General features: G+C 42.0%; 3 protein-coding genes across 5 annotated transcripts; 2 read left to right on the top strand and 1 right to left on the bottom strand.

Annotated features, from left to right (window-relative positions):
* Positions 1–30783: 30783 nt before the first annotated feature.
* On the bottom strand, positions 30784–66395 carry Ap3s1 (adaptor related protein complex 3 subunit sigma 1). 2 transcript variants are annotated; one of them, XM_051163015.1, is made up of 6 exons: positions 66218–66390; positions 54061–54152; positions 50616–50727; positions 41861–41932; positions 40140–40247; positions 30784–31164 (listed from the first exon to the last, which is right to left on the bottom strand). In XM_051163015.1, exons 1-6 carry the CDS (start codon positions 66284–66286, stop codon positions 31036–31038), a joined length of 582 nt encoding a protein of 193 aa, XP_051018972.1. In that variant the 5' UTR covers positions 66287–66390; the 3' UTR covers positions 30784–31035. The 2 variants fall into 2 exon arrangements, with proteins under 2 accessions (XP_051018972.1, XP_051018973.1); XM_051163016.1 differs by lacking the exon at positions 30784–31164 and adding an exon at positions 37139–37185 and having other exon boundaries at positions 66218–66395.
* An 89-nt stretch (positions 66396–66484) lies between these two features.
* Positions 66485–74513, top strand: Atg12 (autophagy related 12). Of its 2 annotated transcripts, XM_051163012.1 has the most exons (4): positions 66506–66939; positions 70217–70353; positions 72801–72863; positions 74191–74513. In XM_051163012.1, the coding sequence occupies exons 1-4, from the start codon at positions 66768–66770 to the stop codon at positions 74248–74250; spliced, it is 432 nt and encodes a 143-aa protein (XP_051018969.1). In that variant the 5' UTR covers positions 66506–66767; the 3' UTR covers positions 74251–74513. The 2 variants fall into 2 exon arrangements, with proteins under 2 accessions (XP_051018971.1, XP_051018969.1); XM_051163014.1 differs by lacking the exons at positions 70217–70353; positions 74191–74513 and having other exon boundaries at positions 66485–66939; positions 72801–72862.
* Positions 74514–81047: 6534 nt separating this feature from the next.
* Positions 81048–94988, top strand: Cdo1 (cysteine dioxygenase type 1). The gene is made up of 6 exons (XM_051163137.1): positions 81048–81062; positions 81291–81494; positions 85855–85932; positions 88547–88701; positions 92724–92893; positions 94694–94988. Exons 2-6 carry the CDS (start codon positions 81325–81327, stop codon positions 94721–94723), a joined length of 603 nt encoding a protein of 200 aa, XP_051019094.1. The 5' UTR covers positions 81048–81062; positions 81291–81324; the 3' UTR covers positions 94724–94988.
* The last annotated feature ends 49191 nt before the right edge of the window (positions 94989–144179 follow it).

Here is a 144179-nt window from a genome sequence, read left to right as displayed (position 1 = left end):
ACCACCCTCTTCCAACCAAGAAAACACTAAAGTAGAAGGTAGTTTTGCCTGAAAAACACAAATTTGTTGCCACAGGAATGCTTTTTTGGTAGATTAAATCGTTCTAGAAGAACTAGAGATTTTGTTTAGTTTGGCAAACTAGGATAAAACAAGCATCTTCCAAAGTGCTCAGAATAAATTCTTTGTGGATGGAACTGAGAGATTCTTGTATTAACTCACCAGGGACATTAAGTTATACATCCTAAGGGAGAAACAGAAAAGCCATGAGTATTGCACAAACATATTTTCAAAATAATTTAATAAATGTGAGGGTGGGGGAATAAAAAACAGGAAGATATTTTGTTTTTAGTGTCTCATTCATTATGGCCCAGCCCTCAGGAATATGGGTTAGCCTCCTTTTACAGGAACAGAATACATTTGAGAATTGCATTTTAAGTTAGCAGCTCTGAACAATGGTTTCTTAGAACTTCATTTAGCAGCTGCCTTCTTAACCATGCCACCCATTGTTTTCCAACTCCAAACAAGAGCTGGGCTTCTTAATAAAAGAACCCTCTAAATACACCTAGAGTGAAAGCCACAGATTAACTGCAAAACAATAATAGGAATGATTTCAATACCCTAGTTTTACCAAGACAGGCCATCTGGAAAAAACCCTGAGAAACCCTGGAGTTAAATGATATATTAATTTAAATGGGCCCAACAGACACCTGCAGAACAGCCCACTCAAACACTAGAGAGAACACATTATTCTCAACAGAAGACTCTCTTCAAACTCAGCCACAAATTAGGACACTTAGTTACTACTTTTCAGTTGCTTTGACAAAACACCTAGGGCCAAGGTAACTTTATAAAATACAGGGTTTAATTCCGGGCTTCTGGTTCCAGAGGGTTGGAACCGTGACCATCATGGTATCGAGTGTGGCAAAAGGCAGGCAGACATCTTGAGGGACCCACAAGGCAGAGTCAAGTTCTCACACAGCTTTGTGTCTCTGCAGCAACCCCTACAGTGGACCATGCTCTTCTGTTTAAGCTCTGAACCCAGCTCCCCTTATGGCCTTTGTTCCTCTCTGGTGTTTCTTTGTAGGTATCCGGTTTTGTTTGTTTTGTTTGTTTGGTTGGTTCTCACTCTGCTGTCTCTTTCTGAGTGACATACGTCACATGCCATTTACAGGTGACACACACAAAAGTCTGTAACCTTACATCTCAACATCCTGTCTCCCTTTGACCTAAGCTGAGAGTGTTCTCTCCTGACCTCTTATCCCACCATATCTGCTGCTCTTCAAGTGTTTCCTGTCTTGGGAAAAGGCATCTCCAGTCCTACCCAAATGCTCAAATCCTATAGTGAGGAGTCAGTCTTGTTGCTTCCTTCTTTTTCACTGTTTATGTTTGATCAATTGCCAAGTTTATTGATCAACTTGGCCTCCAGCATCTTCCTCTAAAGTTCTTCTCTGTGCAGTTGACCTTCTGGCCCTGTGGCTGACATCTTCCCTTCCCTAGAGCATTAGGAAGGGCTCTTGGATCTTCTGATATGAGATTCTTCACACTTGGTCTTATGTGCTGCACTGTCTGCTCTGTGGGGTGGTAGGGATTAGGGCAGCCTTAGGTAACGCTCCACTTACAGTCACTACTCCCACTTTTCCCACGTAGGGAAGGAGCCCATGCCACTTTCTGACCTGCCTCATAAATCATCCACGCAACAAATCAAGGAACACAGATTAAAAACAAAAAAATCAAATCAACTACTCTCCCATTTCAGGCAAGCACATCTTTACCTCAACCCCAAATCCCAGAACAAAGAAATGTGCTAGAAAGTACCATTCTGCATGCATCACAGTAGTCATGGGTAGACTTCGTTAAGATCTTGGGGCAGAGAAGGGAATGCTGATAAGGAAATTATGACTTTCTAAGCCAGCTTTCAGTCCCTGTGAAAAACACCTGAGATAATAAATTTATGAACAAAGAAAAGGTGGTTTGTTTTTGTTTTTTGAGCTCACACTTTCAGCCCATGATTGGTTTTGTCCTATTGCCTTGAGCCAGCGGTGGTATGTCATGGGTAGTGGTACATTATAAGTGCCACTACACAACCAGGCAAAACCATTCACCCACTTGCCAGGAAGGGGAAGACGGAAAGGGGTCTTTACCAGCTCCTCCTCCTGAATGAGCCGGTGACTTAGGACCTACCTCTTCACGATGGGCATTGCCTCTCAGCAGCACCCTCCCGGGGAGCAAGCCCTTGATACAAGTGAGCTTTGAGGGACACTTCAGAGCTGAACTACAGCACTTGCCCCTTCAGACAGCTGCTGACAGAAAAGCAATGACTCTGGTCCTAGATTGCCGCAGACAGAACCTCCTAATATAGTGATCTATATAAAATGATTCTTACTGTCCTGACACAGTTTATTCATCCAGTTTCCTCTGGAAGCCCTGGCATTCTTCTTAGGTCACAACCTCAGTCATCAGGAGCAGCAGAAAATAAGTGGCTGGGAAATAAAATGCAGGTTAGGATCCATAATTCTGTCTGAGGTGAAATACGAGACTGGAATACCTACACTGGGAAAGAGTAAAATGTCTAGGAAAAGGAAGCAGTAACTGCTAGAGGAAAATAGTGCTTCACAGGACAGTAAGGTAGAATCAGAATGTCAGGCGACAACAAGTGTTGAAGAAGATGAGGGGAACTTGAAGCCCTCAGACAGTCATGCTCCTGCTTTCGGAAACAGTCTGGCATTCTTGAAATGATTAGACTAGGTTTTCATATGACCGAGATATAAATACTACGTAGAAGATAAAGTATAAAATAGGTTAATGTTTATATGACATAAATCGTATAACAATTTATATAAAATTATCACAGGTCCACCAATTGATGTGTGCATTTTAAAAAGGTGGTATATCCATATCATGAAATATTACTTGGCCATAAAAAGGAATAAAGTATTGATACATGCTACAACAGTGAGGAATCTTGAAAATATCCAATAAGAAACCTGTCACAAAAGGTCACAAATTGAATAATAATATTCATATGAAAATATATAATAGCCAAAAGCATAAAGCCAGAATGGACTAATAGTTGATTAGGGATGAGTAGAGTAGGGGAGATCGTAGAATATGGAACTAAAGGGTACAGAATTTATCTTTTAGATGACAAAAAGTTATTTAAAGTTGACAGTGGTGATGATTCCACATATTGGTAACTTTGCAAAAAAAAAAGTAAAATTCTATTTTTCAAAGATTTATTTTATTCTTAATGATGTATATGTGAGGGTGCGAGTATGTAAACATGAGTGTAAATCTCCAAGGATACCAGAAAAGGGTATCAGATTCCCTGGAGTTCAAGTTACAAATAGTTGTGAGCTGCCCAACATGCATGCTAGGAACTGAATCAGGCCCTCTGGAAAAGCAGCCAGCATGCTTAACCACCAAGCCATCTTTCCAGTACAGAGATCCACTTGTCTCTGCCTCCCTGAGTTTAAGCACCAGTTTAAATTGTATGTGTTAACTGGGTGAATTTCTAAAGTATGTATGTTGTATCTAAATAAAGTTGTGTTTTTTGTTGTTTGTTAAGTCAACAGAATGTGCCAGCTTACTGTAGTGGGGAGTGAAGTAGAAGAATGGGTCCAAACTGTGCCAAGGCAATCTCCTGGGTCAGCAGGAAAGGGCAGTGTAAAGACAGAAGGAAGACAGGCAAAGGATAGGATGCTGGTTTAAATACTGTGCCAGCTGTCACACGTGGGGACTACGATGTCTCTGAAAGAGTCATGTGACCGGATAACAAGGAATGTGAGAACGCCCTTCTCACAGGCAGGCAGCAATGGAGAGTGCGTGGCTTGAGAACGAGAGAAAAACACTTGGGGACTAGGTCAGAGAGGCTGACAAGTTCACCCAACTTCACAGCAGAAGAAAGGTTTTCATTTTCCTTAAAGGGCTAGATGGCAGTTCATTCACGACATGATGCTGTTACCACAGCAACCTCCCCCAATGCCACCCCTGCCCCATCCCACCACTGCCTCTCTGTGGTCCTGGCTGGCACCTAACAATGTCTGTACTCCCCACTTTAGCTAACTCAAACTCACTACCCTGCATGGCAACGCTGCCCAATACTTCTCAGAGTGACCTCAAATTTACATGTTCCCTTTCACTAACTTATCAAGTATTTTAAACACCAAGAAGACCCACGTCATGAACTCAAACAGACACAACCTGGTCCACACCCCTCTATATTTATAGCTACCCATCTGGATGGCCTTTCTGGGCTCTCAAATACTTTATAACACTGTCCTTTTTGATTCTAAGATATTTATATTTGTGGATTGATATTACAATTTTGTTTTTCTGGAATTTCCTTCTTTCAGTTCTTTATGACAAAAATCGAAGGAAAGCTGATAGCTGATGCCACTCAAAGAGAATATTAAGGTTTTCTCCTACTGTATGGATACCCAGAGATGGAACTCCATGACAGGCTTGGCAGCAGGTATCTTTAGCTGCTGGACCATCACCAGTCCTCTGCTTTCCAAAGAAGGATGGAAGCTACATTTGGATGAAAACAGTCACTACATGGCTGAAGTTCAGAATGTGAAAAATCCAAACTCATCTTATTTAAATTGCATAGTTGTCCACTCCTTATTACGAAAGGCCCCCAAAGGGCAATAATAGTAAGAAACTGGCAAGTACTAATGAAGGTGGAGGTAAGATAAAGAGGGGAGGCTAGTGACCTATGTGGGCACTCTCCAACCACATGGAATTTGTCAATGGGACTGTGGTTTCATGCTGTACCAACCAACCATCATGGAATTTGTCAATGGGACCGTAACTTAGTGCTCACTTATGCTGTCCTCTTCTGTGGGAAAATCCAACATGCGTTGTTGTTGTTGTTAAGTCTACAACTTAACTTTAATGTAATTTCTCTAATTAGAGCTGTTATGGTTTGGATGTGCAATGTTCCCCACAGGTTCATTTGTTTGAACAGTGATCCCCAGCTGACAGCACTGTTACTTTAGAGGGTGGGGGCGAGGGGAGATAGTGATCTCCTAGGAGGTAGCACTGAGCTGAGAAGGTGAGTGGCTCAGGCAGGTCTTAAGAGTCTTAGTTCAGGGCTGGAGAGATGGCTCATCAGTTAAGAGCACTGTCTGCTCTTCCAGAAAATCCTGAGTTCAATTCCCAGCAACCACATGGTGGCTCATAACCATCTATAAAGAGATCTGGTGCCCTCTTCTGGTCTGTAGGCATACATGTAGACAGAACACTATATATGTAATAAATAAATAAATCTTTAAGAAAAAAAGAGTCTTACTCCTATCCAGCTTCTAGTCTAAGGTCCCTTTGCTTCCTGTTAGGTACCATGCTACTATACTTTCCCAGAAAAAATGGACTGTTTGTTACCTTCAAACTGTAAACCAGAATAAATTATTCTCTTGGGGTGTTTCCTTTATGCACTCTATCACAGAATGAGAAATACGGTGAATACAAAGATTCATATAATTTAAACTTTTCTCCAAGAGAAAGCCTATTTGGTTGGATTTAGCACACATTTAGATTATATTCTCTGCATCCTACAACTAATAGTAGGGAAATTTACATTTCAATAATTTTAAGAATAATTTAGGGGGCTGGAGACGGCACAGAGGTTAAGAGCACTGGCTGTTCTTCCAAAGGTCTTGAGTTCAATTCCCAGCAACTACATGATTGCTCACAACCATTTTAATGAGATCTAGTGCCCTCTTCTGCAGATGTACATGCAGGCAGAACACTGTATACATAATAAATAAATCAATCTTTAAAAAAAATAATGTTATTTACCTTTTTTGCTGGGTTTTGTTTGCTTGATTTTTGTTTTTCAAGACAGGGTTTGGCTGTCCCAGATTCACTTTGTAGACCAGGCTGGCCTCGAACTCACAGCCATCCACCTGCCTCTGCCTCCTGAGTGCTGGGATTATAGGTGTGTGTCACACACCGGCCTAATTTACTTTTTACAAGCTAACAGAATGACTTTTATTTTGAGATGTTGTGGAAAATGAGAAACCTCTCAGTACTTTCTAAACCAAGGTCAACATGATGCTCGGTATGCTTCAACAATGCAGGGTTCCTCGACTGTGGGAAATCAGCTTTCTATATTCTTTTACCTGTAGCCCAGACTGATTCTGCCACACCTAGAAGTAGAGCCCTCTGCATCTGACATTTAAGAAACAGCCTCGAGGTCCAGCTGCAGATTTTCAGCTGTATACAGAACATGGGTCTAAGGCCCCGCTCTGTTTCCAACCTTGAATTCCCTGGTGGTGCTTAGTGTACGCTTCCAGCTGCACTGCCACGGCTGATCCCACTACAAGAACATTGAACTCCAAGGACACCAAGTTTCCCAGATTTGCCAAGAAGGGGGCTCAGACCAGCCAAGCCATCTGGAAAAAAAACCAGAGGTCAGCCAAGCTGGCTGAACGGAGCAGAGTGCATCCAGCTGCCTGGAAGGAGTTCAGACCAACTGAGCCACCTGTAGAGAACACTAACCTGCTGAGCTCCCAGAAGGCCATGAAGTTGAGCTCCAGGTCCCCAGCTTTTGGGAGCTGCTACCCATGCTGGGGTGGGCTTTTGGTGCTATAGCTGTCTCTGAGCCATTTCTGCTCCTGTAGCCCCTCATCCACAGTCCTGTAAGTAACCACGATAAAACTCACTGATTTACTAAATTGGACGTTGGTAGCTTCCATACTTTAGTCTATCATCGGTTCCCTATCTGGGGTGAGCAGACTTTCATTCCAGTGTTCCTGTGAATAGCATCACACAATGTGATTACACTGTCTAGTCATGCCTCCACCAACTCCTTCCTAAGAGCCCCACTCTGGGAAATTCAGACTGAAGGGTTTGTTTCATAGGTAAGGGCAAAGCTTCCCATAGAACAAAACAAGCAGTGTGCCCACGATCTGCCCAGGCAACCCTCCCCGCTTCAGAGGAGAGAACCTAGATTCATCTTGCATCTTGCCACCTCCCCTAATAAGCTGAGCTTTAACTGTTTAATGCGTGTGGGTTAATCTCTTGCCTTTCATTCAAACCAAGAAACTCAAAGCAGAGGGAAGTACTAGGTCGTTTTGTTCCCTATTCAGAATGCTGGAACACTGTGTGTGTGTGTGTGTGTGTGTGTGTGTGTGTGTGTGTGTGTGTGTGTGTGTGTGTGTGTGTGTGTTCCTTATAAGATACAGAGCAAGGAATGTTTCAAAGTCCTTAACCCTCATCTGGTATTGCTGGGAACATTCGCTCCATCAGGCCTCCGGCCTCCGAACACCTACCAGAGCAGTTTCAGATGTGTCTTTATGAGTAGTGCTCTGGGGGCAGAGTGGAACTGAGCCGAAAGGAAACCGAAGTGCATCGATTATAGCAAGTGACAGCAGTTTACAAGTAGATTGTTACCAGACCAATGTAGTGCACCCATGGAACCTTTTGCAGTGAGGCCTGTGTTCAAATGTCACCCAGAGTGCTGCAGCTGCTCTGTGCCCAAACATATTAAGTAGCTAGCTCACCTGCCAAAGGCAGAGCACTTTTCCCAACTGAAGAAAAAAAGTGCTGAGGTAGGAAGGGAGCCTAAATGAAACTAGGATCACGGTCCACTGTTGTTACTCTCCCTGAACACTCTGGATATCATTACCCCTGAGTCACTGGCCCTGGAATTGGTTTAGTGTCTGCCACTGCCCTCAGCCAGAAGGTAAGGAGCCCACACTTGGTGTATGAACCAGGGTTGCCCAATCTTGTGGAAGCCCTTGGCTCTGTTACTTTCTTTCCTTCTCCTACCTTACCCACTCCCTCACTGCAGAAATGGAAGCCTTATTGAAGAATTCGGCACGAGGGTCAGAGGAAGTAACAAGAGAGCAAGAGCATTCATCAGAACATCAGGCTGTCAGTGTACAAAGGCACGGGTCCTAGACAGAAGTCCAGATGTTTGCACTCTCTAAGGTCTCCTTTACCTCATTCCTTCTCTTCCTGAAGCCGTAACTCCTTTCAGAATTGTCCTTCCTTTGAAAAGGGTTTCTCTTCTTAACTAGAAAGAAATAAATCAAGAAAACTAGCTTTGTTTGAATTAAATGTCAATGCTGGGTTAGAAACACCCATTGCTGTGGTGTGGGATCCAGTGTTGCTGGTCTTAGAGAAAGGCCATGAAGGATAGCTACACACACCCAGGAAGGCCACGGCCAGTCTACTTCAGCTCACAACAGAACATGAGTTCAGAGGCTTCTAGCATACCACCGTTAGCTCTCGAAGGCTTGGTTTGCTTTATCCTCTGGGAAAGGTAGCAGTGAGATCCACTTGCTACTCTGTGACTCATTAGCTGGTAAAATATTAAAGTGGAATTTTGAGAACGGCACTGGCCCGGAGCCTCTAATATGCTAAGTTGTTACATTCCTGGTATTATCCAAGTATGGAACAAAAAGATTTCTACATGCCTTTGTGAAGCCAGTCGATGCATTGTCACTGAGTTAACTTATTGGGAACAAGATGGTAGAATACCTACCAACAGCTACATCCTGCATACTGGCATATCAGAATGTTTATGAGCCAGAGTGAATCCTGGATGCCTCTTATTGTATGAATTCTTCACTTCTAATTGCGAGATGGTATCACGGGCTCCCCTTTGTCTCTCTAAAAGCTTGAATTCCAAAACCCCAGTACTTCACAACTTATATTTGGAATTAAGATAGTTACAGACGTAATCAGTTGAAAAGAGGTCATCTTGGAGTAAAGTAGGCCCCCAAGCTTATTAAAGGGAGAAGAATGGAGCTAGAGACATGGCCATTCTTTATTGGACACATACTACTTACAAGTTGCATGGCAAGCCTAGACCATGACATTGGGAAATGAAACCCAACACTGTGTTTACAGGAATTTACAGCTTGTGACAAGAATGAGTCCCTTAAACAGAAACAGATTAGATAAATCTACTGGAACTTTGGCATGATAGAAGTGATATAAACTATTACTATCATTAAATTGAAGTAGCAGCTTAACTAGGCCCTAATGAAAGGCTGCTGCCACTGGTACAGGGGTTCTACTGTAAGACACAACATGGTCCTAAAATGCTGGGACCAACAGCTCACATCTCCTTTGTCAACTCTTTGCTTCATGTGCTAGTTGCTCAGAGTGTCTGGAAGCTGTTAAATATTATAAACAGCAGTGGCCAGTCTGGAAAGGAAGCTGACACAAAAATCCCTCCCGGGAATGAGGTGTATTTGTTTGGAAGGGTCTCAAAGCATCATGGAGCCTCAAGATGGTGACAGGGGACAGCATCTGATAAGCAGTGCGAAAAGTGGAGAGAGAAACACAAAGGGACCTTAAAGGGAAGGAGAAGATTCTTTTGGAAGTCTGGAGAGTGGCTTCACAGAGAGTAAAAACAGAGAGGTGGGGCTGACATGTCCCTTTCTTAGGGACAGGGTCATTCTGGCTATAGAGTATGAGCAGCAGCCTGTTGGGGGATGGTCTGATGTATTTTGATGCTAACTACAGCTTGTTGTCCCCGTGACCCAATTTTTGATTAATAAAAAGCCATCCCACCTGGGCAGGGTAGGAGATAGGTGGGGCTGAGAGAGAGAGAGAGAGAGAGAGAGAGAGAGAGAGAGAGAGAGAGAGAGAGAGAGAGAGAGAGAGAGAGAGAGAGAGAGAGAGAGGAGAGAGAGGGGAGAGAGAGAGGAGAGAGAGAGAAGATGAGAGAGAGAGAGAGAGAGAGAGAGAGAGAGGAATTCTGGGAAGAAGAGAAGAAGGACTACCAGGAGAAGAAAGGAGAGAGACCTGAAGTGAAGAGAGGAAGGCCATCATGGGTTAGCTGGAGGAGAAGCACATGGCTGGCGGTGTGGATGGAGAATCCAGCCCAGATGAAGGACGTGAGCAAGTATATGGGATTATAGATGAGAGGTAGCTTGATAGAAGTTATTAGAAGCAGATGGCATGGGATTGAGACAGGGATCCCATGCCTGAGGCCCTACTATGGAAAGTAGTTTAGAGGATTGATGTCTGCCCTGCTCCAGGTTAACTACGGCTATTTAAAATACAACCAGTGTCTGGGTCTTGATTGATCACTAGCCAGGCCTACAGATAATACTGATAATACAGATAATTTTAAAAACAATAGCAACCAGCCCTTTTCTCTGCCCCCTTTCCCTCAGTTGATTGGAACTGTTAGGTGATTCTGGAGTTTTCTATAGAACTGCATCAAAATCAAAGATGTAGAAGCTTTTGACTGCTTCCCAAGATGAAAACACTATATGCTATCTGTGCTTTGGAGAAGGGAGGGGTAAACACTGGGGCTTGCAGGTGCATTCATGTCACTGGGGACCCTTGGACTTCATGCAGTAGTCATTATTTGGTTGTATGTGGAACTTCTGCCAATGCATACTTTGTTGACTGTGTGAAGTAAATTAAAGCTCCAATGAACACTGAGGAGTCCACTTTAACGTTAGAAGGAGACCGAGGTGGGAAGAGCTTTGGGACATGGATAAAGGCCCTGGGTGTACTGCTCAATCCCATGCAATGTTTAATTCTTGAAATTGAATCGAAAGTAGTGTCACCTGATGGCAACATGTGCACTTTGGGAATGAGTGCCTAACTGTATGAGCACACTCTGCTAAGGCCACTTTTAAAGCTGCTAGTGGACTTTGCACATTTTCTTTGACAAGGTTGTATCATATTTAACTACAGATAGAACTGGAGAGTAATGTCATTTTTATGGAAATTTGGTATGAAATGAATCAGTTCTTTTTATGATAGACTTTGGCCACAAGTGTTTTCAGATTTGGCAACTCTAACATGGAATATGATTTAATTTTATTTTTACCAGCAATCCTGGGTGTAGACAGACAGACTTAGCTGAATGCCTTAGTAAATGTAAATTTGAAGATTGAGGAAAAAAGTGGGAATGAGAGGGAGCTGCCATGATAGTATGGGATGTGGGGAAAGTCTCGTTAATGGCCAGGTGTCAGAGCAATGTCCCAGAATTCCTTGAGGAGTCTCTGACCCATCCCTTTAACAACAGCAACAACAACAAAGTCTGACCTTCATAACCTTTTAGGAGTAGTAGGGAGTTTGATATCAAGTGATTTAGTTCACGATGGTTTCCATGAAAAAGAATCTGCAGGAGCCTGGTATCATAAATTGAGACCTCAAAAGGGGCAGCTCAGTCTGCTTCTTAACTCTGTCTCAGAGACATCTGCAGAGCAGCAATGGCCGACGTGAGCCATAAGATCTGGCCTAAAGGTTCAAGGCCATGTTCTAACTGGAAATGGTCACCTCTTTCAGCTTTGAGTGGAGAACTGACTCTTTCTAAAAGAACTGGAACTCTTTTCTACAAGTGGTCCACATACTTTTTAAGATCTCAGTCAGGCTGGGTAGTGGTGGCCTTTAATCCCAGCATTCAGGAGGCAGAGGCAGGTGGATTGCTGTGAGTTCAAGGCCAGCCTAGTCTACAAAGTGAGTCCAGGACAGCCAAGGCTACACAGAGAAACCTTGTTTCGAAAAACCAAAAAACCAAACAAAAACAAGAACAAAAACCCAAAGATTTCAGTCATGACAATTTCATCCATTTCCATTTGGCTTCTGTAAGTCCTTGCTTGTGAATCTCGGGATGGTCAGGCCATATACTTCATCAACATTAAGTGTTCCTGCCTGTTGAGGGCTTGCTAAGGTAGACCAGGACCATAAATGTTAGCTGTGCACTGACCCTTTCTAGAAAAATCCAATGGGAATTCTGCACATGTGAGGAGATCATGCTTGACTTACAGGAAGTAAGCGGGAGAGGGGGAGAGGCTCAAACAGCAATAACAGGTCTTCCCCAAAGGAGCAGAACCTGCCAGGAACACATCACAACAAGAGGCCTGCCAGGAACATGATGCACTCTTGAGCCCCTTAGGAGATAGCATGCTCCAAGAGGTCACTTGTGAGTGAGAATGTACACGGCTCCAGAAGCCAGAAGCCAGGACAAGTTCCGATCTCATAGGTGATTAAGCTCCAAAATCCTGAGGGACTATAGCTAATTCCAGGAAGCATCTCTGACATCTGCCTCATGCGTTCATCAAGGTTGCATCAAGCCAACTGGCAAATGACGTTCTTCTCCCAGCCAGAGTCACACGAATCCTACAAATCCAAATCCACCTTTAATTCTCTCCTCCTTTAGGAAGTTGCTTTTCTTGAGTTTTTTCTTCTCCTACTTGGGCTTTTCCCCCTAATTACTTTAAAGCTTGATTTTAGATAGATACATAAAAAAAATACTGGCACTGTAGATCTTGTGACCATGGAAGACATAGTTTGGGGAATGCATGGAATAGAAATAGGATGTTATACCATTATTTATAACCAGAGTCAGTGGTTTTTTTTTTTTGCTCTGTGTCTGTGTTTGGAGAAATTCGGGGTTTTTTTTAGAGGAAGTCTCACTTCAAGGCTCGGACTATCCTGGAAGCCCTATGTAGCCCAGGTTGGCTTCAGAGTCCCAGGCCTTCCCCCTCAGCCTGCCACCACAGCCAGTGACACTTGACTTTCATGGAGATGACACTTCCATCCCTTTTCCACTTGGTTTCTTTAAGTCCTTCTTGGTTGTAAGAAAAGGTCTGGATTTTCCCATGAGCACAAGTGTCTCAAGGTACCACTGATAACTGTGTAAGCAATGCTAGTCAACTCTCCCCCAGCCTACAGTCCTTTGCATCTATGGTAGCTCGTGGTCCTTCATGGCTGATTTGCTCCCGTAACCAAGGCCTACATTTTTTTATGTTCCCTTCTTGTTTTATATCTAGTTTTAGAAATGTATTTTTACAAATTCTCTAAGCCTTTTGACTGTGGTTGTCTATGAAAAACAACTTCCTGATGTCCGTGTGGAGCCTTCCGGTGAGTGTCCAGTGGGCAATCACATTGTCCCTACTAGACCAGTCTTCTCAGCATGCTTCTTTTTGGGGGGGGCGGGGGAGGTTCAAGACAGGGTTTCTCTGTGTAGCTTTGGCTGTCCTGCACTCACTTTGTAGACCAGGCTGGCCTCGAACTCCCAGAGACCTACCTGTCTCTGCCTCCCTGGGTGCTGGAATCACAGGCGTGTGCCACTGCGTCTGGATCAGCATGCTCCTTTGATCGAAGGGACAACAGCACAGACTCATTTAATCCCCAAGGGCATGATTTCCTGAAAACTTGGGCCAGACATACGGGTTAATTAAAACATTGGTACAGATGCCCACCACATAAAAGATCCAAAATGAAATCCACACCATATAGACATGTTTGAATATTTCCTCTCCACTGGTTGATATCTGCTTGGGTTCTTCTGGAATTTTGTTGTAGTCTGTTTTGTCTGTGGGCTTCAGCCTGGCACACAGCAAAGGCAATGAGGAGGAGAGTAAAGGCATCAGAGGTAGGACCCAGACCCTCTCGTTGGCCTTTGCTGTTTGTTGAAGGACTTGTGTTTTCTAAAAATTGTTGCACCCTCTTCTGTATGTTACTGAGGAGATTCAGTTTGCAAGATAAGTGACATCTTATATAAAGTCATTACCTGACAGAAGAGCTGGGGACCACTTTTGCAGTCAGTATGGTGTCCTGCACAGAGCCTTGTATACCAACATTTCAGAAATGTGTATTTTCTAAATTTAGGTGAATTCTGAAAAGTTGCATGTGAATTTGATTTTAATATGCTAAATCACAATTTTTAAAACACATGGACAGCACACTTAATGGAATATAGCATGGAATCAATTGTTCAAAATGAATACTTCCTGTGTATCTATTTTGCTATTGGAGTGGGGCAGCCTTCTTTAGGGCGGAGTACAAAGGCCTACTGCATCTCTTCCCTGCTACATGAAGAGCTAAAATCCAAGATTCAGGACTAAAATTCTGAGGTCACAGAACCTGCTTCCAATGACCCTTCAGTTTTAAGAACTGAGATCTGGCCATCTTCTCTGCTTTGGTGTACAGATGAAGGGAGTCAGTGTTTTCTTCAGCCTTCAAGTGTCTTGTTTGGACAGGACCCCTGTAACAGAAGACAGACCAGTAACAAGACAAAAAAATTATTAACCTATATGCCATTGTTTGCAAGCAAAACATGCAAAGAATAAGAAGTCTAAAGGAAGCTGCCTTTCTACAGCATCTTCAACTGTGAAAAGAACATTTTAAAAAAGGTGACAAGACAAAAGATATTTTTGAATCTCTACTGGCAGTAATTTGTAGGAAGACAGATACATGGCAGAAAGTAGGACAGGCCTGCCTTGTTTTTATGAATCTGACCCCAGACAACAAGGCCACCAGAGAAAAGGCTGGTGTAGGAGACAATGCAGTCATGACCTAGTGGCCAGCCTACCTGGCACACTGTACTTCTAAATAAGAAGCATGGCCAGGCATTGTGGTGCACATCTTTAATCCCAGCACTGGGGAGGCAGAGGCAGTTGGATCTCTGTGAGTTCGAAGACAGCCTGGTCTAAAAAGTGAGTGTAGGTCAGTCAAGGCTACACAGAGAAACCCTGGCTCAAAAAACCACAAAACAAAACAAAAACCACCACCACCAACAAAAACATAATTACATTCAAATACACTGATGGGTTATGGTCATTTTTTTAGATCTTTCAAAAATTCACATAATCTTTATAAATTGAACTCTGCAGACACATTAAAATGTGGTAGAGAGTATTAGAGGCATTTTAAATATATATATAGACAGAAGAATAAAAAGGATAGCAGTATCGATGAAAGGTAAGGAAGGAAGTTCATACTATATATGCTTTAGGGGCTTTTAAAGGTTAATTTTAAATATTCTTACATTTCAAGAGCTTTACGTTTGCAGAAGTGAACAGACTCTTGAACCCAGTACCCACTTACACCATTTCACACTCATCCAAACTACAAAAACACTGCTAGTTCACTAGAGTTAGCAAAAGCCACATTTGTTTGGTTTTGACTTAATGTTCTTCTACTAACCCAGGATACCCTGCGTGACATGGAGCCCCATTAAGCCACTGTATCGCCTTAGCTCCTTCTAGACTACAGCTGCTTCTTGGGTCTTCCTTGTTTTAGATAGTCTTGGCAAGACTTTGAATTCAAGGTATGTTGTAGGATGGCCTCAAAATGAGTTTGCCTCCCCCAGCCTGCCTCATGACTAGGTTGGGGGTTGAGGTTTTTGGAAAGAATAACAGGAAATATTCATTCTCATAGTTTGGGTAACAGTCATCTCCTCCCTGCAACATGAAGCTTTCTGAAAGTTAGCAGGCTAAAGCCTTATGGGCAGAGGAGGAAGACTCACTGGGTACAAGCATATGGGAAGCTCCTTCCTTGTTCCTGAGGCTTCTGAGCCTCCCGGATTCTAGCAGCAGCTTCAGGGAGGACTTCTTGCTGCCTCAGTCTCCCAAGACTGTGCACTCAGCAGGGCAGCAGAAACCAATGCTTCCCTGCAGCTGCTTCCGGCTCTACTACTTCTGAAACTACTGGCTGCAGTCTTCAGGCCTGCAGCTTTGAAAGCCTGGGCCTCACATGGGCTACAGTCAACAACCTGTAGACATGCTCTGCAAGGAACTGCTCAGCTGCCATCCCAGAGGGACTTTTGCTTTTTGCTTTGTTATTGTCTGTATGTCGATACTATTAACTCTGGCTGGCCTTCAGCTCATATGTAGACCAGCCTGGCCTTGAACTCACAGAATTCTGCCTAATTCTGTGTCTAAAGTGTCGCCATACTTGCTTCTCCCAGAGATTCCGAGGTGCCAACACTTCTCAGGGCTCTAAGGACCCTGGCTAACATCCTATTCCTAGCAAAGAGCTCAAATCTGACTTTTAAATCCTGTGTGGCAATCTCTTTTTAAATTGTCTTAAGGTTAAGTCTGAACTGACAAAGTTTCCTGTGTATTCCTGACAAACACTTCCTTTGTGTTCTCTTCCCTTTCTGAGTCCTCCATTCTTGGGGAGGGTGTGACAAGAACCTGCTTGGAGACCAATGATAATATCCAACAACCACCTCATCAGCATATCACCCCCAACGTCCCTAATCATCAACACCACCCACACTCCTGACCTTGACTAAGCAGCTGAGCAGGACTTGTCATCTTCCTATTCAAGGCCCTCTCCATGTGTGTTCTTTGGAAGGAAGTCACAGTATTCAGCTTGAACTGAAGGAAGAGGAGAGGGGGCGTTATCTACACAAATTTACATGGAATTCTTTTTACAGATCTGCCAACTCTTGTTGTTGAACTGCTTATTTGTCAGTGCGGACTTGAAGATAATAATTTTGCATTTCAGGTTAGAACCCTAAACTTATTTTATCGCTCAGGCTGTGTCTGCCGTGGGGAGCTCTTGGAGTTGGCACCTGAGTCTCTGACACACAGCAGTTGTTGTCTGAGCACATCCTTATTTTCTGGAACATGAAGATGCTCTGGGGTCATCTTGTATATTCCTGTCCCAACCCTTGAATCTGTCATTTTTCTAAGGACCTATCTGACTCTTTACTTGCTACTGGAATTTAGAGAGTGAGTGCTGGATGTCCTTGTTGCCCCGAGGAGTGCCACTTTCTTCCTTTACACCTTAGCCAACGGAGTAAAATATATGTACATATACTAATTTATGTATAGATATTCTGAGAAGTTGGGATTTCCCCATCCATGGTACACTGGGAGGAAAAGGTTGAAGCCTAGTGTCAAAGGGAGAGCTTGTGTGCAGAAAGGGGCTTACAATCTCTCAGGATCCCCTCGAGGGAAAGACTGGCAGCAAGCTGAAGGTGGCCAGGGCCATGCCTTGGCCAGGAACAGTTTAGTTTACCTCTTACCTTCTATTTAAACCTAAAGTGCATGTCAGACTCTGAAGGTGGACTTGGTAAATTGGAGCCGTCAGAAGACTTTGTTGTTCCTTTTCCTACAGTGACACTGATTTAATGTCCTTTTCCTGCTTTTCATTGTTACTTGTTTGTTTAGAGTGTGGCTGGGCCTGGCTCCTAAGAGGCCTGACAGGCTGAGGTTGAGCCTAACTCCAGTGACAGAGCCATCATTCATCGTTGATTCTCATCCCGTCCCTACCTTCGCCTTTACATTAGTTAGTTAGTTAGTATGTTGAAGGTGGGACACATGTCACGGTAGACGTGTGGACGTCATGGAACACTTGCAGGACCCCTAGACTTGAATCCAGGTGGTCATTGGGCTTGGCAGTGAGTGTCCTTGCCTGCTAAGCCATCTCATCACACTGTCATACTCTCAATTTGATTTTTATGATCTATGTTTTTTTCTACCTTATACTGTATTCTTCTCGAGGCTAGATTTACCCCAAGCTTTTCATTCACCTTGTAATTTCTTCCTCTTTTGTGACTCTTTTATGGTATGTTTTTCTCATTCATCTCTTTCAGGTCCCACAGGTCCGTTTGTCCTCTTGTCTTACACCGCTGAAACATTCCTGCCAATTCTTTAAGTTCTTAGAGAAATCAACGTATCTTAAATTTCCTTTGAAATGACAGGTGGTTTTCTCAGCTTCTGAATTCATTTCTGTGTGTCTTTCACTGTATTTTGCTCTTTTCTGCTTTCTTCCCTTCTGTGGTAGTATCTATTTGCTCTCTGCTCTGTCCCAATAGTCCTTTATTGTCAGCTAGGGCCAACGGTGAAGACGGGTGGAGAGGTCTTAAAGTAGCCCTCAGCTTTATTTCAGGTTAATATCAACTAGACAAAGGAAATGAGGGGACTTATCATTAGTTGCTGGAGTTCGAGGGGCAATGTGGTGGCCTAAGCTTTGAGCCCTCAAATTTGCCTTGTCTCATCCGGCTCGCGAGGAGAAGGGATGGTGGTGACACACCAGCAGAGCCGTCAGGCCACTTCACTTTCGTATGTGGTGGAAAGCTTTGCCTAGGAACATTCCCTGATTCTCCTCTGGGCAAGCCAGGTCTGGCCACAATAAGCAGAGATCTTCCTAGAAAGATGCCTTCATACTGTAACAGTTTGTTTCACGAAAATGCTAGTCAAATATCTTAGAAAGCAGAGTTAGCTTTCATTTACCTCCGAATTTTGATTTCACAGTACTTCAAGTGTGCTTGGAGTCTGTAGCCTGGACTCTTGTCTGTGTCTGTATGTTATGGAAGATGGAAAGGCTATTTATTTTTGTTGGGTTTTGGGGGGCGAGGGTGGACAGTGAGGGAGGGCAGACTCTTTTTTATTTTTCTGTTCTATTGTAGATTCTGGTGATTTTTTTTTTTTTTATTAAAGACTGATTATTATGTATACAGTGCTCTGCCTGCATGTACACCTGCAGACCAGAAGAGGGCATCAGATCACATTATAGATGGTTGTGAGCCACCACGTGGTTGCTGGGAATTGAACTCAGGACCTCTGAAAGAACAATCAGTGCTCTTAACCTCTGAGCTATCTCTTCAGCCCTGATTTTGGTGAGTTTTAAGAACTGTGGTGTAAAATGCTTTGTTCAATTATACTTCATTGGAACAGCCAAGGGTTTCTAAGTCTTTCTTCCCTGACCGCCCTCTCCAAATTGGCCAAGTCAGACAATCTAGCAGTGGATGAGTGCCATTTATCAAGTATTCAGCATTACTGTGTCCCTGTGGTCACCTTTAGGGTCTAGCTCACATTACAACATTCTACTCACCTCTCCCTCTCAGTAGCCGCCCTCCTGAGAGCCCTGCTTACCTGTCTCCGCTCTTCCAGCGAGGGAAGCTAATATACTTGGAGTAGGTAAGTGATTTTTTTTCCTGATATTTTATAAATCTCATTTCATGAAAGTGGGTTAAAAAGGGGGAATCAGGCTAGAAAGATGGCTCGGTGGTTATGGATGCTCTCTGTTTACCAGGTGACCTGAGTTCAGTGCCAGCACCCACACCAGGTAGCTTACAACTACAGGAGCAGCTCCAACTACACACACACACACACACACACAGAAAGAGAGAGAGAGAGAGGGAGAGGGGGAGAGAGAGAGAGAGAGAGAGAGAGAGAGAGAGAGAGAGAGAGAGAGGAGGAGAGGAGGAGAGAGAGAGAGAGAGAGAGAGAGAGAGAGAGAGAGAGAGAGAGAGAGAGAGAGAGAATAGATAAAATTAAATCCTTAAGCAGGGAAAATGGACTCTTTATAAAGGACACTAACAAACTGTTTCAGCAAATACTGATTCCTGGGTTGAAAACCGATGAACATCAAACCAGAGAGGAGTGGTGTGGCTTCCTGCCTGTGTTGTATATGGAAACTGAATAGTCAACTTTGTTGTTTAATTTTTGCTTTATTGAGACAGATTCTTAGCAGCACAGGCTGGACTTGAACTTTCTGGGCAGCGAAAACTACTCTTGAACTACGGATCCTCCTGCCTCCTGCCCCCACACACTAAGTGAGGGGATCACAAACCAGCACCACCAAGGCAGCTCATCTATTCCCCATGCTGTTACTCTATGAGCTAATCTTGTGGACAGCCAGCATTCTTTGTTAGTTAATAAATCCTCGTTTGAGAGTATTTTCATCCTCACAGACACACCCCACAGGACAGAACACAGCACTTCACTCTCATTTGGCAATGTCATTCTTTATTGAGTAATAGATCCATTTGCTTGGATCACCATGTCATAAATACACTTCAAAGTTGCATATCAAGAACTTCATTTGTATTTACTGAAACTGAAAGGTCACAAAGGGACCTTGAGGTAGATAAGCTTCAGGAAAACATTCTAAGGTTTGCACAATCATGTAAAACTCATTTTAGGAGAAATGAGTGGATAAGAGCAGGCATGCAGCTAGATGCAACTCTTGGCGCCATGTCAGGGAGCCAGTTGCATGGTTTTACAGGCCATGCCTAAGCACTGAGTAAACGCAACCACCCTGACAAGCAGACTCCAGTTAGCACATTCCTGTCATGGTCTCTTGAAGGAAACACTCATGGTCACCATGACTTAGCTCTTAGACATGACTACAGCAAAATTCCTGTTTGCCTTCTCGAGTCTTATCACCCTGCTCATCTTTAAGGATGACGCTGGACAACAGTGACTTCCTGAGCATGTGACTATTCCTGATAACCTACAACCTGGATGCTGGCGTGGTCACTGGCCAGCACACCCTGCCTCTTAATCTGCCTGTACAAAACTGGGGTGGAGTTTGGGTTCCAGATCCCTCATTCTATGTCCTGTTCTGTAAACACTGGAGCTAGGACTCTACAAACTGTTTCAAAGAAGTCCCTGCCAGCTAGCTCCCCATCTGTACACCTAGTACAAGATTAGAGGGTGGGGAGAGGTAGTCCTTTTGCTTTTTCTATTCTGGTCAGCCACCCAAGCAGCTGGCGACAGTTGGTTCCAACTGCTCTCAACCAGCTTTTCTCTCGGAAACAGACGTGAGTCTAGAGATGCAGAACCAGGCCCTGCATGTGAACAGCAGCACAGCCCACTCCTGCCCTCCGCTTGTTCTCTACTCGGATAATCTAGCTCCTGCACTAAACCTCTGCTCTGCTAGTCAGACTTCTGTCACTGTGATGACATAACACACACTCAACGGAGGAAAAGGTAAGCCTGAGTCATTTAAGCCCCCGGCTGACTGGCGCTGCTGTTTGGGAGTCTGTGAGAGGTAGGCTGTTGTGGGAAGGAAAGCAGAGGGAACAAAGCTGCTCAGATCACGGGGCCAGGCAGCAGGGGGAGCAGAGGCCAGGGCACCCTCCCTTCGGGGTTTAACTGCCTTCCAATCATTTCTACAAGCTCCACCACCTCCCAGTAGCACCAGAGGCTCGAGACTAAGCCTTTGATTATGGGCTTTAGGGTACATTCAAGAATTCAGCTATTGCACTCTTTAAATACCTAGTATAGCACTGTTTTCCTGGACTCTGAATCCACAAGGCACAAAGTGCTTAGAACTTCCAAACTCCAAGTAAGCAATTTATAATTCTTTAAAAACTTGTATTATTATTATTATTATTATTATTATTATTATTATTATTATTATTATTATTATTATTACTAATTAAAAACAAAGACAGTATATTCTGATCACAGTTTCCCTTCCATCATTTCCTCCCCAACAACTCCCTGCCTTCTTTCTCTCCTTCTTAAGAAAATAATAGGCAAATAAGAAGACAAAGATAAAACAAACAAAAGAAAAAAAATGAAAGGAGCATGAGAAAAGCATGAGTGCACACATGAATGTAAATACACACACACACACACACACACACAGAGCCTCACATGCACAAAACTGACAAAAACTCTAACATTAGAGACCATAACATACAAGCAAAAAACCAGTAAGGTTAAAAGAAAAGAAAGTCCAAGCAAAACGATATGAGACAAAAAGAATCCAAAAAATTTCTTTTAATGTCATTTATTTTGTATTGAAATTTGTATAGGGTAAAATTAACTCTGTGGTATATAGTTCTATAAGTTTTGACATATACTCAGAAATGAGCATCTGCCACTAAAATGGTAACACGGAACAGCTTCCTACTCACCACGTTTCTCCTGTTGTCCTTTAGAGACGGTCCCTTCCCTTAGCCCCAAGCCCTGGTGGAGACACTGCCGTGCTCTTCACTCCCATCCTTTTGTCTTCCCTGGAAAGCCATAGAAATGAAAGCATACATCATGCAGTTTTGAATTGCGATTATTTCAATGAGCAAAAATCAAATCCAAGATTTGTTTGTATTGCTGACTGGATTTTAAATCACTTTAACTTAACACCATATACTACAGTATGGCCCACATTCTGGTGAGTAACCTTAATTCATGAGTAACATTAATCCATTTATAGCCTCTGTGGGTCTGAAGTTCTGTCTCTATTGGGGTGCTAAGGGGCTGCACGAGGGACAGGGTCATCGGGAGCTCATGAAGTGGTGATGAGACGATGGGCAGGCAGGCCACAGCAGACTGCTGCTGCCTCAGCTAACAACCACATCTGCAAGTGTTTCAAACCGGCCAAGCTGCAAAGCAGGCGAGCCTTGCCATCTCACAGTCTACTCGGAGCTTCAAGGCTACTGCGACCAGACGTGAGGGTTCCTTGCTCTTGTGAACAGCACAAAGGCGGCACAGGCGCACTACGACCTGTGTGAGAATAAAAATGACTTCTGCTTGCTAATGCAATTGGCTGTCTTCACTCTAAAAATAACTTTGGGTCTTGACCTTTCTGTGCTTTGTTGTGGGGCACTATAAAGTGCTTAAGGATGAAAAAGCTTAGCCAGTATCTGGCTGCTGTTGTTTCTACAAGTAACTATTATAAATACACCATATGTTCAGGAAATGACATCTCATTAGAGCCTCTGTTGTCAGCTTTCTAAGGGCAGGCCCCAGCCATGAGCGTGGGGCCAGTTCCCTGGGGCTCGGGTGGGCGAAGCATGGAGGGGTGGTAAATGATGCCAAAGCCCCAACTACGGAAACTGTAAATTTTAGCGTCCACTTGGGGGAAGTCTCACATGCATCTCTAGTGACTCCTCAGCCACCAGTTTTGAAGCTGGAGTAGGAGTGGCTCTTCTGCTTCCGTGTGAACATGAAAGCACCAATAAAACCAACTGCCAGGACGTGGAGGAGCCACTACAAAGAAGGCTTCAAGCATAAGCATTAAAATCCCCGCCTCCTGAAGCAAAAATAACCTCACTGGGAAAACACTGTGATCTTAATTTCTGTGTTGTGGCATGCAGCCCCTACCCAGCACTGAGAGGGCTGGACTGTGGTGAAGAGTGATCTTAGCAAACCAAAATTCAGGAGCTTTGCTAAGACAAAGGCTTTGGGAAGCAGAGGCAGGCAGATCTGAGTTTGAGAAATCCTGTCTCAAGGAGAAAAAAAAAAAAAGAGAGAGTGAGAAATCTTGTGTTGAAAAACAAAACAAAAAAGGAAAAAAAAAAAAAAAAAAAAAAAAGAAAACATTTGGGCAGTATAACCCTTCAAAATAAAAGACACTTTCTTAGCCCTCATATAGTTTCTGAAGCTGTGGCACACACATTGAAAATAAATCATCATCAACAACAAAGCCATTCCTCTGAACACTGCTGCCGTGCTTGGCACTGCACTGAGCATTCTATGTGGGCTGGTGTGTGCAGCCAGCAGTGATGAAATCAATTAAGCACCACTAACATTCCCACTTCAGACAAGAAAACCCAGGCTTAGGAGGATTGCTTTACAAGGGACCCACGCCAGGACTAGAAAGTAGATCGATGTTCTATTGCTGCGAAGGGACACCATGACTACGGCATCTCTTACAAAGAAAACTATTTAACCGGCGCTTGCTTACAGTTCAGAGGTGTCATCAAGACGGGAAGCATGGCAGCGTGCAGGCAGATGTGGTGCTGGAGAAAAGCAGCTTGACAGTTCTACTTCCGGATCCTCTGACAGCAGGAAGAGCGTGACACTGGGTCGGCTTCTGCATTGGAAACCCCAAAGCCTAGACACCCAACAAGGCCACACCTACTACAAACAAGGCCGCACTGCCTAACTAATCCCAGTCAAGCAGTGCTACTCCGTAATGACCAAGCATTCAAATCTATGAGCCCCCGCGGTCCAGTCCTATTCACATCACCACAGTAGGTATTCCAGTCTAGAGCCCATATAATGAATCCTCACGAGGCATGGTATATGAGGTTCTTTCAAGCTCTGCCTTGGCTCATTTTACAGTGTAAAGGGAAAGGTGGGAGGCTGACATGAAAGAGGTCAGTGAAATTTTGACCGAGGCCAGTTCTAGCCATCTGTGGTAAAATGTGAGCAGTAATCCAGTAGATACATTTATTCTTCCTCGTCACCAATGTTATCAGAGCTCTGCCAAATTCTTGTTTCGAGAGACTGGTTTATTTGTCTTGGTTTTTCAAGACAGAGTTTATCGTGTGGCCCTGGCTGTCCTAGAACTCACTCTGTAGACCAGGTTGACCTTCAACTCACAGAGATCTGCCTGACTCTGCCTCCGTAGTGCTGGGATTAAAGGTGTGCATTACCACGCCCAGCTGAGACAGATTTTTAATGTCTGGCTTTGAAGTCTTACCCAGTGAGCTGTAACCTGAAGACTGGTATGGAAGTGGGGGCCACTCATTCTTCTCCTCTCTGGTACCTGAGACCTATGCAGTATACTTACTGGGGACATGGAATCATATCATGGCTTCGGATTTAGCCATTGGGTTTAATCCTGGAGAATGTAGCTCCATCTTTGTAGGGTATCATGTCCAAGCTGGTGGCCATGTAGCAAGGGCCCTCCCAGATCAAAGGGATGGCAACATGGCATAATCAGTATCTATGTGGTCACATGGGACTCTGCCATGACCCTGTAGCAGAGAACAATCAAAATGCATTTTATCACACACTGGCTATGCCAGTAATGATTTCTTGGTTTTCTAAGGATTCCTACACACAGACACACACAGAGACACACACACAGACACAGACACACACAGACACAGACACACACACACAGACACACCCTCTTCACCCCCAATCTCTCCATTGATGTCCATGTGTACAACTAAGGGCTCTAACCATTAGAAGGGTTTCTCCTCAAACAGACTCAGGAGCTAAGAGGAAAGTAAACTGGGGCTAGTGCTGGTCCTTCATTTCCCACATGCACCATTTCCATCTTACTACCGACTACTGCCAGCTCTGCCTATCTTCATGATCAGTCAGCCTGGTAAAATCCCAGTTGTTCTGGATATATAGCACTTGCCACAGTCAGGGCCCAGATGCCCAAAGAACTGTTTTTCACACGGCACACAACTTCCCTCCATCGGTGGCAGGATTTGGTTGCAAACTCCTAGACTAGATTCTCCTCCTGGGCCATGCCCATAAACACAGTATCTTCTCCCGTCTCTGGCAGCTCTAGTACTACTGAGTGCTCAAGGAGTACGGTCCAAGAGGAAGAATTCCTTGCAGCCTGAACCTACTGCACAGCCCTGGCACCGGGCCTGCCCTGGATTGTGCCCCAGTGACACTCCTTTGGAGAAAACTGATTTTCCCTTTAGCAGTGGGTATCAAGTGTAGATAGCTTCTTGGTTAAAGGTCAAACCTGTATCCACTTCCTCTTCTCTGTGCTGAGATTTTTGTCTTGTTGAACTTGTGCAGGTCTGTGCATGTTGCCCATCTTTGAATTCATGTGTTACCTGCCCTGATGTGTCTAGAAGACTGTTTCCTTGGAGTCATCTATCATCAAAATAAAATTTAAAAACCAATGATTTTCATTGTCCACTAGAGGCCACTGTCTTCACAGCTAGCCAAAGGTCCTAGGAGGAGTCCTAGAGGGGAGTTTAGAAATCAGGTTTGCTCTTTGGTATCACGTGTGTGGCTTTTCAATTTCTCCTTTTAGATTGTTCATGAAACTAGAAATGTCGTGTCTGCTAGTTGTTGTTGTTGTTTTTTTAATTAGCCAAGTTAAATCCTTGCTCTCACAACTTTTGTGTGAACAGAAGTTGATTAAAGCAAAAATAAATAAAAATAAAACACAAACAAACAAAGCCAGGCATGGCTGCATATATCTGTAACTCCAGCACTGGGGGGTAGGGGGAGAGACAAGGGAGGTGGGGGTAGAGGTGATGGAGTGTGGTGTGTAGCGGTGGTGGTGGTGGAAACAGAAGGGGCCTGAGGGCTTCCTATCCTAGGCAGAATGGTAAGCTTCTAGCTCAGTGAGAGACTTTCTCAAAGCAGCGAGGAAAAGTGCCAGAGGAAGATACCCATCTGATATACTGCTCTGGCCTCTTAAACGCATGTGCACCTACACACTCACACATACAGAATGCATTTACCAGATGAATACTGTATGTATATGTGTGTATGTGTACACATGTATGTAATATGTGTATGCATATGAAACATACACACACACCATGATTTTATTAATCTCTTCTAAATGATGTCACACTGGCAACCTGCAATTTGTACTAGTACACTGTCATCTTCAGGGCTGAGACGTACGAACTAGATCCATCACTTAAAAGGAAGCATGGACCCAGTCTCAAGAACAGTGAGAGGGTGAGAGCACAGGTCTGCTTGTCTTTAGTCATGCATCGCCAAGTTTTAAGTGAAGTACTTCTTCTTCTCTGGGCAGTAATACTACCAGCTCACCACATAAATCAGTTCATCTGGCTCAAGTTCAACCTTTAGGGGTTTCTAATAATATAAGAACTATATAAAATAGTTTCAAACTGATGAACTTTTGAGAAGGTTCACGTGTATGCATGACTTACCTTTGTATTTTAAAAAAGGGTAAATACATGTACTCGTTTTGGTTTTGGTTTTGTTTTTTTAAAACAATATCTTATGGCTTCTCTGCCTGGCCCCTAGGGGATCCCTCCTCTTGTGTCACCGCCTTTGAGCTGGGAGACTGGCTTTCCCTTAGGACGAAGGCAGAAGCGTCGGATCTTTCTGAGCCACGGTTTAGTTGATGCTGCAGATCTTGGGCCTTGTCAGCCTTAACAACATCAAGTAACCCATTTCCTCACAATAAACTCTCAATAGTTCCCTACATATGGTTTTTCTGAAGATAGACATTATATGTTACATACATATAACATACCACAGATCTACTTGCATATCTTCCTTTTTTTCACCAAGTAGTGTACTCTAAGGGCTATTTCTTGGCAATATTCAGGGACCTTTTTATTCTTTGTGACAGTGCCATAGAAGTGCATGGTATGGACATAATATGGCCTTTCATCGAATCGCTGACAGACACTGGGTCATCCCAGTCTTTTGCTATTACGAATAGAACAGCAGTTGCTACGTTTTAACCACTTTTTTATAGATAAGCAATTAATTTCATACTATTTTGTTTGTAGAAATTAATATAAAAATGCCTGTATATTAAAGGGTATCAGCTGGGAGTGGAGAGACAGCTGCAGTATCAGCACTTAGGAGGCTGAGTGAGGAGGATTAAGAAGGCTGGCATTGGAAACACAGATCCTGTTTCTAAAACCAAAACAAGATAGGAATCAAAAGGTGATAAAAACAAGATAAGTTTGTATATATTTATTTTTCATTAAAATTTCATACAGAACTTAATATATTATTTTTTAAATGTTACACTAAATCACAACACAGGTATCAATATGAGAGCTTTCTCATTTCCTCCAATCATCTGTACCACTGGACCTAAGTCCATTCTATTAATTTTTGCCAAGATGAAATAACATCTAATACAATGGCTCTCAACCTATGGGTCTCGGCCTCTCTGGGGGTCACATATCAGATATTCTGCAACTCATAATGGCTGGGGGGAATACTACATGCATGAAATAGCAACAAAAATAATTGTATGGTTGAGGGCCACCACAGCATGCAGAACTGTATTAAAGGATCGCAGCATTTAGGAAGGGTGAGAATCACTGACCTAAGTGTTCCTTTAACCTGTTTTCCCTGACTAACAGAGAGGCCAAGGGTTGCTATGTATTTATTGGGTACTAAAATTATTGACTTGTTTTTCTTACCAATTACTATAATGTTGGTATGTCAGGTCTACCAACTCTTTTTTTTTTTTTTTTTTTTTTTTTTTTTTTAATTTCCCTACTACTTTTAGGCCCACAAAAGATATTCTAATTTTTACAATATACTTTGGTTCTTTCTTGTTAGACATTTTACATACTTAAGACTTGAAGGATCTGTTAAAGATAATATCTGTTCATCTACCTTGATACTCCTACACACAGCTGCACACCTCATTTAGCCAACTAATTCCAGAACCCACTCAAACATGGGTTATATTTTCCTTAGAGAAATTTTCCTGGAAACCTTTATTTTCCTGTTTCAATTAAGACTAACTGTCATTTAGGTCTGCTGCAAAGCTATGGTTCTAAGATTTACAGATGCACAGTGAATTTCCCTCATTTTCCATCCTGCCTGTACCTATTGGTGAATAGATTATCTCATGTCTTTATTTTATAAAGTAGTTTGGTGGCCTACATATTTCAGATGATAATAAGAAAGCAAAAGAAATATATTTTTAAAGCTTACATGTATGAAAATATATTTATTGGGCTGGAGAGATGGCTTAGTGGTTAAAACACTGGCGGCTCTTAACCAGAGGTTCTGAGTTCAATTCCAAGCACCCATATGGTGGCTCACAACCCTTTATAATGAGATCTGATGCCTTCTTCTGGCCTTCAGGTGTACATGCAGATAAAGCATTCATATACATAAAATAAATAATAAAATAAATATTTTATATAAGAAGAAAATATATTTATTATAATCTCATATATAACTGAAAACTTGACTGGCACAGAATTGTGCCAAATTTTTTTCTTCAGAAATTATAAAGTCGTTTCTCCTTGTATTTTATCAATAGTCCTTTTCTAATGTATGGCTTTTTTTTTTTTCTTTCTTATCCTTACTTTCTCACAGATTTTAGAATCTTAATGTGTTTGGTGTTATGATCTGAATGTACGCTTGCCTAACATCAATGATGAACCAAGCCAAACCTTAATCCCCAACAATTACAATAAATAATATAGAAAATGGAACTCTAAAAAAGTAACTAGGGGGCCGGGCGTGGTGACGCATGCCTTTAATCCCAGCACTCAGGAGGCAAAGTAAGTGGATCTCTGTAAGTTGGAGGCCAGCCTGGTCTACAAAGCGAGTTCAGGACAGTCAAGGCTAACACAGAGAAACCCTGTCTCAAAAGACGGTTCATGGAGTAAAGGCACTTGCTGCCAAGCCTGAGTTCAGTCCTCAAACAACTCACCCAAGTTGTCCTCTGGTCTCCACAGACACTGTAATGTACATGTGTAAACACACACACACACACACACACACGCACACACACACGCACGCAAATACACTCACACTAAGAAGAGGCCTAATGGAGCCTGTTTGAGCTTTCCCACCATGTGAAGACATAGCAAGTAGGTGCCTTCTATTAGGAATGTGATCTTACCTAACAACAAATATACTGAAGGCTTCATCTTGAACGGAAACTTTCAGATCTATTAAAAACAAATGTCACTAGTTTATAAGCTATGAGCTTTTATAGCAGCTCAAAGGGAGTAAGACACTGCTCAAAACTCTTATGCTGAAATGCTTATTTCCAATGCCAAAAGTACGAAGGCCTTTTAGAGGCAATTATTTCATGAGGATGGAGCCCTTATGCATGAGATTAGTGTCCTTAAGAGGGCCCAGAGAGCTCCCTAGTCCGTTCTATCTTCTAAGGACACAAATAAGAGGTGTTTGTTTGGACTAAAACACAAGACCCTTACCAGACAAATATCTGCTGATTTCTTGATCTGAAATGTCTTAGTGTCCAGAACAGTGAGAAATCAATGTCTGTCATTTATTATCTACCCAGTGTATGTTATTTTATTACATAGTACCAGGCCAACTAGGGCACTAGGATGAGTCTTTTTTTACTATGCACGTTGTGAGCCCTTCAACTTCAAAACTTTGCATTTATTTTTCTTCATATTTACTTGGGTTGTCAAGTTTTGGAATAATGAAAAGTAAAGACATTTTAGATCACCTTTAGAAAGTAAAGGTAAAAATGGACAATTAGTCCACGAAATTTCCATAGATTGAAGAGTCAGAAGACAAGAAAGAACCTAGCATGCTTTGAAAGTATAAACATGAGTAATCTATGTTCCTTGTTACATTCTGAAACACCCAAAAGTTTCAAGTTACTGGCTATGCTTTATGGTATGTCAGCCATGAACAGAGACCTCAAAGACCGACAACAAGGACATCAAGTAGCCCAGGTCTATCTTTCGCTCCCTCTACTACTGGCTCCTGCAGTGTCTCAACTATCCTAAGCAAATCCCTGAATGTAGTCTCAGCAGTTCACTATTTTTCTTTCTGATCACTCTTACCCCACAAAGTCCCACTTGTATGACTTTCCTCCAAGACTTTTTACCATCTTGGAACTGATGGAAACTGCACACCAAAGATTCAATTTCCTTTTTACATCAGTATGAATGGAGTCTGCAATTCCACAGAAAAATAAATATGCTTCAGTGTAAGGGGAAAAAAAACCTCTATGAATAATACATTATTGTTTTGCCTTATTGCTTAACGTGGTGAAATAAAGAGGCAAAGCTTGAAAAATATTAAAAAGTAATTTCTCTCTTACAGAGTTCTTAGAGTAAAATTCATATATGAAAACAAATCTGAAGAAATGCTTCAAAGAAAACATGTCTGGAAAGAGAACAACTATATGGAAAACCATGGTCTAGCCTGAGAAGAAGGAACCGTCAGCTCCTGAGGTAAGACCACGTGAGACAATATGGGCCCATGACAAGAAATTAGAACACGTGCTAGAACTTAAAAGGCAAAAGGAACCAACCAAGACCCATCAGGTAGTTTAGCTATGATTTTATAACACTATCCTCAAAACCAGCCATCTGCTGACGTCACTGTTCATTATCTGGGCAAGAATGGGAAGCAAAGAGGTTAAGGCAAGGATATTTCTAGAAAAACAAAACAGTTCTTTAATCTTTTTGAAAAAGACACACATTTCCCACTGCAAGTCTCATCACACAGAATAAGCACACTGAGATACACCACTCAATCTGTGACACAGCAGTTCCCGAATAATTCAGAGAGCTTCTGAGGAGTGAAAATATGAGTGTGAATTGACAAAGTCAACACTGACAGTTGCTTAACAGTGGTAAAATATATTTTTATTTACTTTGTTGAGTCAGAAGGTTGTAAAAAAAATTATTGCTAAAGTAGATACCAAGCAAAACGAAATGGTACTTTAGAAGTCCAGTTACCTGGGAGTTTATTTAAACTAAGGAAAAGGTCTGTTTTCATGCATACACACTTGGTTCTTTAAATAACAATTGTGACAAACAGCAAAGAATTAGAGAAGGCTGCACTGTGATCCATACAAAACATCAACATCTTGGGTTGTACAATAATTAAAAGAAACATCTCACTCACTTTTGAATTACTGTAATAGCCAATATATAGAGGCATGCCTTATATGGGCATAGGAATGCAATTAAGAAAAGAAAAAAAAAAACCACACTGGAACTACTCAATTTCTTTAAAATCACTGAGCAAGAAAAGCAACATTTAACTTCCACACTGACTTTTTGCAGCGTCTATACAGTACCTTGACTTAAATCCAAGAGCAAAGTTAAGACTCTCCTCCTCTATTTTTGGTAAACAACTGCATGGTAAACTTAGATGACTTTCCCTCTGGGTTTTACCTGGGAGTGGCCTTTTTAATATTTTATTTAAAAGAGGGCAGGTTTGGCACTTTTATACTGATGTCACCAATGTTAATATTTCTTGGGATTTCAGGAAGATTCATATTCTTTACAGCTGATACAGCACGGGCTGGAGCTCCCGCTAAGCCAGCCTGTATACGGAAGCAAATAAAAGAAAAAGAAAATGTACAACTCAGGTGTAGCTCATTACAAACAAACTTAGCAATGGAAGACAATGATAAAAGGTTTTCACATAACAAGCTTAGAGAGCAGATGGTAGTTTGAATCAGTATGAGATGGTTACTTTGAAATACTAATCTATAAAGAGAAAACAGTTGAGACATTAGAAAATACAGTGAATACATGCAATAACAATGTAAAGAAAGATTTAAGTACAAGATATGTGTGCTACCCAGATACCACACAATGCTCAAATAAAAGCTAAAATTTTAGATACAATTTAACAGACATGAATTTAGAAGAGTGGTGTTTATTAGTTTCCTTTTTAACATCTTTTGAAACAATCATGACAGATTTTTTTATTTTGAAATGGAAATTATCATTAATGTATATCTGTAAGATAAAATAGTAATTATTTAGTTTCTTCATTCATTGTTAAACCTTAATACTGTGGGGGTTCTTCCAAACTTTTCTAAGAAAGGTCTAAAACATTTTTAAAAAAATCACACCTTTAGGGAAGTCTTAGTCCAAAAAGAATAATTCTACTCAAAGCTGAAACTGCATGGATACTCTCCTGAGCAAGCGGTTAGTGGAAATCAAATGAATAAACATACTTTGTCATCTGAAATAGACTCAACACATGCTGAGTTTCAACCACACTAACTTGGAGAAAGAATAATCTATATAACGAAATGAATTTAAATATACAGTTATCATCATTAATGTATAATACTTGGCTTCTTCTAGTAGAAACATTTATAATTTGTTAAATAATTTGACAAAAACTAAGCTCAAAAATGAAAGAAAAATACATAGATATCTAATTTTTTGAGTTATAATAGGCTTCATTGTCAAGATTTAACATACATCAACAATTTCAACGTTTTTAAAAAATTCAGACTATATAAAAAACAAAGCCAACCAATACATCTGAGTTCAATGGCACTGTTTTACACAAAACACACAAAGAAAAAAATCTTCCCTTCTGATCAATTACATATATGAAGACAATGTCCATGACAGATGCAATAGTTTTAAATTCCCTTTTCCCAATTTAAGTTTTTTCTTCCGTAATCCTACCTCTTTTAATTAAAATAATAATAATAATAAAGCTGTTGTTACCTGAGAAAAATCTTGTCTGATACAAAATAGGCCAGTGTAAACTATTTGCTAAATAAAGGATACAAACATTGTTAAGCAATAAAAATAAAAGCCATGGATTATCAATTTAGGGTTGGAAATAGAAAAATTAGTAAAACCGTATTAATAATAGATATGGCCCACACAGGCAATGAGTGATATGGGTGATAATGGATGCAAGCTCCACACCCAAGTCCAGATAGGGTGGGAGATTCATTTTCTGTAATTTAATGAAGGCTGTTTGTGATACAAGACTGAAAATTTGATTGACTTCTTCATTTGTACCTACCTGAAAGAATGAAGCTCATGGTATACCCTATTTTCTTCCCACCCCGCAAAGACGCTAAAGATACAGCTAAATATCATATCTTCAGAATAATGTAACTGAATATATATCATATTCAAAAGGATCTTTAATTTGGTAACTTCAAGTAAAAGTCCTAGATATCAAAATTTAGAATGACTTGGGAACAAAGAAGAATCCAGTGCAAAGAGATATGTTACCCTGTAAGTTTTCTTGTCCCAAAAGCACATTGTCTGCAATGAAACGGAATTATTTTAAAGTCGTACACATCTGGAACTATCATAAATTTTTCAGGTCAAGGAGTTGATAAATTTTCAAATTTCAAGATCAATTTGCTACTGTTTTAGTGTGGAATTTCCATAAAGGGCTACATATGAAAAGTCGACTACAGAAAAATATTTGAGTGTAAATATTTTTAAAGGTATAAATTATTAAAAGATTTTATTATTATGAAAGAATATGTGTCTTATTTTACACATTACACATTATTTATAGTTTACCTTTATAAACAGGAGACCTATTTTTCTGTATTAACTACCCTGAAGCCTTGTTTTCTATGATACCATATGTATAGCTAACTAAGCTCAGGCAAAGAAAAACATTCTGCTACATTTCATTAAACCATTTCTGTGACCAAAGATGGTGTCAACTCTTAGCTGCTAATGAAAATACATAAAATCACCATAGAAACTGATGTCAATGGCATTTACATGCCACATAGTCCTATGCAAAACCACAAGTTTCTAAGTGCAACAATCTAGCCCTCTTCTACACATATGCAGCAAGCCATAGACATGCAGAGGACGGGAACTATTTAGAACACGCAGATGAATTAGCAGAATCAAATTATTTCTCAAGCATGTTCAATACTTTTGTGTAGTATGTATATCAGGAAAGTAAATAGTGGTAAATAATGAAATATATACTTAAGTGCAATTAAGCTAATATTTAGAGATCAGATCCTTCTATGAAGAAAAGCAGGTCTGCTGATTGCTTCATAGAGCTTACATGAATTGCAGATGTTTGAAAATAAATTACGACTTAAAACAAAAAGACGGTGTTACTCATATATATAACATCAAAGCAGAAAATAAGTTTGATTTTCAGATGTCCATGACTGTCAATTCTTTAACAGTTTTATATGAACTGTTAAATGTGGAAAACATAAAATGTGGAAAAGGTAATTTCCCACTAGGGGGGAAAAATACATTTTCTGACACAGGTGAAACTACTTTCATCTTAGCTAAGTTTCTGGTTATTGTTTCGTTTTTTTAAAAAGATGTACTCAAAGCAAATAGATAAAACTTTTACTAACAACTTTTCCAACAGCAACATTTACAGAAATTACATTTACCTCACTTTCAGTGGCATACATTCATATATATATATATATATATAGTAGTTTTAAAAGGTAAAAATAAGCTATCTTGACAGTACAGCATAGCTCATAAAGATTTAAGGCTGCATAATGGACACAGAGGAAAAATAAGGAAACGAAGTTTTACTGGAGAAATAACTTGCTTCCGTCTGTTACACTAGCGCACTACCATGGCAGCTAAGCAGCGGCCACTCCATTAACAAAAACAAATAATATGGACCCAAAGCAGCTAAGAGTATGAATTGGATGAGAGAATGAAGTACCACAGAGAAAAGAAATGGTCATGTTTTCTCTCCCGTGAGATTAAATAAATTAACAGAATTAAGAGAAAGAAAACAAAATGAAGTCTGCAAGTATACCAAAATGAGGCCAAACAGATAGAAGACTTGTACAGACATACTCTTGGAAATTTCAAGCACCTGAATCACAAAGATAGTAATGGATGGATATGATTTGTTTTTGGTTTTGTTTTTAAATTGCCAGACCCAAAAATAAACAAAATATGTGCAAGCAAAACTGAAAAAGCAGCACTGCTGAAGTATTTTTAAAAGAACCTGAAAACTTCCTTTTCCTCATGCAGTAATCAATTTTCTTGAAGGGAAATAGAAATTAATAGTTTATGGACGTATTATTTATAATGTGTAAAATACCATCCTACCATCTTAAAATCTTTAAGTTTGAAATACAGCATTATAAGATGGTAGTTGGGGTGATATATACAAACTAAAGTATTTCTTCACCCTTCCTTCTGGAAACTGCTATATGAACATTCACAATTTTGACCTAGCACCCAAATCAATAAGACCAACATTAATAAACATGGTATTAAATGGTTTCAGACTCAAAATCATTAACAAAATAATGATGTTTTAAATTAATGTTTTTCAGTAGAACAGAAGGTATCAAATCTTTTAATTTCTTAATGTGAGGCAGATTAACTTTAATGTAGGAATTTATTGACCTGCAGAGCACAGTGGCACATGACTTTTATCCCAGAACTCAGTTAAAAGCCAGCCTGAGCCATAGTCAGACTGTATCTCAAAAAAAACAAAAACAAAAAAACCAAGCAAGCCCAAACAGGCTTATTTCTTGCTTTGAAGGCAGTGCTTAACATCATAACTACAAACACATTAGAAATTCTGGTGACAATCTATGGGCTAGACCTATCTCATACTTCATAAACAATTTTAGAGAAATTTCAATGTTCAAAAATGTTTAAACCCTAAAAACATCAACTTGTATAACATCTTCAGTTTCAGTTTTAATGTCTCTCTCTTCTGTGTTTCTTTCTTTCTTATTCTCCTAGTGAGACAGGATCTCACTAAGCAGCCCTGGCTGGCTGGGGATTCTCTATGAAGTGCAGGCTGGCCTTGAACTTTGCTTGCTTCTATCTTCCAAGTGGTGGGACTAGAGGTGCATGCCACCACACCTAGCCCCACAGCTTTAATACCTGGCACAGAAATAAACACAGCAGACTAATAACATTCATGGGCTGATTATAGGTAGTTCTGACCATAGCGCATGACCTCATAGTAATTTTGTAAAAATACAAAATAAATGTTCCTATCAAGTTAAGGGGAAAGTATCAACTCATGTGATGAGTTCCCACATCTGTGTTTTAGGGCACCTTTTCTATTCTCTACTCTTTTAAAACAGGTGTCTAATTTTCTTTAAACTCAATTACTAGTTTTCTGGATAGAAGTTAAAAGACCTAAGTGGTTATTGGCTCTTTTGCTAGAAAGTAGTTTAATATAAGTAATTACTAGAACATAGAAATTGCTGGTGATCTTAAACAATGAAGTGAATGAGGTCATTATATATTTTCCATATCAGAAAATAATACTTAGAGACAGGGACCAAACGTTGTATCTGAGCTTCACGATAATAGCATATAATCTTAGCATAAGATTTACATTATAATTATTATTATTATAAATCTATTACTATGCATCACTACTTCTCAAACCCATCCAGAGTAATAATGTCATGACTGAACAACAGTGCCAGACTCTCTCACGAAGGTTGTTCTAGCTAGTCAGGACAGGTAATGACTGTTAGCTTATAGAGCATTTTATCTCCTACAGGACTTAGTAAATTATTTTGATTTGGAAATGTTCAACTCGAAGTTTAAAACCATCTTAATTTTTTCCTGAAATGATTTTATTAAAAACAAAAACAAAACAACTGTGTTCATCATCACTACCACCGTAAAGCTTTTTAAACAGTAATTCAGTTAATTTATGGTATTAAACAAAAACAATCAAAGGAGTGTGTGTGTGTGTGTGTCTGTGTGTGTCAGGGTGGGTGGGTGAGTATGGGGAGGTTGTGGGTTCTGTTGTGTGGTATAAACAAGAAAATTTAGCTTTTAAAAACTTTTCAAATATTTTCCAATAGGCTTTATAATACAATGTGTGTTTGGACATTCAGAATTTTGGTATATATAATTTTATTTTATTTTTAGAGCACTTCATTCATCTTTTGAAAGTTTGGTCTTTTTGTTAGCCACTGTTAATATGCACCTGTAAGTCAAAACTGTAGAAATAATTCTGTTAAGATTTTGGAACTGAAAACCATTTTATGAGGGAAAGGTACTACTTATCAGTCATTACTCTAACCTTCACTGCTTCCCACTTTATATGGAAAACTCAAATCACAGCTTCCAAATCAGCAGGTAACTTTATGTTAGACCCTTAATGTAGAGATTTGTTTTTTTAAAAAAAACTACAGGCATATCTATATATATATTGCCAATGTTAAAATGAAATTGGTTCTGCTAAGGGAATGCTTAAAATTAACTTTTTATATAAAGTAAATTGTCATTTCTACAAATGCAATTTTCAATTAAATGACCATGTTTTTATATTTAAAAAAAAACAAAGAATTAAAATTTTTCTTTTACAATGCAGGCAGACAAAACAGAACAAACATGACGCCAATGATATACTAGTAAAATACACTACGTCCAATAAAAGATGGAGAAACTACAAGGAAAAACTAGAATGAAAATAGGCTACAGGGACTACATGGGTTCATTAACACAAAGAATTTTTGAGTCTGGCCTAAAAAGAATTGCCTTCGACATCATTTTGCTTTCCCTTTGTTAAGTACGTTTTCTCAAAGCCAGCAATACCTTGTCTACCTGTCCTGTCTGGGAGACTGAAAGATAAAGGTCTGCAAGAGAGAAGAATGGAAAGAGCTAGAAAGATCAGGATGTTCAGAAAAAAAAAGGAAGACTGACTTAAAAAGTAGTAACTCAATTCAGACCCATTTATCCACCTTAAGAATAACATAAAATACATAATTCCAACAAGCCTCCCAGCCCACCCTCTACCACCCCCAGAATTCCATTTATTCCCTGGCAGATTACTGGATGCCTCTCAGGATTCCCCAAATCCCAACCTCCCAGCTTAAACCCTCCTTTCCCAAAATTCCAAAGAGACAATAAACCATAACAGATGAAAACACGCTGTGCACGCTTCTGTCTTTCTCTCCTTTAGGAACTAAACTGGTCACTTTCTTCTACCACTGGAAACTCACTACCTTAAAGTCACCATACTTGATTTCTGACAAGATAACCTAGATAAATTCATACTTTAAAAGTCATATCTTTATTACATTTAAGATGACTTTCAAAAGCTAGAAGATAGTCCTAAAATAGTTCATATAAATCTTACAAATATGATCAGTTCTTTTTACCAATCAGAGTTTTAGTTAGGTCTTCTTTGTTTTTGTTTTATAATAATTTAAGTAGACTATATGAAGAAATTAATGCTTTGCTCTTGGGCTGGTGAGATGGCTCAGCGGTTAAGAACACTGGCTGTTCTTCAAAGGTCCTGAGTTCAATTCCCAGCAACCATTATAAAGGGATTGCCTGGCCTCTTCCAGCATGTAGGTATTCATGAAGAACACTTGTACATTAAAAAAATTACTTACATAAATATTTTGCTTTCAAATAATTCATCTGTGGAATCACTGGTTAGGTCTAAATACCTGACATTAACTAAAAACTAAAGCCTATGAAGACTTGAATTTTAGTGTGTGGCCTTCCAAACATTGAAAAATAAAGTTAAGTTAATAACAACTTGCACAAAGTCAATATAGTTTTAATACTATTTTGAGAAATAAGATGTCACATGTAGAGAAATACATAATAACACAATTTGGTGATTTAATCATTATCTGATTAAAACATACCTTCTTGCAAAGCACATACGCACAGAAAACTAATTCAGCACCAGATAACAGCTGATTATATATACTGAAATGTAGTCAGTGGATGACCATCAGAAACATTTGTGAATATTCTAAACTATTTAAACAGTATTATGCATGTGAAAGCCTATTTTTGCATAGTTACTTTATAAGACTATAGTATTCCCACCAAAAATGTAAATTCTGCATCTTACCACTCTCCATACCTAAGAAAACTATCATTTTTTAATATAGTCTACTGGGAAATAAAAAACCAGACACCCAAAATGTACTTCCTGATCTTGAATTTTGCAAATACTATATAAAACACTAAAGGAAACAGGAAAAGAAGGAAAGGAAGGAAGGAAAGAAGGAAGGAAGGGGAGGAAAGGAGGGACCACCACTAATAGAAAACGAGTCCCTAAAATGTGAAAAGCCAGTCATGTGCCTAGTGTGTGCTCACAGATTATTACCGAGTCACAAATTCACCCTTCATTTTAGGCCACCTACTAATGCATTATGTTACTGTGGCCTTGGCATTTAAACCCTGTACTTATGGAGTTTTGTGAAGTTTGCATACATTTCAAGTCAACATTTTAAAACTTTAAATGACAGATTCAAGTTAACAATTTTTCTTTTACTGCACTGAAAGTTGCAAATAAATATACTGAATAGCAAAGTTCATTTCCTTGATCTAAAACAAAACTTTTTCTAATAATCAATGGCATGTTTTCTGCTCTGAAAACTCAGTAATGTAAAAAAAGGTGGTGGAACATGCACAACACAGCTGTTTTGCGGGTCCTGACTTTAAGGTCCTCACCACCATCACAAGCCTCTCCTTTGGAAACCAACAGGGATGGCAAGATGAGACAATGAGAAATGGAAGACTACCTTTACTTTCAAACACAGGAAAGTGTTTTTATAAGGAGCTTCAACTGTTTCTCACTCATATGCTGTACTTTCTTCAATTAAAGTGAGCATAAAATTGTATCAAACTGAACCTTAAGTATGAACAAGATATTTTTCAGAACTCACCTGTTGTAAATTAATTTAGTGTAAGCAACACCACTCCTTCTATAAAAATATTGACTTGAAACTGACCAAGTGTTTGAACTTCCACTAATAATTATGTATAATGTGTTTTGGGTGGTGGTGGTAGTAGCATTTTTGTTTTTTGTTTTGTCTTGTTTCCAATCTGAGTTATAAAATGTAAGAGAATCATTCATGGCTGGGCATGGTGACACACACTTTGAAATCCCCGTGAGCACCAGGCCAGCCAGGACAACATTTATAATTTATAAAAGAGGGTCTCTAAAAGTAGGTACAATGGCGAATAAAGTATCAAGACTGCTCTCCTTGCTAAGCGTGCACCTTAAGCAGTGGCCATGGAGAGGACACGAACTGGGATAGTCCGGATGCAGCGCCTGCCACTGATCTGAAGCCTAGCTCTAAAAGAAGTGACCAAAGTCTACAGCAGGGCCGCACCCAGCCCTGAGGGACAAATATCCTTACTCAACCTACTCCATCCAAGGCTGGGTCTAACAACACAGAGTTAGCTACAAACACGTTTCACTATAGAATATATTAAAATGTATGTGTTAATGTATAAACTTGTTACTGACCTTTGGGAAGGATTTTAAAAGATGAAGGTACTGACTCTCTTGTCTTGATGCGTAGTCTGGCTAACCACCTATTACCAAGCATGGCTTCCTCTCCTTTCCCCCTCTAGAAGCAGGGTAAAGCCATTTGGAGGTCAGCAGTCTTGGGACGTTTTGACCTCCTAAAACGAGGTTACTCATTTTCTGAAGCTGAATGGGCACTCCAGCTGTACCTCAAGGCTGGTGCTAACGGACAAACCGTGCAGCTACAGAGCCGTACATAATAGCGCATAGCCATGCTCAGAGCCCTCACTAGGCAGCACTTCCCAGTCTTACCTCAGATTTCTCCAGTTTATTCTGTGCATCGATCTGTGTAACAATCTCATTCATGTTGGTCTCCAGCACCATCCCCCCCATCACCATTTCTGCAAGAATATTGTGAACCTAAAAGAAACATTAACATAAACAGACAATTCACTACAAAAGCACCACTATTTCAGTGATTTTGTTCTAATATCTGCTGAAATAATTTGTAATTAGGTTCATACTCCACATTCATCAGAACCATGAAACTGCAGGCAACTGTCCAACCTATACAGCGCTCAGAGATGTTAGTTCTCCACAAGATTACTGAAAGAACTGAATGAGACTATCTAGAAAAGCAGCCAAAATAAGTGATAAATATTAACTACAGAATTTTCTCTCATCTGCATTACCACTTTCTGGAGGTTTCATCCACCTGCAGTCAATTTTGATCCAAAAATATTAAGTGGAAACCTCACAGAAATAAACAATTCCTAAGCTTCAGGTGCATGTTCCCTCCGTTCTGTCAGGGTGTGAATCAAGCCTTTCTTAAACATAAAAACAATGGCTAGAGGTGCTCAGAACTTAAGAGCACTGGCTACTCTTTTGGAGAGCCCAGGTTCAATCCCCAGCACCTCACATGTCAGCTCACAACTGGCAGTAACTCCAGTTCTGGAAGATCCAATCAGACACCCTCTTCTGGCTTCTCAGGCACCACACATGCATGTAGTGCACATACACACATGTAGACAAAACATCCAGAAACATAAAATAACAAATAAACTGAAAAACTAACAAAATACCACCCAAACAAACAAAACAACAACCTCAACCAGATTACATAATTAGTATAAAACCCAATCTGTATCTGTTGGGGTCTCTTCCTCTTAGGTCTCATTATCTCCATCGTTCAGCAACCCCGGTTAGACATCACAACTTCCTTCTCACCTTTCTGTGTAGCCCTGGCTGTCCTGGACTCACTGTGTAGCCCTGGCTGTCCTGGGCTCACTGTGTAGACCAGGCTAGCCTTGAACACACAGATATCCACCTGCTTCTGCCTCCCAAGTGCTGGGACTAAAGACATGTACCACCAGACCTGGCTTCACTTCAGCTTTTAATAGCCATCAACTCTGACCAATTCTTTCTTTAGTCTCCCTTGGTGGAAATATCCTTCTGACTACTCCAACAAGCTCTTAATTTGCTTGCTTTAAATCTCAATTCTTAAAACCTGAATTTCTATGCTGCAAGAAAAAGTCTTCCTCCGAACATATACAAACAAAACAACAACACTGCAAAGAGAAACGTGTTTAAAATATTAATATTAAAATATTAAAGTGCTTCCAAGGCAGTAACAGCTGATCTTCAAAATCAGTCCTCTTGATCAATACCAACTGCTCTTTTAAAAACAGCCCATATTTTATTTCTGCCAATATGGTTCTCTACTTTTCTAGCCTCTGTTTCTGTTCATAGAACATTTATTCATTTTAATAATCCAGTTTAAATGCAATTTCCTCCAATCACAGGCGCTCAGGCTATGGCCACTATGTTCCCACCAATATTCTGCCCTTCTAGATATGAACTCTGCTAGGGCATAATCTCACTATTTCCCTGCAAGCACACAGTAGCCTGGTTCATGCTAAACATAATCTTAATAGAATAAAAACCATCGCTCATTAAATTCCATTTTACTCTGACAAATGCAAATTATCGTTTTTCCTAAAAAATAAACTATTTGATATTTTAAAAACCAGTACCTTGTCTACATGGAATATTAAATCCAGTTCACAGACATTTTCAAAACATTTGTCTAATGTTTCCACAAATACCTATGGAAAAAGAAAACAAAAAGGTATGTAAGTGAATTCAAACTTATTATCTGTAAGGCAGGCAGGCAAACATTTCTATTATCAGAACCTCCTTTTGAACATTCAAAACTATAATAAAAAACCAAATGTCACTTTGTAGACCAGGATGGCCTCAAATTTACAGAGATCGGCCTGCCTCTGCCTCCCAAGTGTGTGCCTCCACTGCCCAGCTATGAAACTAACTTTTTTTTTTTTTTTTTTGGTTTTTTGAGACAGGGTTTCTCTGTATAACAGTCCTTGCTGACCTGGACTTACTTTGTAGCCCAGGCTGGCCTCGAAATCACAGAGATCCACCTGCCTCTGCCTCCCAAGAGCTGGGATTAAAGGTGTGCACCACCACACAAAGCTTTGAAACTAATTCTTTTTTTTAACACATTTTTATTGAAAGATAAAATAATTCATATTACATCTCATTTTCTATCCCATCCCATACATCCTCCCATTCTTAAGATTCAAACAGTAAGTGTGATTAGAAGCATCAGACCCTCTTCAAAAACCTATTCACCAATTTTCTTTTCATTCAGCAAAAATTATTTAATACAGTTAGAAATGTTAGTATATTTAGAAACCCAGAGCCTGCAAGTTATATACTTAGCAAAATTATATCTGCAAAAGTATATGAAGATTTTTTTTTTAATCTAAAGGACCTTAGAGATCCTAATCTGGACCACAAAAGTACCATCCCATTATAATTTCTCAAAGAATGAGTTTTAAAAAGTTAAGACCTAGACGTGATATGGTAAATAGCGCCCCCTTGTGTTTCACTTTTTTAAAAAGATAGGAAGTTTAGAGTCCATTTTACTCTGATAGCTCCATACCTAGTAAGTAGCTAGTTATATACTGAGAATATAAAACCAGACTTAACCTCTGTCCTTAGGAAAGTCAAAGGAAGGGCTGGAGAGATGGCTCAGAGGTTAAAAGTGCCGCCTGCTCTTCCAGTGGTCCTGAGTTCAATTCCCAGCAACCACATGGCAGCTCACAATCATCTATAATGTGAACTGATGCCTTCTTCTGCAGAGAAAGCACTCATATACAATAAATAAATAAATCTTTTTTAAAAAATGAGAGAGTCAAAGGCTAGGAGGAGATAAATTGCTTTAGTTTACTGAAGAAATCATATGTTTAACTTTTTTCACTTCAAAAAATATACCAGATTAGAACTCAGTTTAATAATAGAATGCAGTCAGGAAAGTGACATATTCACATAGAAACAGGGTCCCATTCCCTTATCACAAGAACATTCTTGCATTTCATCTTTAATAAAAAAATCTGAAAATCCATCATTCAAAAGCTACTAAGAATCTATTACGAGACAGCTTAGTCTTCAGAGGCTTAGACTCTCCCACCACCTACCTACCATAGGACATACAACAAAGGAGTCTATCCTAAGGAATGTCATTAAATGAAGTTTACTGTGCAAAGATTACATAATATACTTACACAGGCACCAGTCAATTTGGTAGGTCAGTAACACACACTGCAGTATAACTCACTATAGGATAAAGGGAAGACCAGGGGATCTTTTTCAACTGAGTATTCTTTGCTTATCAATTGTTCCAATTAAGCCTACTTTTAAAAAATAATTTTATTTTTAACTATTTGCATACACATGTGTGCACACGCCCGTGTGTGCACACACGTGTACATGTGAGTACAATGCCTGAGGAGTCTAGAAGCGTGTGCCCAATCCAGTGGGGCCACAGGCAGTTTAAAGCACCTGACGTGCAATTGAGCTCAGGTCCTTTGTAAGACTAGTACATGTTTTTAACCACTGAGTCATCTCTCCAGCTAAGCCCTTTTTATTATATAAATGTGCCACCTTATAAAACTCATGCCAAGACACCGTATACCATATAGGGGAAAATATGTATAAACATTTCAAAAAATAAGACATCGAAGAAAGAATTGTTGGCCGGGCGGTGGTGGCGCACGCCTTTAATCCCAGCACTTGGGAGGCAGAGGCAGGTGGACTGCTGTGAGTTCGAGGCCAGCTGGTCTACAAAGCAAGTCCAGGACAACCAAGGCTACACAGAGAAACCCTGTCTTGAAAAACAAACAAAGCAAAACAAAACAAGAAAAGAAAAAAGAACTGTCAATTCAGTTCTTCAGCGTTTATATTCCTTTCTTAGAAATACATGATGTGATGAAATGTGGTAACTGACAACATCACAGACATTATACAGGATGTTTTATCAATATTCACACCTATTTTGGTATTATTATTTGCCCCATTAAAAGAAAACTAGAATCTAGCACACAGCAGAGCCTGAACACTTCCAGATACAAGATACCATACTGCTTCAATCACTGACCTCTCTAACCAGTTCCTCATCACCTCTGTAAATAGTATCTTCAAAACAAGTACATTTTCATTTTACAGACAAAAATAAATAAATAAATCCAGGACCACAGAGCTTAACTAACTTCATGAATACTACATTAATTTAGTACAGCACCCACAAGTGAAATACTCCCACAAAAGCTAGCCTAGCAGTGCGGCAATCACAGGGGGCCTTACACATGGAGCTTTAAGTTAGACACGTATTCCATCACCATGGTTCTTTCTAATTAAGCTCAGTTTTTTCATTCCAAACGAACCAGGTCAGTGCTGTGGTAAGTCTAAGTATAGTGCGTAACCACAGCAGCAGTGTGGGATTTTCCATTGTCCTGCTTCCATTATCTGTGCAGCATGACACACAGATTGAGGGTAGTGTGACTGCTTATAAATAACTCAACAACCCAGCATTAATTTCTAAGGAGCTTCTGTTCTTAGTGTGTAAATATTTAAACATTGCCAATGTACACATGCAGCAACAGAAAAGACTCTTAAGGCCAGCTATTACATATGCTCAGTCATCACATCAAAACAGTACACACCTAGACTAGAAAAGGAGCCCAATGTGATAGCGCACACATTTAATCCAGCACTCAGGAGGTGCAGGAAGGAGGATTTCTGTGAGTTTGAGGCCAGCCTGGTCTACACAGTGAGTTCCAAGATAGTCAGGACTACATAGAAAGAATGTATCTCAAAACAAAGAAACAAAAAAATTTTTAATAAAAAAGTTTTTTCTTTTTATCAACTTATGTGCAATTAAATCAAACAAGTAGCTACTGTTCAAGTGAGTGACATAATGGAACATGGACACAGAATGTATTTAAATGCTTCTTCCAGATTTTACACAACACATAAAGTCAAACCCAGGAACGCATGCATACTTTTCTGTTTTTGAGACAGGGTTTTTCCATGTAGCCGTGGCTGTCCTGGGACTGCTTCATAGACCACACTGGCCTTGAACTCACAGAGATCTGCCTGCCTCTGCCTCTGAGTGCTGGGATTAAAGGCCTCCACTCCCGGCTCACAAGCACACTTTAAAAATACCAAATGTTTGCATAAAAATATGTATTTTTCAATGGTTCTTTGAATAGTGCCTTTTAAACACTTGAATTATCAAAATTACAAACGTATGTTTAATAAGATATATTGATGTTTTCTTGCTCTATTCTCCAAGGAACAAGCAAGAACAAATGGGTCTCATCTCAGCTCTTCTAGGTTTCTCATTTTCCACTTTAAATTTTTTTACATTAGAGTTGTAGTCTCATAACTAGAGGAAGAAAACAACCAAAAAAATCAGTTCTAAATAATCTCTGACTAGCCATTTGATGAAACAGAAGCAAAAATGATGAGCTCCTCAGTTTAACTTTGTTCATTTGAGCATGTTACTAGGGTAACTGGCTCACACATGTTCGGTGTTCTCTCTTAAGCAATAAAGGAACTGGAAATCAATAGAGAAAAAAAAAAAGAGCATGCTCAGGGTTAACCACAGTCACTACCTGTCAGGTAAATTACAGAATTTTTCTTTCTTTTGGTAACAGAGTAAGTTGATGTGTAATAACACCAAACGGTCTTATAAAAATAGCTCTAGCCCTTTTTTAGAATTTTATTTTTATTTTTGTATTTATGTGAGGGTATGTCTCGTGTGTGGGTGGCTGAGGAAGCAAGAAGAGGATGACGGACCCCATTTGAGGCAGAGTTACAGCCAAGAGTGGCCACTGAAGGTGGGAGCTGACCTCGAGTCCTCTCCAAAACACCTCTTAACCACTGAACCATCTCTCCAGCTACTCTAAGCCTACTTTTATAATAAGCAAAATGTTATAACTCTCCTAAAAGATTCTTTTCTGCATTTTATCTAATAGGAGAACAAAGTATCAGGGCAGAACAAGGTTCAGTGGAAAGAGTCAAGCTTAGCACATGAAAGGCTCTGGGTTTAATCACTAACACAAAGACAAAAGTACAAAATTCAAATCCCATTAGCACCAAAGTTACTAATGTTTGAGCAATAAAGTAAAAAACACCAGGAAAATACAACAGACATTTTCCTCCTCCTACAGTACATGCCAGAATTACTTCAGTCTGGATGTAGAATTCCTGTCCTTTGATAGTTCCTCCTCTTACAGCTGTCCTGTTAGAACAGTCAGATGGGCCACAGCATCACAATCCAGAGCACTTCTGCTTTACCTCTAAGAAAAGTCACATCCATTTTAGTCTTTCTCAATAAAGCAGACTGAGTTTTAAATGAGCTCTTTCTCTTGTTTTAACTCTAGAGACTCATAATGAATGGCTAGCTTAGGAAAATAAAAAGCAGTTATATGTAGAAGGTATCTACCACTCTTTTCACCCAGGCTAGCCAATAGAGAAACAGAAAGCAGACTATTATTTTGTGTTTTCTAATTATCTGTATGTTGTCGAAACACAAAGTTTTAGAATAAAGCATAATTATGTGTCAAATAAATTAGATGTGTGATAATGACCTCAGTTAGAAGGCAATGCAAGATGCAATCTTGATTGTTCCCTCTCTGTTACTACGGCATATAAAACCAAAACCAAATCTTGTCTTCTCACCAGGTGGTGCACACCTTTACCCAGCACTTGGGAGGCAAAGGCAGGGGAATCTCTGTGAGTTTGAGGCTAGCTTGGTCTACAAAGCAAGTCCAGAACAGTCAAGGCTACACAGAGAAACCCTGCCTTGAAAACAAAACAAAACAAACAATAAAAAACCCCAAAAAACAAAAATTTTTCTTTACTAGAAAAGTACACAGGGAAACAAAACACTGACTCTAAAGTGGTCCTCAGAGTAAAAGCACAAACAGCTAAAATCTGGAGTCATAGCTACTAGAAGCTCAAAATTTCCTTCAATTCTCTGCTTAGAGCTTATATGTTATTTTAAAATTATATTCAATTTTATCCTATATGTTTATCTTAAAATTATCATTTTTTTTTTTTTTACCACCACCAATTTTAGAAGAAAGGAATGGAGGAGAAAATGGAGAAACAGACAGACAGCAAACATTTACCATGATTACTTTGTGGTTGCACATAACTGATACCTGCCAAGTACTCAAAACAAGTGTAAGAAATTATAGATTTGGGAGCTGGAGAGAGAGAGGTTAAGAATATGTAAGGCTCTTCCTGAAGTCCTAGGCGAGCTCTCAGAATCCACATGGAGGACTCACAGTTGCCTGTTACTTGAGTTCCACAGGACCCAGCTCTCTTTTGGCTTCCCTGGGTATTGAAATGCACACGCATGCACAGACATGCATAAAAATAAAATACATCTTAAGACAAAAAAAAAAAAAGAATCACAGACTTGCCAACTGTGATAGTACACACCTTCAATCCCAACACTCAAGAGGCAGAGGCAAGCGGATCTCTGTGAGTTCAAGGCCAGATTGACCTATGTAAGTAGACCACCCAGGGTTACATAATGACACCCTGTCTTAAAAATAAAACAAAACCAGAATTATAGGTTAAAGAGTAAAGTGGTAGACTAACAGTTGCACTACCACTTATAGTTTTCACTTTACTAACAATTTCAATACAAAAGCCTTGCCACTTATATTTATTTCTAAGCTTGGTCACTCAAAATTTATTACTAAGTTTTCTGCTTGGCAATTTCCCATTTAAAATCAAGGGATGCTTCCTTCCTGCAGATTTAAAACCCATAACTCATTTGACAAAGAACCTTTTTACATGCAGCTTTTCCCAGCTTACAACTTACTGAGGCCACATCTCTATTTGTGTGCTATTCAGAAAGGAAACAAATCTGAATTCTGTGTATTTCCTCTTGATAATCTTGATCCAATACAATTATTTGTAACAATTACATTAAATTTATTAAAATTATTTTTTAGTGTGTGTGTGTCTTAATGATTCTCATAATGAACAAATCAAGTAGAACTCAGATAAGAAAACGTCAATAACAGGTACTAACAGCTACAAGAGGCCTAGTTCCTCAGCTAGGAGCACAGTGAGGGCAACCATTACACAGAACACAGCCGACAGGTATGTGGATGGCAAGAGCCTGCCAATGTTCTCAGCTGCCTGCTTCAATTTTGTTTGTGCTCTAGGAAGTGAAGTCTAGCTAAGATGAAGTCTAATCAGTGCAGAGCACTAAGCACTTCCAGTGACCATGGATCTAGAGTAGGCAGTAAATATGATTGTGCTGTTCTTCTACGTATTTCCAGATGTATGAGAACAGGCCAAAAAGTTAAGTGCATAGAAGGCTATGTACACTGTAGACTACTCACAGGATCTAAGCTGAATAAGGACAAGCAAGACCTCAGTAGGATCAGGGAGAATGAAAAACACAGCAGATGTTAAAACCTAAGGGACCTAGATCAAGAGAACTAGAGCTGCACAAGAAGACCAGCTGAGCCAGCTGACCAGGGCCCACAGGGGCTCGTGAAGACTGAAGCACCAACCAAGGGCCATGCATGCACTGGACTTAGGTCCTCTACATAGATGCAGCCAATGGGCAGCTCAGACTTCATGTGGGTCCTCTGGTAAGGGGACTGGGGGCTATCCCAGACATGGACTCGGCTGCCTGCTTTTCTATCACTTCCCCCTGACAGGACTGCCTTGACAGGCCACAGGGGAAAAGGACAAGCTCAGTCCTGATGGGACGTGATGCGCTGGGGTTGGGGGGGGCTCCCCTTTCCTGAAGAATAGGGGAGGGGCAGTGGAAAGGAAGGATGGAACTGGGAGGGCGCTACAACCAGGTTATAAAGTGGAAAAATAAATAAATTAATAATAAAGAAGAAAGATAAGAAAGCAGCTGAGAGAAGAAACTGAAAGAGATTGTGGACTGACTTATAGTTTGTATAAAAATGAGATATGAACAAAAGCTAGGGCAGAAGGCCAAGTTCTGAAGACATGTACTTACACATGTGAACACTGAAGTCTCCAAGAACCTTCACACATGCAGTCTTCTCCTGAATGCCAATGAGTAACAAGCAGCTCTGAAAAGTCTACAGACTGGAGGTTTCTAGAATCCTGGGAACAGAGGCAACTGCTATCTGTGTGCTGGATAACTAATCTGTCACACTGAAAATAGTGTCTTCCTCCAGGGAAAAGGACAAGCCTACTTTTCTCTTTAGAGACTCTCATCCCCTCCAGAGTAGACATGATTCCCCCATCAGAAAGAACTTCAGCTCCCTAAGCCCTGTGTGAGCTGATCTGATGGTGCAGACATCACCGGGCTCCTGTGCAGCACCTATCTGGAGCTGAGAACTGATGCAGGCAAATGTTAGCATGGTTTTCCATGTTTTGTTTTGTGGATAATGCTTTTGTTGTTAGTGATGCAAGGTATTTTCTGGCACCATTGTTTAAAGTGTAGATTAACTTATCAGCTTGCAAATGGAGTAAAATTGACAAATTCCCCAAGGCATGGGAGATAGAAAGAGATGAATACAACTAAACATGTAGGAGAAAGACTAGTCTGATAATATGAGAGGAAATCTGGAGATGTTTAAAAAATAAATCCTGGAAGAAACAAGTAGAATATCTGTAGGCACAATGCTACAAAAAAGCACACACACACACACACAACCTGTAACTTGTGAAGGTTGAAGGCAATGAAGAAGACAAAGAAGAAAGACTTAAGTTAAAGAGTTGAAGCAATCATAATAAGTAAGGTTCACAATCTTGAGTTTTCTGATGACTAACCTTGAGTTCTACAGACATTACAAAAGCTTTCAGGAGACCAGGAGAGCTGTTTTAGGTCAGATTTGAGACATGCAGACAGACTAACAATCTTGGGCACCTTACAGTAACTCACGTGAATAGAAGAAAAGGCATGACGAAATTAGTTTTAATTAGTCCTAATCAGTTTAGTTTCTACTTCCCTTGATAGGGTTTGAACTGGATCACAAGGGCACTGTCTTTCTAGGTGAATTAATCCACTTATAAGTTCATAGCTAACCAGGCTATTAGGAGGTGGAACCTGCTGGAGGAAGGAGCCACTGGGGGTGCGTCTTTGGAATGTTTATCTTGTCCTGGCCCTCCCCAGCTGCCACGAGGACAGCAGCAGTCTTCTGTCATGCTCTTCCACTGTGTTACTCCTTTGCAAAGACTTAGATGCAATGGGATCAGCTGGCAGACTGAAACTTCCATCACTGTGAGCCAAAATAAAGCTTTCCTCTAACTTGATTTTTGTCTGACACTATATATCACAACATACAAACCTAGTATCTACTATGGAATACTTCTTATCAACCAAAACAGCGCTTTATAAAATTTTAATCTTAAGTTTATAAAAATGTAATCAAAAAATTAATGAAAGGTAGTAAGATGCAACTGTTAACTTACTTGTATTAGATCTAAAATGCCAAGTTCACTTTCTGAGGAATCCACACAGAAGACAAAATATAGTGTTGCATAATGTCTATAAATCAGTTTGTTGTCAGATCCTCCAATTAATCTAAATGACAAAACAAAATAATTGATATGGTGTAGGGAACAAAATGTAGAATATTTCATTAGCTCAAGCAAAATCACATTTGTTAAAAACTTTTATAAAGCAAAATGTAACAATGGCATAGCATTCAAGTAAACTTACATTAGAAACTAAGTAAATTAAACAGCAATCTTCTTCAGAAATGTCAGGTAAAGGAAGCCAGTGCTTAATTTTAGTTAGTTTATTCATTAAAGTATCCAATGAGTAAGTACTATATGTCAGGCACTGATAGCAGGTAAAGAGACAAAAAAGTTAAGAGGTAGGGGGAAAGCTTCACACAGAGAACCAAAACAGGTCCCGCACATCCATGTATTTCCCACTTCAGAATGGACTGAGAGACATCTAGACTGACATCTAATCACTAGGGGTGGGCCACGGAAAAATGAAGACAGGGCACCTTGGGGTAAGGTAGCAATGACTGACAAGGGCCATTTCATCAAGACAATATGCACTTTCAGGGAGATATGAGGCCAGTAGACAAGAAGAGATTAGTGAACAATGAAGGTGAAGGAACAGGCAGAACCAGATCACAGGGCTTGTGCAAGTGCTTACAAGATATAACTTCATGGTCACAGTAACATACACAGCTTAAAACTGAGTATCAGCTAGAAAAAAGAAAGAGTATTTCTTAAGCTTTAGACAGACTGAGCATCAAGGTCCAAAACATTATTTTTAAGTCTAAATGTAAGAATACCAGGCTAATGTATACTCAATTCTTTCATCAGATGCTTTTATTCATATATTCATATTAACTAGAATTCATCATTTTTATAAGAATAATTTAGAAGTCATCTGAGCAATCTTATATTTTTCCAAATATACTTTAGCAACTTTATAATAGTAAATTCACCTTCTCAAAACCACTTAAACATTAACGTAATTTAAAAGCACGCTATATACAATCAAAACTAAAAGAGCATTCCCAACAGCATAGGGTGTGGCATTTTTTTCTGTTCTCTAAATATAACACTCAACTTACAAGCTCTATAGAAACTACTTCTCTGAGTACGTGCTACTTTCTTGTCCTGCAAGAGCAAAATTAGAAATGATCTTAGGGGGAAATGAAGGAGTGTGAATACGATGCTAGGTTACTTGTCTAGAAAGGGTTTAATTTAATTTAAAAGTATTTTTGTATACATTAAATATTCTGAGTTTGGCTATGATAGCAGTTATAATTGTTCCCTGAAAGGGTGAAATGAGCACATCAGCATGTTCACTGTTGGGTTTTTGTTTGTTTTGCTTTAAAAGAAGACTGTGCTTCTGAAAAATGTGTTACAAAGTACCCATTAATGCTCTGAGAAACTAAGGACTTCGGCAAGGCAAGTACATAAACACACAACTTAAACACACAGCCTCACCTTAAACTTAAATATTGATACAAAATTACATATATGAAGTTGTCTTAGCCAGGGTTTCTATTGCTATGATGAAATACCATGACCAAAAAAGCAAGTTGAGGAGGAAAGGTTAACTTGGCTGACATTTCCATACTGAAGGAAATAAGGGCAAGAACTCAAACAGGGCAAGACTCAAATAAGGTAGGAACTTGGAGGCAGGAGCTAAGGAAAAGGCCATGGAGGGGTGCTGCTTAGCACACCCATGCTTGCTGCCCATGACTTGTTCAGCCTACTTTCCTATAGAACCCAGGACCACCAGGCCTGGGATGGCAGCACACTGGGCTGGCCTTCCCCATCCATCTCTAATTAAGATCTTCTGGAGACATTTCCTCAATTGAGGCTCCCTCTCTGATGACTCTAGTTTGTATCAAGTTGACACAAAACTAGACAGTACAGAGGTGAAATACGATATGTAAAAGTTACAAACTGAAATTTCTAATTTTTTTTTATATCTTTGTAGGAGAAAATGAAATTCCAAGAATTTGAACAATATGACCGAGGGAACTAGCTAGCCGCCCCCCCGCCTTTTTTTTTTTTTAATATGATTGGAAAAGAATATCTCAATTTCAAAGCATAAAGGTCCATCCAAACAGGACACTCTTTGTATCAATCTGGTTCTCACAGTCACCATGTGCAATGCACTATGGGAGGCGAGAATCCTGCAAAATAAGATAAAAGGATAAGAAAGAACCAGTATCTATAGCAAAGATTCCTTCAGAGACTTAACATAAACATTAAGTTTGTCATTAAGTTAGTCTAGAGGGAGCTAACAGCAAAATCTAGAAATCATAAATATGCATTACATGTTTAAGTACAGCATTATATAACATTTTTAGAATGCAAATAGATGAGGTAGTTGCTGAAATAATAAATTTCTTCCCACATGATAAAAACAATGTATGGTCAGACAAAAACGGGTTCTGTTGCCCTAAGTTTTTTTTTTTTTTTAAACAATCTGCATCTTATTGCTCATGGGCTTAGCTAATAGTTTTAAGTCTCAATGAGAAAATATTAAGTGTATTAATTACATAATTGGGAAGGAAGTACTTATAGAAATATTTAGAAGTAAAGTGCTTTCAATAGAATCCATTCATTATAAAGTATTTTCTTAGAGTTATGATGCACTTGTCTAGCATACACAAGCCTTGAGTTTAATTCCTAATTCTACAAATAGAGAAAAACAAAAAGAAAGAAATATTTATAAAGGTATACACATATATGTGAATAACAGACTTTGACTTTGTTTACTATAAAATAAAGAATATGATCTGAATTTTTATGTGCATTTACTGTAGAAATATTATACCCATTAAAAAGAATGTTGTTACAGTTTTTTAAGTGTATTAAATTTATATATTTGTATATATACCAAATGACTATGTGGGACCTAGGGACAAAATTCAAGTCATCAGGGTAGGCAGACAGCACCTTTAGTAGGTAAGCTCCATTTCTCCAAATATATTTATAAGAAAAACTACAAAATATTAAGCAAAATAAAAAGCAACATGCAATGAACACTAATTATGATCTCATAAGTAAAATATTTAAGGCTATATATTTATATGTCAGTAAATATAAGATGTACTTTCTAGAAGGATACACATGAAACTGGGGGAAAGGCTAAGGTTGGGAGAGGAAAAGTAATTTAAAATTTTATATTTCCCTGTAATAAGTAAATTCTACAATATGAATATATTAACTTTATAAAAATAACACTAAATATTTTAGAAAGATGGCATATCTTAAAAAGTCTACAGATTAGAGTTATGCCTAACAGTGGCAGCAATTAATTTCCCAAATTTAAAAAACTATGAGTGATTTTCATCATACATTGGTTAGCAGTACACACGGTCATCACACACGGGCAATTAGAAAAGCCCACATGAAGTGCTGTACTTACAGCCCTCCTTCTAGGAAGTTACAAACATTCTCGTCGCGCTTGGACACCAAGTGAAAAGTCTCCCTGATGATTTGCTGTTGTGTATCTTCACTCTGAGGAAGGTAATTCATATGGATTAGGGTCAAGTTTACAAGATTAACAGCATTTTAAGACATTTTGAAGATAAAAGATTGTAATTTTAATCTGGAAAAAGGAGGGAAAGAGTCCTTGGAAAACAGATTCAAATTACAGAAGCAAAACCCAACTTTTTTTATGAAAAGGGGAAAAAGTCATAGTTTACCACTACAATGAAAGTAACTTATTTCTATCTTCAAAACCAAATGAGAAACAGAACACTCAGACACTGGTGAAAAAGGAAAGCAGATATCAGCTAGTCAGAGAGCTGCTTTACAAATGGCTAAACTGTAGCTGGGAAGTAACATCAGATTAACGCAGGGCACTGTAGTGACTATATCTGCGTGTGGGGACGAGGGAAGCTTCAAGACTGCAGGTAACTGGACCTCGATAAAATACAAACTGTGCCTATGAATCCATCTTACTCATCCTTACTTAAACAGTACCCCAGCCCAAGAACTGTTTCAGTAGATATTTTCTAAACTCAACCAAGCAATTCATATGCCACTAAAAAAAGAATTAGCTTCTCAAGTCACTAAGTGAGCAAAGTCATGAACAGAAACTTCAGAGGAAAGAAAATATCATGGTCCATAAACAAATGTAAAGATACTAAGCCTCAAAGTAATTCAGTAAGTTAAAAGTTAAGTTAAAGCAACAACGGCAACACTCCAAGGAGCCACACTTGCACAGGTATAAAATTCGACAAAAATCTGATGCAGAGAAACTCTCAGTCCATCAGTGCAAGAGTAAATGACACTAACATTTCACAAGTTTCCTTAACCAACATTTTTACTTTTCATACTCTTCTGATCCTACGAAACCAGATTTTTGAGGTAAAAAAACAAGTATTAGCAATGGCTTACATACAACAAACTCTTAGTATGTCCAATAGGAAAACACTTATAAAATGACCCTTTAAAAAGCTGAAATTCCCCTGTCTCGGGGGAAAAAAAAAAAAGCTGAAATAACCCAAATATTCTCCATTCACAGAATGGATAAACTGTGATATACTCTTACCCTTAAACATTTTAATTTTCAAATCATAATTAAGAAATAAAAAGTGCCTTGATTCAACCTGTCATGACAGCACAAGGCAGACAGGTGGCCTAAGTAGCATGTTTATTTTGTGGCAGTCCTGGGGGCTCAAGTCCAAGATCAGGATACCAGCAGCCATGTCTGGTAGAAGCTTCTTCTCCTAGCCTGTGGATGAGCTCCTTTTCATTGGTCCTCACAGGGCAAAAGAAAAAGGGCAGAAGCAAAGTCTCCAGCATCTCTTATGGAGACACTAGGGCCAGACAGCCCCACTTTCATGCCCTCATCTAAACTCAACTCTTTCCCAGGCTCCGGATACCACTGTATTGGGGCTGGAGCTCCAACATGGGAATTTGGGAGAGATACACTTTAGTCTGCAGCTGGAACAGAAAGGCCAAGTAGCACAATGACACATAATCATTTCATTAGCATAAAATTAAAAATTAAGCAAAACTAAACATTGTAATAGAAACAAACTATTGTGAGCAATGGTAGCACATGCTTGCAGTCCAAGTATGTAGGAGTCTGAAGTAAGAGGGTTCAAATTTCAAGGTAACCCTGAACTAAATGGAAAGTCAGATGATAGCTTGGCTACACAGTATGACTAGGTATCAAAGAAGAAAATCAACTCAAAAGGATGAGTAACCAATGTTAAAGGAATGGTTTCATCAAAATTCTACTTTCTAATTACATTACAACTGGGTAGGAAAAAATCAGCAACTAAATGAAAGTTATTTATTTTAAGTTTTCAATCAAACTTTTCATGAAAACATCATAAAACAACAGTTTCCCATCTCTGTACATAAAGACTATAAGCTTCTGAACAGAGGGATCAGACATAGGTAAATGGCTCTTCTATGACACTGGCAGGCTGCACAGCGACAGCTCTGACTTGAATGTATCCAAGCTAGAGAAGTGTGTTCAACATGCCCACATCCCTCCCCTGCTCTGGGAAGGATGCAAAAGTAGAACATGATCCCTCTTCCAACTCCAATTAAGTGAAATAGATACCCTTTGGACGGAATGGAGCCCTACCTGGGCCCCTGTAGAAAGACAGGTGGAGTACAGGGAGGCTTCTCTCAGCACCTGGCGCCTAGGGGCCCTGCAAGTGGAGGTGGGGAGGAACTCTGGAATCGCCCTTTGACCCAACAGAAGTCTGTTATGCAGACTTTAAGATCAATAAATTACAGCAATAAATAGCAAGGTGGGGGGTGAAGGGATTCCTGGTAGAGAGTTCAAATGAAAGTGGGGTGACATCCCCACTTCCTTGAGGGCATCCTATGAAGAGGGTTTTGGGCATCCTCGGTCCCTACAGCTCTATACCACTTCCAGTTTATAATGGCAGGCTAAGACTTTGATCAGATCTTTCTTCATCCCTTATTCCTGGAATCCACTTCACAGGTTCAGTAACACTAACCCCAGCATGGCCAGGTAAAAGGAAGACGTTGGTCACTGGGGCACAGAAGGGCTTGAGAGCCTATCTGTTTTAAAAACAGGTTCTAAGATAAATAAATAAAAATAAAAACTGACATGGATCCAAACTAGAGAAAAAGATAAAAAACTCTTATCTCTTTTCAGATAGTGAGGGGGGCACACATACACATGCGTGGGTGTGAGAATGTGTGTGTTTGTATAAGGGGGGGTGGTAATCATATTTACCAAAATGGAAAGATGCAAAATTAACACACAACAATCCCTTCCATACCATAAGCATTTTCCAAATTTACTTTAAACCTACCTATAAATTTTTCTCACCTGCTGCTTCTCCCCTACCCGAGCAGATCAGCCACAGTGAATTTTCATGCCTCTCCTCAGTTTCCTCCCTCTGTCTTGAAACACTTTGCTCACCTGACCATTTGCTATCTACCTCTCTAAGTCTCAGTAAACATTAGCACTCTGTTCACTCTTTCTTGACTCTGAGGGGAAAAGCTGTCCTTTCTGCCCCCTTGTTTCCTTGGTGCCATTTCTGTTCCTGTTACACGCTTAAAAGAACATGCCTGAGCTTCCTTTGCAGACTCCAAATTCTAACAGCAGGATCTAAGCTCTGCATCTGGAACATTCAGAATATCATCAAAATTGTAAACACAAGAAAATTGCAAATTCAGGATATAAACTAGAAAAAAAAAAAACTCACAGAAACATGCCTACAGAAGAGATTGGAGGCATAGAAGAAAAGAGAACGATTTAAGAATTTACAATAGTCTAGAGAAATAAAGAATTAAATACTCAAAAAGAATAGAGAGAGTGGGGATATAGACAGCTCAGTGACAGCCCTTGCCTAGCAGACTCAAAGGCCCTGGGTTCAATCCATGCATCAAAACAGAACACAAAGAAACCAAGAGATTCCACAAGACAATGAGAGATCCCAGAATGAAAGCCCTGATTACCCCACACTATGGATGTGTACAGTCTCAAAGCAAGGAGCTCTAAAACTTTAGAAACAGGAGTCTATACATTTCCTGGTAAAGCAGTAAAATTATCATACACACAAAAGGAGTAGCCAGAATTACTACAGACTTTTTGAAAACCTACACTGGAAACAGAAAAGTGGGACAGTATGCAATCATGGAAGAAGTATTTCTGACCTGAAATTCTAAATTTTAACCAATGTACTTATTAAAAGACTTTCAGAACTATAAGGTCTTATAAAAATCCACTTTTTGTTATATTTTACTCAAGAAGTTACTGGCTCCATTATGATAAGACATCAAAAAATCAAACAACTGAAGCTCTAACTTAGAAAACAGGCAAGAGGAATTCCTCAGATAATGCAGTCCAAACATGACTGGCAAGCAACTGGTGCAGACTGATCCTAGCCAAAAGACTCCAAGAGAGATTTCTTCATGAACAGGAAACTGACAGTCACATGCTGGCAGAGACATAAATTGGAGATAAGTAAATAAAAAAATCTAGCTAAAAGGAAAAGCAATTATCTTCCAGGAAAATAAAATGTCAAAAGGAAAAAAGCCCAAACAAAGTTTACAGCATGGCTCAGCTTAAGATGGTTTATATAAAACACCAGTGTGGGCACTGAGAAGTGATACAATAAAAAATATAAAATAGCTAGCTTTGAGGGACTGTGACTCCGGTGCTGTAAGAGAGAGCTAAATAATTATTCCCAATATTGTAATTATTCACAATATCAGAACCAAACAGATCATGTCTATAGATAAAAACTTAGCCAAAAAAGCACATTATTTACTCAATGCTGTGATAACCAAGATAAAAGTAGTCATCTTTTAAATTTTTATATTTGAGATTATAAATTGATAACATTTCTCCCTTCCCTCTCCTCCCTCCAAACCTTCCCATAAACCCCTCCCTACTCTCCTTCAAATTCAGTCTCTTTTTAAAATTGTTATTGTATGCATATAAGTACATGTATATACATATGCATTTCTAAATAAAGCCTCTTCAGTTGGTACAGTGCTGCCTGTATGTATATTTTCCAGGCTGACCATTTGCCACGAGACAACCAATTGGTGTGCTCTGGCCTGAGGAAGTCTACCTTTCCTGTTCTCAGTTTTCCTCTGTTGCTATAGTTCTTTCTGTAGAGTTGAAGCCTTATGGGCTTTTCTCTGTCCAGTTTGGCAATTCATTAATGTCATCCTTCAAGCTCACATCTGTGCGGTCATGTGGGTGAGACTTTATGGGTGTAGCTTCTTGTGCTACTAGGAAACACAACCTCACAGAAAATTCCCCGGTCCCTTGGCTCCTACAATCTTTCTGAAATGTTCCCTGAACTCTTAAGAGTGTGAGTGTTTTGGAGATGTATTCATTGGAAGTGAGCTCCACAACTCTGCGTGTTGACTGGTTTTGGTTTTCTGTAATAGTCTTTGTTGCAAATAGAAGCTTCCTTGATAAAGCCTACAGTTATTTGTAGGTATAAGGACAAATGTTCGTAGATTGTTATTACGGGTGATACATACCTCTTAGGATATGGGCAAGGAAATGGGAGGGGCCTTGTAGGCTCTAGACAGATTGTTCTTCCTCCCTAAGGTCCTACTCTGGAGGCGCCTCCAGTTAGACTCTCAGAACATACCTGGTAACCAGAACTATCCTTTTATTCCTCTTAATCCACAAACTTTCTAGGAGTTGGTTGATCCTTCCGTGAAGGAAGTCTTTTACCTGTACTTCAGGTAAAAACCCTGGGGAAGAGGAAGAGTGATGAGGCATCACAGGCGAGGGAAGAAAAGCTGTTCTTTATCCTAATGGGGAAGTTTTATATAAACTGAACCCTCTGGACTAGCAGCAGCAAAAGAAATGCACATCCACACGTACAAAGACTCCAAATACGAGCAAGAACAAACCTGTAACTCCGACAAAAACCATCAAAGACTTCTCTGTGGTATCAAAAAAAGGGAAGGGCCTTAATATACTCTGGTTTCATGTATGAGTTCAATCTGTGAAGAGGATGCAGTACATTGGGTATGCTTGCCATTAAACCTAGCACTGAGAAGGCAAAGGCAGCAGGATCATGGGTTCAAGACCAGCTTCAGTGACATACTGAGAGCATGTTTAAAAAAAAAAGCCAAAGCACCTGTATGGCATGTAGGAAGCCCTGGGTTCAATCCCCAGCACTGCAAGGTGTTAGTGTGACACTAGCATATATTAATGCATTTTGTGTATGAACGTGTGCACTTGTGTATGTATGCACAGACGCACACACATATGCCTGCTCCTGCATTTTAAGGTCAGAAGTCAACATCTTTAATTGTGTCTTTAGTTGTGCTCCACCTCAAAAATTTTTTGTTAAAAATGATTTTTAGATTTATTTTATTTTTTGTGATGAACATTTTACCTGTGTGTATGTATATGCACCATGTGTGTGCCTGGTGCCCATGGCGGTCAGAAGAAGATGTTGAATCCATGGAACTGAAGTTATGATAGCTGTGGGTCACCGTATGGAACTAGGAACTGAGCCTATTTTCTCTGCAAGAACAAGTACTCTTAACTCCAGAGCCATTTCTCTCCTCCTCCACCTTGAACAAGGAGCTCCCTTTATCACCTCAGCTGGCGAGCAAGTCGCAGAGATCTTATTGTCTCTGCTTCCTCGGGGCTGGGATTAGAGGCACATCCTGCTGTACTACTGCTGCACTCGGCCTTCTATATAAACACTCAGGAGCTGAATCTAGGTCCTTGTGCTTGCACGGCAATCACTTTACTGAGCTCTCTACCCAGCCAGGCATGTTCTTAAACTATAATAATGTAATTTAACACATTAACACGTGGTTATTTTTAATTTTTGTTTTTATTTTTCGAGACAGGGTTTTCTATGTAGCCTTGGCTGTCCTGGACTCACTTTGTAGACCAGGCTGGCCTCGAACTCATAGAGATCCACCTGCCTCTGCCTTCTGAGTGCTGGGATCAAAGGCATGTGCCACCACGCCCGGCTATTTCTTTAAATTTATTTAATTTTATGTGGTTTGCCTACATGTATGTATATGTACCACATTCAAGCCGTGCCTGTGAGGCCAGAAGAGGGTGCAAGAGCCCCTGGAAACAAAGTTACTGAAGGTTGTGAGTCATCAAGTAATGTTGGGATCCAAACTCGGGTCCTCTGACAGAGTAGTACAAATTCTTAGCTGCTGAACCATCTCTTCAGCCCCAATAATAAGATTCTTTTTAAATAGCAATGTAGACCCTTACTTTGCTAGTCAACACACACTCAGCTTTAACAATAGCACATGATCTCTGTTTCCATGTTCATTATTAGCCCCAAGCTTGGATCCTGATGAAAGAAAGCTACTACTGGTCTTGGTTAGGTATGTCTGGCCAGATTGTTAGTGGTTGTTTTGTTTTGTTTGAAGGAGTAGGGCGGGGGACAAATTTTAGGTTACAGGAACAAAACACTTGAATTGAATTGTAAGGGGAAAAAAATATCAGGCTTTGAACAGCTAATTTCTGTGCCAAGTAAGAAATCAAGAAGCACGCTCTAAGTGCGCCACCGACTCGCTGAGTCTGCGCTGGCATCCATCTGCTCCTGTGAGAACTGCTCAGGAGCACCTGTTCCTATCTTGTAAGATTCACTTTACCTACCCCAAAGAACTGTAACACCAAAGGAAAACAAATTATATGGATGGCTGCAGAGACCGCTCAATGGTTAAAAGCACTTGCCTAGGTTCAGTTTCCGGAACTCACATGGTGGTTGATAATCGTCTGTAACACCAGGACACCATCTTCCGACCTCCATAGATACCAGCCGTGCACACGGTGCATATACACAGATATAGACAAAATGCTCCTACGCATAAAATGAATCTTTTAAAAATGTTTTTAAAAAGAAATCATATGGAATTTTTTTTCTCTAAAGAGTTGAAATATGTAATAATATGTATTGATACTTTAATACTCAGAACTGTTGCCTTTTTAAATTTCATTTTGCCTTGAATTTTAAAACAGGACCTTACTATGTTTTTTAGGCTGGTCTCTAATTCATGGACTCAAATGATCTACCTACCTCAGCTTCCCAAGTAGCTGTAAGTACTGGGAATTCAGCTGGTGCCACAACTGAGTAACAACTGGCCTAGGGTGCAGCTAAGCAGTATAGCATACCAGAGCGCACATCAAGCCGTGAGTTTCATCTCCAGCATTAGGGAAAAGAGAGACATTTAACTATCCTAACTGCCACAGTGTCTTACGTCACTAAAAAGGAAACCAATAGGCACAGGTGCAATTTTTTCTCCCTCCCTCCCTCCCACCCCCCCCCCCCTCTCTGGTAGCCTTGGCTGTCCTAGACTCACTTTGTAGACCAGGGTGGCCTCGAACTCGCCTGCCTCTGCCTCCCAAGTTTTTTTGTTTGGGTTTTTTTTGTTTGGTTGGGTTTTTTTGTTTGGTTGGTTTTTTTTGCTTTTTGGCTTTTTGGCTTTTTGCAGACAGGGTTTCTCTGTGTAGCCTTGGCTGTCCTGGATTTGCCCTGTAGACCAGGCTGGCCTCGAACTCACAAAGATCCACCTGCCTCTGCCTCCTGAGTGCTGGGATTACAAGTGTGTGCCACTGTGCCAGCCTTAACAATATTTTAAAGAAAAATCAAACATTCAAAACTTCCTGGTTTATATTTTAAGGATTGAAAGAACAGAGTCCTCCTCTAGGACCTGAAGTTGTTAAATGGCCTATCGTTTAAACACCATTTACAACGATATTGTGGGGTAACTAACTCATGTATTTTATGGATAGAAATGTCCTTGCTTGTACTCTAAATGTGTGGTAATCTTTAGTATGTGGAAACAAGGATGACAACTCATATAGTTCTACTTCATTAACATGACTCACTAAAGGATATATTATGTATGATTTACCAATAATACAGAACTCATAACTTAAGGAAGTTTTGTTGCTGCTTTCTTGCTTAATAGATATGTAAAATATATCTGGTTTAAATGTCAGTAATGTATTAACAATTTCCAGGGAACTACTGAAACTAAAAGTTACTACTGCCCGATTGCTGTGGCTAAGTATCACTTGAAAGATAAAATGCATGCGCGCGCACGAGCAAACACACACACACACACACACACACACACACACACACACACACACACTCAGGACTTTTGAGTAACAATCTTGAGGACTCAGCAGGCAAAAGAAAATGGGAAGTACTGAGTCCACCCATTCTCAGTGTCTGACTAGCAGAATGGGCCAAAACGTCGTATCAGCAAAGTCTGGCAAAACACATGTGTTACTTCATGTGTCACAAATGGCACAGCTCTGAGGCATGACCAAGGCTATAGAGCACAAAATCTACACAAATGTTGTGTGCTGAGGAATCCTAAATGAGGAAAGAAAACCCACTGCAGTAGGGAAACGTTGCCAAAGTTAAGCCATCTTCAAACTGTCATTATTAACCGTAAGTGTGGAGCTCAACCTCAGCATCCTGTCAGGGTTCAGAAGCGTTAGCCTCAACTATCCCTAAGTATTGTTTAATTTATTTAACTTGAAACTGCTGGTCTTACTGAATACTTATTTTTTTAAATTAAAAAAAAAATACATCTTACTGTTTTATTTGTGTGAGGGAAACAGCAAAGGATCACAGGACAACAGGAAAGAGAGGGTCTCTCCTTCTACCAAGTGGGTTCTGGGAATGGAGCTCAGGTCACCAGTCTGGGCAGTAAATTCCTCAGCGGCTGAGCCATCCTGCCAGCCTGGCTGAGTATTGCTTGGAGACTTGTTCACCGTAACCCAGGAATGGATGGAGTTACTTTTATAACTTCATTATTCTTGAGCTAAACACATAGGTTCTGAAATCTCTGCTTAAAAAGAACATTTTAACAGTTGGAAGGGAAAAAAAAGTTTTTTTTGAGACAGGGTCTCCCTTTATTAGCCTTAGCTGTCCTGGACTCACTTTGTAGACCAGCCTGGCCTTGAACTCACAGTGATCCACCTGCCTCTGCCTCGCCAGTGCTGGGATTAAAGGCGTGCGCCACCATGCCTGGCTCAAGTTGGAAGGAAATTTAAAGAACCAATTTTAATCCACATTTTATGCATTCACAGCATTCACTAGGAATTCATACAGATGCTAGGGAAGATGGCTGGGGGACAGGCACATACACATACACACAAATAAAAACTAATTTTTTAAAAAGTTGAGTACATTAAAAATTCAATGTTGACTGCTGGGGGCGGGGATGACACCAATATGCTCAAGTTTTAACTTCCATCAAAAATTCTATAGGATGCCACAAGAAATTATGGGCCGTGAAACAGTGTATAAAAAAATAAAATTAAAATTCTAAGACAAGAGCAGCAACAGGTAAATTCCTTCAGAAAACACGAACATGGTGTCTGGGCTAGGCAGTGAACGGGATTTGATTTTGGGACATGTCACAAATGGAATTTCAGGCAATGCAAACGGACTAAACTGTAATGACGTACACAAACAAATGCCATTTCCAACAAAGGCTCCTGACAGTCGCCAGTTGCAATGCTTGTTTTCCTAACGCTCATTCTCCAAACACTGAACTTTCCCATCGGGGTCTACGCACTTGTTTTCCTCAGTGTGGAGTGCCCTTTCCCCCAGGCATCTCCTCAAGGCTGCTTTTCTTACCACGTTCAATACTCTGCTTGAAAATTACTTCTTGGCATAAATGGAGCTGGCTGCAGTATCTTAAATTATCATCCTCACACTCCCTAGTCGGCCTTGCTTTAGTTTGTCCACATCATTTATTACTGTTGGTACCTGTAAATCATATAGGCTATTTATTAGCCGTGTCTACACACACACACACACACACACACACACACACACACACACACACCCCTACAAAGCAGAAGGTAGATGTTTGTTCCTTCACAGTGCCTACATATGGTAGACATGAAGTAAACATTCGATGACAAACTGACAACTGAATAAATGAATGAAAAATAATTCTGGCCTCACAAGGGTTGCAGTCGAGTGCAAGAAGCAAAGAAATAGATTACTTTCAATTATGAAATTTGATTCGCTACAGGAACACACCTTCTACACAGCAAATGGACTCAACAGGGCTGGTTAATATTTTAGGCAATCAGTTAATGATGTCAAATTAATGGCATTGTTTTCCTCGGAAGGAATAACTATTATTTTATTTTGGAGTCAAGAATGACTTAGAATTTTATTATTTTTTTTTTTTCATTGGTTTTTCCAGACAAGGTTTCTCTATGTTAGCCTTGCCTGCACCGGACTCGCTTTGTAGACCAGGCTGGCCTCAAACTCACAATGATCCACCTGCCTCTGCCTCCCAAGTGCTGGGATTAAATGCGAGCGGCAACCACCACCGTGCTTGACCTGGAATTTTTAAGCAGACCATTAGCACTTAAATCATACTACACTAAAAACCACACAAAAGTAGAGCACTGTGTTCTTTACCATCAGGGAAAGCAAAGCAACTTAAGGAAACGAAACAGCTCCATTTCTCACTTCCACCAACACCTCCACAGGCTGCATTATCACTTTAGGCAAACTGACATTTTCATGTTTCATTTTTAATGGCATGAATAATTTCCATCTGGGGCCATTCGCATAAAGTGTTGGTCTTGGCACATTTTCAACACTAAATTGAAAGTCCACGCCTGGCTACAAGCAAAACACCCGAAGACAGCACAACAGCTACACAGCTCACATTCACCCTACAAATGACAGCTCAGTGCACGACCGACCTACTATTAGTTTTGCCCTCGGGGAAGGAATAGAAACCTATTGCCTCTCCTCAATCGCTTGTAAATTATCCTTCGAGACTTTAAAAGTCATCTGTTCCTAGCCATATTAAACAACGTTCACAGTTCTAGAAGAGAACTTTCACAGATGCTATTTCGTTTAAACTAAAACGCAGGGCAAATGTCCGTATGTTTTGGTTTAAAAAGAAAAACTATGCCAAAATGAAACGGCTAACTCCAAGATACAGAGTCCCTTTCTAATGGGTCGACCACTTATGCTGCCGGCTATTTCAAGAGTAAAATCGGATAGCAGGTTTAAAAGCCCAATAGAAACCTCAGGTCCTCCGCTTAAATTTTTTTCAATAGTCACCTGGAAGTCACACCCGGCTTCGGATGCTTCCGTATGGCAACACCCGGGGCATGACCGGCCAGGGCGCGCGGCGAGCCAAAGTTGCTGAGCTGGGAGAGGATTAGGGCGGACACAGTGGCCCATCTGTCCGCGGGCGACAGAAAGCAGTCCACCTGGCCAGGCTGGGCGGCGGGGAGCGGGACTGGAAGCGGGGCTGGGCGCCCCGACAGGAAACCGCGGCGCGGTGGGCGCGGTGTGAGGCCGAGGGGCTCGACCGAGGCACCGGGGCTAGGGTACCCGGCAGGTAGGCAGCGCCCCTCGAGGCGGAGAAACCTCCGCGCTTACAGGCGGCGGGGCTGCCGGCGGGGAGTGGCAGCGGCTCCCCACCTCCCGAGCTGACAGCCGGCGGCGCGAGAAGTCGCGCGCGGAGAGGGCCGCGGCGTCGCGAGGGTCGTTCTGAGGGAGCCGCTGGGCGCTGCCCTGTACGCCCGCGCTCGCCCTCGCCCGGCTCCGCGGCAGGGGCATACTCACATAGGGCTGATAGAACTTGGAGAGCCGCGGCTTCCCGTGGTTGTTGAAAATGAGGATGGCCTTGATCATGGCTGGGCCGGGCCGACCGGGTGGGCGCTGGGGCCAGGGCGGGGGCGGGCGCGCGAGCCTCGCCTCCGGGTGCTTGCTGCCGCTGCTTCCCCCACCCGCCCCCTCCCGCACGCGCGCGCGCGCTCCCGCGCTACGGGGCGGGGCCTGGAGGCGGGACCTGGGCGGGGCAGGCCAGAAGGAAACGGAAGCGTCTCCGGGCCAAGCCAAGTTGATGGAAGGGGTACGTGCACCCATATTGGCTCCGCGGAGGGGTCGTCCTGGAAGCATCCTGGAATTCGCTGCGACTTGTTGACACTCGGTACTGCATTAACTACCGGGTCTCCAACAGACGATCCATAGGGACTACTCTGCAGACACCCCAAAGTTTACTGTTGAACTAGGTCCCACTCCTGCCCGTAGCCTGCTACTACGCTGGGTGGAGCAAGGCCCAACCCCTGCACGCTGCTACATCACTTCCGCCATCGACTCTCAGCTAGCAAAGATGGCGGAAGATCCAGAGGCCCTGCTGCAACTCCCTTCTTCAGCGGCAGCCGCCGCGGCCGGCGGCGAGAGCCTTTCGGAGCTCTCCCCGGAAACAACCACCCCCGAACCCCCATCTTCGGCCACAGTCTCGCCGGGGACGGAAGAACCTCCCGGCGACACCAAGAAAAAAAGTAATGTCAACTTCCGTTTGTGGGCGGAGGCAGGAGACTTAATAGGCTTTCTAGGAGTAGCGCTCTATATAGAACCGAAAACTAAAGAAGGGTGTCTCCCTGAGGTACTCTTAGAATGGAGCAAAAGTGTTAAGCCTTTGGGGGGGGGAACGTTTCCACGCTGTGATAAAAACAAGCTGTATTTATAAGTGCGCAAGGGTCTGGCCAGACGACTGCCTCCCCTAAGTCGGGGTTTCAGAGAGCAGACCCTAACTGGCTTTTGAGGTCCCTATTATAGGGAAGGGTTGATGGAAAATAGCTGTCAAGATAGTTGGATGTTAGCACCTAGACAGAACAGTAGGGGACAGGGCCCAAGGCTGCCTGTAGGGTTGATAAGTGGAACGGGGAGCCACCACAGACGTTCAGGAGTTTAGCAAGGCAAAGGGATGGGTACACATCGTGAGGTTACAAGTTCAGCCTGGGTTCAAAAGCATGGTTTGCAGGATACGCTAGGTTTAGGAAACAGAAACGTATTCTTGTAAAGCTAGAGACTTAATAACAATGTATAACAGTGTGGCTCCTGTTTTGGTTTCACAAAAGCACTCACAGGTCGTCAGGGCTTTTGAGAGCGTAAGTAATCCAGGTAGTACGCGGGTTCGCCATCCTTTGCACTTGTTAAGGCGTCTGGTCTTTGAGGTAGGCAATCTTCAAACACTTTGAAGGTGGGAGCCCAGTGGGATCTCCAGCTCCAGGTACTTAACCCAGGACTAGTTACTGGAAAAAAACATGACAGGTGACAGGAGTAACCAGTGGGTTACAAGCCATGAATTCTGATGGTTTCCATAGGGGTTTCCTCCTCCAACTGAACACGAATTCACTCTTTAGACACTGGAGAATGCTAAGGGCAAACTGAAGGTATACGTGTTGCCTTTTTGTTTGGGATAGGGGCCATGCCTTTGTGCGTCGTTGGATTAATTGAACGAGCTGTCCTTACCCTCTGTGTTAAGGATGTGTTCCCCCTGGAAAGTAAGGAAATTCAGGTTAACGTGCCCTGAACAGTGTAGAGTTAGGGCAGCACTGTTTATGCTGCACGGGAGAAGAACTGTCGTCTCCCAGCCCTGCTCCTGGGGGATGCAGGTGTTCTGTAGCTGAGAAGTAGTATCAAGTTGACTTTCAAATTTCCTTTAAGATGGAAACACCAGAGTGGAGAGATATACTACACCCCACCTCACCAGCCCCACCCCCACCCCAAAGATAGGCTTTCTCTGTGTAGCCTTGGCAGTCCTGGATTTGCTTTGTAGACCAGGCTGGCCTCGACCTCAACCTCCGAGGCTGGGATTAAAGGCATGCGCCGCTACAGTAGCTGGGGAGATAAATTTTTAATCCCAATACTGGGGAGCCTGAGGTAGGCAGATTTCTGAGTTCAAGGCCAGCCTTTGCCCAAAAAAATAAATGAAGATATAAAAATCCAAATGTCTAAGTCAGAGATTTAGCCCTTCGCACTGATATTGTACAAAAAACCCCAAACAAGGGAGGAGATGACCTATCATCTAAGATACTGCCTGAGATGACTGTGTTTGAGTCCATATTTTCTTTCTTTTCATTTTTTTTTTTAAACAAATCAAATTCCTATTTTTATTCTTTTGTAGACAACTTGATGAGAAGGGCTTAAATATTTAGCATTTCCACGGTAATTTACAGAAGAAGGCTTGTTGAAACAGATGAAGGTGTTAGCCCTGGTGGCACAGTATTACAGGCTTGCCTGGCCAAACTTTTGAACACCAGTGCTAAGGTCCTACTTTGCAAAAGATTTTAACTTAAGTACTATGTATAGTAACTGTCGCCAGTTGATTCTAACCTGTAGTCAGGCTTCTGAGCTACAAACAAGTCATTTGGGGACTTAAGACTACAGCTGTAGTTATTCTAAATAATTCTCTAGCTGCTCGCCCTCTGGCTCTTGTTTCTTCAGTAGTACAGCTCAGTGCCTAATTGCTGCTGAGTTATTGCTTGCTCCAGAGGTCGAGGCAAGTAGGGAAGAGGGGCTGAAAGATAGGCGAACCCAAGCACCTATATTCCTTTCCAACTCACTCTTATTCCCGAAAATAACTGGAAGGATACCTACATAGAGCTTTATCAGGAGGATAAGATAGCACCGGGTGTTCTCAGGGCCTGTATTTTTATTTCAGGAGGAAACTTGATCTGGCACTCCCTGTGTAGGTGAGACAAGCCCCAGATTCCAAGAGATCCACCGCCCTCTGCCTCCTAAGTGCTGAGATTAAAAACCTTATCACCATGCCTGGCTTCAGGATAAATTCATCCCAGCTTTGAATACCAAATGAACAGGCAAGGGCCTGATAGCAGTAGTTCATTCTTTCAGAGCTGCTTTTGGTTGCTTTTGTTGTCAGCCTTCATTCACATATCTGTACTTTGAATCATTGAAACTTCTTTTGGGCCCTGATTGTTTGTATGTATGTATGTGTGTGTATATATATCTCAGGGTCTTTTATAAAGTTAGGTATAAAATAATGGTATAAAAAACTGATATTTATAGAAAGCCATGTCGCTGCTATGAAAACACGTTGTTGTATACTCTGTGCTAATATGGCTATGTCTTGTGGTATTTTCTTACTGAAGTTGAGGTCATGTGTGTGTTGAACATCCTGTTTCATATAAGGATGACCACTTTGATGAAGGTGACAGGCACCTCACTTTCTAAGCTTTTTAAGATTCTGAGTAGCATACTGTTGAGCCGAGGTGTATCTAAATACTAGATATGTGCTGCCATACTGTTCTCCAGAAAGGTCTGCAATACTGTGGCAACAGCAGTGTCCCCTACGCTACCACCCTACTTTACCTACCTTTTTTTCTTCGCTGTTTGGGTATTGTTTTATGTCATGGCCAGCTAATTTCTTATCTTTAAAATTGTCTTAAAGATTAATCCCATAGCTGGGTGTGGTGGCGCACGCCTGTAATCCCAGCACTCAGAGGGGCAGAGGCAGGTGGATCTCTGTGAGTTCAAGGACAGCCTGGCCTACAAAGTGAGTCCAGGACAGCCAAGGCTACACAGAGAAATTCTGTCTCGAAAATCTGAAAAAGTTTAATTCTGTAGGAAGAACTTTGTAGGATAGAGGAGAAAAATAAGGGAAAAGAGTCTAATATTTTTGTATCTCCAGCGTAGTTCCAGAGTAATAAGATAAACTATGTAGATAAAAGATTTAAGTTATCTGAACTGTTTGACATCACAGTCTCATCAGATGTTTTAGTACAGTTCACCTTCTCTCTCTCTCTTTTTTTTAAGTTGACATCCTGCTGAAGGCTGTAGGAGACACCCCTATAATGAAAACAAAGAAATGGGCTGTAGAGCGAACCCGAACCATCCAAGGACTCATTGACTTCATCAAAAAGTTTCTTAAACTTGTGGCCTCGGAACAGTTGGTATGAAAACAGTAGTAATTGCTTCCCTATAAAAGTTCAGACTGGTTCTTAGGCAACCCTGAGTAAATACACACAATTGCTTCTGTTATCTCTTTTTATGCCTTGGTTGGTGAGGTGTATGTACTTTAATCAGAAGAGCCTTTGAGAAGCTCTGAAGTGAGATAAATTTGGACTCACTTTGCTAATACAGTTGCTTTGTTGTCTTATGTTCGGCTCTGGTGGGTTTGGGATGTGTGTGCAGAGGTCAGGGAGCAGCGTTTGGGAATGGGCTCTTCCACTGTGTTTCTGGAAACATCTCAGGTCTTACCCTGTCAGTCATCTCACTGCCCCTAACATCTTTATTATTACTATTAATGCTTCTCAGGGATTTTTTTTTTTAAGCCTGACATTTTAGTTATTTCCTTAAAATATCACTGAATATCCATGCAAAAATGTTTGTCAGGGAACACTAGATTCTCTGAACATTAGTAAAGTTTGGGGTTTAATTTGCTTTGATTCAGCATTACACTTGCCCTGTGGTTCTTGAGGTAAGCAATGGATCTCTCACATATTGTGAAAGAACTAAGAGGATTATACCTCTATTCATAGTGTGTATATAGTAAACTCTCCATCAGGGTGGGAGTTGTAGTAAAGGCTTTGTTTCTTTGAAAAACTGTGGGTGCCATGCTTCATTTGCCATCTAGTTTTTTGAGACAGTTCCATTGGCCTAAAGTTCACTAAGCAGGCTAGGCGGGCTAGCGAGTCCTCCCAGGGAGCCTCCCTCCCCAGTGCTGCCAATACAAGCATGTTCTACCCTGCCCAGCCTTTTGTGGAGTATGTCAGGGATAGAACTCAGGGCTTTATGCTTGCTTACCAAGCACTTTACAACCGAGCTATCTCTACACCGTTTAACAGTGGAGGCATTTTGAGAAATGCATTGTTAGACAGTTTTGTACTTGTGCGAATGTCTTAGAGTACGGTTATGCGAACTGAAACAGCACATCACAGGAAGACAGGATCTTACGGGACCGCAATCTTGTCCACAGTCTCTCATAAACTGAATGATCACTAAAGCCATAGCTATGTTGGACGTTATCTGTTTTATCTTTCAAATAGCCCCATGAGACACAGATGCTATTATTTTCATTATCGTTCATATACATAGGATAGGCCATGAAATGCTATTTGTATTTAGGGCCACAACTCTTTAACTGCTTCATTCAGTTCTGAAGGGGGAAAACTAACCAATGTTTATTGTTATGTAAATAATATCTGTTGACTAGCTATTCTCATACTGTTTCTTTTTTTAAAAAAAAGACTAGATTGTTAAGCCTAAAATATTTTATTCTTAGATCTTGAGGTGAATGTTGAATGTTACCTGCCAATCTTATTTTTTATAAGTACCGAGCGCTAACCGATTGCCACTGGAGCACTGCCAATCTTATTTTCAAAAAAGAAGTTGATAAAAAGCTCCTCTGGTACTGGGACCTTTGGCTTTAATATCTTTAGGAATTTTTTTAAGTACTAGAAATATTTTAATTTAAAACAGATTAAAGTAAAGTCTAGAGCAATTAATTCTTTTTGTCTGCAAGTAATTTAATACTTGTAGTGTTCAGCTTGAAGTAAAGTTTAGTGTCCCTGAAAAATTTCAAAAGTAGTAAAGGTTAAAAAAAAAAAAAAAAGGATATGTAACATACCCTAGGAAAATGCCCAATATGCCTGAGTGCAGTAGCACACGCCTGTAATCCCAGTACTCAGAGAGGCAGAGGCAGGCAGATCTCTGTGTGTTCGAGGCCAGCTTGGTCTACAAAGTGAGTCCAAGACAGCCAGAAACCCTGCCTGTCTCTCTCTTTCCCTCTTCCTCTTCCTCCTCTTTATCCTCCTCCTCCTCCTCTTCTTCTTCTTCTAGTTTTTTAAGACAGGGTTTCTCTGTGTAGCCTTGACTGTCTTGGGTTCACTTTGTAAACCAGGCTGGCCTCGAAATCACAGAGATCCGCCTCTCTCTGCCTCCTAAGTGCTGGGATTAAAGGCATGTGCCACCACCAAAAAAAAAAAAAAAAAACCAATATACTTAAAATGTATTTATCTGGGGAAGTGAATCAGTTTACAAAGTGCCTTCCACTTACAAAGATGAAGACCTGAGTTCAGGTTCCCCACACCTACATAAATTCAGGCTCTGTGCTTGTATATGTAACCCCAGTGCATGGTTGGGGAGATGGGCAGATCCTGGATCTCACTGGCCAGCCAGCTAGCCATTATTAAATTCGCTCCAGACTCAGAGAGAGCCTCTGTCTCAAAAAAAAAAAAAAAAAAAAAAGGCAAGAGAGCCATCAAGAAAGACATCCAGTGTCAACCTCTGGCATGAACACACATATTATTTAAAAGTGTCTTAGTTACAAAAAGCTGGGAGCAAGGCCTTATATTTTAGGATACCACTTTAAATCCATTTTCTTTTTTCTTCCCTACAGTTTATTTATGTGAATCAATCCTTTGCCCCTTCCCCAGACCAAGAAGTTGGAACTCTGTATGAGGTAAGTAACCTCCCCGCATGGGTACCATGTCTGTTGTATACTGTGGATTGTTAATTCACATCTTTTTTGGTCTTGATTTTTGTTTTGTTTTTTGAGACAGGGTTTCTCTGTAACCTTGGCTATCCTGGGCTTACATTGTAGACCAGGCTGGCCTCGAACTCACAGAGATCTGCCAGCCTCTGCCTCCTGAGTGCTGGGATTACAGGCGTGTGCCACCAGTGCCCATTTATTAATTCACATGTTTGAGAGAGAGCATGCCATCTTAATTGTCAATGGGGGAAAGAAGGTCGTTCTGTTGTGAACACCTTGAACAGAGTAGTCTTAGGAAGTTAAGCTTAAACAGTCAGAAAATAAGTTCTGTTTAAAGTCATTTTTTGGTTTTCTTAGAAATCTTGTCTAATCTTTATCTCTTCTGCATTGTTCATTACTGTGTGTAGTTGAGATCTTCAAAAATGGATAAAACTGAGCTAGGATGACCTTATTCAACAGTGCTGCTTCATTGTGCCTTCATGGTAGTAATCTAATCATTAATAGATAGACTAGTGCAGCTGGGAAAGAGTTGACAGTACCTCACGGTCAGAGATGTTGTGAAGGCAGTGAAAGTATTTAATCCCATGCCCAAGGTACACTGACTTTGTTGAGTGAGTGTGTGTGCGTTTTGTTTTTCCAGATAGGGTTTCTCTGTGTAGCCCTGGCTGTCCTGGACTCGCTTTGTAGACCAGGCTGGCCTCGAACTCACAGCAATCCGCCTGCCTCTGCCTCCCAAGTGCTGGGATTAAAAGTGTGCGCCACCACCACCTGGCTATGGTTTTGTTTGTTTGGTTGGTTGTTTTTGTTTTTTTTTTTTTTTGAGACAGGGTTTTTCTGTGTAGCCCTGGCTGTCCTGTACTCAACCAGGCTGTCCTGGAATTCACAGAGATCCTCCTGCCTCTGCCTCCCTGAGTGCTGAGATTACAGGCATATGCCACCGCACCCGGTGAATATTTATAATTACTATGTATGTGATAGAAAGAGGCACTTTTGGGGAAAGGTAGTATGTTATAGAACTTATTAACTGTTTTTTTAGTAATAGTAGTAGTAATTAGTATTATGTTGATGAATCAGTGCTCTGTATGCATGTACTACTGCATGCCAGAAGAGGGCATCAAATCTCTTTATAGGTCATGAGGCACCATGTGGTTGCTAGGGATTGAACTCAGGACCTCCGGACAAGCAGCTATTCTTCTTAACGACTGAGCCATCTCACCAGCCCCATACAACTCTTTCTAAGCTATCAGAATTAGTGTCTAATATGTTGTCTTTTTTTTTTTTTTTTTTTTTTTTGTAGTGTTTTGGCAGTGATGGTAAACTGGTCCTACATTACTGCAAATCACAGGCGTGGGGATGAGACACAGATGAACAACTTGGTATTTTCACAGAAGAAAAAACTCAGAATTTTGATACTGTGGGGAGAGACTTAATGGCTATCGAATGTTCAGCATGACTGCTATGACTTGTGCTTATGTGTAAGAGAGCACCATAGAGTAAATGGACTAAAAATGAGGTTTGTGTCACCATAACATCGTCGTGAAAGATTGACATTACGGTGTGCCCGTTACCACGCATTCCTGTTTCAGATCTGCCTGCAAGGTTAGAAAGGAGACCCGAGTGCTCTCTATTGCAGGTTCTCAGAGTGGCTGACGTTATTTACTTGTGGAATCAGCACTGTGTTGTTTCCATGGTAAAAAGTAATTTACTGGAGGGTTTGTATTTTGAGGTAGTTTTATTTCTTAACTCCTTCAGGGGAATGTTTACATTTATCTCTGTTGCTTCTTAAAACCAAGTGCACTGATTTATCGTAGTGTCTTAAGTTGTCCAGTAGAGGGCAGCTCAGTTGGCAGAAAGGTTTGCCAGTTTTCACATCTTTGCCAGGTGATTGGAGGAAAGACTGTTGAACCTACTGGTAATTTCTAGTTAATGTGTAATCAGGAGAGCAACTATGTTGACAGACTAGAAGACTTAAGAGGATGTACATAGTTTAAAATTAATCATGCTGGGAAAGTTTCATAAGTTTTGAGCAAATGAGTCCCTGGCTCTTTTAAGCCCTATCAATTGTGAGTCTTGAGCCTCATCCTGGACATTGTAAACCACACTTGGTCTCAGTGCTGAGGAAACCTGGACAGGAAAATCGGGAGTCCCAAAACCAGACTGCACTACAAAAGAACTTTTGACAGCCAGGCATGGTGGCATACACCTATCATCCCAGCGCTTGGGAGGCAGAGGCAGGTGGATCTCTGTGAGTTTGAGGCCACCCTGGTCTACAAAGCAAGTCCAGGACAGCCAAGGCTACACAGAGAGACCCTGTCTTGGGGAGAAAACAAAAAACAAAAAACAAAAAACTTTTCACACAAAGATTCTTGAGCCCTACCCAGTGGATTTCCACAGTCTTACCTGTGTCAAAGGAGCTGACTTGGTAAGCCAGGTGATCTCATCAAGTTTACTGATTCATCCTGACCCTTGCTTTTTTTCCCCCTGAGACTGGGTCTTACAATGTAGATTTGCCTAGATGAGAACCAGATCTGTGCCTCTTGGATGCTGAGAATGAAGGTATGACAACCTCGCCCAGCTCCATATGTATCTTAAAGATTTCCAACCAGAGGCTGGGGGTGGTGAAACACACCTTTAATCCCAGCACTCGGGAGGCAGAGGCAGGCAGATTGCTGTGAGTTCAAGGCCAGCCTGGTCCACAAAGCCAGTCCAGGACACCCAAGGCTAACACAGACCCTATCTCCAAAAAACAAAACAAAACAAAAACCAGTGTGGGCCACAGAGAGAGACAGGATTATAGAATTTGAAATATGTAAGAAGTCAAAGTGTTTGCTTTCAAAGATGATGATAGAAATGTATTTTTCATTAAAAAAAAAAAAAAAAAAAAAAACTTAATGACCTGTACCACCTTTTTTTCTTTTTTTCAAGATAGGCTGTGTTGTTGAAGCTGACCTGAAACGTGTGAATAAACTGCCTCAGGCTCCTGGGTGCCAGGCTTACAGTTCTGCACCTGGCTCGCTCTTAGCTTTTAAACCCTAGAGCTTGCTTTTAGAGTAGTGCTCTGCCATGGAGGACGCTGTGGGACAGTGCTGGTCACTTGTCTTCTGCCCAAGCCTGTGAGTTCTGGGCATCCCCTTTCTCAGTAGCCTTGGTGTGAGTTACTGCAATGTACAGAGGAGTGATGGGCACAGTGAGTTACACAGTACAGGCTTAGAAAACACCGCGCATGCTCAAAGTTTCGAAATACTGACTTTTCAGCAATATCAGTTGGATAGGGAAAAGATCTGTTCTAGCTTTGTCCAGTAAAAGATTACTAAAAGAACATAACAGTAGATATTTAACAGGAAAAATGTGCTGAATTTATTACTTGCTGATGTTTGAGATGACAATGCTTATTACCTCTACAAAATAAAAAATAAACTTGAGTTTGCATTTGTAACATTTTTATCAGAATAACTTATTGCCACATTAAATCAAAAGTTAACTAAGTATGTTTACCTTATTTGTTTTCTTCCCCAGGTAGCTGTGAGGACTGTGTAAGTGTCTAGTACTCAGGAAGTTTTATCAAACTGTTTGACATTGTCTATTGGTCTTGGCCCAGATCATTTTTGGCACTGACAATGTAACAGTTGTAAGCGGGGAAGGGAGCCTGTGAGTGCTGAGGTGACCAGAAAGCTTAAAGTATTTTAAGAGCAACTGAAATGTAAGAAGAAAGAGGACTGAACCTTCAGGTTATATTTCCACTTTGCCGTGTGTAGGCAAGTGAGTAATGTCACACTTTATCTCACTGTGCAGAGAGCCACAAAGCACACAAAGTACACTTGACATATGTAGACTGTTCCACTTCTGTCCTTAAAGTTATGTATGCTAAGGATTTCATAGTGAGTGAGATTTTGAATATTTAGGGCATAAAACAAGTTAGAGATTTACCACTGGTTAAAATAAGATCAGATACTTCTGGAGTCTGATTTCTAGACATTTTAAACTGAGAGGGGTTCTCTAACAGATGAGAAAACTGAACCTTATAAACTGCCTGAGATTGCATATCGTTAGTCAACCAGTGTACCATGCAAGTTACAAAGAGTGGCACTACATATTAAAGGGGATGGAATGAGAGGCTTTCTATGGAGCGTCCATTTATATTCCAAGTATTATAATATGTTGGGTAAGCTTTGGGCATGAAGAAAGCCAGCTGCATGCCACTTAATGACAGGGGAAACGTTGAGAAAACTTTGGGTTCTGTCCTAATATTCCCCTGCAGCCTCATGCAGCCTGACTGGATTAGCAACTCCCTGGTTTGCCTGTTGTTCTTGGTTTCTTATGGCTCCTCCAGGAATTCACTGACCCTTCATTCCTTCCAGCCCCAACTTTTTATGACCCTTTAGTAGCTAAACGCAAACCTTGACACAGTAGTGAAAGTCAGGCTTGCTGTTCTTGGTGAGTGGCGTATGGGTCCATGCTTTCATTTTTAGGGGATTATGGTGCCAGTATAAAAAAAAAAAAAAAAACACTAAAATGAAGTGTTAACTTTGATCCATGACACTTGCAGTGGAGTAAGCAGGTTTTCCTACTTGAATTTAAGTGTTAAGAGTTTGGGAGTGCTGGGATCTTTCTTCTAGTTTTAGAAATAACGGAAAGCAAAAGAAAAAAATTGGACAGCACTGGTTTCCCTTGTTTTCTTAGTTGTAGTGCATGAAAGGTCAAATGTGAAAGGCCATGAGGAGGCTCTTAGAAGAATGTAGCTCCCCTAGTTCTTTTCACATCATAGGAAATGAAAATGAATCCTAACATTGCTTACTTCTAGTTTCCAGGAAGTGATGTTCAGTTTGGGGGCAGGGGGCTCTTGGTTACAGACCTGGCCTGTGACTTGTGAGTCTGCATCCCTGGCTGTCCCGTGTGCTTCCAGGTGCCCATGTGCATTCCCAAAGCGTATCATCCTTCCTTTCTCCAAGTCCAGTCTTTGAGTCTCTTAGCGTCTGTATTCATCTTCCAAACCAGACCCTGTTAGAGTTCATCTATTTCTCTTCTGTCTCCCTATCTGCCTATTCCTGACAAGCCCATTGTATTTGCAGGCCTCCTCCCTCCTCTACAGTCTGCCAGTCACATCCAATCTATGCTCTAACTCAGACATTAAGATTGTATCCCAAGGATTTTTGCACTTAAGTGTTTCCTCTACTTGGGAGTATCTCCAAGATAGATCCACCTGACATCTCTGGCCCTGGTCAAACATCACTTTTAAGGAAGTCTTCTGAACACCCTCTAAATTGTCAAGGCCTCACTACCCAGGTTCCCTTGCTTTATATTTCTCCGTTGTATAAATATACTGCCAGTGCCTGTCCATCACTCCATATGCATTGCTGTGTCTCAACCTTCCCCTTAAGACTGTAAACCATCTGAGGGCAGTGATTTAAAAAATGGGGATTTGGATTATATGAACAGTGCTTGGCTTAGAGTATGTGCTTTATAAAGTGTTTTGTCTTCATGGGTAAACAAATTATTTCCAGAACTCCAATACTTGTAGTTCATTTGAGTGCTGTCCACAGGCCAGCATCTTAAAAAGCCACAATCATTGCCCTTAGAACTACTCAGATCTTGACATTTTGCATATATATATATATATATATATATATATATATATATTAATGTTAACTGTCAGAAGATGAATTATTATATACAGCTCTTAGAAAGAATTCTGGCACCCTTTACTAAATTTGAACTCAGAAGTCCAGGATCCCCAAAGAAGAAAAAACAAAAAACAATTGAATTGTTCTAGCCCTTACCCAGGTTTCTAACCACCCTTTGTGCATGCTGCCCAACTGAGGGAGATGAAGGTGCCAGTCAAGGAGCCCCGTGTTCTGTCTGTAGTCACATCTAGTGGGAAGCTGATGGGGTAAGCCCACTCAAAAGTGAGTGGGGCCTAGCCTGGAAGTCTGTACTCCCCTTTGATTCATGTCAGCAACTACTACAGCTGCTGAGAAACGCCATGGTCGCTGCTCCAGCGCAGAAGGAAAAGCGTCACGTAGAAGGAGAACAAACGTGAGGACAAGTGTCGAATGGCTCTAGAAGTCAAAGAAGACATGGCAAGAACAAGTTTGGCTGAAGGGTACAGTTTGGGTTTTGCTTAAACTCTGTGTGTGTGTGTGTGTGTGTGTGTGTGTGTGTACACACATGTAGGTCAGAGAACATCTTTGTGAAGTCAGTTATATAATCCTATCTTTACCTGGGTTCCAAGGATGAAAGTCAGGTCCCTAGGCTTGCCTGAGCAGCACCTGTATCTGCTAAGCTATCTACCAGCCCTGTGAGATATTTGTAGCGAATGAAAGGATCCCCCACACACACAACCCACCCCCGCCCCCCGCCATTCCTGATTCCTACAGGGATTGGTTTGTAAGGGGCTCTTGGGCCTGGTGTGGAGGCACACACCCTTAATCCCAGCACTTGGGGGCGGAGATGGGTATCTATGCATTCAAGGCCAGCCTGGTCTACAAAAAAGGGCTCTGGACTGACTCAAGGGAGGAGCAGACACTGCTGAGTGGGGTGTTTCTGCATGGAGGCAGAGACACCCTGCAGAGGCTGAGCATACCCTCCAGAGGACCTTGTGAAACACTGCATTTGACATGGAAGCAGGTTTTAAGAGGATGTGCTAGTCAGATAAAATCAGAGAGAGTCAGACTGTGTAGACAGACAGTAAAATGAATGGATGTAAAGGAGAATAATGTGTGTGGCTGTTTGAAAAAAGCTTTGAAAATGAGAGGAAACTCAGAGAGTAAAATGCAAAGGCATCTCTTTGGACTTAATTCCAAATACTAAGTAAAATGACCTCAAAGACATACTAGCAAGAATAACTTTTAAGTAAGCAATTAAAGATACATGTTAACTTGATCGCAAACACTTTACAAACCACCTTCTAGAACATTCCACAAAGGTATTTGGTGCGTGTTTTGCTTGCTTTGGCTTTTCTGCTTTTTGTTCGTTGTTTGGGCTGTGAGACACAGCCTAAGGCTACAGCCCAGGCTGTGCACAAACAGCACTTGGGCCTCAGCCTCTCAAGGACAGGGATTACAATAGTAAGCCATGTACCTAGCCTCTAGCCTGTCTTCCAGCAGCCATGGTTTTCCTTAATGGCATATAAGTGGCATGACGAGTGTTCGAAAATGAATACCATGCACCCAAGTAAATGTCATGGGTGAGAAGTGGCGGGTGCCGGGGCCACAGAAGTCCATACCTTTAATAATCCAAATCATTATTTATAACAGAATGAAGGAATATAACTCAGAGTTGTGTCTGTGTTACGGTTTTGTTTTTTCAATCATGCATGATCCATGCTGTTCCCAGAGCATGCTAGGTGCCAAGAAGTGGAACTGTTTGCTGTGTGCATGTGCCTAGAATTGAAGGATTCAAGTCATCTAAAGAACTGCACAGTGACAAGCACCCCCAGCACCCAGGCCAAGCCCCACCACAAGGCCTCTTCTTACCATCTGTTATTAGCTCCTGCAGCTCTTGCACTGGATATATTTTACCAGGCACCAGAAGATAAAAACACCTAGAATGCACTCTTAACTAGAAATTCAAGTATTTGTCAAATTTTTCTCACAATACACTATTGCACATTTACATTTAAAAGAAAGAAAAAGAAGAAAAGAAAGAAAACTCCCAGCACTGGAGAGGCAGTGGCAGGAGGATCTTTGAGTTCAAGGCCAGCCTGGTCTACTACCAGCTAGCCAGCCAGCCAGCCAGAGCTACAAAGTGATTCTCAAAACAAAGATTAATTTTCACCAAGCCCGGAGCATATATGAGGGCCACTTAAATTTACAAAATAACCCCCTCTGGCCTGGGAATGGGCATTTGGAAGATGGGCTCCCTTTACTCCTCATTTCACCCCATCCCCCTGTCCCCAGAGATCTAAAACACACAGGCGATCAGTCAAAGCCAAGCCCGGGAGGTGGGGTCGGGAAAGGGATGGGATGGGCAGCCAAAATCCGCCGCTAAGGCGGGGAGGAATTGCCCGAAGCTCACGGCAAGTATGGGACAAAGGCAAGCGTGGGGCTTCTGAGAGGGCTAGTGCGCGCACACGGCCTGGTACTATGCCAGGGCCTTCCCTCTGGCTCTCTCCACCTCTGGCCTCTTTCTCGGGTCTCTCCCCGCCTGAATTCCACCCCCTGAAGGCGGTTGGTACGTTCTAGATGACTCCAAGAGCTTAAAAAGGGCCCGGGAGGGCGGGTTCCACAGATTTGGTCTTAGCCAGTCCATGCACTAGGCTGGTCTCCCGTGACTCCCAGACCTGAGTCTCAATATCCTTGCGAGAGCTTTTAGTGCTGTGGGTCACAGGCGTTCGAGGTCCCCTGTGCGTGCGCCTGTCTAGGCTGCAGCCCACGTCCTCCGTGCTCCCGCCCTCTGCAGCTGGCCTGGAGAGGCGCGCCCCAGCCCTGCGGGGATGGACCGGACCGAGCTGCTGAAGCCGCGGACCCTGGCCGATCTCATCCGCATCCTGCATGAGCTCTTCGCGGGTGACGAGGTCAACGTGGAGGAGGTGCAGGCTGTGCTGGAAGCCTACGAGAGCAATCCGGCCGAGTGGGCTTTGTACGCCAAATTCGACCAGTACAGGTGAGCGCTTCGGGGATTTCTGCAAAGCTAGGTCCCCAGGGTTGGGAGGGAGCTCACCGCCACCTTCGCAAGGCACTCAGGTTTCCAGCTCTCTGTCGCTCAAAAGACCTGGATACCACCACCCTCAGCCTCCAACTATACTACGGGGACGGGGACCCCTCCGCCACCTGGCATGCTCCGGCCCTGGCGGCGCAGATACCTAGAACTGACCACAGACGGCCCAGGAGATCACCCGGCCAACCATCTAGAAAACGGTGGTGGTGGGAGATAGAACCCCAAGGCAGTCCTCTCTCACCAACCCTGGAACGCTTAATTTAATGTAAAATAGCGCCCGGGTTTTGCCAGCTGTTACTTCTATCCCAAGCTAATTTCACCTCCCTAACTTGAGTGTTGGCTCACCCACCAGCAGGTTTGCAAATTGGGCACACCGTGGCTTTTGCAGCCTCCAAGCCTTTGGCCTTCTCTTGCCCTGTTTCCCAGGATCTGGAAGGGAAAACTAAAGACCGCTACTAAGACCGCTACTTGCTTGAGGTCTGGTAGGCTGGGAGCTTTGAAGCCTTAACTTAGGGATTAAGTCAGAATGATCGGCAGCCCTCATAGTTTAGAATAACATGTAGTCACCACGAAGGTGAGAGGTTCGTGTGTAGAAGAGAGGAAACTTCGGTGCTTGATAAGACTGCGCCTAGCTCAAGGAAACTGACTCCAGGAAATGATGGCGGGAATGCGGCTTTTCCTTGGAAAGTCGTTTCTCCTTAACATGCGATGTGTACAATAAAATTTTGTCAGCAAAGACCATGTCAACTGTATTTTGGGACTTGTGAGTAGTTTACGCTAAGGACAAAGAGGGTGGCATTTTTGTGTTTGGGAAGCGATCTTAAGCAGTCTCCTTTGATTCTGGTCACTGTTCCGGGCTGGTTCTGGCAAGGGTACACGTGACATGTCTAGTTCTTAAGTGCTGTCTGATCGTTGCCAGTTTGTGGGCCAAGTGCTCCTCCAGGCACTTCACAGAGTGAGACAAAGCTGTTCTTATCTCAGTTTTACCAGGAAAGACCTGCAGGAATGGAGTTGGGTACCCTATACAAGGTCTGTTTCTGCATTATTGTTTAGGAGCCCCACCAAACCAGGCTCACCTGCAGCCCATTTGGCCTGAAAAACTTTTACATAGCTCCGTGTATGAAAGTGTATAAAATTAAAAATCAACTATTTACTATTTACTGAAAATCAATCATAATTTTTTTAAAAATTAGCAAACAATTTTATCATTAAAGCAAATATGCATACTAATGAGATGGATTGCTTGTTTACTTTTACATAAAGTATCTTGGTTGAATATTTGTTATTACAACTTTACATTTGAGTCAAAGATTATTAAACATGAAAAAGAATTGAGCCTGGGTGTGATACTTGCACTTAGGAGGTGGAGGTAGGCAAGCTGGGCAAACCGCAGCTCACAGTTCACAGCCTGAGCTACTTGAAAACTCAGGGAAGATGCCCTCTGACCTTTACACCAGCACTGTGCCACACACATGCACACACACACATACATAATAACACAATTAAAAAAAAAAAGAACCATTTGATGACACAGGCAAATGTTGCCAGGTTCCAATTTATTCCACATTACATTTTATTTGAAATTAATTTTTGGCTGTACATTCAGAAATCATACTGTCCCAAACTTCCATGAATCCACATTCCTCTATTCAGTGACCATTTTAAAAGCTTGAGCTCAAAAGCACTAAGCAACTTCCTCTGGTCCGGTGATTCTCAGCCTATGGGTAGCTACCCCTTTGCGAGTAGAATGCCTAAGACAACGAGAAAACACAGAGATTTACAAGTCAAAACAGTAGCAATAAAAAAATTTTATGGCTGGTGGCATCACCCGCAGCATGAACTGTATGAAACGGTAGCATTAGGAAGGTTGAGAACTGCTGCTCTAGACATAGGACAAATCGTTTAATTACAGTAGCATATCTGGCTAGATAACACATTGCCCAGGTGAAATTAGCCAGGTGTGCTGCACGCAGCTCCTGCTTTCTAGAACAATGGTGTTGCCGGGGACTTTTGTTTGATCGAAGGCACAGGGCATTAAGATAAGGTGAAGTCCTGGGTGGGCTATAGAGTAAGGAGGGAGGGAGCCGGTGGGTGAACTACAGTGTTGTGATCCTTCGTGCCTCAAAGGGTTGCAATCTGTGATGCGATCTGGGGCTTGGAAGAAGGCTATGTGTGTTCCAGTATATCCAGACAGTGGGTTCTTGGGAGAAGTGGGGTGTTGTACATGAACCCTGTTTACTATGACTTAAAGTCTATGTGCACAGCCCTGTCCTGGGTCATAAGGAGCTCAAATATAAGGGAAACTAATAGCTAAAAAGAAAATAATAGTACTTGGCAAGTCTCCGGAGATTTCCTGTCCTGCAAGCTCCTGGCCCCGAGCTTGGGGGATGGTAGGGAGGACAAGGCTGGAAGCAGCCTGGACAGCGCAAGTTAACAGATGACTAAGTGAACAAACACTACCAGAACAGACGTATACAACCCTTTCCATACCTTAAAAACGTCAGTCTAAAATGAGTGTCACAGCCGGTGGACTTTGCTGGGTAGATACTAACAACAGGACCATTTGGACCAAATGGCAACTTTTGAGAGCTCAAGTGTCCTTAAGATAGTTGTTTTGGTTTGGATTTTTTTTTTTTTCCCCTGTCAACTGTAATAGCGAAAGGTTCAGTCTTCTGACCTAATGAAACCTTTGTTCTGGTGCTTTCTTCAACCCTCAGCTTATTTGTGCAGAACTTTTCCTTATGAGTGCTTTTGAATGCGTTTGTGTCAGCGCTTCAGTAGTAAAACCTGGCAGAGTTCTAGAACAGTCCTTCAGTGAAACCTCGGTCCTCAGAGCCTACTTTAGCTACTAGAAGGGGGAAAATGCCCCCAAAACAATAGCAACATTCTTTCCTGGAGTAGTTACGAACTTTCCAGATACCTTCCCATGAGTAAGCTACTTTTTATTAGTTTGAGGCTGATAAGCATGGAGAAACATGAAATTTGCATTATTTTTCCCCCCTCTTATCTTTTCATACCTGTAAGAAACACTGAGCAGAAACCTCAGTAAAGTCAGGGATTCAAAATACAGAAAGGGGGGCTGGAGAGATGGCTCAGAGATTAAGAGCACTGTCTGTACTTCCAAAGGTCCTGAGTTCAATTCCCAGCAACCACATGGTGGCTCACAACCATCTACAATGAGATGTGGTGCCCTCTTCTGGCAGGCAGGCACACATGCAAGCAGAATGTGTATAAATAATAAATAAATAAATATTAAAAAAAAAAAAAAAAAACAAAATACAGAAAGGTCTTGTCATCATTCTCGCTGGACCTGGGGGGTGGGGCTTCAAAATGCAGAAAAGTCAAAACTCCGCTGTTAAAAACAGATTTCATTTGTTCTGATCTTTGAACTCAGAACTCATGTTCAAGTTTGATGGAGGTAGACTATGAGGGTGAGGGTTCGCGTTCCTATGCACAGCAGGCTAGGTGTCCTACTTTGGAAGGAAGAGAGCAGGCAGACCTTTGTATGGCATCTGCCATTTCTAGGAAGTGCATCCAGAGGCTAAGCGCAGCTTTCTTTAAATAATGTCTCTGTTGTTTCTCAGAAAGGAAAAAAAAAATGCACATTGAAATGGCTGACAATTTATTGGGGTTAAAGGAAGCAAGCTGTTGATCATTATTTTTAGATGGCTATGTGAGCAAAACTGAAGTATAGATTTAATTCAGGCATATGCGTTAACAGTAAGTGGGTGTGGGCAATTGGTAGTGAGAGAGTGAGTTTGCTTAAATGAGTTCCTATGGCTCTGAGATTTTTCCTTTCTTTGACAGTTTTTGAAAAGGTAAAAGATTGGTTTGGTTTTGGGTTTTTTTGGTGCTGTTTTTGTTTTGTTGTTGTTGTTGTTATTTTGATTTGATTAGCATTTCCCTGGGAGGAGAGTAAGGAAGGGAAACTGTGGTCAGGATGTTATATATGAGAGAAAATTAATTAAATTTAAATTAAATTCAATATTTAATAAATATTTTTAAAAGACCAAATCCTAAGCCTTACTGAACCTCTACATTTGAATGAGAGATTATTAAGCAGAAAACACAAAGTAAGACTGGACACAACAGGGATGCTGGGAATCTCAGCACTTTGTAAGTGGAAGCCGGGGGACCAGAGGTTTAAAGCCATCAGCAGCAGACTCTGAGCTCACAGCCTGGGTTGCATGAGACTTTGTTTATAATAACTACAGTTAATAATTAGTAAATGATACTTTGTCACACTAATTTTCCTAGTGCTTATCTCAGCGATCAGATTCCCACTGGAATATGTTTGCTTTTTCAGGTATACTCGAAATCTTGTGGATCAAGGAAACGGGAAGTTTAATCTGATGATTCTGTGCTGGGGTGAAGGTCATGGCAGGTAATGCAACAGGTCACTCATTCCAGGCATTCCTTTTGGATATTCCTCCTACCCTCAGGAGTTCTTTCGTACTTTCTTCTGACAAATCTATGTTCTGGGTGGGCATGGCGGCACACACCTTTAATCCCAGTGTAAGAGGCAGAGGCAGGGAGATCTCTGTGAGTTCCAGGTAGTTACAAAAAGCTTATGTCAGCATGTTGGTGGGTATGCTCTGCTAATGTGAATATGCGTTTGTGATACTTTCTTCATTAAGTAAAGGTTATATACTCCATTTCTATTTTGCACATTTTGTCATCCTCTTGAACTGCTAACTGCTTTTATAATGTGGCTTTGGTTTTTTGCATGAGTGGTTTTTTGTTTTGTTTAATTTTGGGTTTTGTTTGTTTGTTTATTTATTTGTTTTGTTTTTGGGGTTTTTTTTATTTTTTATTTTTTGGTTTTGTGGTTTTTCAAGACAGGATTTCTCTGTGTAGCCCTGGCTGTCCTGGAACTCACTCTGTACACCAGGCTGGCCTTAAACTCACAGAGATCCACCTGCCTCTGCCTCCTGAATGCTGGGATTAAAGATGGGTGCCACCACCACCATTGCCCCACCCCACAACCAGCCTTAACATGTTTTTAAGCACCTATTTAATTGTCTCAAGGTTCAATTAGTGTAAGTTATGGTGTTTTAAATGTTCTGAAGATAACTCCATGTTTTGCAATGCTAGAAATCTAGTATATGTTTCATGCACACTGAGCAAACAGTGTACCCTCTAATGCTGAACTATACCCCACCCCCATTCAAGGTATTTCTTACAGTGTCTGGCATGAACTATGTGCGTTAAATCCAGTGCCCAGGGCCAACGAGATGGCGCAGTGGGTGAGCTTGATAATTCTCTGGAATCCACAGAGTAGGAAAGAACCAACTCTTACAAGAAAACCACCTCTTACACACACACACACACACACACACACAAACACACAATGATAAATGTGAAAAATAAAAGTAAAAACAAGCCCCCTTCCCAAATGAGTTGTGATTCAAAGAGGAAAATACTCACCTTAGTTTAACCTCTCTGTCTATTACGGAGTTAATCTGGTTTTGGAACTGTGCTTAACCCTGACCTTTGTGGTATGTGAGATGTGTCAACAACTGTGGGACCAAAGACCAAACTGGGCCAGATTTTGAGGCAGAAAAACATGTTACAGATTCAGAAAAAACTCTTTCTGCTTCTAGTTAATTGTTTAACTTCTTTACCAGGAGTGCAATTTAAACTAACACTGATGCTTTAACATTTGTTTCCTTGCCTCTAGTCCGTACCCTTGTCAGCCTTGTTACCAACTGAACATTATTGTATCTTAAAACAGATTTGTCAGGTTTTGTCAAACAATTCCCCAGACCCAGAGAGGAATGCAATGCCAAAGCAGAATGCTCTAGGGTGTTAGGTCTAGAGTAAACAGATGCTGAAATGAGCACTGGATGAGATGGGGTGGGGAGCAGTCATTCATTCTCTCATTAGTTTTTAAAGACAGATGAGCAAGGATCAATTAGGTCTTGTTAGAAAGAGTTCTTTTTATGGTGCATTTAAACATTAACAGAACTCATCATGATGTAAATCCTAACAATTATATACACTTGAATATATTACTCAACTTTGCAGCTATTATGACTTCATGTACCTAAGTACTATTTGTTCTAAGATCATATAAATAAATTCCTTTCTACTTAATAAACAGTTTGATTTCTCTCACCAGCGTCAGAAGATTGTCACACGTAGGCTACTCCAAGCCTGTAAGATGTTAGCACTATGTATTCATTCTGTCATCACTTCAGGATGATAAATATGCGTATACAAATATAAATTCTCCCCACACACACACAAAGAAGGAAAGAAAAGGCCCACAGGGAATAAAATATTAAATGATTTCAGTGTAGTCAATTATTATGGATGATTTACTTTGTTCTTTTAAAAATTTCTCTAATGGACACGTATGAGAGAGACAGACAGAGACAGAGACAAAGAGAGGAGAGAGAGAGTGTGTGTCTGTGTGTCTGTGACTGTCTGTGTGATGCCAGAGATAAAACCTCTCTGTCTTCCAGTTCTAATATTCTTTCATTACCAAATTCTAGCTCAGCTTAAATGAGTTATTAAAAGCTGCGTCCTCCTCTGACCCCACCCCGGACATTGTTTCTCACCCATAATCCCAGCAAACCTGTGACCCTCCCTTCTGAAGAAGGGAGATGGCCAGTCCTAGCGCATAATGAAGCTGTGTCTCAAAGGCAACTATAAACCGAGAAAAAAACAAAAACAAACAAATCAAGACAAAACAAATAAACAAAAAAAAACTGCACTGGGGAAAAAGAAAAGAAATGGTTTCTGAGTTTGTGTTTTGTTGCCATATTGCTGAGGCATCAGTTTTCAAACATACGCCGCTGTTCTAGTACGCGTTTACATCAAAACTGTGAGCTACATGCCTTCTTATGGATGAGTTGTTTTTGTGTCCAGAACAATAGCCATACCAAATTGTAAACTGATAGATTTAAAGGCTTCTTGAAGTGTACCAGCTTCAGCTCAATCAATGGGGCACTGGACCAGCTACTGAGTCCGTTTGTCGTTCTGTGCATATACAGCAGTATTCACGACCACACGGACTCCCACTGCTTTTTGAAGATGCTGCAGGGAAATCTGAAGGAGACACTGTTTGACTGGCCTGACAAAAAATCCAATGAGATGATCAAGAAGTCTGAAAGGACCCTGAGGGAAAACCAGTGTGCCTACATTAATGGTAACATTTTATACTTTGTCTATGATCATGTGGGAGAAACTGAGCTCTTTTATTTTTTTTTAAGGTTTATTTATTTATTTTATGTATATGAATTCTCTGTCTTCATGTACACCTGCATGCCAGAAGAGGGTACCAGATCTCATTACAGATGGTTGTGAGCTATCATGTGGTTCCTTGGAATTGAAATCAGGACTTCTCTTTTTATTTTATTTTATTAATTTACTCATATTACATCTCAATTGTTATCCCCTCCTGGTATTGTCCCATTCCTTCCTCCCTCCCTCCCGAACTCAGGACTTCTGGAAGAGCAGCCAGTGCTCTTAACTCCTGAGACATCTCTCCAGCCCAAGAAACTGAGCTCTTACCATGCATGTTGATGGGAAGTGGTTGGAAAATAGCCTAAACACAATGGGTTTCTAAGGCTTTAAAGCAGGGTTGGAATCATTCACTTCAAACATATGCATGAGCTGGGCATGGTGGCTCATGACTATAATCCCAGCACTTGGGAGGCAGAGGCTGGCATATCTCTGTGAATTCGAGGCCCGTCTGGTCTACAAAGTGAGTCAGTGACAGCCAGGACTGCAAGAGAAACCCTGTCTTGAAAAACAAAACAAAACATATGCCTGAAGATTATCATTCATTGGAAAGCTATTTACTTGCCCACACTTAGAACAGAGAATGTGGGATAAAATTTATGCAAAAGAATTGTGTCTACTTGGGAAACATAGAGTGTGTCTGTATTAGAAAATGCAAAGTGCTCTGGAAGTGATTAAAGAACTTTAGTTGGTGCCTTTTTTTTTTTTAACTGCATATAGCATACCTAGAAGGCTTTTCTCAAGGGAAACTATGCAATGTATATTGTTGGACAGTGACTTATAGCTCTCTTATCAAGAATTTGTTCTCTCCCCTAAATGTCTTTTGGAGTAGCCAAATACTTCCCAGGAGAGGCAGTGAACTTACTGCCATTTCTAAGATCTTTGGAAAGATCGTAACTTTCCAAAAATGCATTAAAGCATGTAAGAGTCATAATTTTTAGTCTCATTTATATATGAGATTGCCAGTACATATGAAAATTAAATAACTTGTCTGTAGTCACTCAGCTTTTAAATTGTTAGCCAGTATTTTCCAAGAAGTTTGAGTCCAGACATATGCTTTTAATCAGGATGCTGTCCTGGTTATATAAAATAAAATATTACAGTCTTTCTCTGGCACACACAATACTTCCTTCATATATCTTAACGTCTAGTATTGGCCTTGCTGTTTGGCTTAAATTTTTTAGAGGAACGCACATCACTCACAAAGATCCGATTGTATGGGAAATGTTTTCTTTTCATATCACACGAGGCTGTGGTTTTCCTCTGTAGACATTTTCATTTGTTTTCTCAAATATTTGAGGGTTCCCATATAGAAGGCATGCCACCTTTATAAGAACGGACTTTCCACCTCTATCATAGCACAAGAAAGCAAAGCCAGGCGGTGGTGGTGCATGCCTTTAATCCCAGCACTGTGGAGTCAGAGACAGGCGGATGGCTGTGAGTTCGGGGCCAGCCTAGTCTACAGAGCGAGTCCAGGACAGTCAAAGCTACACAGGGAAACCATGTCTCGAAAAACCAAAACAAGAAAAAAAAGAAAAGAAAGCGAAACGCTTCTTAGAATGATTGCTTGCTGCTAGAATCAGAGTCTTTGAGAATGTATATTAGATATGGAAAAGAGCTTTGCCAGGGGTCTCCAATGGAAAGGCCTGTGGCAGCCAAGGATGTAAATTGAAGGAGGGAGCTGCGGATGTGGAATTAAAAAGCTTTGGTAAGGACCCAGTGAACGCTAAAGGGACAGCAGTGGTCACCAACCCCAGTGAGATGATTGCTTGCAGCTGGAATCAGAGTCTTTGAGAATGTACATTGGGTATGGAAGAGAGCTTTGGCAGAAATTAACATTTAAAAAAACCCCAAAACTTAACACTTCAATGGAAAAAGCATCAGGACAATTTCATTGCCAATTGGTAAAATGTACGGTGAGCTGTACTGCCTAATGTGTGTAGACTAATCAATCACTCAAATAGAGTAGAGCTGCAAGTTTCCAGCCTCTGGGTTTTACAGATTAGGGAGGAACTTGGTTATGATCTAAAGATGATGATGACAACAACAACAACAAAAGAAAAACACCCTGCATTCAAATCTTACACCTTGATAGAAGAGTTAGCTGGATGTGAATTGTGACCTGTCAGTAATTGCCCCTCAGAAGGCTGTAAGGCTGTGTCTTGTCTTCTAGTTACCCTGTTCCTGTTGAAAGTCCATTGCCTTCCTGACTCTTAGCGCTCTCTCTCTCTCTCTCTCTCTCTCTCTCTCTCTCTCTCTCTCTCTCTCTCTCTCTCTCTCTCAAAGATCTTCTGGAAATGTTTGGAATCTTCCCATGTGGTGCCTTCATCCTGTCCCATGTGGTTTCACAGTCATAAGGTCACCTAAGGACTCCTTGTTCTGCCAGCTGCTTGGTTAGTTCGGTTTGGACAGTCGACTTGTGCCCATTAACCCAAGAAATATCCTCATGTTGTCCCTGCGGCTCTCTTTCTGAAAGGCCTCTTGTTTGGATAGGAAGCTTCCCGAACTTGTCCTTTGATCTTTTTCTCTTTGCTATTATTTTAATCTTTGCCCTCTGATTCTTTGAGTCTACCTCAACCTTTTCTGCCAAGCCCTTCTGTTCAGGTTTTGTTGTATTTGGCAATCCTCCTGCCTCTGTCTCTTCAGCATTTCCTACCAGTGTGCACCACCACATCCAGCTGTCCTTTTCTCTTGAGGAGCCTTTTTGAGGCCGAGGTGTAGCTCAGCTGGTAGAGTGCTTGCCTAGCATACAAGGCCCTGGCTTCAGTCCTCAGGCCTACCTAAACCAGCCCAGCACTTAGGAGGTTGGGTAAAGGTAACCACAGTGCACTGCCTGAGACACTCTCTACAAGAATAAATAAATAAATAAATAACAAAAATTCTTTTGATTTCCTTCTCCCCTCTGGGTATTTTTGTCTCAGAAAAAAAATGCTAATGATAGACTTTCCCAGGTCCACTTGGTGTCCTGTTTCAACTTGCTTTTCTAGGCTGCTCAAGGCCACTCACTCTCTGTCCTCTGAACTAGAGTCTAACTCAGTTGTGTGCTCATGTGTAAAATCCAGGGACAAAAAAGTTCACTTGGTGGCTCTGAACACAAGATGGGGCTTGTTGACAGGATCTCTCTCCTCTCTCCCTCTCTCCCCTCCCTTCCTCTCTCCTCCTCTCTCTTCCCTTCCTCTCTCCTACCCTCCCCTCCCCTCCTCCCTCTCTATGTTAGGTAGAGCCCTTTAGCAGAGGAGGTCCCAGTGGCAGGATGTGTGGGGCTTTCCTGTGGGAGCTGGTGAGAGTCCTTAAGGAGATGCTTCCATCTCTGCCTGGAGACAGAAATCCTGCCTGATGGCTGGCTGGTGTGGAGAACAGATCTCTCGCCATTCATGCCTGGCTTGTTGCTTCACTCACTTGCTTTTACCAAGATATCTACCAGCCTTGGCTGCCATTGTTGTATTCTTTTCTAGTTCGAGATAACAAGTCTCTGTTTTTCTCGGGGTTGGGAGTATGGAGAGAAGGTGAAATGGGATTTGAGACCCTACTTCCTAAATAGCCTTTCCCTAGTGAGCGTGTTGGGCCTGGTCTTCACTTGTCTCCAGAAGTGCCTGGTGCTGCCAATTCCTTAGCAGCTTGAGAGTTTCAGATTACGGGGTTGGGTTATGTTGGTGATGGTTTTTGGTTTTGGTTATGAATATTTTCTTTTTCCTGTTTTGTTTCTCACTATATTTTATCTTGTTGTAGTCTGTGACTGTAAGTTGAGGTAGTCTGCAAACGGATGCCTGCATGGCACTTACGATACATAACAAGCTGTTTAATTCTAATGTATATTCACTCCATACTCACCGATGTCAATTAAAGACTGTGGGTGATTAAGAAAGTTTTGCCTTCAGCTGCTATCTTGATTCCTTCGTTGTTTTGTGTCCTCTTTCATGTCTTCAGACTCTATTGGATTACACCGAGTAGAGAACGTGAGCCACACAGAGCCTGCTGTGAGCCTTCACTTGTACAGTCCACCTTTCGACACGTGCCACGCCTTCGATCAAAGAACAGGGCATAAAAACAAAGTCACCATGACATTCCACAGCAAATTTGGAATCAGGACTCCATTTGTAAGTACCATTTCCTGGGTTCAAGTGACTTCAGAGGAGCTAGAGAGATGGCTCAGAAGTTAAGAGCGCTTGCTGCTCTTGCAGAGGACCTAGATTCAGATCACAGGACCCACATGGGATCCACACCATCCTTAACTCCGTTTCTCAGGGATCTGATGCCAGTGTCCACTTATGACCTCTATAGGCAGGAATGCACATTGTTCATATACATACATGTAGGCAAAGCACTTGTACACATAAGTCTAAAGAGGTGCATGAAGCCGAGCGTGGTGGCGCACGCCTTTAATCACAGCACTTGGGAAGCAGAGGCAGGTGGATCACTGTGAGTTCGAGGCCAGCCTGGTCTACAGAGTGACGCCAGGACAGCCAAGGCTACACAAAGAAACCCTGTCTCAAAAAACAAACCAAAAAAAAAAAAAAAAAGTACATGGCTTAGGGGCTGACCATAGTGCATCGCACAAAGGCTTTATTTATTTATGTATTTATTTAGGGTGTTTGTTTTTTGAGACAGGGTTTCTCCGTGTTAGCTTTGGCTGTCCTGGCCTTGCTTTGTAGACCAGGCTGGCCTTAAACACACAACGCGATCCACCTGCCTCTGCCTCCCGAGTGCTGGGATTAAAGGCGTGTGCCACCACACCCGGCTGCATGAAGGCTTTTAATGTTTTAAGTATTATTTAATGTGCTGGAAAGATGGCTCGGGAGGTAAGAACTCCTGGTGCTCTCGCAGAGGACCTGCATCTCATTCCCAGCACTCAGATCTAGCAGCTCACAACTGCCTCTGACTCCAGCCTCTGGCCTAATCCTAATGATTTCTTTGATGACAATTATTACCTTTGAAGATTATTTACTTATTTATTTATTTATTTTGTTTTTGTTTTTTGAGACGGCGTTTCTCTGTGTAGCCTTGGCTGTCCTGGACTCACTTCGTAGACCAGGCTGGCCTCAAACTCACAGCGATCCACCTGCCCCTGCCTCCTGAGTGCTGGGATTAAAGGCATGCTCCACCACGCCCGGCTATTTTTTAAAAATTAATTAGGTGCAAAGACTTGTTCCTTGAGAAATTTCAATATGTATGTTCATTCCCAAAGAAAATGTTTTCTCCACTTGTGAAATAAGAATGAAGTCTTTATTTGACCTGTTTCCAACTATGACAATGTTCAGAGTCTATTCTACTGGGACATCAATAAAACATCAATAAATTACATTCGCTGAGACTTTCTGAAGCCCATGTCCATTGAAATGTGAAGTTTTTAGACCGCAAATATATTGGGATATGCTAAGACATCCTTGAAGGACAAGTATTTCCCTCATAAGGCAACCAATATTACTATGGTAGAATAGTCTTCTGCCATTGATGAAATAAAAATAGAATGAACTTCATTTAGTCATGAGTGAAGTACATGGAAACAGGCTGCTGTAATCCTCAGGTTGCCTTTGTCTTCCATGTCAGAACTCAAAGAGTTTCTTATCGCAAGAACAAAGCCCTATGACTCCATGGCCAGGCTTTCAACTCTGCTTGAGAAACTAGACCACTTAGAGCAGTGGTTCTCACCCTTCCTAATGCTGCAACCCCGTAACACAGTTCCTCATGTTGCGGTGGCCCCCAACCATAAAACTGTTTTCATTGCTACTCCATAACTGTAACTGTGCTACTCTTATGAATCATAACGTAAATATCTCTATTTCCCCATGGTCTTTGGGTGGGGTTGTGACCCACAAGCTGAGAACCGCTGACTTAGAACAAGATTATATGCCCTATGCAAAAGTTCTTACACAGATTTCTTTTCTCCTTTCTTACAGCCGATGTCAGGCTCACTGGAGAACAACTAAGGCAAACCAAGCCCTTCGAAGTTTTGCCTCCGGGTCCCCTGAATGTTTACCTTGGACAGAGAGGCCACCCACCGTTTGCTGTCCAGTTACAGAGTTAAATAAGCACAGTCCTGCTGCAAAGTGGGTGTGCTAAGGAAGCAAATAGTATCCTGAGCTATGCAGGAGGAAATTTCCACTAAAGAAAAAGTCAATTGATTTCTAATGGCCAAATCATATTGTTCCACGTTCTTCTGTCCAATGATTTCATGGAAACTCTAGGCAGGGTGGAGGGTAGGGAGGTGGGGAGGTAAGTGGGGAGGGTGTTTTGGGTTTCTTTTGGCCTTAGGAAACACCCTGGTCTCTGAACTCTAATAACTAATAAGTAAAAGTCAATATCAAATGTCTGTTTTCATACTTGGAAGACTAAATGTAGAAACCTTTAGTATACTTTGTATGTTCTTAATATTTGACGAGAATTTTTAAAATCAAGACTTTTGTTTTCAGCCCTATTTGACAAATTCCTATCCTGTGGAGAATAGGGACATGATAGCAGTTTTGTTACTTCCTAGTGAAGGGCAGGGGGCTTAGAAATGTACATGTACCCAGACCGCCTGCAAAGCAAAACTGAAACTAGTGTAAATGTGTCCACTCACCTTGAGCTACCATCAAAATGTCCAAACAACTTTAATAAAACTGGATTTGAGAAAAAGTAGACATCACCTTTTAGATAACTGTGGTTAAAATATATATGTGTGATAGTTTCTTAGAATTGGATAAATTACCAAAACAATATAAAAACGATATTCTGTACTTTGGGGTGTGTGTGTGTGTGTGTGTGTGTGTGTGTGTGTGTGTGTGTGTGTCGCTGGGAATCAAACTCGGGGCTTCTTGCATGGTAGGCGAGCACTTCACCACTAAGCTATACCTCCATCCCAAATGGCGCTTCTATGACACAGGGTTGTGAAGGTCAAATAACCACAAACGTAGTGGCCTAAAGCAATGCAGATTTATAGTTTGCTGTCAAAGTCTAACCGTTTCACAGTGCTAATCAGGACTTTGTCCCTTTCTGTGGGTTCTGAGTAGGAGTTGCTGGGGTTCCCCGGCCTCTTGACTCTGCCCCTGTCTATCTCCAAAGCCAGCAATGGCAGGTTCCCCTGTATACGTCGACATTTCAATTATCTTCCACTTCCGTTTTCTACTTTGAGTGGCTCATGATTCAGATAATGTCTCCATTTGACACATGATCAGATAATGTGCCCTTAATCATACCTCTTACCCAGACAGTAACATTAATAGGTCATTAGGATGGTGCTGTTGGTAGGGAGCCTTCCTATTTATCCCAGTCTATCCTCTGGCCCTTAGTGAGACCAGTCTACCTCACATGACAAACAGACATGGTCACTATCACTAGGTCTCCTCATCCCATTATAATTTCAAAGTCCAAAAGTCTTATCCAAATCTCACTGAAATCAAGTACAAGAGAGATTGTTAATGTGGCACCATTCCTGGGGAAACATGAACGGACATCTGCTCACCCCAGATGGGGAACTAACAATAGACACAGTAAGGACAAAGTCCAATGTCCAGAACCAGTGAGTTGTATTGGGGTTTTTGCTGGAATGTGCGTGAGGGGTTCCTGACGGGCAGAAGTGACTCAAAGACAGCTGCATCACCAAAAGCCTACCCCAATGTAAGTGACAGCTCATGAATGCTGGAAACCTGGAGCTCACTGCTTAGCTTGTAGGCAGCTCAGTGGGTTAGAGAGTGTCCTTTTCAGGCAGCTCAGTGGGTTAGAGAGTGTCCTTTTCAGGCAGCTCAGTGGGGCTAAGCCTTTCCCAGGCAGCTTGACTGGTCTTGACTTTTTCCAGACAGCCCTGCCTCAATCTGCCTCTTTCAGACAACTCAGCTGGCCTATGAGTCTTCTCTATCCATAACTCCACTGGCCTCAGCTCCTTTAAGGTGCCTCAGCTGGTCTGAGAGAGCGCCTCTCAGCAGTCTTTTACTGCTTATACATGTTTGGGGTAGAAGGAACCTAGTATATCTGGCCACTTTCAGGAACTTCCTGAAGCCTCTGAGGTGTTTACTTCCTAAGGCTAAAGAACATCCCTGTAAGATGAAATGTTTTCCATCCAAGGTGAAAGCTTTTATAGTGCACGAAATTGCCAGGCAACACAATTCCTCTGTGTACGTGGACCTGCTGAGTTAAAAAAATATGCCAGAGGTCCCCAACCAAGATATTGGAAATCTAGTTTTTACACCCAGGACTGGATCCCAGCAACCTCCTTAAACTTACTCTCCTTGTATTTAGATCGTTCTTAGGTGAAACAGCCACAGCCACTTCTATTTTGGTCTCAATATATTAAGACAAAAGTAAGTGTATTTGTTTATTTTATACTCATTCTATATGTAAATATTTTAATGTGTACTATTCTTGTGGTCTCTTATATTTTAATTTGTATTGCACTTAGTTACTTTTGTGTGTGTGTGTGTGTGTGTGTGTGTGTGTGTGTGTGTGTGTGTGTTTGTCTACTATGTCCATGTGTGTGCATATGGAGGTTAGAAAAATATCTGTAAGAGTTAGTTCTCTCCTTTCACTGTGTGGATTCTGGGCATTGAAATGGAGTTTTCTGCCTTGGCAACAAATGCCTTTACCTGCTGAGCCATCTGGCCAGCCTGGTATACTTAAATCTTTAATAGATGCCACCTATACCACACAAATATGGCCATGTCCTATGTGTGAAAAGCATGACAACATATGAACTCAAGATGTGAATCCAAAGCCCAGCCCAGATGTCCCTGCTAGCAGACTGCCCTCCCCTGCCCCCAGTCTCCATGCCTGGCCCTGACCTCCCTCCATCCGTTATATGGTTCCTACAGGAGCTGCTCCTTGCAGGACTCAACATTTACTTTGGTCACTGAGTGTCTCAAAACAAAACAAAACACAGAGGAAACAAATGAGCAAAAGTCCCACAGATTTAGGCCACTGTTTCCTATCCCAGAGAGGAATTTTCTGTCCACGAGGGCACAGTCTCCAGGCACTGTCTGTCCAGTTCCAGAGAGCAGCTCTTTTGAGGATGCTATGTTTGTCTTTCACTCATTTCTCATGGACATGCTGTGCTAGTCACGTATCCTGATAGTACAGTCCTCCCTGAGATCTACCATATTAAATGCTATTTTCATTAAGTATGTCAATTCCAGGGATTTCTTTTTTTTTTTTTTTTTTTTTTTTTTTTTGTTCCTTGGTTTCTTGAGACAGGGTTTTTTTGTGTAACAACTATAGCTGTCCTGGAACTCACTCTGTAGACCAGGCTGGCCTCGAACTCGGAGAGATCCTCCTGCCTCTGCCACCCAAGTGCTGGGATTAAAGGTGTGTGCCACCCCCCCCCCCCACTATATCCACTGATTTTTTTTTTCAAGTAAGACCTATGTCAGTGAATTATCTTTTGGCATGGGTGCATTCATCATACATTTAAACAAACTAAGCTGATGGACCTTAAAGGGATTTTTGAATGTGTTTCATGGGAAACAGAAGCATTTATTATCCTATTTAGTGTCTTTTTGGTGACTTTGAAAATCTTGGACACAAAATAAAAAGAACACCAGAAAGAAACCAACCACAATTTGCACACAACTTCAGAAAGGACTCGTAGACCCTCTAAAGGCTCCTGGGAGCCCTTGGTAAAGACTTGGTTTCAAATCTGTGTGGTGGCATGTGACATATAACCCAAAGCACTTGGGGGGCAGCAGAGACAGAAGGATCAGTTCAACATCTTCCTCAGTTACACAGTGAGTTGGGGGCCAGCCTAGGCTACATGAAACTCTCAAAAACACAACACATAAATCTGGAGGTGATAGTATACACTTTTAAACCTAGTACTCTAGAATCAAGAGGTAATGTGGCTCTCTGGGAATGAGTTCAAAGCCAGTCTGATCTACAAACTAATTACCAGACAGGGATACACAGAGACACCCTATCTCAAAAAAGAAAACAAAGTCAGGTATGGGTGGTGAGCATGTCTAATTCCAGCACTCGGCAGGTGGATCTCTGAGTTCCAGGGTATCCTGGTCTACAAAAGTGAATTCCAGGACAGCCAGGGCTACACAGAGGAAACCCTGTCTCAAAAAACCAAAACAAACACAAAAAAGCTCACAAATGAAGTAATGACCTATATCAGCCATATGCAAACCAGGACTCACAGGAAATAAAGGCCATTGGGCTTCGTTTTGTGAAATTAGGATGGTATTAACTTGTAAGCAGGAAAGGCCAGCAGTTAACAAGGCTTTTTTATTTGCTCACATGGCTTTGCTGTGTATCCCTAGCTAGCCTGGAACTCAATGTGTAGACCTGCCTGGCTTTTAACTCACAGAAAACTATCTGCCTCTTCCTCCCACGTGCTGAGATTTAAAGGTAAATGGTATTTTTGTAGGCAGCCCACACTGGCCTAGAACTCACCCACCACTCACTGGCTGCACCTTCCTAAAGCTGGGCTTGCAGGAACACACCCCCCAGCATGGCTGAAGTCTTTTTTTAATCACGGCTGGAGATCTAACCTATGGCCCTACACATGCTCAGCAGGTACTCTACCACGGAGCCACACCCCTAGCCCTCTGCTTAACCTTTTACAGATTATGGTGGGGTTTCTAGAAAACATCAGAAGCATGTGCTGTCTTGTCCAAGGCATGACCACATATTTCACAAAGGACAAAAAAAAAAAAAAAAAAAAAAAAAAAAAAAAAAAAAAAAAAAAAAAAAAGTCCTCTCTGTCTCTAAGGAAACTTCAGACTCTCGTAATATTGTTTATTTAACTGGCTGGTGTATTTGTTTGTTTGTTTATTCACTTTACATCCCATCGAGGCCCCTCTCTCCTTTCCCACCCTCCCATCTTCTTCTCCTTTACCTCCTCCCCTTCTCCTCAGAAAAGGGGAGCCCACCCCCTATGTCAAGTCACATCAGGACTAAGCACCTCCTCTTCCACTGAGGCCAGACAAGGCAGCCAAATAGGGGGGAAGTGATCCAAAAGGAGGCAACAGAGTCCGTGTCAGAGGCAGCCCCCACTCCACTTGCTAGGTGACCCACATGAAGACCAAGCTGCCCATAAGCTATCTGTGTAGGGGGCCTAGGTCCGGTCCATGCATGCTCTTTGGTTGGTGAGTCAGGCTCTGTGAGCACCCATGGTCCTCAGTTAACTCTGTTGGTCTTCTTGTGGAATTCTTGTCCCCTCCAGGTCCCTCTATCCTTCCCCTAACTCTTCCACAAGATTCCCTGAGCTCCACCTAATGTTTGGTTGTGGGTCTCAGCATCTGTTTTGATCCGCTGCTGGGTGGAGCCTCTCAGAGGACAGTTATGTTAGGCTTTTGTCTGCAGGCAGAGCAGAGTATCATTAATAGTGTCAGGTTGGCTCTCTCCCATGGGGTGAGTCTCAAGTTGGGCCAGTCATTGGCTGGTCCTTCCTTCACTCTGCTCCATCTTTATCTCTGCATTCCTTGTAGGCAGGGCAGATTTTGGGTTGAAGGTTTTCGTGGGTGGGTTGGTAGCCCTCTCCCTCTACTGGAAGTCCTGCGTGGCTATAGGAGGTGACCACTTCAGTCTCCATGTCCCCCACTGTTAGAATTCTCAGCTAGAGTCACCCCCATATCTTCCCAAAAGCCTACACTGTTGCAGGTCTCCAATTTGTCTCAGAATTGCCTCCCTTCTCTCTCCTGGTCATCTCGCCTCCCACCCTCAGACTTTCATAACTTTATTTACCCAACTGGCAGGTGTTCTTCTAAAGAGAAAAATAAATACACATGGGAGAATGAGGTAAACCAGCCCACAGGAGGACAAAGATTGTAGAGTCTGTGTATTTGAAGTGCCTAGGTGATGCACATTCATGGAGACAAAGTAGAGGAGAGGTTACTGAGGACCAGAGTGGAGGAAACTAAGGATTTCATGTTTAGGTGGTAACAGAGGTTGTGGTGGTATTGATGAAATGTTTGGACATAGATGGTGGTAAGAGGTACACAACACTGGGAATGCATTTAATGCTACAGAATTGAACATTCGTGAATTGTTTAGAAGAAAAATCTTTCATCACCGTGATTGTTTTAAAAAATATATTTGAAAAAAATGGATGTCTCTGTGCATTGAAATGGTAGGGCACAGTGAGTATACACTGTAAAAAGACGTAGAAAGGACGCGGTGGGATTTCTTGCATTCCAGTCACTGGTACTCAGTGTCCACCTTAACAGGCAGCCAGCATACAGTCTCATGTGTTTCCTCATAGACTTCCTCCACTTTTATAGGCAGGTTCATATTCTGGAGCCACTGCTCTTTCCACAAGATTCCACTACATAGAAGTTAGTTAAGGACCCTTGGGGCTGATGGGCTTCTTTTACTCTTGGATATGTCCAAACCTTTTACGGCTGCAAACAATTTTGCAATGGATACAGGGAAGCCAATGCCATTTTACAAACACCATTTACTATTGTTCTTCGCTGAGTCAAGTGAGATAACAGAACCCAGGGAATGGGGTGGCGGCAGAAGGTTATAGCAAGGTGCCCCTGCTGGGAGAACACCCTGTGGAGCAGAACCTGCGCTCACAAGTCCTCACATGGCAGTTCAGCCATTTTTCCCTCTGCTCACTGGCTAAGTGAGGTCATGCAAAGCTCGGCGCGCTCAGAAGGCTGTCGTGCAGATGGAATTAGACCCAACACAAGCAAGAAGGCCTTCGGGGAAGCCGAGGTTGGTGAGAAGAGTAAGGGTCTCGTCACTGTCAGTTTTGAATTCTGCACTACGAAGTCTCCAGCCATGGCGCCACACGCTTTGTATCTCAGCACAGGAGAGGCTGAGGCGAGAGGATCGCTTCAGGCTTGAGGCCAGTTTTCAGGCCCACTAAGATTTGTCTTTAAAAAAAAAGGAACGTTGACGTGTCCTTTGTGTTTGCTTTAATATTTTTTTGTTTTTTGTTTTTTGTTTTTAGTTTGGTTTTTTTTTTTTTTTTATTATTATTCATTGTTTTGAGACAGGGTTTCTCTGTGTAGCCTTGGCTGTCCTGGACTCACTTTGTAGACCAGGCCGGCCTCAAACTCACAACAATTTGCCTGCCTCTGCCTCCTGAGTGCTAGGATTATAAGGCATGCGCTGCCATGCCCGGTTTGCTTTAGGTTTTTTGTTTGTTTTTTGTTGTTGTTTGTTTTTTAATTAATTAATTAATTTATTTATTTATTTTTGGTTTATTGAGACAGGGTCTCCCTGTGTTAACCTTGGCTGTCCTGTTGTAGACCAGGCTGGCGATCCTCCTGTCTCTGCCTCCCAAGTGCTGGGATTAAAGGCGTGCACCACCATGCCTGGCCCAGTTTTTTATTGTTTAACCTTCTGTGTGGCTGAAGATATGACAGGCCTACATGAAAAACATGTCCCATATGTTGTTTATGGAGAGGCATTTAGTTTATTTCTTTTTTTTTTTTTAAAGACAAATCTTAGTGGGCCTGAAAACTGGCCTCAAGCCTGAAGCGATCCTCTCGCCTCAGCCTCTCCTGTGCTGAGATACAAAGCGTGTGGCGCCATGGCTGGAGACTTCGTTTTGGATGTTACATTTTGCAATGCTGAGGACCAAACCCATGGACTCATGCATGCCAGGCAAACATTCCTTTCTGTCCTAATACTCCAGCCCTGCTTTAGTTACTAACTTCACACTGTAGCCCAGGCTGTCCTGGAACTCACTATGTACCCTAGGCTGTCCCTGGAACTCACTATGCAGCCCAGGCTGACCTTGACCTCAGCAATTCTCCAGCCTGAACTCCAAGTGCTGGAATTTCAGCTTTGAGCCATCATACCAGGAATATTTTTAAAATAACTCACAGGGATGTAACCTACAGAAGACTGACTCTCCCTCTGCAGTCTGAGGGGCCTCCTTACACACCACACGCTCAGGATGTGTCCATCTGTTGTAATATATCTGCAGCTGAAGAGCCACATGCCAGAGTGACATGTGTCACGCTTACAGAGAAGTGCCATCAAGACTAGTCCTTGAGAAGAAAGAAGTTCCTTCAGAGCTGGAAAATAGCCCAAAGCAACTGAAGGCTGAGGATAAGCTTCCATGCATGCTCTAAGCCCTGACAGGCATGGCATGTCACAAGAAGTATCTTCAGTCCCAAGGACAACTTTATATGATTATAATGCATCAATACAGAGTTTTCCTGATCAAATGTCTGAGAGTGTAAATAATGGCATTTATGGCATCATGAAGGTGAAATGTACTTGGGTAAGGGTTTAGCCAGGCAGGCGCTGTGGCAAGTGAAGAAGCCGAGGACGTTGGGGTTAGCCTAAGTGTTTAAGCGGTGCTATTCAGCCAGAGAGTCAAACAGTTCTTAGAGATTTAGATTCAGAAAATTTACAAGCGCACGCCTTTAATCCCAGCACTCGGGAGGCAGAGGCAGGTGGATCACTGTGAGTTCGAGGCCAGCCTGGTCTACAAAGTGAGTCCAGGATGGCCAAGACTACACAGAGAAACCCTGTCTCGAAAAACCAAAAAAAACAAAAAAAAAAAACAAAAAAAACAAAATAGTGGTTTAAAAATTAGCCATAATGCCTAAATCTGGATATGACCTTCTGCCCTGATTTTTGTATCCCAGATATAATCTACAGTATGTGCCGGGCAATTGTGTTTAAATTGGTCCGTTCTGAGGAAGTTCTGGGAAAGGGCTACTCTGAAATATTTAGTACATCCTTACTGACCTTTATTTACAATTTTCTGAAATCAAACAACCTTCCTTGGATGGCTGCCTTCTTTGTTACATTCATGTACAAAAGAACCCTAGAGTCCTCCTTGTTATTTGGCTTCTTTAGGTCTGTGTGTTGTACTGTGGTTATCCTGTATTATGTGGCTAATATCTGCTTATAAGTGAATATATACCATGCGTGTCTTTCTGGGTCTGGGTTACCTCACTCAGGATGGTCATTTCTACTTCCATCCATTTGCCTACAAATTTCGAGATTTCCTTGTTTTTGATAGCTGAGTAGTTTCCCATTGTGTAAAATGGGAATAAAAGCACTATAAAAAAAAAAATTAGCCATAACGGGGGCTGGGCATGAGCACATGCCTTTAATACCAGCACTAGGGAGGCAGAGACAGGCAGATCTCTGTTAGTTCGAAGCCAGTCTGGTCTATATAGTGAGTTCGAGGACAACCAGGGCTACATAAAGAGACCTTGTTTTAAACAGAACAAAACAAACAAACACATAGCACAATTTTAGCTGGGTGGCTGAGGCTGGCAGATCTCTTTGAGTTCAAGGACAGCCTGCTCTACATAGTGGGTTCCAGAATGGCCAGCTACGTAGGCAGACCTTGTCTCAAAACAAAACAAAAAGTAATTAAGTAAAAATGAAATTGGTCATAATGGTAGCATCCAAACCACAGAAATTCGCCAGCACCATGGACTGAGATATTTTCTTCACTCAGAGAACTTCTGGCTAGTCCTCACTAACAGACCATGACCAAGCTCACCAACCAATTCAGAGAAGGGCGAGGCTTCCCTGGTCTACTCACACCTGCACTTTTAACCTGCACTGGCAAATGTTGGTCTGTGTCTTGTTTCAGCTGCTTTGGAAAAGTCAGGAAGATAATCAGCCCTTGAGAGCCTTTCCTGATTGTATTCTCCCTCTCTCATTTTTATGTGAGGACAACACCTTTGTGATCTTGTCCCTAGGGGCTAAAGTCACAGCAAGCCAGTCTCTCTGGCCCCTTTCTGCCTAATGTGATGAAAAGATTACGGTGTTCAGGAAAGAGGCTGGGGAGGGGGAGGAGACGGCCCTCTGGAGGTCTTTGTGGTTGTGTGTTTCTGTATGTTTGTATATATATGAGTGTGCGTGTGTAGTATGGATGGATGGTGTGTGTGTATATGGAGTGACTATGTGTGTATGTGTGGTGTCTGTATGTTTGTGTATGTGGTGTATATGTGCATTATATGTATGTAGTGTGGGCATGTGTATTGTGTGTAGCATATGTGTGTAGTGTGTGTGATGTGTTTGTGTGTATGGGGTGGGTATATGTTTGTGTGTGCAGTGTGTATGTGTAATGTGTGTGTAGTGTGTATGTGTATTGTGGGTGTAATGTATGTGGGTAGTGCGTGTGATGTGTTTGTGTGTATGAGGTGTGTGTGTTTGTATATGTTGTGTGTGTGTGTGTGTGTGTGTCAGGAACCTGAGATCCACCCTATTAATCATTTTGGAAAGGACAGAAGGAAGGCTTGTCTCTGGGATCAGTATGTTCCAGCCACATCACAAAGTAGGATCTTTCAAAGAATCAGACAGATTTAAGCACAAGCAACCGTGGTTATCAAGAGGAATCAAAGGCTAAAGGTATTTCCTAAACTTTCTCAACATTATACTCTATGCTTCCTCAATTGTGGCAGAATCTGAAGGACGGAACTTTCTCAAGTAAAACTGAAGATAGAGTTTTCCCACCAGCCTTGCAGATATTGAACTACAGTTAAATTTAGTTAGACTCACAGAAAATGAAATTTCACAGCAACTAGTGGCGGTGAACACCCAGCTGCTATGGTCTGCATTCAGATTCAACCACTGGCACTGCATCTAACTCCAGGGCAGGACATGCACAGGGAACACTTGAGTTTCTAACTCAGAAAAAGTCCAAACCATGAGCAGATGCACACAGACATGTGACATAAAACACACAGGTTTGGGCCGGGCATGGTGGCACACGCCTTTAATCCCATTACTCAGGAGGCAGAGGTGGGTGGATCGCTGTGAGTTCAAGGCCAACCTGGTCTACAAAGGGAGTGCAGGACAGTCAAGGCTACATAGAGAAACCCTGTCTCAATAAAACAAAACAAAACAAAAACAAAAACAAAAACAAAAACCACACAGGTTTCCTTTTTCTTTCTTTCTTTCTTTCTTCTCTTTTCTTTTCTTTTCTTTTTTTCTTTTTGGTTTTTCGAGACAAGGTCTCTCTGTGTTAGCCTTGGCTGTTATGGACTCACTTTGTAGACCAGCTGGTCTTGAACTCACATCGATTGGCCTCCCTCTGCCTCCTGGGTGCTGGGATTAAAGATGTGCACCACAGCACCCGGCCACACAGGTTTCTTAGTTGGGGTTTAATTGCTGTGAAGACACCATGACCACCACAACTCTTATAAAGGAAAAGATTTAACACACAATCTTTACTGATTGTGTGTGTTTCCAGATGGGGCCAAGAAGACTAGTTGTAGAATCCTACAGGAGAGACAAGATTCCTCGTAGTCACCTCATTCTGTGGAAGGGACCACAGAGAGGAATGAAGCTTGGGCTTTTGAGACCCCAAAACCTATCCCTAGTGACAACCTTCCTCCAATAAAGGCAAACCTCCTAATAGTGGCACTCCCTAGGAGCCTATGGGTGCCATTTCCATTCAAACCACCACATTCCACTCCCCGGTCCTCACTGGCTTGTGGCCATATCAGAATGCATAACAGGCAAAGTTATGTGGGGCCAGGTGAGCCCTTATGTGGTATAAAGCTGGAATGTGCAGTCTGTTTTGCTGCCTTCTGGAGATAAGCATGCTTGTGTTATAGCAAGCTATACAAAATGGGCATTCTGGGCTTGGCAGACAACAGGCACTCACAGAGATACAAACTGTATATCATCAAAAACACCACAGTAAAAGGCTTTTTATAAACAGGTTCTAAGCATAGATGTCTTCAGTCAAGAGACGAATACGTGTTACAGAATTCTATGGTATTTTAGTAACTTTGATTACAATTATTAAAAAACTGGAGGGGCAGGTGCTGGAAAGATGCTCAGTGGTTAGGAGCACTGACTGCTCTTCCAGAGGACCTGAGTTCAATTCCCAGCACCTACATGGCAGCTCACAACTGTCTGTAACTCTAAAATCTGACACCTTTGCATAGACATACATGCAGGTAAAACACCGAAGAACATAAAATAAAAACAAATACTTTTTTTTAATTGGGAGAAAAGTTTTAGTAGCTTTACTTTTGGAAAAACTAAGCTTGGGAAACATTTTAAGATTTACAAAAAGACGAATTTGTTTTTATTTTTTACATGTATGTGTGTCTTGTCTGTATATATGTATGTGTACCAGGTGTATACAGTACCCACAGAGGCCAGAAGAGGGCCTCACATCTTCTGGGGCTGGAATTGGGTTATGAGCTTCCATGTCAGTGCTGGAAACTGAATCAAGAGCAGCAAGTGCTCTTCACTGTTAAGCCTTCTCTTCTCTGTCCGAGATAGTTTAATAGCTTAATTATAAATAAAAAAAGCAGGAAAGCTCTGTACAGATGTTGATAGAAGCCAGCTAAGTGTTCTGGATGACCATATGAATTGGATTTATGTCTCTGCAGATTTCTTCGGGGGGGGGGGGTGCTGGAGGAGCTCTGAAACAGGATTTCTCTTGTAGTCCTGGCTGTCCTGGACTTGCTTTGTAGAGCAGGCTGGTCTCGAACTCACAGAGATCCACCTGCTTCTGCCTCCCAGTGGTGGGATTAGAGTGCGCCAACACAGCCAGCCCTCTGAAGATTTCTTATTATTTTAGTATAGATCATGTCTCTGAAGATTTAATAGTAAACAGTTGTATTGCTTTTCTCCTCACTGATTGTGTGTGTTTCCAGATGGGACCAAGAAGACTAGTTGTAGAATCCTACAGGAGAGACAAGATTCCTCATAGTCACCTCATTCTGTGGAAGGGAGCACAGAGAGGAATGAGGCTGCCAGGAAACATCCTCTCTTCCTGTTTTCAAGACTAGGTAAGACAAACTTTGGGAAAGCATTGATGTTGGATTGTTTTCTTTATGAACATCCTGTCAGGATCAAAGGACCAGACCACATGAGGGTGGGTGGGAGGAAGAATGGGCCATCAGATTTCTCATAAACACCCATTTCCTATCAGTCTTTCTGGAAGAAGGCAGACACGGGCTGATTGGAGGGAGGCAAGGCGGGAGGGATGGAAAAGAGAAGAAAATTCTTTCCTCTTCACAAGCAGTGTAAATGTTGTCCTCGTGTGCTTCTCCATTGCCATAAAAAGCACTACCAAAACCAAGTTGGGAAGGAAAGGGTTTATTTTTGCTTATATTTTATAGTTCATCACTGAGGGAAGCTGGGCAGGAACTGAGGCAGAGACCATAGGGAACACTGTTTACTGGCTTGCCCTCTCCACAGCTTAGTCAGCTTGCTTTTTATACAATCAAGAACCACGTCCCCAGGAGTGGCACCATTGGATGTTCTTACGTCAGTCATGAAATCAAGAAAATGCACCATAGATGCGCCTACAGGACAATCTGATGGAGGCATTGTCTCAATTGGGGTTTTCCTCTTTGAAGACATTGCTAGATTTGTGTGTAGTTCAACAAACAAACAAACAACCTAACCAATACAAACATGGAGTTCAAACCTTAGCATAAAGAGTCAGAGCGGTTTCCTGTCACAAAGAGAGGAGAAGCAGCCCTGTGATAGACCCTAGAACTGTCCTGAGCCTGAGGTCTCAGAGGAGCCATATCTAAACCTACCCTGACTTTCTTCTATCTATAGTTCATCTCATTGTGTTCCATGACATATAGTTCATACCAACTTAGTACTTGATGGGCTGTGGAGACTCAATGGAAGATTGGATTGGGCCCCTAAGGAGCTTGTAGTGTTCTTTCCCTGAGGCTAGAATTAGAGACACAGTGATGGGCCAATGACCAGTCATATCATGAAACACTGGCAGCCATGCTAGACTGGACAACAAAACGGAATGAAGGAGGCTGGTTACACACATATATGGGACATTCTCAAAACCACCTGGGTGCTTCTTTGTGAGCCTGCTCTAAGTTCACACATGTTGTGTAAGCCAGTGTAGGATTGTGTCTTGCCTGAGGCAATTTATTTTACCCATGGCATCTGCCTCCAGTTTGAGTCCATAATAGAGGCGGGATGCGTCCACGTCTCATTGTGCACGTGGACACCGACACTTGTCACAAAGCCCGGACTGATAAATAACTTATTCCTAAAGATAAAAAGTACCACTTATAAATTCACCAAAGCAGCCTAGACATACGTGTCATATGAGAATGAGTATGGTAAAACTAAAGATTTGAGAGCTTACAACTGGCTGATAAAGAGTGTAAGACCCTCATCTGTGCCCCCCCATAAAGAAGAGGACACCCAACACTGCAAGGGCCACAACCCCACCAGCTTGTCATTTGACTACCCATCAAGGGACCAACAGGAAGAGAATGGCCAACTAGCCTCAAGGTATCTTCTCAACTCAGTCACCATAGCATAAGCTCAACACTTAATGCTATGTGTTTACGGCCATAGTGACCTGGCCGTAAAACAATCAAATCCATGCTCACTTGTTCTGTGGAATTCACCTTCCCACCATTTCTGAGATTATGAGTTAGGAGCAAACAGGGAGACAGTATTAGAAGCCAGACAGAATTAAAAGTATCACCGTGGGTGTGATGGCATACTCCTGTAATTCCAGTGTCTTAGAGTAACTATTGCTATGATGAAACACCATGACCAAAAGCAATTTGTGGAAGAGAGGGCTTATTTGGCTTAGATATCCTGAGTCAGTCTAATGAGGGAAGCTAAGGCAGGGACTCAACCGGGTGGGAACCTGGAGACAGGAGCTGATGCAGAGGCCATGGAGGAGTGCTGCTTACTGACTTGCCACTCCTAGCCTACTTTCTTATAGAACTCAGAACTACCAGACATTAGGTGGCATCACCCACAATGGGCTGGGCCCTCTCCATCAGTCACTAATTAAAAAAATGCCCTACAGCCCAATCTTTGGGGGAGGCATTTTCTTAGTTGAGATTCCCTCCTCTCAGATGACTCCAGCTAGTGTCAAGTTGACATAAAGCTAGCCAGCACACCAGCTATTAGGACGACAGAAGTACAGGATTGCATGTGCGTTTGGGAGTTTGAAATAAGCCTGCGCAAGATAGGAGGACGCCCATCTCAAAATGAAACAATAAAGGAATTTTATTTTCTAATGATAGCCTTTGTTTAATGTGGCTTCAGAATTTCCGCCAAGTGTTTTACTAATCTGTTACTTTTCAGTTAGACACCGACTAGCCTAGACACTGGCTTAGCAGGATCACTGCAGGCGTCTTGCCTCACCTTCTCCCATCACACAGCTGTCCCTGGGCACAAAGCCTTTCCTGAAAGAGAAAACATCCCCACTCTAACATGGGGGACATTTCTTTCTTCAAAGCCCACATATCAAACTACACCTTCCTCCACATGAATTAGGAGCAACGAAAGACAGCAGCCACATGAGTGCAGTTGATCAAATATAAGAACATAAACGTCTCACCTCTTTCCGTTCTACTATTAATTATTGTCTTGATTGATTGTTGTTTGCCTTGGCCTAAGCAAAACTTCTTATGAAATCCCATAATTTAACTATGTATTTCCTAGAATGCATGAGAAGTTGTTCATCAAGGGACTGCTTAAACTAACTTCTTCATACATGCAAAAAGATAGGAGTCACACATGCAGGTGTGAATGCTGCAGGAATCTGATAGCAAAATGAATAAATGCAAGCTCTGGAGCTGTAGTGGGGCAGAAGCCAACACATAGCCTTGCACTGCTGCCTGTAGTAGTTCGAGTTCCCAGAGCCTTTCTCTCCTACTCAAGTGAAGCTGTGGCTCTTAACTGCACTGCAGAAAAGAATTTCAGGATGAGTCAGCATGATGCAGAATTAGAGTTTTTTTTGTTTTTTTTTTTAATTATAGATTTCAGCATGAACATTGTAGGAAGCACTCAGGAAAGGGACTGTTTGTACCCCAGAGTGACCGTGGGCTTCTCGAGAGGATTCGTAGATAAAAGTGTCTTTCACACAAAGAGTTTTGCAAGGAAGTTAAAATGTTTTTTAACACCAGATGTGGTGGTTGATCCCTTTAATCCCAGCACTTGGTAAGCAGAGGTAGGTGGATGTCTGTGACTTCCAGGAGAGCCAGAGTTCCATAGAACCAAAAAGAAAGAAAAGAAAAAAAGGTAAGTTTTTACAGTAAACAAGGTTTATAGTTTTATTTTTAAGATTCTCCAAAAATTTCAAGTTTACAGTTGGGAAAGAAATGTGACCACAAATGCTCAGACCTTAAATACGACTATCTCTAGATGAACCAGAATCTCTGTCTGTCTGCAACCTTCACAGCAAATGCTAATTATGCTTGAATTCCTGACTCTCAGCCTCTGAAAAACTTCAACCAAACTCTGGGATGAAGGGGTTCCTTTCCTTTCCTGCACCCCTGAATTCTCCTTTTTTCTAACCTATCTTGCAATGTTTCACAAAAACAACCATGAAAAAAAAAACTGATACAAATGGGAAAAAAAAATAAGATTAAATGTCCCCATCTCTTTGTAATAGTATAATCCTGAAATTATTACTCTGTGTTAGAACACTTGGTTGGAATACACAGGCCGTCAGTTCAATCCCCAGCACTGACAAACTAAACAAGAATAATACACTCCTCAGGTAGACTGGTTGTGAAGGGTTCATGGACCAGGAACTAGCAATTGTATTGTTATAATGGAGTCTCCGGGAGTTGCAGTATTCTGCGCAGGATTTTCACGTCCAGCTATCTTTGCCTTGGAGTGATGGAATGCCTCGTGTAAACAATCTGAGTGAGAACTTATTTGTTTGGGGACATGGTTTCAGGGCATTCAGTCCCATGATCCCTTAGCCTCAGGCACTTGATAGAATGTCCTGGCCACAGAACAAATAGAAAAGCAGATGGAAGAGGCTGGACTCAGCCTCTTGGTGAGTAGGGAACAGAGAGGAGGAGGATCCAGGAGTGGACAAAGCCCCAAGGACACATGAGTGGTGACCTACTTCCTTCGCTAGACACCAAGTCCCACTTTTCATCACTCCCAATAAATATCATGTTATGACCACATTAAGTATGAGCCCACTCAATAGGTCAGCTCCCTCACAGTCTAATGGTCTGGAAACAGCCTCCCACCCAGAAGTAAGCTGTACTCATCCCATAAGCATTTCTTAATCTCATCACATTAGCAACCAAGAGCAACCCTGACAGTCCTGGGATGGGAAGCTTAGCGCCCTTCCTGTTAGTCTATGGACCTCTGAGGCAATTTTTGTTGTCTTAATTGCTCACTCTCCTCAGCTTTGGTAACAACAGCGTCTGCTGAGTTTTGTTTCCTTCTTTACCTTGACACCTCCATCTTCCCTGGTAAGATCTCACTGGGGAGAAGTCAAAGCAGACAGCCAACTATCGTGGAATCTCAGAAACACAGCAAGGTGAGGGTTCCAGGGTTTGGGTTTGCTCAGGCTGCTTGTCATGGCATAGTTGGCTCAGTCAGTGGAGCACGAGACCCTTACTTTCTTTTCTTTTTTTTTTTTTTTTTTTTAAGACAGGGTTTCTCTATGTAGCCTTGGCTGTCTTGGACTCACTTTGTAGACCAGGCTGGCCTTGAACTCACAGCGATCCACATGCCTCTGCCTTCTGAGTGTCACCATGCCTGGCAGAACCTTACTTTTTTTGAGACAGGGTTTCAGTGTATCCCGAGCTGACCTCAGATTCACTTAGCAGCAGAGGGTGATATGACATGGCACTTTTGACCTTACCTCCTGGGTGCTGAGGTAGGAAGGATGACCCACTAAGCCGAGGAGTTTCTGCAGCACTGAGAATCAAATCCAGGTGATCGGATGACTTTGTCATTGCCTTGTGCATGCTATGCAAGTACTCCACCCACTCATATCCTCAGCCTGAGTATCAGACTCCCTTTAAAAATGCTTTGTATGCCAGGCGTGGTGGTACACACCTTTAATCCCAGCACTTGGGAGGCAGAGGCAAGTGGATTGCTATGCGTTCGAGGCCAGACTGGTCTACAAAGCGAGTCCAGGACGGCCAAGATAACATAGAGAAAGAAACCCTGTCTCAAAAAAACAAAACAAAACAAAAGCCTTGTATTAAACTCAAGTCCAAGTGGACCAAAGACCTCAACATAAAACCAGAGACACTAAATCTATTAAAAGAGAAAGTGCAGAAGAGCCTTGAACTCATTGACACAAGAGACAACTTCCTGAACAGACCCCCACAGCTCTAAGATCGACAATTTACGTAATGGCACCTCATGAAACTGGAAAGCTTCTTCAAGGAAAAGCACAAGGTCAGTAGAAAGAAACCAGTCTAAGGACTGGGAAAAGATCTTCACCAGCCCTATATCTGCAGGGCTTTTAGAAGTTAAAAGCCAGAGCCAGCAGGTGATTTACTGGGTGAGAGCACTTGTTGCACATGCGTGACCCTCCCCTACCTCCCCCATCATATACTCACACAGTATTAATAAAATAATAAATCAAAAACCAAGTGGCAGAAGTTGCAAAGATGGTGTGTGGCAGACACATTCTGATGAAAGCTATACTTTGGAGCCTTGCCAAAAAGGCCACTGTGGCTGGGCATGGTGGCGCACACCTCTGATCCCAGCACTCAGGAGGCAGAGGCAGGTAGATCACTGTGAGTTCAAGGCCAGCCTGGTCTACAAAGCAAGCCCAGCATAGTCAAGGCTACACAGAGAAACTGTCTCAGAAACAAAACAAAACAATAAACAAACAAAGGCCACTGTGGAAGAGTAGAGGTCCCTTTTGCCAAGTTTAAGAATGAAACTGAGGACACTTCTGGTTACAGTTTCCTGGACCCATGCCCCGGAGGGCCTGTTGCTGTAGGAGGCTGGAGTAAAGATAACACTCCCCAGAGACCTGGAACATTCTGGTGCTACAGGTTTATACAGCAGGCTTGAAGAAATGCCACATGACTGTGTGGGGAAGGCGCTTTTGCTACGGTGTATATTTGTGCCTAACTCCTAAGACATTGTCTTCTGCCTTCTGCCCATCACAGCACTACACTAGGAACAGCAGCAAGAACACACCCAGGCAAGCACCTGAGCTCTTGCTTTGCTCTGACACTTGTTCAGGGCTTGTTCTAGAATATTCTACTTCTGTGCACTGTGGTCTCCTCACCCACTTTTCAGTTCAAGAATTAAACTGAGCAGGATGGCAGCTAGGCAGAGGCAGGCAGATCTCTATGAGTTCAAGGCCAGCCTGGTCTACAAAGCTATTCCAGGACAGCCTGGGCTACACAGATAAACCCTGTCTTGAAACCCCCCCAAAGAATTAAAAATTAACTCCACAGAATCAGATTTCTAAATTTGCCACAGACCACATGACTTAGTGAGGAGTGCAAGAAGGAATTAAAAAAAAAAAAAAAATCCAACAACCCACTGCCTTGTCCAGTGACCAAAGCAGCTGGGCTTAACATACTAACTTTATCATTTGGATTTCAAATACAAGTTTCATTGGACAGATTGGCCTCACTGATTATTTCCCCAGGGATGTGGAAATGTCCCAGCAGGTACAAGTACTTGTGATATCGAGAGAACTTGAGTTCAAATCCCCAGCACCCACCTAAAAAAACTAGGCATGGCCTATGAACACCTGTAACTTCAATGCTGGGAGGAGGAGAGGGAGGAGGAGAAGGAGGAGGAGGAAGAGGAGGAGGAGGAGGCAGGTGGCTCCCAGCAACTTGTGGGCCTGCTAGCCTAACCTAATTGGAGAACTTCAGATTCAATGAACCTTGTGATGAATGATACAGGAAGCTCCAAGCATTCTCCCCTGGTCTCTGAATGCTTATGCACAATCACCTGTCACTCCAGAAATCCTAGATGGACTATCTGGGGCCATTCTTTTTTGTGAGATTCTTCAACACAATCTCCATCTATGGTGACCACTATTTTATCTTGGGAGGCAAAAATCACTTCTAGGGAGCATACTGTATGAAGATCCAGGGATGTGAGTATGTTCTGTAGGCACTGTGGCAATTGGTGTACTGATCAGTAACTGTCTAGCTCTCTGTCCATTGTTTCTAGGGATACCCCTCACTTCTAAAAAGAATAATGGTAAAAATCATGAAAGACATTTAAACTAAGGACTATGGGAGCTGAGGGTGGCAAGTTCTGCCAGTGGATGGATGCAGACACATGGCAGATGTGTGCCTATGATCTCAGCCATTGGAAACCAGAGACATGGTTCAAGGCTAACATCAGCCACATGGCAAGTTTGAGGTTATGCCCGTATCACATGAAACCTTGTCTCAAAAACCAGGGGACTAAAGATAGATGGGAGTCCTACAGATACCATGGGATAGAATATTATAGAGAGAAGGGGGTTCTTCCAATAGCCAGGGCCCACATCTTTCCATCACTCCCTAGAAGCAAAGGACAGAGATACAGGCAATTATTAGTTGGAGCTTTGCTAGGACATCTGAACCAGGAGTTGCCAATAGAAATGGACAAGATGCAATCGATAGTGGAGATCTTGCCAAGGAGGCCAGCCTGGGACAGAGGAGACTCTCTCATAAAGAGAGGGCACCTAAAAAGAATTCCATGCACAAAGCACTTCTCATGGAAACAGGAGAACCCCAAAACCCATGTAGTGTAGATCCCCAGTAAAGCCAGACGTAGTAGCACATATCAGCAATCCCAGCAGTTCTATGGCAAAGTGAGAGGTGGAAAGAGGAGAGGGCCAGGCACTCAAGGACCAGCTAGCTTGGTGCAGCACACTGGGGAACAAGAGATCCCATCTCAGAGAGGAAGTTAGGACTGATACCTATGGTTGCCCTTCTGACCGCTACACAAATGGTATGTACACACACACACACACACACACACACACACACACACACACACACACACACGAGAGAGACAGACGGAGACAGAGACAGAAACAGAGAGACAGAGACATAGAGCAGAGAGAGAGAGAGAGAGAGAGAGAGAAACTTTAAAGTTTAAAATGACAACCTATTCTGTGAGAATTACCCAGAAAACAAAAATCAAGTCCATTTAACTCACTTGATCGTTATGGTGCAAATATGGTACCTACCATCTCTTTAGGTCCACACTGGGAAGAACTGTCACGTTTTAAGAACGAAAGCTCCGTGTGACTATGATTAAAAGTAGCTTCAGTGTTCTGTGAAAACATAGTTCACTTACTTTATGAGACTTTGTCTTTTTCTAAGATCTAAGTCTCCCTGCTTGTACTGATTCAGGCCCTCTTCAAAAGAAGGTCAAACTCCCCCCCGCCCCTCTTCGCAACCTGCAGGATTTTATGATCCGTGTGGTAAAGCTGCTTCTGAGTCTGACACGTCGCCTCTGCCTCCCGGGTGCTGGGATTAAAGGCGTGCCCGCCACGCCCGGCTTAATGGTCCTTATTTTTAAAAGTGTGTTTGTTTTACGGAAAGCTGTTTTCTGGCTTTGCACAGTCCTAGTACACGTGTGCTCACCATTGCACAATGACAGCAATGTTTCTCACTGTCACAGCTCCACTAGATGAGGGGTTACGTGAGAATGTTTCTCTTATCTCCCAATTAACTTTTATCACTACATTATTTATTGTTTGTGTGTGTTTTCTATTCTTGGTTTAAGAGGTAATGGCTTGCTGTGTTGCCCAGGCTAGCCTCAACTGATGGGCTTAAGCACTTCGGTCTTACTCTCTGGAGTAACTGCGACTACAGGGGTCAACAGCCATGCTCACCATTTTTAAAGAGGCTTCATCTTTCATGTGTCACTTAATAAAGATCAAATATGCTAATACTGGCATAGGTGTGCTTCATATACACTATTTGTAAAATCTCCAGGAAGGTGATTGGTATTTTAAGCACCTCTATTATAAATAATTTTTAAAAATTAAGTGTGTGTGTGTGTGTGTGTGTGTGTGTGTGTGTGTGTGTGTGTAGGGTGCATGAGTGCATTGCCTGGGAAGGCCAGAAGATCCCCTAAAGCTGGAGTTACGGGTGGTTTTGAGCTGTCCGAAGTAGGTGCTGGGGAACTGAACTTGGTTCCTCCAAAAGACCAACAATTGCTCTTATCCACTGAGCCTATAAATAATGTTAAGACTCTTAAGGTTTCTGTTGTAGAAAGTAACTGGTTTCAGAAACCTGCATTCAGTAGCTGCAGTGAAGCAGAGGCCAGTGCTGTTATGATAACTGGAGAATCCTGTCCACGGAAGCTGGGCAGAACAGCTGGGCAGAAGCCCTTTCAACTCTAGGGATGAGCTGTGCTCCATGCAGCTGCTGACTTACAAAGAAGGAGGGAATGACTATCATACAGAAGACTGTTGTTGGAACAGCTCCGGCCCCAAGGCCTACACTGCTCCACAGCACCTGAAGGCAAGCTATCACCAGCAGCTGCCAAACCCATAGCCATGTACATGTACACATGATGCCAGGCTACAAAGGTAAGCACACAGCCAAGGATCATTAGCCATCTGCGGAACAGTGGAAGAGGCTTGACACCTGATGGATGATAAGCAAGAAACAAAGCCAACGCCTGAAGAGACAGTCAATGCAAGCAAAGACGATTCCAGATGATTAATATTTTCACTGTGATAGGATAATACCAATATAGTTATATATAGCGAGAAAACTTTTTTTAGTTGTTACTTTTTTATTTTCTCTATTGTAAGAACTTTAAAAGTTCAGCATAGCAGGGTGTGGTGGTGCACGCTTTTAATCCCAGCACTTGGGAGGCACAGGCAGGTGGATTGCTGTGAGTTCGAGGCCAGCCTGATCTACAAAGTGAGTCTAGGACAGCCAAGGCTGCACAGAGAAACCTTGTCTTGAAAAACCAAAAAGAAAAAAAAAAGTTAGCATAAGAACATAATATAGGAATACACAAACTAGAAGAGTAAATGCTAACTCTAAAACCTAGATATAGAATTTTCTAATATTCTGGCATAACCCAGAAGCTCTACAATATATCTCAGAGAAGTAAGAGAGGGAAGGTGAAATGGGTACACAGAGAGAAAAGTGAAAAGGGAGAAAGAAACAGGGGAAGGAGGAAGTAAGAGGAGGCAACACCTAGGAACAGAGAGAGAGAGAGAGAGGGAGAGGGAGAGATGGAGACAGAGACAGACAGACAGGCACATGGACACACAGAAAGAGAAACAGACAGACAGATTCAGTCTCTGTCTCTGTCTCTGTCTCTCTCTCCCCCCTCGGGATGATGAAAGGAAGAGAGGAATTGAATGAAAGAGAAAAGGGGGTGAGAGTAAGTGAAAGAGGAAGGGAAGGGGAGAACAAGCAGGCAAATCAAAAGAAGGACAGATTGCCATCCCTGGAGGACGACAAGAGTCTGCAGACGAGGGAGCTGACCTGGGCATGGTGGCATGTGCCTATAATCACAGCAACTGAAGGTAGAAGTAAGAGTATCATGAATTCAAGGTCATCCTCAGCTACATGGACAGCTAAATACCAGCCAGATATCTAAGACATCTCAATCAAATATCTATCATCTATCCATCTGCCTGTCTATCTATCTATCTATCAATCTATCTGTCTATCTATCTATCTATCTGATTATATTTTACTTTGTGTTGAGTATTTTGTCACTTTGCAAAAGTAACATACTATGGCCTTGGATTTCCAGAACCGTGAGCTAAATAAACCACCTCTCCCTTTATAAAGTTACTCAGCCATAGATATGTCATTATAATAACGGGAAAATGTACTTATTCGTGAGCCTATATCTCTGGTCACTGCTGTATATCATTTTGTCTTCAGAGGCAAGCCAGCCCTGAAAGGAAATGCATCCTAAGAACAGCAGGGCAGGGAGATGGGAAGGATCGAGGATTCTGATGGTACTGTGGGGTCAACGAACCAACCAACTGGAAGCCTGCCATGACTTTGGGATTCCTGTTCTGTGATCGAAACCTCTACTGTTTTATAGCCCCTTGGAGTTTGGATCGCTCTCAGCCCAATGCATCCTACCTGGTGCAATGTCAGCTGCAGCACTGTTAGTGACAGAGAGAAGTACCAACCAGCAGAAACACTATAAGCAGGGACGTGTTTAAGTAAATCATCCATGCCAAATCTGTGGTAGGCAAACAAGGGGGAGAGTTGAGCCCGGGACCCTATTTTATGCATATGCTCTCCTCATCTCCTCCAAGTGCAATAATGTACTCAGCAGACTTGCTTCTTTACCTGCACACACCGTGAGCACACATCCCTCTCCAAACAGTGTACTTAGAAACCTTGGACCCCCCTTGACACCCCAATTATATTGGGCTCCACACGCTCCCAACTCTGAACAATAATAGTGCAGATTTTTCTGCCCTTAGCAACAACCAAATGTAGGTAGCTTCTAGTCTACTATTATACCAAAGTATTCTGAGGGGCAAAGTAGACAGGGCCCATCTGGTTTGAGCTTGTTTGGGATGCACAGTCATAAGGCATACAGTGTCCTTCAAGTGAACTTTTAGGGGAAGTGCTCTACTTAGTGTCTTAAGCCTGTTCATAGTTGGGGGTGCACATGCTTAAAACCAGATGCCTTATGGGAAGGGACATGCGCAGGAGAAAAACAGTGACTATATGATGCAATCTATCAGACAAGACAGAGAACCAGCCAAACTATGCCCCGTAGTAGCCGGCATCTCCTTCCTTTAGATCTCATAAAAAGAAACCCAGGCCTTCCTTGCTTTCACTCATGTGCCCTGCTGTCAGTCTTAATGATCTATACCATTCCTGTACTCTGAATGATGTTATCTTCTTTTTTTTGTTGTTGTTTTTTGTTTTTTGTTGCGACAGGGTTTCTCTGTGTAGCCTCGACTATCCTGGACTCACTTCGTAGACCGGGCTGGCCTTGAACTCACAGCAATCCACCTGCCTCTGCCTCCCAAGTGCTGGCATTAAAGGTGTGTGCCACTGTCATCTTCTTTTGAAAATTTATGTGAACCCTTATTTGCAATTCCTTGGATAAGACACAAAAAGCCTGGGATCCCAAACGCCCAGAACACATTCGTACTATAGAATGCATATTATGCAGCCAGTGGGATAAATGAAGTGAATCTCCATACATGGATTTTCAAGAAATTGATAAGTAAGGACAACATTAAATATACACATTGGTTTTCGGCCATAGTGCCTGACTTTTAACTCCTTCCCCTGAGGCGGGTCACAGAAACTCTCATACTCCCTCCCTCCCTGTAGCTGACCTATCTTGACTGACAAGGATCACAAGGTCTTCCTCATTCTAGACGGGTTTCGGCCCGTACCTTAGAGGGAGGAATGCTACACAGAGATGCCAAGAAAAATGATAGGCAGATCTTGCTTGGTTTCCTTACCCAGTGTAGTAACTATCATGCCTGGGCAATGAGGCCTCCATAAAAACCTAGGACAGCTGACTTCCAGAGAGCCGAACACGCGGAGTTTCTTGCTGCCCGTGTCTGCACACTGTTCTCTCCTCACCTGTACCCTCTGGGCATCCTGTATACCTGACCAGTGAACACGCGTGAGTGTTCCCTGAGCTCTGTGGTCCACTTGAGCAAGTATTGCAGGAACCCTCATTTACAGAGGTTTGACCAGAAGTTTGAGGAGCAGGGTGTGGACAACCTAGGGTTTGTAACTGGTGTTGGAAGTGGACAGGAAGCAGCCTTGGGGAATGGGCCTTCAGCTCATTGGACCTGGTGTTAGCTCGAAGAAGCAAGTGTTAGAGGTCTGGTATCTGCTACTGAAAAAATGTTTACTGGCTTACTTTGTGTGTGTGTGTGTGTGTGTGTGTGTGTGTGTGTGTGTGTGTGTGTGTGTGTATGTGTGTGTGTATGTGTGTGTGTGTGTGTGTAATCTCTATTTCTGGTGTCTGAAGTCATCTGTGCTGTGAGAGTAAAGGAAACTAAAAGTTGGAGTTGCTTCTTTTTTTTTTTTTAATCTTCAGAGTGACATGACACATGACACCTACTGATGTTCTCACTGATAAAAGTATCAGTATTCAACTACAAAAACCAAAACTGGAAAGACAGTGAGAGAAGAAGAGAAGCATGCATTTCTGCTTCGGTTTGTCTATGTATTTCTTGGCTGATGTCCAGTGGGAGGGAAACCATGTCTATCTGTGCTTACAGAGGAGTGACGGTTCATTAACTCTGCTGAGCTGTGAGATTTGCCCTGCAATGTTATTCTCTTACCCACAATTGCACATGTCTGTAAGAAGAAATTGGTTTCCCCTTTCTGTTGACAGTTGGTGCTTAATGTAGCTGAAACTCTCTGACGCTTGTACACAGAAGGTTCTATGACCTGTTTCACTGGCTATAGTTTGGGGGTGCAGGGAGGTGGTGGTGGTGTTTTTTGTTTTTAATAGGGTCTCATGTAGCCCAGGCTAGCTCCCATCTCACTCTGTAGCTGAGGATCACCTTGAACTTCGTTTTTGTTTTTGTTTTTCGAGACAGGGTTTCCCTGTGTCCCTGTGTAGCCTTGGCTCTCAAAGCCTTGGCTTTGTAGACCAGGCTGGCCTCGAACTCATAGCAATCTGCCTGCCTCTGCCTCCTGAGTGCTGGGATTAAAGGTGTGCTCTACCATGCCCGGCTAACCTTGAACTTCTTATTTTCCTGATTCCACCTCCATAGTGTGCCATCATACCCACGTTATAGATTTGGAGAAAACCCAGGACTTCATGCATGCTCAGCAAGCACTTTCCCAAGAGAGTACTAAACTGTTTTTTGTAATTTTGTAAAGGAAAAAATGTTGTTGTTTTGTTTTGTTTTTCAAGACAGGGTTTCTCTGTGTAACCTTGGCTTTCCTGGACTCGCTTTGTAGACCAGCCTGACCTTGAACTCACAGCGATCCACCTGCCTCTGCCTCCTGAGTGTTAGGATCAGAGGCGTGTACCAGCACCACGCCCGCCTGGCCTAGAAAGCAAACTCTTAATCCGTTGCCATCTCTCCAGTCCTCTTCTAATGGTTCTTAATGTTGAAGAACAACACTGATGTGCTCTAGAAATATTAATACGTTAAATTTTTGTATTACATTTATTTATTTATCAGTGTGTTTATATATAGTTGTGTGTGTGTGTGTGTGTGTGTGTGTGTGTGTGTGTGTGCCATACCACTTGTGTGGAGGTCAGAAGATAGCTTGCAGGAGTTTGTCCTCTCCGTCCATCATGGGTTCTGGATATCAAGCTCAGGTCATCAGGCTTGGCAGTTAGTGCCTTTGTCCAATGAGCCCACCTCCCAGTCCTGTGCATTTTTATAATAGAAACTCAAAACACAGTTTTATTTTTGTGTTTGATTGCTTTTAAATATACATCTGTCACTCTGACAACATGCATCTTTTAGCTGGGCATGGACTGTGCACGCCTTTATTCCCAGCAGAAACTTTGTGAGTCTGAGGCCAGCCTGGTCTACATATTGAGTGTCGGGATAATCAGGTCTACACAGGGAGATCCTGTCTCAAAATAAAAAACATGCAGTACTTACTGGGTGTGATTGGGGACATCTGTGATCCCAGAACTCAGGAGACTTAGACAGGTGGCTTAAGTGTCTTAGTCTAGACAACAACAACAAACTTGCATTTTGTGCTGGCTAGTCAACTTGACACACAAACTAGAGGTATCTGAAAGGAAAAACATCTTAATTGAGAAAACGTCTCCATAAGATCTGGCTGTAACACGTTTTCTTAATTAGTGACTGATGGGGAGAACCCAGCCCATTGTGGGTAGTTCCAACCCGGGGCTGGTGGTCCTGGTTCTATAAGAAAGCAGGCTGAGCAAGTCACAGGGAGCCACCTTCTAAGCAGCACCCCTCCATCACTTCTGCATCAGCTCCTGCCTCCAGGTTCCTGCCCTGTGTGAGTTTCCGTCCTGATCTCCTTCAATGATGAACAGAAATATGGAAGTGTAAACCAAATAAACCTTTTCTTTCCCAACTTTTTGCTCATGGTGTTTTCATCACAGCAATAGAAACCCTAACTAAGACATGTTTCTTTAACATATGGGCACAGGAACTCCCAGATTCTCCAAGCCATTTTCATTGAATCCATGAGATCAAAACTACTTTTACAATAACACTGCGATGTTAGGTGGGTTTTTAACCTCATTCTGTCATGAGCATTAGTAGATTTTTCCCAGCGCTAAATGGCAAGGGGATGACAGCAAATCAAAAGCAGAATCAGCTGGGGACCCAACTTCCCCCTGTGAGACATGAGTGGGGTCTGCAGGTTGAAGCAATGCCTCCTCCTTAACTACTCTTTACTTTTAGAAAACACAGTTTTTCATTAAAAGACGTTATGTTGCTGGGCGTGGTGGCGCACGCCTTTAATCCCAGCACTCGGGAGGCAGAGGCAGGCGGATCGCTGTGAGTTTGAGGCCAGCCTGGTCTACAAAGTGAGTCCAGGATGGCCAAGGCTACACAGAGAAACCCTGTCTCAACAAACAACAAACAAAAAAATAAAAGACATTATGTTAACATGCAATGAACTTATTGTTTAAAGATAAATTAGTAAGTGCATTTTTTTTATATTACGACATTAATTTCTAAATAGTGGATATATGTATATAGCCCAGCTACAAATGAGGTGTTTATGGTATCCAGTAATTTTCAGTCAGGAGCCAAAAGTTTGAGAAGTGTCTCAAATTTATTATTATTATTATTATTATTATTATTATTATTATTATTATTATTATTATTATTATTATTATTTTTACTTCTTGAAAGAATGCCAAAGGGGCTAAGGGGAATCTCTTTTCTGGCCATTGTGTTAACACATTCTGAACCATTTTATCTGTGGTGGGACAACTGGTTTGCCAAGTAAGCAAGTCCACCACTGTTACATGGACCCCGGTGGAGCTTTTTGACCCTTCAAGAGCAGGCTGTGATAGTTCCCATGAAGACCAAGGGAAACCTAGAAAAACAAGCTCTCAGAATTTCATCCAAGTAGCCAGGTCCAGTCACCACCAAGAGAGGAGGTGATGGGGAATTATTAAAACAAAGGTGTTTCAGACATGCACAGCAGGACAGTGAAGACAGCGAGCACTGTGTCTGCAGCAAGCATTTCTGGACTCCAGGTGTCCTCTCCAGCTAGTTTGTCTTTCAGAGACCAAGCCTCTTAGGGTGTCTGTCTTTGCATTTAGGTTTATATTGGAATCTGACATTCATTCATTATTCATCCTTTCTTTTATTCACCAAATACTTATTAAGTATTTCCATTGTTTCTGACACACCATTACACACTGGGGATACAGTGACTGGCTTGAGGCATGAACAATTTTTGAAGAGATGAACAGATGAGAATATATTTGTTGCTGAAGTCACTTTGACCAAAGTAGCTGTACACTTTTACAACCTTTGCTCTTTCCCTCACTTATTATTTCTTCATAGCACTCATTGCCGTACGCTGTACCATCCTATTTAGCTGGGGAGGGACAGTGATGTTATTTCACTTAACTGTGTCACCAAAGGACAGTAACTCTCCCCAGCCCCCACCCCCAACCCCCCACCCCCGATGGTATATGGACACTTGACAGCATTTTTTGAGTGAATTTATCTTTCTTTTTCTTTTCTTTCTTTCTTTCTTTCTTTCCTTCTTCTTCTTCTTCTTCTTCTTCTTCTTCTTCTTCTTCTTCTTCTTCTTCTTTTTGTTTTGGTTTTTTATTTTGTTTTGTTTTCTCTGTGTAGCCTTGGCTGTCTTGGACTCACTTTGTAGACCAGGCTGGCCTAGAGCTCCTGGAGATCTGCCTTCCTCTGCCTCCAGAGTGCTGGGATCAAAGGCATGAGCCACCACTCTAGGCTGAATTTATCTTTCTTTGCTGTTGTTTTGTGTAAATTTATAAAAGGAAAGAAAGGGAAGACAAATATATAGAAACACTTTCTGGGAGTCTAAGGGAAGGGCTGTCATATGTCCCTGTGTCACTTCACGACCCCAGCAACGTGACCTTCTCCACAGACACACGGCTGTAGTTTGAGAAACCTCTAAGCTATCGTTCAAGGATGTCAACGGGGGAGTTAGGATTGTGTTTAATGCATGCTCAGTCCTTCCTAAGAGGAAACACTTGATGAGGCATCTCTCTATAGGCAGTCTGAGCAGGTACACAATACTTTTTTTTTTTTTTTAAGATTTATTTATTATGTATACAATGATTTCCTGCATACCAGAAGAGGGCACCAGGTCTCATTACAGATGGTTGTGAGCTACCATGTGGTTGCTGGGAATTGAACTCAGGCCCTCTGGAAGAGCAGCCAGTGCTCTTAACCTCTGAGCTATCTCTCCAGCTCCCATACATAATACTCTCAATTACCACTTGTTAATTAGGACCTTGGTGTTTAGAGCAGCAGTGGCAACAGCAAATGAATGAACTATTTATCAATATTTCCAGCTGACTGTCATGCATGTTAAGGCTTGAGATGCATTGGTCTACACAAGTGTCCTATCATCTCTGTCAACTATTTCCCAGAACACAGATCTACAGATCTTTACTCCATGATTGCTGTGTGGGATACCTCTGTGGGCAGTGCTCGGGAGGACACTGCGCATTGATGTTCTTCCTTTTTTACAAGCACTTCCGCCTGCTCATTTGGCTCCAACCAGCCCCTCGCTGCTTCCGCTGCCCATCCTTGCTAAGCACAGCCCTAGTGGTCCAGTGCCTGTCGGGGAGCTAACTCTCAGGCTGGTTGTCTCACTTGTGACCCTCCATAAAGCCTATGAGAAAAAAGTCATTTTTTTCTTCTTTTTATTTTCTTCCTTTATTTCATTTATTTATTTGGCCGGAGAGGAGGGTGTTGGTTTTTCAATAGAGGGTTTCTCTGTGTAGCCTTGGCTGTCTTGGACTCCCTTTGTAGACCAAGCTGGCCTCAAACTCACGGAGATCAGCCTGCATCTGTTTGGAGCACAGGTGTGCACCACCACACCTGGCTGGAAGCTTTTTCTTTTTCTTTTTTTCCATCTTAAAACCATTCATCTTTATTGAATCTTTTGACATGGTACGCTTGGAGTATATATAAAGCAAATTCTTTGTGGAGTGCAGATTACTGCCCTTTATGAGTTCATGCGAAGATGCCAAATGAGTTTATCTTCCTGATGGTGGATCCAGGAGACAGACTGAGCTCATTAAAGAAGGTGTATCTTGCTGGGTGGTGATGGTGCACACCTTTAGTCATAGCACTTGGGAGGCAGAGGCAGACAGATCTCTGTGAGTTCGAGGCCAGCCTGGTCTATAAAGTAAGTTCAGACAGCCAGGGCTCTGGTAGACAAAGAGACCCTGTCTGGAAAAAGTGTATCTTTTTTTTTTTTTTTTCGAAAAAGTGTATCTTATTGGCTTAAGACATTTCTGTGTTGACATCTCCTTTCTTCATGCCCACTCAAGAACTCACAAACATATTAATACTTCTCATTTCATCTGGATCTTTCTAGTCAAGGGACATAGTATAGTCCAGTCACTCCAGAGAAGGTCGGGGAAGTTCCTGGAGTGGAGCAACTGAAATAATCCCCAAATATAGTTATATCTTATTGTTCCTGATTTAAAAAAAAAAAAAAAAAAAAAAAAATATATATATATATATATATATATATATATATATATATATATATATATATATATATACATATATGTAGCACACCAGTGTTTCACAAGTTTAAGAATTGTACTTAACTTTTCAAGGGAAATGCTTTCATAATGTCCCAAGACTTAGTTCATGTGCCCCAGTGAGAAACATACTATTCCATGAAACAAAAATTTTAATCTCCAAACAAAAAGATGTCCAGGGTCAACTAGCATCACAAATATTATTTTAATGACAAGTAAGATTATTTCCATGGTGTCTTTAGAATGAGAACTCAACATCGAAAATTTCACAGCAAACTCCCAAACCCCAAAAGAATGCAGCCAAGCCTGCCCCACCTAGTTTGAAAAAAAACAAAAAACAAAAAAAACTGAACTGAACCAAACCAAACCTATACCAGTCAGAAGTTTATCTCTATGTTAAAGCATCCTAAGTTGCATAAGGGGGCTTTGGCAGCCCTCACAGTACAGGGCATCGCCCCCCCCCCCCCACGTTTCCTTCCTTGTTCATTTAAACTGGGGGAATCACCCCGCAACGTTCTCAGTTTGGTCATGCAGGAGTCAGTTAAACTGCATTCCAGTGGTCTGCCTGGTGGAATGGCTGATATCACAAGTCGAGGCTAGGACTTCAGCCTTCTTTTGCACGACAGTTTTAAACCCTGCTTGAGTTCCTTGTCTAGGCACCTTCTGTGGTGGGGCTCGGTTCCATTCTTTGCAGCCCAGGCCTCTCTGTTCCATCCAGTTACCCGCTGCTGAAAGAGCTCCAAGGCCTTGGAAGAGTTTTTACCCTCTGAGGCCCGCTGGCTGGCCAGAAATTCAAATCAGGCTTTTGTGATACCCAGCGCTTGCCATATGGTGCCTCAAAGGGATTGGGGTCGGTTTCAGCAAGAATTCGGAGGGATCGTGTTACAAGGTCAACCGGCTAAGGCTTGGCAGCAAGTCAAGAAATGTCCTGCTTATAGCATACATACCGTTCTTAAGTAGTGTGTGGAGTCGGGAGACTTGGGTTAACCCCTTAAGAGCCAGGAGTGGATTACAGGAACTCTAACAAATGCCCTGGAGGTACCTTAGTGGGGCCGCTCTAGAAAGCTGGACAGAAAGTTCAGAGAAATAGTAATAGTTCTATCTGGACCCTAGAAAGACAACTGGTCACTAATATATATATATATATATATATATATATATATATATATATATATATATATATATATTGCTATGATTTCTGAGAAAAAACAATGTTTTGTTTTGTTTTGTTTTTTAAAGCAGAGGCGGGTCGCGTAGTCCAGGCTATCCTGGGACTTGTGGTCTTCCTGACTCAGGCCGTGCCCTTGCTGGGATTTCAAGCATGCACTGCCATGCCCAGCTTCCTTGCCAAATGTAAGTCTTCTAATGGTGAGATGACTTGTGAGCCACATACACACACCCGGCCCTTCCCCGCGAGTGTCCCATCCCCCCAACCTCCCGTGCCCCCTGGCCCCGCCCCCTCCACCTCTGTATTTCTGTACTTTCCCAAAGAGCCACAATGAGGTAAGAGGGGATAGATTTAGACTCAGACTTGGAGGCTCCACTATCTAATCCATTCTCCCAGAGACCTTGGCAAGTTATTAATCTTAGTCTACTTTCCCTTCTTTCTGTAAAATGGGGAAAATATTAACAATAGAACTAAAGCGCTCTAAACGTCCTGGGCCCCACCTGCTTGTGGCTACCATAAAAGGAGTTCGTGAGCTCCCTCGCTCTGGCCTCCGCGCATTCGCTTACCTACCAATGTGAAGGTTACAGATCTACCTTCCAAGCCTCTTGCACAGGTATGCAGACAGCTACATGCAGAGGAGCCTGGGAGAGAGGAAAGAAATGGACCTGGTGGCAGTAAAAGCCCTGCCTCCTGCTACCCAGTGACTGCAACCTTGGCAACTGCTTTGTCCATCAGACAGGGTCTTTCCCAAGAGGCCACCAGACTTGCTACAGTTGCAGAGCTAGGGATTTTATGCCAGGCCCAAGTTGATTTTATGCTGAGACTCTCTAATAGACTTCTCTATTGGAGAAGCCACGTTTCAAATACTTAAATATTCATTCTTCAGAAAACTAAACAAATTGAAACCAGTTTCCAGGGGATAGAAACACTAGAGTCTAAATATGAGTCAAACTTTCCTTAAGGACCTAAGGCCAGCAGTGTGAACATGACTGCCGGCATTCTTTGTTTCTTGTCATTAAACTATGCAGCAGTGCAAGCTCGCTTAACTGCCATACTTGGTCCTCTACTCACAGTTGACAGCTGGGACTACTTAAGCGTTCTGTTCTGTTTTGTTTTCTGTGGTCACCTAATGGTGTTCTATGTTGGGTAATAGATTAATTAGTGGCCACCTTCTAGGAGGGTGATAACATGTGCATGGTTGAACACTGTACTGAAAACCATCCTGTGCTGCGTTCATCTTCAAGTGACCTGTGTGTTGGAATTATGCTAGGGTTCTCAAGGGGGGAAGTCTGCAGCAAAGTTCTATTCTAGAGATCTCTAGGTTAGTCCGCTTTAACAGAAACTGAAGAGGAAGAAGAAGGAAGGTTACAGTCACTCCAGCTACTCATGGGTACTCTTTCCAGAACATTTCCCCCCCCCCAAACACACAACTATATAAAATGCATACTATTTCCATATAACTACACACATCCTTCTGGAAACTTGAAAGCACTTCCATATTACTTATATCAACTGCAGTGGCTCTACATAAATATTGAACTATATTGTTTAGGATATAACAACAGGAAGTCTGTATGTTCAATACAGTCAGAAATTAAAAAAATAAATAAATCTAAGATGGTTGAATCTATGGATACAGAGCACAGAGGTAGACAGTCAATTCCATGAAGCCCTAAGTGTTTATCTTCATCTATGACAGACACATTCACATTTACTCGGTGTGTTTGTGAAGAACCAGCCTGTCTGCATCCTAGGCTTAAAAGCTATCTATAACAGATGAACTAGGAAACTAGGTTTATTCCTGTTCGTGATTAAACTTCTGCTTCTCAAGGACTGGGCTATGCCCCACCTTAACTGTCACCGCAAGTGGTTCTGTCCTGCCTGTTCTAGAATGGCCATCGTGTCTTCGTTTCAAAAAGTTGTTTATGGGCCTAGAGATAGCTCAGTGGTTAAGAACACTGTCTGCTCTTCCAAGAGGCCCTGAGTTCAATTCCCAGCAACCACATGGTAGCTCACAGCTATCTATACTGGGATCTGATGCCCCCTTCTGGCACGCAGATGTACATGCAGATAGAGCACTCATATACATAAAATTAACACATAAATCTTTTACAAAGTTGTTTATTACCACTTTGCAACCCTACCTTTGTTTCACATGGTTACATGACCCCTATGCTTACCTTGCTATGACTATCTGTCGCGGTTACCTTGTTTTGACCAGTTATGTTCTGCTCCTGTAATCCTGCCTGTTCCCCTGAATTTGCAGGCCCCACCCGACACCCCTTAGCTCTCTAAAAGCCTTGTCTTCCTCACACACAATGCTGACCTTAGGAAGTAGGCATTCAATGTACATGAACAAAAAAAGCTTGCTTCAATTAATTTCCTGCTTTAGTTAATTTGGCTATAGTGATTGCAGCCAGTGGCCTTTCTCCAATCTGTGGGGGCTAACAAGATAACAGTCTCCTCTGTAAACAGAAGTCAGATCTCAAAATTTAGCTGAGGAGTGTAGAGACGACAGGAGCCGAGAGAGGTGCCTTTGTATCACAAAGGGTCCTCTGTCAGACTGTTTCAGTCTCCTTCTAACAACATAGAGCACAGACATGGTACAGGCAGCTGGAAACCTCCCTGGTGATGTTATAAGACCTTCCTCACCCTTGCTTATGAGATAGAAGAAGAGTTGGGGAGAAAGGGCAACAGGATTCTGAAACATCAGGAAAGTGCAACAGGATTCTGAAACATCTGGAAAGGCAAAGAAAGTGGACCCGAGTGACTACCACCTTGATTTCTAAGGTCTGTGGGTCTGGGAATGCTTTCCAAACGCTTGTACGGAATCTAGAGAACAGACGGTGGTGGGCATGTCTGGGGACACAAGCGTTCACTGCAGCAAATGCAGGCTTAGAACACAAAATAATAGCATTGTAGAGTGTGGGGGACTCTGCCCTACCCATCCATAATGGCTAAAAGTACTGATGTGTTTGATTTAACTCAGTCATTTTAGTATATTTCTCATTAGTCTTTATTTTGTTTGGTTGGGGCAGAGGCTCATCTAGCCCAAGGCGGTTTTGTCTCAGTTCACAACCAAGGATAACCCTGAGCCCCTGATCCTGCCAAATTCACCTCACAAGAGCTAGGATCACAGGCCTGAGCCTCAACACCTATGGATTCTTTTTCCTGCCTGTTCGTGTTGCATGAAAAAAAAATTTTTTTTAGTTTAATTTTATTTTTTTTCTGCCATTCTTTTTGTTGTTTTCTGTTTCGTTTCCTCTTCTTTCTTCCTTAAATTTTTTTTTTTTAATTTTGGAAGTAGAACAAATATAACTTTATTAAGAAAATGTACAAAAGAATTCCCGAGAGTGGGGGAATCTTCAGAGGAGGAATATTGTATCTGGCATTCGTTGGAGTATTTCTACATAGATTTGGGGTGTGTGTGTGTCTGTCTGTCTGTCTGTCTTGTTACTTTTGTATTACCAATACTAAACACCATGAACAAGCCAACTTCACAGGTAAGAGGGTGAGTGTGAGCGCATGACCAGCACAGCAGGAGCATGGCAGCAGGCAGGCAGGCAGGCGCGGGGCTGGAGCAGGAGCTGAGAGCTCACATCTGCTCCACAAGCGTGAGACAAGGCAGACAGAAAACTAACTGGGAACTTTGTGGGCTTTTTGGAACCTCTGTGCCCACGCCCAGTGGCTCACCTCCTCCAACGAGGCTACAGTTGCAAATTTTCCCCAAACAGTTCCATCAACTGGGGACCAAGCATTCAAACATATAATCCTATGGGAGCCATTTTCATTCAACAATAGTGTGTGTGTGGTGTGTGTGTGTGTGTGTGTGTGTGTGTGTGTGTGTGTGTGTGTGTTTGTGTCCATGTGTGGGCATGTAGAGGCTGAAGATTGATGTCAGGAGTCTTCCTCTATCACTTTCCACTTGTGTGTTTGGTGTTTTGTTTTTGGGGGATTTATTTTTGTTTTTTTGACAGGGTCTCTCACTAAACCTGGAGCTCACTGTTTCCACTAGCCTAGTAGACCAGCAAGCCCCCCAAATCTTGTCTGTGTGTGCCAGCACTGGAGAGACATGGTTGTATAGTAAGGACTTCACTCACTTAACTATCTCTCCACACCCTCTGTATAGATTTTGTTTTTTGACAACTGATCTAGCTAGCATACCTATGTAAGTTACTTACTGGTAGCATGTAACCAGTTCAAGATATACAGATATGTTAGTCCCTTGTCCCTCTCCTGTTTGGTCATGTTAAATACTCCTTTCATATGCATTGAGAATCATGTCAGACAATGTTGACATTTTTTTGCTTCAACCATCAAATGTAATTTAGTGGACTCAAGGAGCAATAAAAGTCTGTTGTATTTACTTCCAACTTTCTTCCTTTTTGAGGTTCTAAGAATTTCTTTCTTGTATTGTTTTCTTCAAGTGTCAAATCCATTTAAAGCTGTTTTTCCCTCTCCCCTCAGTATAGGGAATTGAACCAGGGACCTCACAAATGCCAGGCAAAGCCATTCATCTAAGGGGAGATATACTGGAGACAAACTCAGCTTTGTTTTCCTTGAGGATTCTCAGTTGACAGTTCTAGCGCTTGGAAAACATCTCTTTTCTGGTTTCCATGGTTTCAGATGAGAAATCTGATGCCAGTAGAAAATTAGAGGCTTCTGTGCTCTCAGGCTGCTTCAAGTCAGTCTCTCTCTCTCTCTCTCTCTCTCTCTCTCTCTCTCTCTCTCTCTCTCTCTCTCTCTCTGTTTGTGGGTGTTTGTTTTCCCCCTTGTCTGATTCTTACAATTTTGATTGTACTGTCATGGTGAGAATCTATTTGTTTATACCAACTGAATTGTATGTAGCTTCTTGAATCTTGCCAAACTTTGAATTCTTTCTCATGATTATTGCTTTGAAGGCTTTTTAAATTCCTAGTCTTTCTCATCCCCCTCTTTGGGGGTTCTAGTGGCCTGAAAGCTCTGTCTTTTGTCATGGGTCCATCGGTGACTTGTGAACTTATCAAGGGTGGGTTCCTCATTAAAAAAAAAAAAAAAAAAAAAAAAAAAAAAAAGGAGTTGGCCTCCTGTCTTTTCTCTGTCCTTTCTCCTCTCCCCAGAGCCTGTCTTTCTATCATGAGATAAAGTGAAATGAAGGCTTTCACCAAACCCCCGGATCTTAATGTGCCCTGTCCAGCCACCAGAACCCAAAACCAATGACTTTGCATTTTCCATTTTCTGTAGATTGTCCAGCTGTTATGGCAGCACTGCACAGGCCAGGACAGCATCTGGCTATTTCTCATTCAAGCTGAGATTTCTTCTGGGCATCATTAAATCTTATTTTCAGAAGACCGCCTGTTGAAGCCTCTCCCTTTGCTGGCCACTCTTTGACTGCTGAGGTGAAGGTGTAGGCTCCAGGCCAGCTTCTGCTGGACCCTGAACCCCTAGGGAGAGGCTAAGGTGCTATGGGCGTAGCCCTGAGCACTCCACTTAGCCTCGGCTGGCAAGGTTGGGGCAGAGGTACAATTTTCCTTATGGAGTATAGCTTCAGCTAGACTGTTATTATAAAAGAAGTTCCCATCTTAAGTTTGGAGAGATGGCTTAGCAACTAAGAGCACTGGCTGCTCTTTCAGAGGACTGGAGTTCAATTCCCAGCACCCACATGGCAGCACCCATCTTCTCTAACAGAGAAAAGGTTTAGGGTTTAGAGACTCCACAGCAAAGTCTGTGGATGGGATTAAGGCTTTTATATCTACTCCACAGGCTTTGTGGTTTGTTTACATAGAGCAGAATTTCTGTTACAAGCCAGCTTCAGTTTGAGGTGGTAGGGAGGTGGGGCAGTTTCCAGCCTTCCTTTCTGCCAACTTTTTTTTTTTTTAAATATGCTAACTTTGCAGCCTTTATTTATGTAAAGGCTCCTGGCCCTCTGTTCCTCAGTTTACCTCCTGCTTCAACACAAAGCCAAGCTGTTATTCATGGCCCGCGCTATTAATTTAGAAACAAGTTTGTGTTCAATGGTTTATATTAATTGGGACGTTTGTTGAAGATTACTCTGGGCCAAATTGATTTCTTTTCCAAGTCAAATTCAGGTTACATGCCCAGCACTGAACTTCCTGAGCAAGCCCAGGCTGTTTTCCTAGCTGGTGAGATCGGTTCAGGAAAGTTAGCTTTGGGTTTAGAAGGGAAACTACTTCCTCTAATCTCAAAGCTAATTTCTTTCCTGCTTATGGGGTTACCGGTGGGGCGTGGCTGCCAAGCAAATCTCAGGGACACCTGTCCCTTGTAAGGGATCGTACATCTTGTTCTCAATGGTGTGGCTTCAGGCAAGGCACCTGGGATGTGCTCCTGTAGGGGACTTCCAGAGTGATGACAGTCACCTCATATGACAGGCTAGTAGCTGCCAAGGATGGGCAGGGAAGGGTATGTCATCTCGGGGGAAGGGAGCTAATGGTGCAGCTCAGTGTCTCTATGGCTAGATAGAGGCCGGAGGCCACCAGAATGACCTGAAACTTAATGATCATGATTGTATTTGCCTGGCCCGGTTTGGAAGCACGGATGATATGTTCCCCATCGCAAGATCTAAGTAAACTACGCCAGGAAATGCAAACTCAGAATGGTACGGCGGCTGAGGTGCTGATGCGATTACACAAATATTTTTCTCTTCCGCTTTGTCTCTAGTCTAAGACAGCCACTTACTATGGCCTTAGTTAATTGCAAAATTCTCCGAGACTTCTCACCTGGTAAATGACAGATTCTGCTCAACCTCTGAAGGACTCTAAATCATCCCCACTGTGTAAATCCTCTGTTCTTATCTCTTATTCTCTTCCAGACAGCTGAGCCAAGACTCCCTTGTTTGGAACCTTCCTGTGCTCTGGCCTCCTTGAACTCCTTTCCTGGGGTAGGTACAGGGCGTAGCTCACTCCCACCACACCCCTCCCTGCATCACGAAAGTCGCTTTTCTGTGAGAACTTTCTTAGCTCCAGGCCATGTCCTGGCACGACTCTCCAACCTTTTTCAAAGGAAGGCTTGATGTGATTTTGTGATAGGCATTTTTACCCGATTAGATTCTGCTGTAGCTGCAAGGCTCCAGTCAAGTCCGATGTCCGGCCGATTCTCAATCGGGAGTATTCAAGGAACGACAGTATATGAGTGCTTGGCAAGGTGTAGGGAGCATGGAGGTTCATACACCCATCTTCCTGCCTCAGCCTCCCGTGTGCTGTGATAACAGGCTTGTGCCACCATGGCAAGCTAGTGTGCTCCTTTTAAAGGGTGTGACCGTTACCACCCAGGGGTCTTAACTGGGTTTCTTTTCCTCCACCAATTAAAGAATTAAAAGGCAGGAAAAAGAAAATCTCAGAAATAGTAGGCAACAGCAGGTAACACGCTTTAGTAAGGTGAAGAAGTACACACACACACACACAGAGAGAGAGAGAGAGACAGAGACAGAGACAGAGACAGAGACAGAGACAGAGAGGCAGAGAGAGGCTCCTTGACTCCCTGTAGAGCAAAGAAGGAACCTAGAAATTATAATGTTTTTTCTCTGGAGGACTAAGGATATTAAGTGTTTTTAGTGGCCTGAGATGGGCCCCTTTCCCCTAATTTTGGCCTGGTCATCTTAAACAGAGTAGGAGCTGATAAGCCCACAGCTTCTGGCCAACATGTCTGACCAGCTTGGACCTGTCCATCAGGTCCAAGGAGGACCACTGATCCTCCTGCCTGTGTTTCCTAAGTGCCAGCATCACAGACACGAGCCACCATGCCTACCGAGGTTATGTGTTTCTGGGAATAGAATTCCAGGCTTCAGGCATGCTTGGAAAGCACTCTACCAACTGACCTATGCCCCCAGCCTGAGGTGCATATATGTTTAAGTGTTTATTTGATTTGTGGGGCCGTGTATGTAAATCCATAAAACTCTCACCACAGTTAAGATACAGAGCATTTCTGTTGTTCCCAAAGTGGTGGTGGTGGTGATGTTTTAATGAACAATGGTGTTTTTCTGCCAAGGGATGCTTGGGAGGGCTTACTGAAAGGGGTTAATTCTTTCCTAACAAAGTTGGGTGCTAAGGGAGATTAGAAGGTATGGCCCTATCGCCTCTGATAGACTTGAATTGGCAGGGTAGCTACAATAAGGGTTCTTGGCCTATTTCTGCCTGATCCCCCTACTAAACCACAGTCATGTTGTTGCCATTTATTTGTGGGCAGAGTCCAGCTACTCTCTCAGCAGCCCCTGACAGGGCCTGGCAGTGAGATTTCTAAGGAGGCAACTGTACAAGAGTTCTTTGTTCTTTGTTTCTGACCTGAGAAGGAGGGCTGGTTAGGGAAATTAATCCCTATTTATCATTTCTTTGTATCAAAGGGAGAGAAAGGGGAAAGCAGGTCACTACTGGCTCTGGAAGGTAGCAGTGTCCTTCCTCCAGGGCAGTCAGCTGCACAGAGGACACTCGATAACAGGAGGCCAGTACGGCCAAGATAGAGGCTATTAGCCCGTAAACCTCCAGCCCCTTGTCTGAGACACTGGGGGGCATCCACTAACAATAGTGCGGGCCAGTCCTTAGGTATATAAGGAAAATATTTTTTGTTGAACTTGTAGGGACACCACACCAAGGCAGGAAACAAACATCTGCAAGGCAGTCAGAGGACTGATGTCCGGGTGTATACAACACACCTTGCAGAGTCTTTAGACAATTCAGGGTTAGTTTCAAGGGTTCCATTTATAGACAGGGAGAAATATTGTTTGTTTTATTAGTACTGTGACACTCTCAACTCTTTAAAATTGCAATAGCTTAATTATGGCATGCACGTAAGTATATTATAGAATTATAGAAATTCAGAAAAATTCAGAAACAAATGGAAAACATTAAAGTCACTTGATCTTTCTCATCATGGAGAAATAGCTACTGTGTGTGAACTTTTTGTTATTTACTTGTTTGGTCTTGTGACATAGTCTTGCCATGTAGCCCAGGCTGGCCTCAAGCTCAAGATCCTCCTCCCTCAGCCTCCTGAGTGTTGAGGTTACAACTGTACCCTGCCATACCTAACCGCTCACCCGATGAACAATGGCTTCCTTTCCCAATCTCCAGGTAAAACCATATACATGCATGCACACACTTGTGTGCCTACACACATACGCACACACACACGCACACAGAGAGAGAGACAGAGAGACAGAGAAAGACAAAGCCTTCGATATATGTGCCATTCTGAACATTTAAGATCCAAATTATAATTCTCTCTGTGTATATATTTTTAAAAATGATTATACAAAGCATCAAATGGTATACTTTAAAAAAATTCACATGACTATATATTGTGGGTTTTTTTCCCCTTGAGAGAGAGGGGGATACTTGCTCTTCTATCAGTTACTTTTCTATTGCCATGATAACACAGCATGGTCAAGGTAACTTATAGAAGAAAGGGTTTACTTGGGCGTAGGTCCCAGAGGGATGAATCTATGGTGGTGGTATCAAGGCAAGAGCAGGAAGCTGAGGGATCGCATCTTGAGCTGCAAGCATGAAACACATAGAGTGAACGGAAAATGGTGAGAAGCTTTAAATTCCCAAAGGCACCAAGTACTTCCCCAAAGACGCCACAGGACACGAGGGCACATGCCTAAAATCCCAGCAAGTTGGGAGGTAGAAGAAAGAAGACCAGGATTGGAGGTTACACTTAGATACAATTGTGAGTTCAAAACTAGCCTGAGCCACATGAGATACTGACTTAAAAACAAAGAAACAAAAGATATCACAATAGCCTTGTTGTGGCATAAAATCTGCTTACGTGCTTTCCCCCCAAACAAACAAACAAACAAACAAAAATTCTCACCTGCTCTTCTATCCTTTTAGCCACTCATTCATCCAGGAAAGATTTATCTCCAACAAGGCCACATGTTCAAAGACACCCCCCCCAAAATGCCACCAACTAGGGTCTAGGCCATGCATGTCTGCTAATATGCACATGCACACACAGAGGCACACAGATAAAGAAATAAATAATGTGACAAACAAAGCCACTTGGCTGCATGAATAGAAAATCCTTCTGGGTTCTCTGTTCTGTTCCATTGGTCTGTGCATCTGTTTTTGTACCAGCACCAGGCTATTTGCCTTACTGTATAGTTTTGGGGTATTTTTTCAAGTAAGGTGTTGTGATACCTCCAGCCTTAAGTTTTGTGATTGTTTGTTTGTGTTCGGCATCTCTTCAGAGTTACAGGCAGTTGTGACTCAGCCAATGTGGGTTCTGGGCATTGAACTCTGCCAGAACACAAAGTGCTCCTAACCCCTAAACCATCTCTCCAGCATTCCTTTTCTAGGTTTTCAAATATGATTTTTAGAAGTTTCTAATACATGAGAGGCAAGAGGTCCTTGTGCTCACAGACAGGCACTGGGGGACTGTTAAACACACAGGGTTGTCTAACTTGTTTTCTGCTCAGAAGGCTCGGAGTGGGGCCTGAAGAGATGGCTCAGGCACTAAAGGCCAGGCTTACAGCCAAAAGTATAAGAAGGCTAGGAATGGATGTGTTTAATAGCCTGGTGACTTCTGCGTTATCTGGATGGCCAAGACTATGCTGATCCACCCCCCAGACCCCTATCACCAGCTTGCTTATGTATAGCACCTATTTTATAGAAGTACCAACATGTGGTCAATCTATAGACCCCATCTTTATGGTGGAGGTTTCAAATGTGTTTTACAAAGAGCCAAGGTAGTCATATCTTACACTTTATTGTACCCATGGGATTGAGTTAATTATCACCAGGAAATTTTTCACCAAATTTGTGCTGGGTTTAAATATGTGTAAAACAAACTGCTCGGGATCCTCCATTGTGTTTCCATGGTATCCTTTCAAAAATTTCCTTTGATGTCTCTGGTTTTATTTGGGTCTTCTATTGCTCCTGGTTATTCTAACTAAATAGTTATCCATTTTTTTAACCCCTTTTAGAGAGCAACTGGAAATAGAATTCATTTTTACAGCACTTTAAAGGGCAAATTTGAAGGCTATAGTATTCTTGGTTAAAAGAGTTTTTCCTTCCACCCACCTCTGTCTTCCTCTCTCTCTCCTTAAGGTCACTGTTGGGTTGTTTGAAATCTGTGTTTCAAGTTTATATATTTACTCCCATACGCCACTTTTCAGCAGTGCTTCTTCTGTCCTGTCACAATTTGGATATTGTATTTTCATTTCCTTTCAATATTTGGTTTTTTTTTTTAAATCGTCGATTTGTCATCTAGGACCACAGGATTGAGTATCCATGTATTGGCCCATTTTTCATCCTTCTTGTTGATTTGTCTTTTATTCTGTTGTGCTTTGAGAGTTAAGCTTTTTAAATGTATTTAGGCTTGATTTGTGATCTACCTGGTTCCACGCTGATCAGAAGAATGTTAATTCTGACACTGTACTGGTTAGTTTTTGTCAACTTGACACAAACCTAGACATACCTGGGAAGAAGAAATCTCAATTGAGGATTTCCCCCTAAAGATTTGGTCTATGGGCATACCTATGGGGCATTTTTTTTTTTTTTTTTTTATTGCTAATTGATGTAGAGTAGCTCAGCCCACTGTGGGTAATGCTACACCTGAACAGGTAGGCATGGGTTGTATTTAAAAAAAAAAAAAAAAAAAAGGAGCTAAATGTGAGCAGTAAACAAGCCAGTAGGCAGCATTCCTCCACTGTCCTTGCTTCAATTCCTGCCTCCAGTTCCTACGTTGAGTGTCTTGACTTGCCTTGATGATGGACTGTATACTACAGACCAAATAAACCATTTCTTCCTGCAAACTGCTTTTGTTCACAGTGTTTTTCACAACAATGGAGGATAGGCTAGAGCAAAAGTATCAAATGAAACATCCGGTAAATGTCTGTTAGGCCCCTTTGCTCTATATTAACTCAGATTTTCTGTGTATGTGTGTGTACTGAAGAAATGGTGTTAAAGTTTCCAATTATTATTGCATGAACCTATATTTTCCTTTAGATTCAATAGTTGCTTTATACAATTGGGTGATCCTGAACATATATTTATGATTGTTATGTCTTCTTTTTTCTAATTTTTAAAATTATTTTTTAATTAATTTAGATTGTTGTATCTTCTTACTGTCAATCCTTGCATCAATGTATATTCTTTTCATTTCATAGTTTTTATTTAAAATCTGATTTATATTTATACTTTTGATTTCCATTTGTGTGATACACATTTTTCCATCACTTCAAGTCGAGTACATCTTTACCAATAAGGTGAGTTTCTTGTAGGCAACATATAGTTATACATTTAAAAAATATATTTACATCTATGTCTTTTGACTGATTAATTTAATCATTCGTTCACTTTAAGGTCATTATCAGTAGGACAGACAGAGAGACACATAAGAAGTAAAAAGGATGAACATTCAGTTTTAAGAATTTTTAAGCTAGTGTGGACAGGAGAAGGTTTTTGTTTGCTTGTTTGTTTTTTGTTTTTTGTTTTCCCTTTTGGGACATCAGCTGAGTAGGAAGATCAGCTGGGTGCTTTCTCTGACTTTCTGAGCTAGTAGTCTTTCACCCTAGCATCCATCTCCCAGGTCTTTATTGGTAAAATCTCTAGGCATCATTTTATCTTCATGGATCTTCTAGGTCAATAAACTAAAGGAATATTCTTATTTTGTTTTGTTTTCTGGGATAAGCTGAGATTTCCCCCTGAAACTTGGGTATCATATTTTTTTTATTCCTTGTCTGCATCTGGGCTTCCTGCTACAGGGGCTAGAAAATGCATCCCTTAATAAAAATTTATTTTACTTTTTCAGAGGCTAATATCAAGGTTGTGTGTATATGAATGTGTGTGAGAGAACACCTCTGGAGGTTAGAGGACAACCTGCAAAAGTTGGTTCTCTCCTTCCACCACCTGGGCCTGGGTCCATCAGGTTTGGCTGCAAGCACCTTTACTCATTGAATCATCTTACCAACCATTACCTTTTTTTGGGAGGGGTCTGTTTGTTTGTTTGTTTGTTTGTGGGTTTTTTTTTTTGAGACAGTGTTTCTCTGTGTAGTCCTGGATGTCCTAGACTTTTTTTTTGTAGACCAGGCTGGCCTCGAACCTATATCAATTTGCCTGCCTCTGCCTCTGGAGTACTGGGATTAAGAGCATGTGACACCATGCCTGGCAGCTCTGTCATATGTGACTTCCTTATAATTAAATATGTTTTTCTGCAAATATGCATTCAGTACTCAAGCCTAGTGTATGGGCTGGTGGTTAACTGCAAATTAATTTTGTAGTTGCCTTTGTTGTGTTGTGAGGTGTTCACCAGAGAAGACTGCTCAGACATGAGTTTAAGGCAATAGAAAGTCTTTACTAGCTCTCCTGCAACTATATTGGGTTTTTAGGATCCCAGTGTAGCACTGAGCCTTTCTCAGGGTGAACTTTTAAGCACAAAAACCATGCCCTGATTGATATACTTCAGTTACCAAGGATGGTTAGCCTGAAGTAGAACTATAGAAGCTTAAATCAAGGTTAGTACATTTACTTTCCCAGAACTATAAGGACTTTGATGGATTAGGTCTTTGTTTTCATTTTGGCTGACGGTGTTGTCTGTGTGTTGACTTTTATGGCACCTTGCACCTCCATCATGGAGTCAGTTGTGCTAAGGTCTGGGGTCCTGTTACAGTTGTTGTTGTTTGATTGATTGATTTTGTTTCTTCTATGTCCTGATCTTGATCTGATCCTCTTGCCTCCACCACTAAGTGCTGGAATCATAGGTGAGAACAGCCACAACCAGTTCATGTGCTGCTGGATATCCAACACAGGGATTGCTACAGCGTAGACGACACTCTACCGACGGGGCTCGTTTTTATGGAAAGTAAAAGTAAGATTTGTTTTGTTTTACCTTTTGTTGAACTTAGATCTACTACATAACTGAAGTTATGATCATGTGTAGGAACACACACACACACACACACACACACACAACTTCAAAGTATTAAAATTAAAAGAGCTGAGAACTGCCCCTACCAGGTCCCGGTGACGAGTTCTTCATTTCCAAACCAAAACTGAGTAAACTGTTCCTTAAAAAAGTACTGGCACCCCTTGAAAACTCCCCGTCAGAGGAGAAGTGTGTGCTAAAACCTCTTGAGGAGTCATTTTTCTTTTCTTTCCGTCTTAAAGTCAGAAGCAATGTTTGAACCAGAGTTCTTTTGGAGGGCAGTCATTTTGTTTTGGGTTTTTTTTTGTTTGTTTGGTTTTTGGTTTTTCAAGACAGGGTTTCTTTGTGTAGCTTTGGAACTAGCTCTGTAAGTTCAGGCTCACCTGGAATCAAGCTCATAGAAATCCACCTGCTTTAGCCTCCCAAATGCTGGGATTAAAGGCATAGCTTGAGCCAGAATCCTTTTAAAAAGCAAGTTTCCATGTACCTCTGCATTGGTTCACAGTAGGTGCACGTGAAAGAGAAAGCAGTCACTGGGAAACTCTGCGTTGCATGATAGAGAATAGATTGAACTCCACAGAGTGGGAAAGGACAGAAGAGAGGAGCCCTGTGGTCAAAAAGACACTTCTATTTCACAATTTTTAGCATGCCTTCAATAAGTTTTTCTTCCACTTACATGAATTTAGCACTCAACTGATATAAATGGTTCAGCAGTTCCTTGCTAACTTCTTTTTAAAAATGCAAAAATGCCTTTAACTTTTCACCTGCAAGTCTGAGTCCTACTGTGTGAAAGTTCAGCTTTCCAATACCAATACAAGCATTGAGTCAGGGTTGAGAATCCCTTCCCCTCCCCTTTGTTTTTCTTTAACTGATTGTGAAATAAGATGGAGACTCCCTGTGCTCTGCAGACTCCTCTGGGCTTAAAGTTTTCTAATCTGGTGCAAATGCAATGGGCTGAAACCTACCCAGAAGCCTTTGAGTGTGTCGCGCAAGCATGCATGGCATGTACACTTCAAAGTCACCATGCTCCCGGCTATTTTTATTTTATAACAAGCTAGTTAGATGCAATTGTAGTGGGATCAAGAAACCGTAACTCCTCTACTGGGCTTCAGCTTACAAGATTCCTAAGGCATAGACAAATAGTTACGGAAACAAAAATCTACCTGGTATAGAAAGCATGAAGTTGTTGCCATGACAACCCACATTTACTACTTCTGGTCTTGGGAATGGTGTCTACACCTGTCAGGAGCTCTTTGCTGGTATTCCCTACAACACAAGATCTTCCTCATGTGGGAAATTCCTGTCCTTCTTGTGTGCCAGCAGATAGGTGGAGTTCAAGTGCCTGCAATAACTTGTTGTATTGAGATTCTGCTGAGACTAAAAATATGCCTTCTTTAGCCCAGAATCTGCTTATTAACATATTTTAGTTGGCATGTTTGAAAGTTATAGTGTGTGTAGACTAGGATAGCGGGTTCTCAACATAGTTCTGATAACATCAATCAGACTAGCCCACTGGCGTTTGTCACTCTAGGCTTCCCAGCAGCTAAGCAAATGCTATTCATCTGGAGTTCAGGATCCAGGCTAGGGGCTCAACAGAGCAACTATTCCCTTGCAGCACAGTTCAGTGATGCTGCACTCCAAGGATGTCAAGCCTAGGCATTATGGGGAAGGAGAGTGGCCGAATTCAAGATTTGTGTTTCCTTCAGGTTTTAGTCAAGGTTGCAAACTCTGGGGGGAGTTTGTTTGCAAGGGACAGACATGTGATGTGATTGAGTGAGACAGGTGTTATGAAGACTTGGGAAACTGGAGCCTCTTTGCCCACTATTAAGGTGCTGACTTGATTTAAAACACTCAATCTCTCTCTGTCTAATTGCTGCCACATGGAATATGGATGGCTTCATTTTGCCAGATCTTTGGATTTTGTTGAGTGAAGTCCAAAATTCATGTGACGCCTCTCTCTCTCTCTCTTTTTTAAATTTGTATATTCACTTTACATCCCAATTGTAGACCCTTTTCTCCTTGTTTCCTGGGCCCTCCCTCCCACTCTCTCACCCTTCTCCCCCCTCCCTTTATCCTCAGAAAAGGGGAGCCCTCCCAACACCCCAGCACATCAAATTGCATCAGGACCGAGCTCCTCCTCATCCACTGAGACCAGGCGAGGCAGCCCACTTAGGACGAAGTGATAGAAAGCAGGCAACAGAGTCCATGCCATAGACAGCACATGGGCAGTTGAAGATCAAACTGCCCATGAGGTACATATGTGTAGGAGCCCTAGGTCCAGTCCATGCATGCTCTCTGATAGGTGCTTCCATCTCTGTAATTCCCCCATGAGTCTATGTTAGTTGACTCTGTTGGTCATCTTGCAGCATTCTTGTCCCCTCCAAGTCCTTCTATCCTTCCCTCTCACTCTTCCACAGGACACCCCAAGCTCTACCTAATGCTTAGCTGTGAGTCTTGGCATTGGATTCAATCAGCCGCTGGGTGGAGGTGATGTCTCCTTATTATAAACAAGTGACAAATAAATAATTACCAGTCCTTCATGAAGTCATCAGAACGTCTTTGTCCAAATGTCACTTTGTCAGTCAAGACTTCCCAGGATTCCATTTCAATTTGCAGCCCTCCCTCCCCCCCGCCACGCCCCACTGTGACACTTCCTGATCCTCCTCTGCTTCCTCTTTCTCTACAGTACTCAATGGATACCCAGTTCTGAGGCCAGTACCGTATATCTGACTGCTCCTTGTCGGGATGTCTAGCATCAAGAACAATGTTTGGCTGAAGGAATGAGGGAGTGCAGGCCTAGTGCTGAAGTCAAGTCTAGGGTAAGATGCGTGAGGCAGGCACCTAAGGTGAAAAGCTTGTATGGAGCTGGGTGTGATGACACACACCTTTAATTCCAGCACTGGGGAGGCAGAGGCAAGCAGATCTATGTGAGTTAGAAGCTAGCCTAATCTACACAGTAAACTCCAGGACAGCCAGACCTACATGGTATAACCCTGTCTCAAAAGCACCTCACCTATGTGTCAGGTCACTCCCTTGTCTTAGCCATGGTCACAGTGATACCACTGCCATGGAAATATCTTTCATGTTCCCAAGAGTGTGATGAGACAGCCAGGGAA

This window comes from Acomys russatus, chromosome 20, assembly GCF_903995435.1.
Source record: "Acomys russatus chromosome 20, mAcoRus1.1, whole genome shotgun sequence".
NCBI classification, from domain to species: Eukaryota; Metazoa; Chordata; class Mammalia; order Rodentia; family Muridae; genus Acomys; species Acomys russatus.
The sequence above is the reverse complement of the archived record's forward strand: the minus strand, read 5'-3'. Positions and strand labels throughout refer to the sequence as shown.

Coding starts and splice junctions, on each gene's coding strand:
- Ap3s1 (XM_051163015.1), bottom strand. CDS start 66,286: ATGATCAAGGCCATCCTCATTTTCAACAACCACGGGAAGCCGCGGCTC. Junction 41,933..50,615: donor GCATTTTAGATCTAATACAA/GTAAGTTAACAG, acceptor CTTTTTCCATAG/GTATTTGTGGAAACATTAGA. Junction 31,165..40,139: donor ATAAACTGGAGAAATCTGAG/GTAAGACTGGGA, acceptor TTCCGTATACAG/GCTGGCTTAGCGGGAGCTCC.
- Atg12 (XM_051163012.1), top strand. CDS start 66,768: ATGGCGGAAGATCCAGAGGCCCTGCTGCAACTCCCTTCTTCAGCGGCA. Junction 66,940..70,216: donor CGGCGACACCAAGAAAAAAA/GTAATGTCAACT, acceptor CTTTTTTTTAAG/TTGACATCCTGCTGAAGGCT. Junction 72,864..74,190: donor AAGTTGGAACTCTGTATGAG/GTAAGTAACCTC, acceptor TTTTTTTTGTAG/TGTTTTGGCAGTGATGGTAA.
- Cdo1 (XM_051163137.1), top strand. CDS start 81,325: ATGGACCGGACCGAGCTGCTGAAGCCGCGGACCCTGGCCGATCTCATC. Junction 81,495..85,854: donor GCCAAATTCGACCAGTACAG/GTGAGCGCTTCG, acceptor TTGCTTTTTCAG/GTATACTCGAAATCTTGTGG. Junction 88,702..92,723: donor CCAGTGTGCCTACATTAATG/GTAACATTTTAT, acceptor TCATGTCTTCAG/ACTCTATTGGATTACACCGA.